Source organism: Dendrobium catenatum, unplaced genomic scaffold (assembly GCF_001605985.2).
Source record: "Dendrobium catenatum unplaced genomic scaffold, ASM160598v2 fragScaff_scaffold_1105, whole genome shotgun sequence".
Classification (NCBI taxonomy): Eukaryota; Viridiplantae; Streptophyta; class Magnoliopsida; order Asparagales; family Orchidaceae; genus Dendrobium; species Dendrobium catenatum.
The window spans coordinates 973,063-1,085,288 of NW_021319567.1; the positions used below are offsets into that span (position 1 = coordinate 973,063).

General features: G+C 35.7%; 5 protein-coding genes across 10 annotated transcripts; 2 read left to right on the forward strand and 3 right to left on the reverse strand.

The window, feature by feature from the left end:
• Positions 1–12,662: 12,662 nt before the first annotated feature.
• On the reverse strand, positions 12,663–14,415 carry LOC110107498 (U-box domain-containing protein 26). The gene has a single exon (XM_020837773.2). It carries the CDS (start codon positions 14,245–14,247, stop codon positions 12,994–12,996), a length of 1,254 nt encoding a protein of 417 aa, XP_020693432.1. The 5' UTR covers positions 14,248–14,415; the 3' UTR covers positions 12,663–12,993.
• A 15,556-nt stretch (positions 14,416–29,971) lies between these two features.
• LOC110107465 (RNA polymerase II subunit A C-terminal domain phosphatase SSU72) lies at positions 29,972–33,622 on the forward strand. Its single transcript, XM_020837736.2, has 4 exons — positions 29,972–30,322; positions 30,428–30,573; positions 32,945–33,063; positions 33,389–33,622. The coding sequence occupies exons 1-4, from the start codon at positions 30,075–30,077 to the stop codon at positions 33,488–33,490; spliced, it is 615 nt and encodes a 204-aa protein (XP_020693395.1). The 5' UTR covers positions 29,972–30,074; the 3' UTR covers positions 33,491–33,622.
• A 138-nt stretch (positions 33,623–33,760) lies between these two features.
• Positions 33,761–82,652, reverse strand: LOC110107485 (histone-lysine N-methyltransferase ASHH1). Of its 6 annotated transcripts, none has more exons than XM_020837758.2 (10): positions 82,363–82,650; positions 79,872–79,936; positions 70,463–70,619; positions 69,059–69,145; positions 68,818–68,902; positions 68,659–68,752; positions 67,621–67,819; positions 63,393–63,427; positions 60,172–60,652; positions 33,761–34,283 (listed from the first exon to the last, which is right to left on the reverse strand). In XM_020837758.2, the coding sequence occupies exons 1-10, from the start codon at positions 82,375–82,377 to the stop codon at positions 34,005–34,007; spliced, it is 1,497 nt and encodes a 498-aa protein (XP_020693417.1). In that variant the 5' UTR covers positions 82,378–82,650; the 3' UTR covers positions 33,761–34,004. The 6 variants fall into 6 exon arrangements, with proteins under 6 accessions (XP_020693417.1, XP_028554381.1, XP_028554379.1 ...); XM_028698546.1 differs by lacking the exon at positions 33,761–34,283 and adding an exon at positions 35,389–35,650 and having other exon boundaries at positions 82,363–82,652; XM_028698549.1 differs by lacking the exon at positions 33,761–34,283 and adding an exon at positions 36,701–36,759 and having other exon boundaries at positions 82,363–82,651.
• A 15,316-nt stretch (positions 82,653–97,968) lies between these two features.
• On the reverse strand, positions 97,969–98,844 carry LOC114580577. Its single transcript, XM_028698534.1, has one exon. It carries the CDS (start codon positions 98,842–98,844, stop codon positions 97,969–97,971), a length of 876 nt encoding a protein of 291 aa, XP_028554367.1.
• A 1,496-nt stretch (positions 98,845–100,340) lies between these two features.
• On the forward strand, positions 100,341–106,763 carry LOC110107460 (cationic peroxidase SPC4). The gene is made up of 2 exons (XM_020837731.2): positions 100,341–101,073; positions 105,635–106,763. The coding sequence occupies exons 1-2, from the start codon at positions 100,642–100,644 to the stop codon at positions 106,247–106,249; spliced, it is 1,047 nt and encodes a 348-aa protein (XP_020693390.1). The 5' UTR covers positions 100,341–100,641; the 3' UTR covers positions 106,250–106,763.
• Positions 106,764–112,226: the final 5,463 nt, after the last annotated feature.

The following is a 112,226-nucleotide window of genomic DNA, read 5'->3' on the forward strand; positions in this document are numbered from 1 at the left end:
TCTTCGCCGGGTAGATCTAACCCGAGCCAACCGAGCGCCCAAGTCCACGCACGATTCTCCTCCCCAGGTGAATCCGGCCGAGCCTCTTCTTGATTCACCTCAATGAGTTAGTTTCTTTAGACAATAAACCACATCTCCTCCACCTCGAGATCGCCACCACTGTGGCTCTGATACCAATTTGTTAAAACCAAGGTGGAAGATCTTGAGATCTTTCTTGCAAGAGATAGAGAGGGAGAGGGAGGGAGAGAGATAGACAACAATTGGGTAGGAAAATACCTAAAGCTTTAGTGTTATACCCTCTACAAATATATCTTCCGCTCCTCTCCCCCTCTCTCATTCAAGATCAAGTAAAGTAACACCAATAGGACAAAATTGTGAGGCCATTAGTCCAAAACTGATAACATCTCGATGATTAAGAGTTTGAATTATTACAATAAAGTTAATCCGTGCTTGGTTTTTGATAAAAAATGACTTGATTATTAATCAGTGTCAATTTAGCAACACATATCACATAGAATTCTTACACTTCTCATGCATTTTTTGGTGAGAAGTTCGTAATATAATTTTTTTCCTATATCAGTTGTCATGGAATATAGAAGCAAATGGTTTCAAGCTTAATTAATAGAATGTGGTTTTATCTTCATCCCAGATTAGCAGAAGATAGCCTGAGCTATTAATGTTTCCACCTGTGATAATAATGCTGGAGAAGATTAATAAGCAAAACAAGCAACAATTTTCATGATGGCAACCTTATCTGGAACTGATGTTTGTGGCTCCAGAGTTTATTTCGTCTCTTTCCTCTTTCTTTCTTTTCCTTGGCTCTAACTATGATTTTTTTTTTTCTAACTACATATTTCCAAATTATTAAATATACCTGAATTTTAAGTGATGCATCTTAGTATTGTACGAGTATCCAACTCTCAAACAGAAATAGTAAAAACACCGGAACTTTTACGTCCCTAGAAAAATAAAAAATCACGAGGTCATGCCCATTCGAAATGATTCCACTATTGTTTGAATATATTATAAAGATTGACCAATCTCGAAACTTGATGATAGTGAAATTACACCATAGTTTGGAGGGTTGGGCAGAAGTTCATTTTCAATTGATAGCCGGGCATAAGTCCGATGTTGGTTGGTAGCTAGGCAGAAGTCCGACAACGACTACTGATCTAGTGGTAGCTCGAAGTCCGGCAGTGGCCCAATATCGGTCAGTGGTCCTTCGACGGTGGTCCAGCGGTGGTCGAGGAGTAGTCTTATGGCAATAGAACTCTAGCTTCTCTCTCTTCCTTGTGGGTCCCCTCTTACTGAAGAATGAGCGGTCTACTTATAGCTAGCGGTGGTCGAAGAGTAGTCTTGTGGAAATAGAACTCTAGGTTCTCTTTCTTCTTTCTCTTCCTTGTGGGTCTCCTCTTAGTGAAGAATGAGCAGTCTACTTATAGTTTTTTGGCAATGACATGACCACTAAATATGAATAAGATTTGGGAGTAGCATGGACAGTAAATAAGAAGAAGATCAAGGGCAGGTTGGTTGAGTTTTTAATGGACGAGCGATATCAACTCTCTTAATCATGGAATATTTATCAAGCATTTGACTATCATAATGATATCAAAATTCGGCGATCTTGGACACGTTGGATTTGTCTCGTCACGGTGCTCGATTCAACTATAAGAATGTCACATTTGGAAATCGATTGTTCGTACAATTTATGGTTCGAACTTTCTTAATGCGCTTCAGGTCTTCGATTTGGATCCATCTGGGCTCAAACTGGTTGAATTTTGTGTCGTTGGATTTGCCTTTTTGAGAAGTTCAATTCGACTATAAGTTTGCTGAAATCGGAGCTTGAATAGTTTCCAAGTTGATTTTTGATGGTATATCAATTTTGGAAGTTTCCAAGCTGATTTTGTGTCGGGATTCGTGCCCAATCATGATTAATTTTGATGGTATATCACTGATAATAAATTTGACTGGTATTTCATGGGTCCTTACCCTTTTTTATTTTCGTTTGAATTTCGGTGGATTTTTTTATTTCAAAAGTATTTCAAATTTTAAATTTTTTACATACAAAATCCACTGCAAAATTAAAATTTCATGAGAATTTCCTACCAAACAACTGCTATTTATTGGTAGTGATTACCCTCTCATGCTTGATGATGAAAGATTGCTAGCACATATCATTTGATTATAATCGTCGAATGGGTTGACTCTCATATTCGCTGACGCCTATGATTTGATGCTCTCCCCAATCAATACTTCAATTGTCTAATGAGCAATAATAGTCATTGATAAGTGTAAATAATGTTATATTATATGTATTAATTTGTCAGTAAAAATATATTATTTTAATTGTATTTGTATAAAAAAATACATGAAATGAAAAGAAATTTTCAAGTACTGATACAACGCCATGGAGTCTAATACAATATCACTGTGGTGTCAAAGAGCGCCAAAATGTAGACATGGTGACACCTAATCTCTGTCTAGACAGTGGCGCTGTAGGAGTCATCATCGCAAAGCTCAAAATTTGTATGTATCGTGCCGCAACGCCATAAGTCAAGGTCGCCAAGCTAAGGAAGTGCCATGTAGATGGGGCATCACTCAATCGTCAGTAGCGCCGCAACGCTACAGTTGTAACCATTTACGACACATTATTCTAGCAAAACGACGTGTCAACTAATTAAATAGTAGGTCCATATCAGCAAGCGCCACAGCGGAGGAAATCCTACAGCATTATAATGTTAGTTCATTTTTATAGGCGTTGTGGCATAAGTGACTCGAGCGCCGCAGTGCCAGAATTTATTTCTATAATTTTCTAAAAAATAATATGTTTGTAATGTTTGTAAGAGAGTTCATTCATTTAGTAAAAGCCAAACCTCAAAGTGTCTCTCTGAAATTTTCTTGGGAGTGACAACTAAGAAAATTCAAGGAACACTAAATCCACTCATTAGAGCATTTGGTCAGTATTTGTGGAAATAATTATGTAAGTTTAAGAAGGAGTGTAGAGGAGATTGTTGGATCATCCGGTGATATACTTTCTTATGTACTTTCTTTCATTTATGTAATTAATGTAAATGAGTTTGCTTCATTTGTTCTTCATGATTGGCTAAATTCTCTAATTTTGGATTGATGATATAAATTAAATATGAAGTGTTGACGAGATTGAGTGAGGGTAAGAGAGGAATAAGGATCGAGAGGAAGGCGAGCAGATAGCGGGAAAAATGATTTCTTCTATATTGTCTACAGTAACAATTACAGAGTTTAAATAGATACAATTTTAAAGAAAGTACAATGCAACGGTAACATGTAAACCAGTAAAATGAAGCCACGTGTCCGATGGCTTAACAGCCCCCCTCAAACTTATGGATCCGTGAGTGCTGTAAGTTTGTTTGAGAGAGTTTTAAATCTGGCGTTGGGCAGGGATTTTGTAAACAGATCAGCGATCTGGTCTTCTGTACATATGTGATGAACAGAGATTTGCTTGGTCTTGATGCAGTCTCGAATAAAATGGTAGTCCACCTCTATGTGCTTTGTACGAGCGTGAAAGATGGGGTTGTTTGCAAGAGAGATTGCTGATGTATTATCACAGAATATTGTTGTAGGTTCATTTTGTGGTATATGGAAATCCGCTAGAAGCTGGCGTAGCCAGATAATTTCGGACGCTTCGGATGCAAGGGCCCTATACTCTGCTTCGGTTGATGAGCGGGCTGTGGTAGCTTGTTTCTTGACTTGCCAAGAGATGATAGAGTTGCCCAGAAAATTGCAATATCCGGAGATAGATTTGCGGTCTTGAGTGTTGCTTGCCCAATCTGCGTCCGAATAACCGGTTAGTGTTAAATGAGTGCGGTTTAGGGGTATACCTGTGCCTGTCGAGCCATGAATATACCGAAGTAGGCGCTTGAGTGATTCGTAATGAGTTAGAAGAGGATTTTGCATATGTTGACATAATTGTTGTACAGCAAATTGAATGTCCGGTCGTGTGATCGTCAAATATTGCAGAGCTCCTATGAGTTGTCTGTATAGTTGTGGATGCTCGTAGGGTGTGCTGGGTTCGCTGTTACGGGAGGAGCGGTTGGGTAGGGGGTGAGAACCGGTTTGGACTGATCCATGCCCGCTCGGTGAATTATGCTCTTTGCGTAACTTTGTTGATGCAGGATGAGACAATTCGTCGTTCGAGTTGTATGGATGCCGAGGAATTGCGAAAGAGACCCAAGGTTTCGCATCTGGAAATGAGAGTTCAAGTTAGATAATAGATTTGAAATTTCGGTTTGAGAATTACCTGTGAGTAAGATGTCATCGACATAGATGAGCATGTAGATACGTGTGGAACCAGAGTTGTAAGTGAGTAACGAGTGGTCGGACGTGCTGATCTTGAAGCCGAGCTTGAGAAGGTGATTTGATAGTGTAGCGTACCACTCCCTGGGCGATTGTTTGAGGCCATACAGTGCTTTCTTAAGTTTGCAGATGTGGCCGGGATGGACGGAGTCCTGGAAGCCCGGCAGTTGCGACATGTAGACAGTGTCGGACAGGGTGCCGTGGAGAAAGGCATTAGAAACGTCCAACTGATGTATGATCCAGTTATGATGGAGAGCAATGAGGATGAGAACGCGAATAGTGGGCATCTTGGCGACTGGACTGAACGTCTCGGTGTAGTCGACGCCGTGTTCTTGATTGAATCCTTTGGCGACCAACCGAGCTTTATATCTGGCGATGGTCCCGTCCGAGTTATACTTGGTGCGAAATGTCCATTTTGAGCCGAGGATGTTCATGGAGGGTGATGGTGGAACGAGCTCCCAAGTGCCTTGGGCTTGGAGTGCCTGAAATTCCTGAGACATGGCAGCGCGCCAATGTTTTGCTTTGACAGCCTGTTTGTAAGATTGAGGTTCTGTAGTTTGAACAATGTGAGCGAGGTCGAAGATTTTCTTTGGTTTCGAAATTCCGGATTTCGATCGGGTAGCCATAGGATGAGACGGAAGAGAGGGAGCCTGGCTAGTGTTAGTATTTGGCAGAGTGCTGGCTGGATTTGAGGCCGTGATTGATTGGGTGTTAGGTAGGGTGGGTGAAGGACTAGATGGTGTGATAGGCAGTGATGGAGATGATGAAGTTAATGTGGGATAATCGGGCGGAGAGATAGGCGTGGAGACAGATGCAGTAGAGTGATTTTGTTGAGGTAGAATACTGGAGTTGGGAACCAGCAGCAGCGGAGGCATTGGAGGTTGAGAGCAGTATGCAGAGGATTGTTGAAATCGAGTGGAGTAAGGAAATTCGTTTTCGTTGAATATGACATGACATGATGTGTAGATTTTGTGAGTGTGGATGTCCAAGCATTTGTATCCTTTTTGCGAATGAGCGTAGCCAATGAAGACACACGGGATAGATGTGGGAGATAGTTTGTGAGAGGTGTAAGGTTTGAGCCACGGGTAACATAAGCACCCAAGAACCTTGAGATGATCGTAGCTAGGTGGCTGTCCGTGTAAGATCTCGAAGGGAGATTTATGATCTGTGACGGATGAAGGTAAACGATTGATTAGGTAGTTTGCGGTGAGAAGAATATCTACCCATAGCGATAGAGGGAGAGAGGCTTGAATGAGAAGGGTACGAGTGGTTTCGATGAGATGACGGTGTTTACGTTCTGCGACTCCGTTCTGCGAAGGCGAGTGCGGGCAAGTCGATTGATGAAGAATGCCTAGAGAGGTGCAGTAGTTTTTGAATTTGTAATTGATATATTCGCCGCCGTTGTCCGTTCGAATTATTTTAATTTTGTGATTAAACTGGCGTTCCACAGATTTTTGAAATTGAACAAACTTGTCAAAAGCTTCAGATTTGTGTGTCATGGGGTAAATCCATGTAAATTTTGACAAATCATCAATAAAAGAAATATAGTATCTAAATCCAGACGTGGAAACGACCGAGAACGGACCCCAAATGTCTGAGTGAACAAGAGAAAATAACGATGTGGTTACAGTTTGAGAGGGGGAAGTATGTAGACGATGGCTTTTAGCCATCTTACATGAATTGCAGTTGGAAGTAACGGAATTTATTAAAACGACATTATTGCTGGTACGAATAGAAGACAAGGTGTGCGGCGAAGGGTGACCGAGCCGTCTGTGCCATAAGTCGGGAATTTGTTGAATGGAGACGAGCGCGAGATCGTCGGTATTATTGGCTGTGTGTTGATTGAGACGAAGCGGATAGAGACCATTAGTAGAAGGACCCGAAAGAAGAAGCCGGTGGGTCTTCCGATCCTTAATTTCGTAACCATGGGGAAAGAAAGTAATAAAGCAGTCGTTATCAGATGTTAGTCTGTAAACCGATAGCAAATTGAAGGATAAATTTGGTACGAGATTTAAATGAAGTAATTTGAGACTACCTGAGGGAGTCGGCAGCAGACCTTTACCGGTGTTTTGGATTGGTATGGTCTGGCCGTTCCCGAGAGTTACCTGAGTGTTACCGTGATATGGTTGAGATTGGTTAACCTGATTTGGATCGGCCGTAAGATGGCTTGTGGCTCCACTATCAAGAAACCAATCGGACGAGGTGCTGGTGGCTGGGGATGTGAACAGAGCAACTGGCTGCTCGGTTGAATATTCGTCGTCGTGTCGATGCCAACATTTGACGGCTGAGTGGCCGAATTTCCCGCAAATTTGGCAATGGATAGCTGGCCTCGGAGCTTTGTTACCTCTGTTGGAAGGTGCCGCGGAGGGAGGTCTATTGATTGAACGACCACGATAGTTGGAGGATCTTCCACGACCACGGCCTCTGGTGGCTGTGAGTGCGGTGGTATTGCTGGCAATGCTAAGATGATGAAGTTCTTTAGTGGTCTCGTGAAGAAGGTTTAACTCTTCACTGCATAGGAGGGTGTAAAGCTCGTCTAGACTGACGGAGCGAAGGTTGGTTCGAATTGCTGTTTTAAAAGCCTGGTATGTTGTAGGTAGGCCGTTTAACGTATAATGAATAACGTCTTCGACTTCCACTGGAGCGCCGGCTGCGGCAAGAGCGTCGACTTTGGATTTGACGTCGAGGAGGTATTGGGTCATGGATTTGTCCTTCATAGATAAGTAGTGAAGCTCGTTCTTGAGTTGGGAGATTCTGGACCGCGTTGAAGATTGCAGGCGGCTGTCAAGGATTCTCCAGATGTCGTAGCAGTGGTCCGCCGATAGAACGTAGGGGAGGATTGAGGGGGAGATAACAGAGTATAGGGCCGCTGCAAGATTTTGATCGAGCAGCTGCCAGGTGGTGTGATCTTTATTCGTGATGTGATTTCCCTCGGAATCTTGAAGCAGAGGCGGCGGACAGTTTGCGGAGCCGGTCAAGAAGGCTTCGAAGTTGTTGGCACGAAAGAGTTTGAGGACTTGAGTTCGCCATAGCGCATGATTGTCGGCGGTGAGTTGATGCGCAATGACTTTCTTGATATTGTTCATCAAGAACTTCAGAGAGGAAGGAATTGGCGGGGAGGAGAATCTAGATTCGGCGGTTGAGGCGTCCGCCGGAGCGGAAGAGGATGTGGTGGTTGTACTTGCCATGGCTGTAACGAATGAGACTTTAGAGTTCCTGGTCTCCTGATACCATGTTGACGAGATTGAGTGAGGGTAAGAGAGGAATAAGGATCGAGAGGAAGGCGAGCAGATAGCGGGAAAAATGATTTCTTCTATATTGTCTACAGTAACAATTACAGAGTTTAAATAGATACAATTTTAAAGAAAGTACAATGCAACGGTAACATGTAAACCAGTAAAATGAAGCCACGTGTCCGATGGCTTAACATGAAGTACTAATGATTTCTCTTAATCTTTAAAGTGATGATATGATGTTTTTAATATATCAAGTCTTCATTTAATGCACATAGTAGCCATATGTATAATTAATTTGAGGTGTAACATAGAGCCTAGGACTAGGAAAGTAAGCACAACCAGGTATGTTGGATTGATATAATGCAAGCATAGGCATAGAGATTATTACCTATCAAATTTATAGAGATGGATTATCATGAGGGAGTAATTAACAGTGCATGCTTTATTTACTCTTCTATAATTTTCACAGAGTGACAAACTATATGAGTTTAGATTGATATTGGGAGTGGAATGAGTTGGGCCCTTCCTTTCTCTCTTTACGCTTAACCGAGCGATCGATGAAGCATACGCTATAAATAACATCACATTAAAAAGAAAAAAAATTAGGAAACATATTAATTTACATTTCATTAATCCAAAATATTTTATTCATGTAAATATATCGATTATTTTGATATTAATTTTTATAAAAGTGATTGAATCTCCACCAACCCTTATTTTTATTGAGTATAATAATTTTTGTAATTGTAGTAAACAGTACTAGTATTTTCAAATAAATATTCTTTCTTGTGGGATCAATATTCTACTCTACCATTATATTACATTATTACTTGATTCGGTATCTATCCTTGCATATATTAAGTGGAATTTTTATAAGTTTTTTTATCAAAAAAAAAATCTAAGCATTGTTTGGGATTGATACAGACCTAAATTATATTCACAATTATTCATGTTACTCCACCACCCCCGATCAGCCATCAATCAACACAGATGTGCGACAATTATTCATGTTACTCCAACACCCCCGGTCAGCCATCAATCAACACGGATGTGTGACACCCATATCACTTATCATCTGATAACTACCACTAACCAAATATGATGCTCATTTTCATTTATTGCTTAAAGCTAATTAATAATTTATGTTGAAATTATTCACCCCCACCTTTCGACATACACAACATATCATAGATGGTTAAAAACTATGGCTACTAGAGATAGTCCCATACAATTTAAATTCTTACATTGCCATTCTTAGATAGATCTCTTTTGTTTTCACTTTTTGGATATTCATATATAAATTTTGTGCCTTATGTGCATACATTTCTCTCTTTTAGTCTTTTATTTATGTAAAAGGGGTGTCAAAATAGATTTTTGAGTCTGTTTTGGGTCTACTCTAAAAATAACCCACAATTATTTCATTATTTGACCTGATCCTAACCCGAACCAATTTTAGAAACGAGTCATAAATCTAAAACCAGATCCGACCTGCCCTAAACTCGAGTCGACCCAACTCACCCTAAACCCTGGTCGACCCAACCAGCCCTAAAGCCAGAGATGAGAGGCAAGAAATGGGTATGAAATGTAGGTGTGACACAGGCGTGATGCTGTGTGAGCGGGAAGGTGGGACGTGCGAGTAACACAATGCAGGTTGGGCTAGGGTTGTAGGATCCGGGTCATACTCGAATTTTCGGGTCAACCCGAGTCCGACCCGATTTTAAAAAAAGACTAGAATATTGAACCAATACCATTTTCCAAGCGAATTATCAAGACTTGGAATTTTTTGGGTCTGGTAAGAGCCGGACGTCAAGTCGGATCAAATATTGACACCCTAAGTTAAGATCGATGTAAACTGTATTTTTTTTCATTATACATTTTCTAACACTCAATTGAAAAGAAAAAAAAAATATATCTGAACACTCAAATATTTTATGGGAAGAAATCCATGATTATAATTTACAGTTTACAAGATCTACTATAGTGATCAACAAATGATTACCTTGATAGATTATGATAAAATAAAGACCAACAATTCACTTATCTAGAACTAAAGATTCATTTTCTTTAGTCGTCGACTGTCTCTTTGATATTGATTAAACTTTATAAAGCTAAATTTCTTTTCTTTTCGCTTGTAGTGTTTGGATGATGCAAATCACCACTAACCCATCACTACGCTGTCACCGTCAAAGATGAAAACAGCACAGCAACGATTAATGGAGAGTAATAAGAAGATTCCTTTGCTTGGAAAGAAATTTCAAGAACTTTATGACTTACCTAATTAATTTAAGAACGATGTTAACACGATGCCTAATAGACATAAATAGAGATGCAAGTGAGTCAAGACGATTGGTGAGCCGGCTCAAACTCGACTCGATAAATGACTCGTGAGCCAAGCTCGATGAGCTAACAAGTAAAGCTTGAGCCAGACTGCCAGACCTGAATCAAATCGTTAGCTCGCAAGCCAACTTGTTTAAAAAATATTGCGATAAAATATATTTAAATTATATTAGCATTCAAAATTTTAAGTACAACCTTGTAAAAAATTTATCTCATTGTCTAATATTAAGTGATTTTTTATTATTTTTTTAATTCCTTATTCGTTTTATCATTGTCGATATATCATAAAAAAATTTCTTGATCAGGCATGAATGTCAAGGCAAATTTGAGTTTGAAACTTCCAAAATTAATTTTGGGACTATCCAAACTCTGATTTTAGCAAACTTATAGTAGAATTGAATGACTCAAAAAGACGAACCCAACGACACTAAACTCAACTCAATCCGAACCCAAATTGGTCCAAATTGAGGATCTGCAGTATATTTTGATTGTTCAAAATATAAATCGGATGGCCAAATGACATCAAATGTGGCATGCTTATAATTGAACCGGGTGGTGGCTTAACGAGACGAATCCAACGAGCCCAAGATTGCTAAATTCTAAAATCATTAAGACAGTACTCAAATACTCGATAAATGATCCATCATTAATAGAGTTGATATCGGCTGTCAATTGGAACCACTTTCAATTTGCCCTTGACCTTCTCCCTATTTATTGACCATGTTATTCTCAAAAAAACTATAAATAACCTCTCATTCTTCACATGAAGAGGGGGGGAGCAAGGAGGAAAAAAGGGAAAAAAAAGAGGATAGGAAGAGAAGTCCGAAACACCTCTCTTACATGTAAAACTCTGGTATCTCTTATGAATGCTACTCCTTTCTCTTTCATCAGTTTGCGTGTTGTATCTTCGTACAAAGCTAAAACGTTAAACTTTATATTTATCTACCACCGCAAATATTGCAAGACGCGACAATTACATTATAATAATTATCTGAATCATAATCATTATTCTTTTTTATAAGCTCCTAAGCCAGCTTGTGAGCTATATCGAACTCGTAGAATAAAGCTCAAGGTCGAGCTCAAACTAGATTGATTAATAAAACTCAAGCTCAAGCCAAAAATGACTTGAACTAAACTCAACTCGTTTACACCCCTAAATCTTAACGATACACAGACTTTTATGATCACCAAATCAGCAAAGCCAGCAGCTATATTTTATATCAAATGAAAAGCTCACAAGCCAAACAAGGCATACAAGGAATCACAAGTGCAAGGCTCCCGCATTTCATGTTATATATATATCCAGATCTTTTATGAATTTTTTGACCGTCTGACTTCACGAATCATGAAAATTTACACTATCCCACGTTTTCCTTCCTTTATGGACCGACAAGAAAAAAAAATTCCATCGGTATTCGGTAACATCATTCACATACGTGAAATATTTAGGGTTGAATGCCATTACTAAGGCCAGCTAGAATCATTTTTTTATTTTTATATATTTTATTTTATTTTAAAGATTACATAAAATGATGATGGAGGGCAGAATCTGAAATTATTTTCTTTGAAAAATAAATATTTTAAAATGCTTAAAAAATAAATTTATTTTTAAGCATTTTATAATAATTCAATTTATTCCATAAAAAAATTAACCCAACCATATTATAGCCCCTTGGAACTCGTTTGTTGGAGCTAACATTTGAATTCGCTCATCTTAACATCTTATCGGTTAAGAATTTTGACTATCAATTTAGATCACATTTGAGACTGTTTTTTAATATCAAAATTTTCAATTTAAAAAATTTTTATACTAAAAAACTAGTTCAAAAAATAATAAAAATACTTAATCAAATAAAACCTAAAAATTTTAGAGTTTCCAAAAAAAAAAATCTTAAAATGATATTTATACGAGCTTATTTTAATTATCTCAAAAGTAAAAAAAGAAATTATTTTAATAAATATAAATAAAAAGTTGAAAGAATAAGCTATCCAAACAGCCTTTAATACTTGTTAAAAATAATTCTGGAGTATATCCAGAGGAGAAAGCCTGCAGTTGTAGTTGATGGTCAAAAGGCTAGCAACGTTGGCCTTATGACTCACACGCTCTCTCTCTCTGTCTCTCTCTCTCTCTCTCTCTCAGTTCAACATTCCATTCAACGCCAAACCAGGTGGAAGTGGAGCAGCCTAAAAACAAAAGAGCAACTTTTCCTTTTTACAGTACTAACTCAGTCCATTGTACTTGGAGATACTAAACGTTTGGTTTGGGACGGCTTTTTTTATGCTTCCTAAAACAACTCCCTATTTCAAAAATTAAAATTTTTATACTAGGAAGTTGTTTTAAGAAGCAATAAGAAAACCGTCCCAAACGAAATCTAAGGCTTCCTTAGGGACTGGCTTCTTAAAATAACTTTCTAGTATAACAATTTAAATTTTGTACTAGAAAATTGTTTTAAAAAGTTGTAAGAAAACCGTATCAAACGAAACCTAATACTTTGTTTGGGATAGCTTTCTCATTGTTTTATAGAACAGTTGTTTAGTATAATTTTTTTTTTAATTTTAAAAAGCAAAAAAAAAGCTGTCCCAACCGAAACATAAGTATTGTTTTGGAGACAGAGATCAATTCACCAAACACACAATAACACAGATGCAACATCTAATCTGCTATTTGGTTTATCTAATTCTATATAATATTGAAGACGTAAGATCTTCATGGATGTGTAAAACAGTTCATATCTGAAATCTACAAGATTTTCAACAAACAATATAAACGAAGAAAATTAATTGAAATCCTCTTTCAATACAATAATCATAGATCGAAAAACGCTTAATGAACATAAAATCATGTCCAGCTAGCTTAGCTCTTTTGCTTGGTGCGTAATTAAAGGGGTTTGCAACTTTGTATCCTCTATAATTAAGATTACAAATGTGCAATTAGTCAATCCAAAATGTGCAATTTATTTTGAACTACTGAAATTCAATCTAACATTTTCAAAATCAGTTTTGAATTTGTTGGATTAAATCTTAACAGCTCAAAAGAAATTGTTAAGCTGAAATTATCATCCGAACTGTAGATGATACAACCCGATGATCAGAAAGGATGGAGAAAATCATCGGAATTTGCAAACAAATCCTGCATCGGCCATGCCGGCCTGAGTATCTTAAGCAGCATCTGTGCCTTCCGCCTCGCCCTATCGGAACACCCGCTCTGCACCATTAACAGCAGCTGCGTCACAACTCCGGCGGCCACCGCCTCCTCCTGCAACGCCTCCGATCCTCCAACAACTGCCACCAACGCACCCGCTGCATGTTCAGCTGCCCTCTCGGTCGCCTTCCCCGTCATTGCCCTCACCAAATCCGCCACCGCTCCCTCCACTCCCACCACTGCTTCCCTCCCTCCTTCCACTCTGCACAACAACTCCACCGTCGCAAGCGCCCGCTCCAAATCCCCTCTCTCTACGCAGTACATTTCCCCAATCCTCCTAACCACCGCTTCCGCCGCCCCCGCCATCACCGCCCTTCCCCTGTTCTCCTTCGCCAAGCAGAGAGAGAACAATCCCCGCATTCCGGCTCTCACCGCCCGCGAATCCCCATTCTCCACCAGAGCAACTAGCCCTTCAATTACCCCGTCAGCCGCGCCAACCGCCTCCCGCGCCTCCGCCGTCCGCATCCCTTCCACCAATGCCGCTGCGCCAATTCGCGCTTCGGCAGAGCTCTCCAATCTAATCATCCCTGCTAACATAGCCACCCTCTCCGGCCTCGCCGCCACCATCGCGCTCTCCCTTTCCGTAACCCCCACCGCAGCTAACGCCTCCATGGCTCCAACCGCCAAATCTAGATCCGCGCCGAACGCCATCTCGGCAATTGCAGAGCGCGTGTAAGTGGAGACCACAGCGCGATTCTTCTCCGACTCGCAGGCGAGAGCACGAAGTCTTCGGAGGGCAGCGATGCGGGATGAGAGGGAGGCGTCGCCAGCTGAAGCTTGGGCGAGGAGGAGGCGGACGAGGGTGGGATCGGCAGGTTGTTTCGGGGTGGGAATTCGTTCCACCCCGTCGGAGCGGTGGGCGACGCACCATTCTTGGATTAGGCGGCGAAGGGTGTGGTTAGGGATGACGGTGAAGTCGGGGAGAGGGCAGCGGGTGACGGGGCATGTGGTGTTCCCCATCGCAAACCACGACTCAATGCTTGGGCGGTCGTAGGTCTGGCCGGTGCTTACCGTTACCGGATCCCGCATCAGCTCAAGAGAGATGGGGCATCGGAAATGGTATGGGATTTGAACGCCGACGAGATCCAATGGCGGCGCCGGCGTATCGCGTAATCGCCTTGCTCTCACCTCCCCTCTCATCGAGTTCTTTCAGTGTTCACCTTTCGCTGAGTGCAAGGAAGGAGGAGGGGTTCTTATTGGGGGATTCTACACGTGCGGGTCCTTTTACGACCGGTAAGGGTGATAGGCCCTTAGGCCTGTAGGTTTTTATGTAGGTCGGGGCGGGGGCCGCGGGGCACCGGCGCGGCCCCCGCTCACATGTGGTTTGTTTGCTTGGGGCCTCAAAGGAGACAGAATAAAAAAAAAACGAGTCATAATATTTTAATTCAATTATTATCAGATTAATTTTACTAATTTACTAAAGTTATTCTGATGATCAGATATAAATATTTTAATATTAAATTATTTTGTCATAAATTTATAGCAAGTATTATTCTTTTTAGTATTTGATTTATTTGTAATTAAAATTATATAATTTTATATAATTTAAATATAATAAATATATCATATATTATTTTTAAACTGAGACTAATCAAATTTGAGTAAAAAAACCGCCCTTTTTTTTTCTAAATCAAAAGTCTTAATTTTAATTTTTAAAATGAGAGTTACAATTTTTTTTAGGCTAATAAGAATTTTTATAAATGCAATCATAAAGCTATTTGTCACCAAAAAATTTTTTTTTGAAGGCAACTGTAGATATTATAAATACCATTAATTTTTTACAAATTATTACAAAATAATAGTCAAATTAATTTATGAAAGAATCTAAATAATAAAAAAATAAAAAGTTATCTCAAAACTCAAATAGGTTCTTAAACTTATTATTATTTAACCCACGACTTAATGAACTAAATTAAGCATGAACTCATTCTTATTGGACCCGTTTACATCTTTTAAGATTGGCTTTAAATTTAAATAATCTTTTTAGGGAAATTTTAAACTAATTAAAGTTTCGTTTGGGATCAATGGCAGAGCCAAGATTTTTTTTTTTTTTTGTGAGGGCGCAAATCATTGTTCTTAAAAAACCAGCAACATTTTTCATATGGGCTTGGGACTGGCTTTCACAACTTTTTTTTAATACATTATTAGAAATAAATAAATTATATAGGGAAAAAACTTACATCAGAGGTATTTGCTCATCATATTTTCGATACATGATTGTTGTGGGATACAATATACACAACAATAGAGTGAGGGGTTTTTCGTCTTAGTGTTGTACGGATATCCAGCAAACAAACAAAGAAATTAAACACATCAGGATTTTTATGTGGAAAACCATGAAAAATGAAAAACAAAATCATTGGGCCATGTCTAGTCGAAATGATTCCACTATTGTCGAATTAAGTTACAAAGGTCGACCACTCGACCCGTACTTAGATTTAAGGAAGGTTAAATTACAATGGATTTTGTATGGATATTCAGGAGTTTTCAATATGATGATTGGGCAGAAGTCCGACAACGGTTGAACAAAAGTCTGACGGCCATCAAGCAAAAGTCTGACAACGATCGATGGCCAAACAGAAGTCCAGCGTCAGTCTGTTGTAAGGAGGAAGTCGAGCGTTAGTTGGCGGTCATGCAGAAGTTCATCATAAGTTGATGACAAAGCGGAATTCCTACATCAGTTAAAGGAATTCCAGCATTAACCAGTGGCAGAGCAAAAGACCAGCATGAGCAGGTTGGGAGTGGTTTGGATGAACAATCGATATCAACTCCCTTGATCATGGAAAATTTATTGAGAATTTGAATGCCTTAATGATGTCATAATTTTATGATCTTGGGCTCATTAGATTTTTCTCGTCGAGTCGCTTGATTCGACTATAAACATGCAATATTTTGATATCATTTAGTCATTCAATTTATGTTTTGAAGCTTCCAAATGTGCTTTGGGCCCTCGATTTGGACTCAGATTGGGCCAAATTTGGTGTCATTGAGTTCTTCTTTTCGAGATTTCCAGTTCAGCTATAAGTTTGTTGAAATCAAAGTTCTGATAGTCCAAAAATAAATTTTAAAAGTTTTTCGATTTAACTTTGCCTCGAGATTCATGCTCGATCAAGATAATGTTTTTGATGCTATATAAATGTTACCTATAATTTCTCTCTTTGAGTCATTATATATTAAAATGATTATACAATCTTTTCATTATCAATACTGTTAAATATATATTGTTCAATACATGTAATTAGACAATCATTCATCTAGAAGTCTTACCTATGATTATGTAAATGATTGTTTACAATCTTCATAGCTTAGAATGCCCGCTTGATTATTATTGTAGGAATTGGCAGTCTCCAAAAATTTTTGAGCAAGTTCTTCAATTCATTTTAAATTCATAAATGTATCGCTATATCACATATCAATAATAAAATTATCAAGTTGGTAGTCAAATATGATGATATTTTTATTTAAAGTTTTGATAGATAAAACTTTGTCAGGCTTATCAATCAACACTTACTAAAAGCTGAAAATGAATCATATGAATTCAAGTATAACACGCACATCAATAGCACTATATTTATTTTATTAAATTCATTATTGAACTCTTGAAGTTATATGTCTAACATAGTATAAAATAAGTTAATCTGATAATGATGTCTATTTATGATTACTTCATCTTTTCTACTTGATCTTCCTCGCATTACAAAGCATCATTCATATCTAGAACAAATATATTATTTGCCTCGAAAAAAAAAAAAACTAAACATCTTTAAGCAATAAGTCCCAACTATCATCTCTCGTACTCTGAAGTCTTTTTTTATATACTTTTATCAAACTCATAGCATTTATGATGTCTCTTTACAACACCTGTGATAACTCACAAGTTATAAAGCCTCCATTATATAAAATTTGAAAAATAAATTCAAAGCATTGTATAGAATCAAGAAGGGCATATGCTTCACCTTTTTGCTAATTTCTTGAACCATATTGTATTATCATCTCAAGAAGCTTAATGATAGACCAAACATAAGAAATAAAAGTGATTAGAAATCCATAATACGAACCCTAATGTGTCTATCTAGCACATTGAACAACTACTTCTTGATTTGAGCCTCTACCTCTTGATGCTTCGTCATTTAGTATTAGTTTAATGATCATGTTGTACTGTTTTCTTTGTAGTATTTCTCTTATCTTGCATGAACTTCTAATAATATTTATCAAATTAGAAATTGTATTGAAAAGTGAAGGAACTTGGACATGATTTTTTTGCCACAACTAGTGCTAGCTAGTAGTAGTTGATGTGCAAAATAATGTAAGTAAAAAGCTAAGCAATTTATTTTCATGATCAAATCTTTTATCCCGTTAAACTCATCACAAATGTTGCTAGCTCTATCATAACCATGTCCATGCAAACGAGCTATATTCAATCCATATTTTTTCAAAAAGTGATTCATTGGCCTTTTTTTAGAGTTGAAGCAAATGTCTCATCCACATGCACAATCTAAATAAAATGTTCAATAACATAACATTTTTATCTATATATCATAATGAAACTACAACTTGTTCTTTGATTGATATATCCCGTGATTCATCCAATAAAATTGCAAATAACTCATTTCCTAGTTCATCAATTATGATATTTGATGTTTCGATAGCAATGGCATTTGTGGTTTATCTTTGAATTTTCATAACAATCAGTTTAATATTTCGTGGGGCATTATCTAGAAGAACTTTTCTTATATCATCATTATGGAATGCAAGAAATCGTGGAAGCTCAAGAAATTTTTTTTGGTTCTCAAAAATTTTAGAATCTTCATGAACGTGAAAAAATACACCTTGATGTAAAAGAAAACATATACAATTTATACTGGCAGTTAAACGTGTTTGATGTTCCAAGCGACTTTGATTAGTATGTCTTTCAAAAAAAAAAAATCTAATATCAATGTCTTGATTCATTAAATCTTCATATTTATGTTAAGTAATAATATAAGTGTTGTTAGCTTGACCAATATGAACTAGAAATCTATCCTTATTTGTCCAATTATTAAATCCTGTTATGTCAAAGCTATCATCGCTAGTTTGCTCTCCAATCTTAGGTCTATAAATATGACAATACAAATAATAAACTGTATCTTTTGTAATCCTATACTCTAACCAACACTTGTGTTCATTAAACCATGCAAGAATAAATCTTAGTAATTTATTTTCAATTTGTGTCCGTGAAAAATCATGATCTCGAAGTTGACATGGATCTTTTTTGCAAATAGAATCTTCTCACTTGGGATGAAAATCAATATTTTTTTGTTAATCTGAAATCTAATTAAAGGGATTTCATCAAAATCGAGTTCTAAACAAGCTTATTTGAATTGTGCAATATTATCACTGAAAATATTGCCATGTATATCTGCTTCACTTTTTCTTTTAAAATATCTATCCATATATGATACAAATATAAACTATTTATTAAATTTAATACTAAAATATTTAATTTCATCATATTCAAATGTGATGGTTAAAAAATAAAAACTTACTTGAACAAAAGATTGCAATTCTCCAAGCTTAGTTCACAACACTAATATATTTGTATTGCTTTTATACTTCCTATGAACAAAAAATGTAAAGAGCTTTAATTAAAAAACTAGAATTAGTAATCTTTATTTCTTCAACAATAATAATTTTGTCTTCTAACACAAATATCACAAAGAGTGAGAGTCTTCTCCTTTGCTGGCTGTCGCACCTTAGATCTGCCATTTCTTAATTTTTAGAATGATTTATTAATTCACTGAGAGATAGAGAGAGATCTCACAAATAAAATTATTGTGAATTGTGAAGCTACCGAATTCCAAGCAATATACTGTAAATTGCAGTCCTGTAAATAGGGGTGTCAATATTTGACACGATCCGAAACTCCGACTCGAATCCGACCCAAAAATTTCGGATTAGGGTCAACCCGAACCCGAAACGGGTCGGGTTCGGGTTCAACATTCGACCCTTTCAAAAATCGGGTAGGGTTCGAGTTAACCCTTTGACCCGAAAGTGATCCGATTTTGACCCGAAAACCCGATTTTGACCCAGCAACCGGAGATTGACCCGAAAAGAGGAGATTGACCTGTTTTTGACCCGAAAATTAACAATTTTTTTTATTGAAAACGGGTCATTCGGGTCGGGTCGGGTTGACCCGGACCCGAAGTGTACACTAAACCTCAAATGGGTTCTGCCCTTGATCTGCACAACCATTTTATAATCACTTTTATAAAAAATTATAATAATTTAAAACATCCTAAATAATAAATTTATACACATGTGTACACTAAACCTCAAATGCATGATCTTATAATTATAGTTGAAACTCTCAACCACTTACTTAAATTGAAGCGTGTTGGTTTAAACAATCTCACCAGCCACTCTCGCTCACACCGCGGGATTATTTTATTAATAAATTCGATCACTGCCAAACCGACGCCGGTGACGACATTAATCATTTTGGGAAATAACCACCCCACAATCCGACGGCCAAAATTCGTTCTCCTCCTTGAATCCTAGCCGTTCCTTCTTCCTTGGTGGGCCCCATCCAAAGAGTCAATGGTTCCAATTGGCCAGTCAAATTAACACTGGCAATGGATAGAGCAGCGAATAGTGTGGCCCAGCTAGCCTGGCTCAGATATTCCGCTTCCCTTGCGGCCGGTGTTAATTCCATGAAGACCACGCCATCCACGGCGGAGACTATTGGTGGATCAGCTGCGAGGCCCGCGTCGTATAACAGCATTTTATCTCGAATAAGAGGCCGGCACGATGAGGCCATGATGGCAGCTCGGCCGACTGTGCGTTGGGTTCACACCAGGGGTTCAAACGAGTCGAGTCAAGCTCGAGTTAAGGGATGTTCGAGCCGAGCTCGACTATCAAATGCCGAGTTCGACGAAGGAAAAAAAGGCTCGTCGAGCTGCTCGAGCAGCAGTTCGAGCTCAGTTTGTCCATCAGCCCGCATCAGTCGCCAGTGCCATGTCCAAGCGCGTCGCCAACATCCCTCGTAGTCGCCATTGTCCGCGTCTGTCGCCAGCCCCGCGTCCGTCTCCATCTTCTCTCGTGGCTACCAGCATCCACGTTCGCGTCCGTCGCCGATGCGGCTTCTGTCGTCAGCATCCACATCCGCCGCCAAAGTCTGTTTTTGTGTCCAGCTTCTGCGTCGCCAAGCTTGCGAATCAAGCAATTTCCCGCGTCTGATTTCATTTTCCCGCCCGCGATCTCATTTTTCGTGCTAGATATGCAGCTGCTCGTATGCTCGAGAGTTGACCAATGGGCTGTTCGAGCTCGATAAGCTATCGAGCTCAAAATCTTGTTCGAGAGAGCTCAACTCGCGAGCTCGATAAGCTCGACTAGTTGAGCCTGTAACAGAGTAGAGCACGAATCAGCTCGTGAGCCGTCTTGACTCCCTTGCACCCTTAGTTCACACCAAATGCAACCGCGATCCACACAATGCATTGACGCGACGAAGACGGGAACCTCCACGATGGGTGACGCACGTGCGGGAATGGGTTGTGTTCACACGAGTGCTGGCGCTGCGCACGTCGGTTAGCGCGCGCGTGCATCTCAGAGCTGCCGGGGGAGGGACCTGGTCGCATCTGTCTCCGGTCAATCGGGCAGAAATTGCTGTGGGGAATGCATTGCTTCGCGTGCACAAGGCGGGGTCTGCCCGCACGTGTCACCCAGTTGTCTCTCATTTGACCGCATTTGGGTCCTTGACCCAGGTACGGATTTCTGGGCCGACGAAATGACGGAACTGCCCCTTACACTTTGCGAAAGGAGACTGGATGGTTGGTTGTAAGTTGAGAGAATCGACGGGTAAGGGAGGAAATTTCCTGCCGGGAGGGGGGCATGTGCCCTATTATTCCGCGTGCAAATTTTGAGCGGGTGATGATCTGGCTAACATCTCGATGTAAGGCTCCCGCATCTGCAGGCAAAATAAGATAAATTTAGTAAATATTACGAGTTCCAGGAAAGCATCGATGTTTTTTGGCCAGATTACCCTCTCACGTGGGATTTATTATTTTGTGCGGAATTCGGAGGACGTTCGTAGACCAATAAAAATGCACAACATCACCCGTTGCTCAGTACCGAGCTTAGTACCCGTGCTCAGTACCTCTCGATATGGCTGGATACCCAGTGCTTAATTGAGTGGAGAACCGTCCAGTGTCCGCACAGAATAATAGCTCCTATTGTGCGCTTGGTAATTGATATGATCTTTAAAAAATCCTTCAAATTAGATCAATAAAAAGAGTAAGTTCTTCCACGTTTAGGGTTTAAGAATTTTCTGCTGAAATTTTTTCAATTGAAGTTGGAAAGAAACTGATTATGATGGGATGTGCAATGGCTACCTAATATGATAATGTAGCTATAAATATCTTCAGACTTACCAAATCATCATCTTCAGTAGCTATTTTTTTTTTGGAAAAATTGGGGCTTAGCCCGTATATTGAGGTATACCAAAAATTATGGAAATTACAAGTAATAGACAGGCATCACCTGACTAAAAACTGAAAATCTCCAACACAGAGAAACCGATCCAAAAAGGAGGGAAAAAAGCTCAAAAAGATGAAACAAAGAACATCAGGACTCAGTTATTACATAACCAATACATAGACAAAGAAATCATCAACACATAAAAGCTCAATTGTCCAAGGCCTGTAGGGTCGTCGAATGAAGCCCTCCCCGGTTGTCAGTCGAAGAAGTGGAAAGGAGAAGCAGTGTGCAATCAAAACAGAAGTTGCCTATTGTAACGACATTGTTGGTCATTATTATATCATAGTACTGTGATAATAATATTGGTCGTTATTTAATTAATTTCTAAAAATATGAATTTTTGCTCAATAGAGTTTTCTTTTGCCTACTATTAGGACATTTTAACACTTTCTAATTTTAGTCTAACTATATTTTATTTATTGCAATGCATTGAAAATTAATGTGAGTGTGTGGTTGAATAATAATTGATCGTTATTATATCATAGTACTGTGATAATAATATTTGTATGAAGAAAAATAACTAAAGACTAGTTATTCACTAACGTTTGCTGGAGACTAATTAATTTATACATGATGGTGGGCTAACGAGCTTTCTATTAAATATTATAGTTTTGTGTTATCCTTTAATGATTCAATGATTTGAGAGTTATAAGAAGATGATTATCATGTTACGGTTCAGTGATACTATTACAACACAGGAAAAATATCACTTAAACTAGAAATTCTTACTTATGTAGCTTGATTATTGAAATGGATGTTATTGTGGTATTATTTCTATTATTATATGAATTTATTTTTATTGTATGAATTTACTATTATGTTATTACTTTACTTATCACGCCATTGACATTACTATACTTAATACATATATCGATACTGTTTGATACTACTGATTCATTATACTGATACTTATAAATATATTGAGCATGTAATATATTGAATAACATGTGTACATAGTTATAAGATTTTACCGTATTGATTTGAGTTTAATAGTACTTTATTGATGCTTTGATTTTACCACTTATATAATTTCTTTACTAATTGATAGTATTGATATGATGATTACAATATTGATTCGACACCCATACTAGTTTATTGGTTTTTGTTACTATACTACTTTACTTCTTTCATACCATACAATTTTATTATTTTATAGACTTTGGTGTTATTGTATGTGAGTTTTATTGATTCTCCACTTGATACGGCATCGCAAAATTATCTTGATCAGGCACGAATCTCGAGTTGTATGTGAGTTTTATTGATTCTCCACTAATTCAAAGATCATATAAATATTGCCGCTATGATTTGATAACTATCTTGTATATTTTTCCTATATCATACTTTAAGTTTAGTTGTAGGTTTTGGTAACCTTTCAGGATTTTTAGCTAATTATATATGATTTAAATATTTTCAGGTAAGGACATAGGATCAGGAGTTAAGGCTGGTCAGGATTCCTCAAGTTATGCTCCTTTTTGTTTTACTTATTCTATTGTACTCAAGAGTGAAAGAATGTAATGTGATTGTACAATTATTGAGTATTGTATATGTCTGTATTTTTGAATTCTAGAATGTTTATGTTATTTATTTTTTATAAATGAAGTTATATATCTCTGGTGATGTTGTTAAAAGATAAAAGAAAGAATTTTTTTCAAATTAGATTCTAGAGGGATACATTAAAGACTCGTTACTTATCTATTCTACTATCAAGACATTATATTTGTTGGAATCATCTCGTCGAGGCACTCAATTCGACTATAAGAATGTCATATTTAGAGATCATCTGGTCATCCAATAAATGCTTTAAAACTTTCAAATATACTTCAGCCATTTGATTTGGGCCTTTTGGGTTTAGATTAGACCAATTTTATCGTCTTTGGGTTTGTCTTATTAGGACATTCAATTTGACTGTAAGTTTGCTAAAATTGCAGTTCAAATGGTCCTGAAATTAAATTTGGAAGATGACAATTTGAAAATGCCTGAAGATTTGTGCTCGATCAAGGCAATTTTTGGCAAGCATGAAGCCTCCTACGTCGATAGTAGCTCTTTGTATTTACATCATGTAATGTACTCTATAAGATGTACATCAAGCTAAGGCCTTCTCCCCAGGAAGGACCTCATTTGTAATCGACTGCAAATACTAGTGGATTCGTTCAAACTGGGCTAGGCCCCGTGGTTTTTTCCCCTTTTACAGGGGTTTTCCACGTAAAAATCTTGGTGTCTCATAAATGCTAGACGTTAAATATGATTGCGTGCCGGATTTCCGTACAATGCTAAGATGTTAAATATGATATTTCTCTACCGCCGCGAATACTCCTGGACGCAACAAGTAACCAAATAATTTCATGAATTAACACTTATCATATAAAATTCATAACCTAATTATTGAATTTTAAATTGTTCATAATCTAAACAACATATGCTCTTCATTATAAAATTTTTATCATCATTTATTTTATTTTTAATATTAAAATACTCTAACAAAGATAAAATAAAATAAAATTGCCAATATAAGATTCAAATTTAGATGAAAAATATTAAAAACATTTTAAAACCATAGCCCTCCCTGCAAAAAAAAAATCATGACTTCACCTCTGATTCAAGCCTCACTTTTCACGTATAAATTCATTTTTTTAGACATTCAAATCAATTAAAATAATTTCACACATATCACAAATATGCAATCTTCGAACTCAAAACCTCTTAAATGATAATCAAAACTCCAAACCAACAGATCAAGAAGACCTACGTCACATAGAAATTCTTATCAAAACCTGAATTCCAACTATTATTCTCCATTACCTAATAATCAATGGCATTACATTGCACCCCACTGAACATTCTGAAATGAGCCTGCTCTCATAATCTCCTTCTGAGACTGTAGCTTTTGATAATGCTCAGTTAATATAATTCATTTTTCCTAAACCCTAAAAAAGGCAAAAAGAAGAAGAACAGACATTGCTTTTTAGGTGAATCACAGAAGAGCAAAGGAAACAATAGGAATGATACAAGCAAGCAAGCAAGAGGAAGATTCAACTCAACGCACAGTCGCACAGTGTAGATGTCCTTTCTTCTCCTTCTCTAACGAGCACTATTTCCTATTCTTCGAAAAGGACGGGTGTAGGGCTAGAGAGACCAATCATGTGGCATGGTTTTTAGTCTCTATCTCCTTTTTTATATTTGACTGGAGCAAATGAAAACGTCAAAGGAATTCTAGCCACTAGTAGAGAAAGATTTGGAAGATCAAAGTGTGACGTAAAAATTATCATCTTTTTGCTTCTTTTCTTTATTCAACATAATTTTCTATACTCATTTTCGTTATTAAGGGTTTCGAGATGTCATAATAACGATCTCGTTGATAGTCTCAGTATGCAGTCATTCCTAAGATCTTGTCATAACTAATAACGACTAGGGGTGTCAAAATTTGACACGACATGAAAATCCGACCCGAAAAATCCGGGTTGGACCCGACCTGATTTCAAAACGGGTCGGGTTCGGGTTCCAGAAATAAACCCGTTTGAACGGGTCGGGTTCGGGTTGACCCGACGGATTACCGGGTCAACCCGCGAACCCATTTAAAATCAGCTGCCTGCGAAGCTGCCCCGCCTGCTAGAGCACCGCCCGCGGCTGCCTGGACCATGCCCTCTCAGCTGCCCGCGCGACAAAGCCTGCCAGCGCACACTGCCTCGCCTGCCAGCACCGGCGCCCCATGCCCGAGGCTGCCCCGCGCCGCACGCACCCACCTGTGTTACAAAATGATAGATCAAGTGACTAGTAAGATTTGTCTATTAAATATATAAGGAATATAGTCTTCCTTAAAAAAATTTGAATTTATTTAAAAACAAACATGCTATTAGAATTAATGAATTTTGTATGTAAATTAATTAAAAATAAAACATTTATTCTGGTTGAATTGTTGAAATACTCTCAATAATTTTCTCGGTTCTAGCTAGCTACACATAGGCAACGGGATCACATGGGCTGGACCATTTAAGCCTTTAAGAAGAGTGACTGTGAAAATGAGATGTCTAATCGATCCATTACAGCTTTCGAGATCGAAATGAGAGTCTGTGGCTAAGACGGAAAAGATGTCGAGCTCAGTTTGACCATTCACATCGACCCGTTAACAAATTTCGTCACGCTTTGTCCCATTGGATGTGTATGTGAAAGCTTTGGTGGGGTGCTATTGTTGCTCTATGTTATAATTTGTTTCAAATGATATCCGACCAATTGAAAGGGAAAGCAATTACTCTCAGCCAATTTTTTTAAAATCTCTTATTTTAGGGTATGTTTTGAATAACTTTTTTATTGTTTTATTTTTTATATCGTAATCATAATATTTATTTTTTTCAGCTTCAAAAAAAAAATTATGTTAGGAAATTATTTTTTATGGCGGCTTTTCAGAAAAGTTACGTTTCCAATAACAACTTTATTAGGGGTGTCAATTTCGGGTCACGGGTCGAACTCGGAATTGACCCGAGACTATTCGAGTCAACTAGAACTCGACCCATTTTTGCATATGTCAACCCGATCCGACCTGCTTTGGGTTCGACAACGGTAGAAATCACTTGTTTAAGGGACTTTGGTGGCCTGCAACATCGCGGGCAACTGGAGTTCGGTGGCGGCAGCATGCAGTGGGCAGCAGCGACACTCTGTGACATGAGGCAAACGTGACCTCGGCGGCTACTCGCTGGCAGACGCGACGGCGCGAGCCGCGCAACAGGGCAGGCAGGCGATGTGACGAGCGTCACGCGCGACAACGGCTCGATGCAGGAGGGCAGAGCGGGCCGCTTGGTCATTCCGGGTCATTCTAAGTTCCCCGGTCAACCCGAACCCAACACATTTTTTGAAACGGGTCGAAAACCCGAACCCAACCCGGTTCGGGTTCGATTCAGCCCAAACCCAAAATTTTTAGGGCGGATTCGGGTCGGGTCAAATATTGACACCCCTAAGTTTTATAATCACATTTATAAAAAAGTTTTAATCATCTCAAATAAATCCTTAATCTCTTTAAGGAGAGCCACTAATTTAAATTCGTAGAAGGTTGCTTATGGTTCTATCTAGACTGTATCATGATAAAAAATTTTAAATATTTAATTATCTTCTTCTAATTGCACCTTCTTCCGAGTTGGGGATGGTCAAATCCCAACTCTCAGTTTTCTTTGATCCTTGAATTGAGCGGTATTATCTTTGGGAGATATTGGGTTCTCTGTTTACCATATATCTATTTTATGATTTTATCTGTCCTTTGGATACCATGGTGGTATAATTTTGAATGAGAACTAATTGCTTTCTTCCCTTACCCTCACTAACATCATCAAATACCTGGAATATATTAAAAATATCCGCATTTCCCTTTGAAGAGAGAGAGAGAGCTGAACGTAGAGAGAGAGAGCTGAACGTAGAGAGAGAGAGAGAGAGAGAGAGAGAGAGAGAGAGAGAGAGTATTTTGGAATGATAAAAGGATTTCTCAATACTCTTTTGCTAACAGTTTTAGCAAGTAATTGGACTAAACTCAGAACACTAAAAGTGATGTGATATGTCTCTAGTGGTAGGGCTGCAAATGAATCAAGTCAAGTAGAGTAGGTGCTCGTTAATGTTTGAGCTCATTTATTATCAGCTTATTCAAAATTGGTTCAAGTTCGATTCAAACTTTTAATGTGTGTGTTGAAGCTCGGTTCATTTAAAATGATGGATAATCATGTTTGGTATGTGTTTAATTCATTTTGTTTATATCGAGTTTTAAATAAATGAGCCTTATCATTATTTCTAGATGTTCATTAGTTTAATAAACGAGTCTTACCAAGCCTAATAACTGACAATTATTGTAGAGCTTAGTCGCGAACATATCTAGCGAGTATTTTCGAGTTATCAAAGTTCTCATTCACGAGTATATCTAGTATGTGTTTTCAAGCTATCAAATTTACCCGTTCACGAACAACAAGCTTAGCAAATTATTCTTCTTATGAACAAGCTCGTTCAATAACACTTTAAACAAACAATCTAATAAACATAAACAAATACCTCTTTTTTATAGACAAATCCATTCTAATAAAAAGAGTATAACATAAAAATGGAATTATTTTTTTAATAAAATAAGAATTATTTATTATAATAAAATCAAAAATTATGTAAAAATATATCAAATAAGGATTCAAGTTAATCTTAAGAAATATATTTAATTTTAAACATTAAATATAAATAAGTTTGTTCATGATCTCTATATCGAATATGAATCAAGCACTACAGAAAAAACAGTCAATACCGGCGGCTTTGACTGGCGGTTATATGGTCGTCGGTACTACCGGCGGTTTGCCCGACGGTCTCGCCACCGGTTAATACCGGCGGCTCACCCGGTGGTTTTCTAGATTTAGACCGCCGGTAATAGCGGCGGTCATTTAACCGCCGGACATTAAAAATACCGGCGGCGTTCCGGCGACGTAAACCGTCGCTGTTAAGTAAACTCAATACCGGCGGTTATATGGCCAAAACCATTCTTAATAGCTATTAAGTTTCTTATAGAGCTTCATAGATTATCTAAAATTTTATACTTCATTACTGCGTAAACCGTCGCTGTTAAGTAAACTCAATACCGGCGGTTATATGGATCCCTTCAGAAGTTGTTTATCTAAAATTTATTTTTAAATTTTAGTTTTTAAAAATAGCTATTAAGAATGGTTTTGGCAAAACATTTCATATCTAATTCATAAAAATAGCTATTAAGTTTCTTATAGAGCTTCATATCAAAGTTGTTTACGAGCTTTAAATGTTGTTGTTCATGAACATAAACGAGTTGAACACATAGTTATTCAAGTTTGTTTATTAAACCATCAAGTATTTTAAAAAATATTCAAGCTTGTTTGATTACTTGATCAAATGATCACAAACGAGCTATAATCGAGTCAAGCCATAAGTAGCTTGTTGAACGCTTGGTTCGTTTGCAACTCAACCAATGAGTCAAATAAAGCAGAACTAAAAATCTTGATATTAATTGAAAATTCAATGATTTTAAAATCATACCTATTTATATTTAAAATGAGTGTCCCGACGAGAGAAATCAATTAAGCCCAAAATCATTCAATTTCTCTAAGGTCATTAAGGCATTTAAATTATGAAAGAATAGTCTTTTATCGAGAGAATCAATACAAACATTTTAATATAGTATTTTGAAATTTTGGTTAAATTTACTAAAAAAATCACTCCCAAATATTATGAGCAGACATTTATTCTTCTTATTAAAGTAATTTGAAGTTGCAAACAATCACCTTCACATAACTATTATTGCTTCGATGGCCTTCGTGCAACCATCATGCTAGACCATCATAGTTCATTCGTTATCATGTACTCGTTGTCACTCAATCATCTTTAGTTGGTCCATAGCGTCCAACCATCATAGCCTGATTACCATTTCTTGTGTGTTGTTGCCCAATTATCATCACTAGACCATCTGTTGTCCTCCAACCACTATTGACTAATTGTCATAACTCATTTGCTATTATATAATCATCATCATTTGATTGTAGTAGTTGGATCATCATCACTTGGTTGTTACACCCAATCGACACTATGCGACCATCGTCGTTGCCGTTCGTCACATCTCTAGTATTCTCAACCACATTCAAAGAAGGTCAAACTTGTATTTCATATTTGTAATCTCATCTTGACCAAATTAGGGGAAGAGTGTACTTCTAGAATCTCAATTTTAGATTAGACTATTTTAATTGGATATGGTCTCATGACTTTCTTCTTTTTATCAGGAAAAATTTCATGAATATTCTTTTCAGACAAATTCCCCCTCTTTTCTATACGTTGCATAGCCGCCACAACAAAATTTGACTCAAACTACTCAAATTCAAATTATGCTTGAACTAGATTCAAACAATTCTCAAAATGAATCGAGCGATGTTAGATCTAATATTGTTTGAATGTGATTCAAACAAGGTTCAAACTTATTTCGAGCCTTCCTTCACTCGCACATTTCTATGATGACATCCACATGAAGCCTCTTCACACCATATATCCTGCTGATACCTTCCCCAACGAGCTCCTATTACAAAACCATTCTTCCTTTACATACCGTTGGTCCCATCGGTGAGTCCTCGCATCACAAAATTATTTACATCCATAAGTTGGTCGAGTTTGCGGGCCCTTAGCTTCAAATTTGAAGTTAGATTTGAATATATTCGAATCTTATTTGAATACAAATTTAATTTAAAGTTTAAATTTAAATCAATTTGAGCTTTTTAAAATAAATTTCAATAAATAATAAATAATTTAAGAATATAAAAGAGAAAATATTAATCCTAAATAAACTTCGAGTCTTCGAGATATATTTCTTCTGGAAATGAAGCATCGGCTATATTTCTCCGTACCATTATGAGACAAAATCCCTTCTCAACTCTTAATAAAGCGAAAAATCTACCTGCCGGCGGGGGATCAGAGGGCGAGAGAACTTGGAGATGCTCATCGGAGAGGAGGAGAGAAAGAGGAAGATGAAGCTTCGGTACGCCATGATTTGTTCCTCAAACCAGAACCGGAGCATGGAAGCTCACTCGCTGCTCAAGCGCGAGGGCTTCGACGTTTGTTCCTACGGCACCGGCGCTCATGTGAAGCTTCCCGGCCCCTCCCTCCGCGAACCCAACGTTTACGAGTTCGGCACCCCTTACAAGCAAATGTACGACGAACTCCGCCGCAGGGACCCCGATCTGTAGGCCTTCTTTCCATTTTCTGCCTTTCATTTTCAAAACCCTAATCCCTCAACTTACTTACCCTTCGATTGTTTGATTTATGCTTCTGGAATCAAATGATTTAGGTACAAGCGTAACGGGATTCTGCCCATGTTGAAGCGCAATTACAGCGTGAAGACTGCGCCTCAGCGCTGGCAGGATAACGCTGCCGATGGCTACTTCGATGTTGCCTTCACATTTGAAGAGAAAGTGTTTGATACGGTGATTGAAGGTTTGTCTCCAACTTGCTTCCATTATAAGGACTCAATCAGCCATAACATTGGAGAGATCATCCTCTCATGGGGACTTGCTCAGCCATTGCATTTGGGGATTCACTTACCAAACAAGAGGAATCTCCTTCTAATCCTTGAGTTCTCCGTAAATCTTTTAAAGCACCAAATGTAAACTCTTGAAAAATTAAATTAGATAGTTGATTGGGTAGTAGTTAATGATTACGAAGCATGATTAAATGAGGTATATTATAAGTGGTTAGTGGTGGCTGGAATGTACAACTAGTATTCCATGGATACTTCATCAATAGGAAGTAGTGCAGCATCGCAAGGGGACAATGAGGTGGTGATGTTGATCACTTTGGGAGAAATGTCTTATCAAAAGAGAGAGGGAAGGGAATAATAGAAATTGAGGGAGGAAGTGATATTGGGGTTTCGCTAGTGACTAGAGGTTGATTCATCGTGCAGATGGAGTAATTCTGATTTTGTTCTTATGTTGAATTGTGGAGGGAAGGATTTGCAAGAATGTTGTCTGATTGTTTTTATTAGCCTTTGGATCTTAAGGTGATTGGGTATTATAACTCATGATGGATGTTGTCTGATTGTTTTTATTAGCCTTTGGATCTTGATGTGATTGTGTATTATAACTCTATGATGGTAATGGAGTGTGGCATTAACATGATTTCATTTGCAACTATCCTTTTCATTATGAGTATTTAACTAGAGAAGAGATCTCATTGTTGTAGTCATTGTTGTATTTGGTGAAAAAGTTTCATAGTAGTGGTTATGGAATTTGTAGACACTTTCAAGTTTCATCGCTGAACTCTTATGTTGGTTCTACTTGAAACTTTTGGATTTTATGCAAGATAAATTTTTTCCTGATTTAACATGTTTAATACTATAGTTATGAAAAGAAGTATTTTGATAACCCATTGTGTAGTTTAGGAAATCTTATGCTTCTCTTGTGTAGCACAATTGATTGCATAAGAGGGTAAATTGGCTACACTTAGATTGTCATTTGAGTGGGTCCTTTTGATATCAAAAATTACTTAGCAACAGACATACAAGCACATAATGTTGGGATGAATTAAAAAGGTTTGAGTAGAGTTAGGTTCAAGTTTCCTATTGGTAAGATTTGTTTTTATGAACTATGTAAACCCTCCCATTGGGGACAGTGAAGGGATCCACCAATTAGTAGGAAAAAACCCAAAACCCTTAGGGTTCTCCTACGTGGAAATGGGAAAAGAAATGAAAATAGTGAGTTTTATCCTTCATCACTATAAATAGGAACAGTGGAAATTATCATTTTGGAATTGAAAATGAGGTGATGGGTGAATGATGATTTCACAAATTCATCTCCTTGATTCACTTTGCTACATCTACCGCTTCCCTTATCTAGCAAAAGCATATCTTTTTTCCTTCATTATTGTATTGATTATGACTTTTCTATATCTAATCTTTTTTAGCTTGGTTCAGTGTTTGCATTGTTCTGTTTATATTATATTCTCAGCAAATGTTTAATGTTTTTCATGCTTAGTTTGGTGCATAAAGTTGATGTATTTTTATATGCATTTGTCAAATTGAATGTGAAAGCACTCAAAATTTTGGTTGTGGGAGTCTCTTAGACAAAGATAATCATATCGCTTAGAGTTGTAAACTGGCCAAGCTTGAGCAGTTTGGTAGTGTTTGTATTCGACCCATGTTTGAAATATTTCGTGAACAATGTGTTCATATTCGGCTCTTTATAATTTGAACTAAATACAAGCCAACACTAGCCAATTTTGAACAAATGAAAATAAATAAATAAAAAGCTGAATATGAACAGATTAGTGAATTTTAAAAATATAAATCATGCTCAAAACACCTATTCGTGCTACTTGCTCACTTGACATATTAATTGAACAAGGGCTTCTTAATTTGCCGAACACCCGTGAATGATGAGCTTTTTTATGGCCCCATTTGAGATAAACAAATCACCACTAGCCAATTAGCAAACTGGTATTGCCTATAGCCAAAAAAACAGAGATTGTTTTGTCCGGACGTCGAACGTAGTTTACTGTTCGGAGACCAATCAGAATACGTCAGATCAGAAGTACCGAGCCGGGTACTGAACATTACCAAGCCACTGTACCGAATAGGGGGTGGTGTGGCACATTCTGATTTTTCTCTTGTCGGCATTCGGCATCCGCACATGCGTCCGCACAGATTAATTTCTCCAAAAAAAACAAGTGATCAAGTGACTTGGACAAGGAACTTTATTTGAACATCCAGTCTCTCCACATTCTCCCTTGTTCTTTTGCATTCTACCTTTGATGTGATTTTTCTCTTTATATAAACATTTGAACATCCTGATCTTTGTACTCATTTATACAGATTTGAACAATCGGAAACATTCATTAATGAAAAGTGTACTCGTAATCAACTTGGAGGTCAAAGATAACCATGAAGAGGCTGCCATTGGAGCCAAGCTTGCTGTTGATTTATGCCAAGAGGTAATCACTTTGTTCCAATGAGTGCCACCAAAATGTATTATGCTGTAGAGATTTTAGTTATGCTGATCAACTTCGAAAATGCAATCAATAGGATTCATTGTTTGGAAGGCTTCCTTTAGAACTACTTAAAATAGTTTCTGCTTTATAAAATAGTAAGGAAATCGTCCCAATCGAAGCCGAAATGTCAACGTTGGTCTTAAGGCTTCGTTTGGAACGACTATCTTACTGCTTCTTAAATCAGTTTTTTAGTACTAAAATTTTATTTTAAAAAGCAGTATAGCGTATGTAATAGTTCATTGACGAAATTGCATTCATGCTTTTGCAGCTGGAAGCTGCGGACTTCTGGGAAGATTCAATTGATGATATTGTGGCTGCATTTGAGCAGCAGCATAATAGGAAGCTTCTTTATAGCATCTGCTTCTACTAGATTCTTTCAATGCAAATACAGTTTCGTTGATGCCTAATGCCCTTCATGTTAGACAATTTTCTTCAGCTGCTCTGTACTTCAAATAGTCTTATAGCTGTATTTTTCCTTATGGAAAAAAAAAAAATTAACCAATTAAAATTCCAAGAACATATGTGAAGATTGGGATGCTTCTTTCTTTTATCAATAGCTTACAATAAGCATTACAAATGTTCATTTAGTAATAATTTGGTGCCTTTTATATAATTCTTTTATAAATTTAAATCAATTATATGCTTCTTAAAACAGCTTTCTAGTATGCAAATTTTAATTTTTGTACTAAAAAATTATTTTATGAAATAGCAAAGAAAACTGTCCCAAACAAAACCTAAAACTACTGGTTAGAGAGATTTTGGCTCTGTTTGGAGCAGCATTTTTACTGCTTCTTAAAGCAACTTTTTAGTATAAAAATTAAAATTTTTACATTAGAAAACAACTATTAGAAGCAGAAAGAAAGTCGTCCCAAACGGAGCCTTCATTAATCTCTTGACTGGCAATTTTCTAAATACTTGATACCATTTTCTAAGGCCCCTTGTGCTTGGGGACTCCAAGTTCTGCGGGGAGTACAGAAGATGTTCTTGATGATAGCAGAATGTAGATCGAACTCAGTTTTTAGCTTATTGCAGCTGGCTTCGATCCACTTCTCTGCGATGCTTGTTGACACGCTATCTTGACTGTCCCTCTCACGCTCTTCAATAGCTGGTCTTATTTCGTCATACAAACAATCCAGTTGAGAGGTAGCCTGATTTTTCAATTCCTGTAAAGATGATTAAAATAAAATAAAAAATTTTGTGAAGCAGCAATTCTTGTGCCGAATGACAAATTTTAATGATTGCATGATATATATTTCATTGCTTCTTAAAATAATTTTTTAGGACAAAAGTTTTATATTTTGTACTAAAAAATTATTTTAAAAAGCTGGAAGAAAATCGTCCCAAGCAAAGCCAAAGTTCAATAAACATCGGAAATTTTGAAAGCCGAATCTCACCGAGGGTTTGTTTGGTGATGCTTTTCTTCTACTTTCCATTCTGAAGTTTGGCATTGTAAATTTGATTTGTGGAAAATGTAGAATGAAAAGCTCTTGATGTATATAACTAAGGCTTCGTTTGAACGGCTTTTTGATTGTTTCTTAAAGCCATTTTTTAGTATAAAAAATTTTAATTTTTATACTAAAAAATTGCTTTAATAAGCTGTGAGAAAGCCGTCCCAAACGAAGTCTAAAGTACAAAGTAACTCATCTATTTTAATGAAATATTAATTTAATTTCATACAGCACTACAAAACACAACAAAAGAAGGCGCTGCTCTTGGTTCAGCTTATCTGCTTTGAAGAATATGGCGAAGAAAGAACCCAGGGCCCAGTATTTAGATAAGTTTATTTTTTATGGGTTCGAATTACATACATTATGATTATCTCATTGATTAATAAAAAAGATTAGGATAGAAGTGGATAAGATAGAGTTGAAGGATTAAATTTTTTAGCTGAATAAATTTAGTAATAAGTGAGTGAAGATGCTATAAATATTATTAGTGCTTCTACTACTCAATTTAGAAGCTAGCTTAAAAATAATTTTGGGGAAGATATGAATGAACTATTATAATGCATACCTAAGAAAAAAGAAAAAATATTGAAGAAACTTCATTCTACTTGAAAAAAAGGAAAATTCTTCGCCAAAATTGTAAGATGGTTTCAAAAAAAAATTCTCTACAACATCATATATACATAAATCTCTCTCTCTCTCTCTCTCTCTCTCTCTCTCTCTCTAAGGAATACAAATATAATGATAAAAGGTGGTAATATCTCAAGGATAAAATGATGAAAATTTAAAGTTGTGAAGTTGTTAATCTTTCAAAAGTTTTTAAGAGCTAAATTGAAATTTTATAATTGAACTAAACATGATGTGAAACAGGATGACTAGTTCCATTAAAAAAACAAAAAATTAGTCTCACCTCTCTAACATTCTATGACAATCCTACAAGCTTCATCCTCAATAATGTAATCGCCAATTTCTTATGCACTTTCTATATCCCCACGAATTATGTTCCCTCAGTAAGTATATCCCCACGGATGATGTTCCCTCACTAACAGGATTTTGATGCCCTCATAATCCTCCACCTCTTCAAACTACATATTAAAGGATTACTAATCACTCAATTTGAAGTCAATTACAATGAATTCAAAGACTAAATTGATTTCTTAAAAAAAAATTGACACCAAAAGATTGATTGTCTAATCAAATTTTAAAAGAAATATCAAAGGTGCAAATGACAACAACAACAATAACAACAACATCAAGCCTTTATCCCACTACGTGGGGTCGGCTACATGAATCTTTTTTCTCCATTGTGTCCTATTAAAAGTCAATTTCTCGTTTAAATCTAATAAAGAAAGGTCATTCCTAATATTTTCTAACCAAGTCTTTTTAGGTCTACCCCTACCTTTCTTAACATAAGTCAAATCTAATACCTCTACTCTCCTAACCGGGTCATCGGAAGGCCGCCGTTTTATGTGACCAAACCATCTAAGGCGACTCTCTCTAATCTTATCTTCTACCGGAGCTACTCCAACCTTTTCACGTATATGCTCATTTCGTATCCTATCTCTAAGGGTAAAGCCACTCATCCACCTGAGCATCCCATCTCTGCCACACTTAACTTAGTATTATGCTTCTCTTTTAATGGCCAACATTCGGCACCATAAAGCATTGCAGGCCTCACTACCATCTTATAAAATTTTCCCTTAAGTTTGAGGGGTACATTTCTATCACATAACAAGCCCGATGCATTCCTCCACTTCAACCATCCAACTTGAATTCTGCTGATAATATCCTCATCTATTTCACCATCTCTGAACAATAGATCCAAAATATCTAAAACGTGTACTCTTATTAATGACTTGATCGTCCAAAGTCACAATTCCCTCACTAGGTCTATTACTACTAAAATTACACTCCATATATTCCGTTTTAGATCTACTCAAGCGAAAACCTTTAGACTCTAAGGTTGACCTCCATAATTCAAGTTTACATTCAACTCCCTCTCTAGTCTTATCAACAAGAAGAATATCATCAGCAAAAAGCATACACCAAGGTACATCCTCTTGCAAATGTCTAGTGAGAACATCCATGACTAAAGCAAAAAGATATGGGCTTAAGGCTGATCCTTGATGTAACCCAACCAAAATAGGAAAATACTTGGTCAATCCACCTTGTGTTTGAACACAAGTAATAGCTCCTACAAAAGGTGCAAATGACTAATCAACAATAAATTAAGTTTGGTATAATCCAACTGAAGTCAAGAAAAATCCATGGTGGATGCATTAATCAAATGCAAACTAGTTCAAGTTCAAATATATTTTGATATGAGCTAGTCATATTCATGATAATCAAGTCAATTAACCATGTTTTACTAATCTCTTCCCATCGGGCCATCTTGTCTACAGGGCAAGATTATAATACGCACAAGTAAAAAAAACCCCTATATTGATAAAGGAACAAGACCTATACTAGATGTCTTGCAAAATTTGATTTGTTGGGCCTTTAAATTAAAAAAAATCGTGAACCTCGATCCCTACCCTACATCGATATAAAAATTAATGTGAACTTATATCTTAGGTCTCCGTAAGAGCTAGGTTTATAAGTTCCATTATGGCTAGCGGGCTAAGTCATAATCTTTATAAGAACTAAACACAAACAAGCACGATCAATAAATCATCAGGCTTTCCTGATTCTAAACATTGTAAGTCCTGTTTAAAGGCCTTCAAAAGGTGGAAGTCTCACCCTAATTAATAAGATCAACACTTAGCCATCAAGCCCATCAAACTAAACCAATTGGGTCACCTTACATATAAAGTATGGTCATAAATCCCCATTATTAGGCTTCCTCATCCTTGAAGTTCTAAGTCTTGCTCACAGGCTTTCTAATGAATCTAAGCCCAATGAATTAACTTAAGTATTACAATATATGTAAACCCCAACCTAACTTAAACTCAGGCAAATTTTCATGCTAACAAGCCCACCAATCAAATTCAAATCCACTAATTAAGATCACAAAAATCAAAATTTTCATGTGTCGTCAACATGCTTTTTTTAGTCAAATTGAACATTGTGAAGAATTGAAGATCATGTCATGCCTCATAGCATTTGTTGGTTATGTCCAATATGTGGAACCACAGTGGCTATACTTTATGCCTCTAAACTATTCAGTAAAAAATTGGCACATCAAGCCCTCTGCAAGTAAAAGAGTCAACATCAATATCAAAAATACATCATTGACACATACCTATCCTTCAACCTATCTAGGTTATTTGAGATGAAGCAATCCACAGTTACTAATCATCCCTAGATGTTACGACTCAGTCTCCATAACATTGGTTTTTCCTGAGTGATCAAATTTCTAAGGACTACATTATCTCTCCATTTTTGCTCAGGCCACTTAGGGGCTTTATATAGAGCATGATTGATTCATAGGAGTTGAGTTCTCAAGACTCAAGTCTAGCCTAAAAATAGATACTAGAAGCTTGACCCTAAATGGCCTTAAGAAGTTATGGTGGATCAAGAGGAATAATACAAGGATTATTCTAAAATAATAATTCTAGGAGGATCCCAGCCAAACTACCTTATAAGACATAGAAGAAGTAGCCGTTATCCTCCCGTCTATATATTTTCCATAACCAATAAGGAGAGAGGATTCATCAAAAAAGTTGGCAAGCTAACTAAAAGTCTCTCATTAGGTTTTCATCAAAGATACAAAGATGCAGCCTTAATGCAAAGTTGCAAACATAACGGGTGGCTTCTTAGAAAAGGCTTCTTCCAGTTAAGGCTTGCGATTCCAAAGATTCAAGTCTTAAAAAAGATATCACATGGTAAATAATAAGGCATGACATTTGAGCATTACATCGTTCAGATATCCATTGCTAGAAGCTCATAGAAGCAAGCCCAAAGGTTTAAACCTCTAGTTACAATTCTCTCCACAACCACTAAGGAAAAAATAATTTCAAAAGGGTCACCAAGTCAACCATAAAATTTCCGCTAGATACTAAAAAATTATGATGCAATCTTAAGATAAAGATAATGAGTGGCTTCTCAAAAAAATTCTTCAATAGAAGACTCGCACTATAAAAATTTTGAGTCAAACAATGGATGTCGCATGGTGAATACAGGAGCATAATGCATGGGGAATTTATCTCTCAGAAACCCATCTCCAGAAGAGCATGATGGCAACTCAAAATGTTAAGACTCTATCTATAAGGTGCTCAATTACATCCAAGGAAAATAAGAACCTAAAGAAGTTTGCAAGTGACTATAAATCTCGCAACATATCATTCTTAAAGATGCAGAGGACAATCTGCTTCATTACATGACTCACATTCCAAAAGATTTAAAACAAACCTAAAGTTGCATGTTGAATGCCAAGGTGAGACATCCAACTAAAACAATTCCAAAAGACTCATCATTGCGAGGTTCCGACAATATGCTCAGAGGTCAAGACCTCAAATAAACAAGGTTGCATGGTGAGCATCATGACTGACATCAGGGCTATACAACTCCCATAGATCTTCCATCGAAATATCCCAACATTACATTAGAATGTTAAGACCTCAAATTCATAAACTAGCACATTGAACATCAGAGTAAGGCATCCAAGTAATACAACGGCTATAAATACGCCACTAGAATGTCTTTAGCATAAATGGGTTACAAAGAAACAAGTCCTATTACGGGTCTATAACATTACCAAAAGGTGTTCAAAAGAAAATAAAACCTCCCTTTATAGCTCTATAATATAACCTAAAAGCCTTCCCTCCACGGACATTTATTGAAGCCCATGCAAAATAGTAGAAACTTTTATAGACCACGTAAAACTACAGGTAAAAATACAGGGAAACCCAAATAAGCTTATCAAATAAAAGTATAAGCTAACTAAAAGTTCTCGATCACAGCAAAAAAAAGTCTGAGATCAAGAGGATTATAAAATAAATGAACAAACGTGTCCACTCATTTAATCAGTCAAACAAACTTGAACATCACATAAAAGACATCTAACTTGGTCCAACATAAAGCCGAATCTAAACTCAACAAGCCAGCAAAAGAGCAGAAAGATATCTCCTAACCCAACAAGCTTAAGAGAAAGGTTTCATAATATAAAACATACTCTAACAGTCATTGGGATGCATTTTAATTGACTTCAAATTAGATTTGAAAAGCTTCTCCAGCATTACATACATATTCACACTTCACCATCTTGGTAAGTCTAAGGACCGACCAAGGCTACAATCAACTTAACAAACTAAAATAGCCAAATTGTTAAACTGCTCTTTGCTCATAAACACTAAAGTTAAAGTTGGGCTATCTTCTGAAATTCCCCTACCAAATAAAGGGTAATTATATATAAAGCAACTTAATCCAACTTCACTGTTAGAATCCCAAAAGCTAACTAATAACTCAAGTTTAAAACCAAACAAAAATATTCGTGGCAGCAACAATTCCTTTCCACTCACAAACCTAAGGTTCAAGCAACTTCATTGATTCAACAATCTAAAGTGGCCAAGTTAGTGCTCAAATTCCAAGTTCAACAAGTTCAAAGTCCGCTACATCTAAAAGATTTACTTTGAATACAAAGTTATAGTTCAGCGACCCTAAGGGCTACTTTGTCATTCTCAACTCAGAAGCTTAAGGATTGAGCAACCTCAATGATTCAATGAACTCCAACCTCCAAGTCGGCATAAATAAGCATTGGTTTAACAAAAATGAGAGTCAAACTTAAACCTTACATTTATTGAATTTCAATTCAAATTAGTTCAAGACAAATTGAATACACTTGCCCACACTCTAGTTTGGAGTTATAAGTGAAAAGAATATATCATACTATAGATATACGCTACATTATTGGGAGGCAATTTTTTTAATATATGGAGAAAAGAAACTAACAACGCCATTCTCATCTTGATTAGGGGTGTCAAAATCTAACACGACTCGAAACCCGACAAGGACCCGGCCCAAAAAAATTTGGGTTCGGGTCAACCCGTTTGTGAAACAGGTTGGGTCCGGATTCGGATTTCCAACCCGTTTGAAAAATGGGTCGTGTTCAGGTTGACCCGACAAGCTGCGGGTCGACCCGATTAATCTGCAAGCCACAGATCTAAGCTCGAGTCCAGTTCTGGTCCAGCACCCGTCAGCCATCGTGAGTCCAAAGTCCAGCCCTCAGGATTCAGCGGAAGTAGCAACCATGCCGAGGATCTCAATCTCTCTCTCCAATCCATCCCATATCCCATTTTTAACAAACAATAGTGTCGCATTACTCCCGCCCATCAAGGCCTTTTCGCCTATGCTGCTCCTCTAGCTTCTCATCAGGTGAACATCCGTCAAAACCTTCACTTTCCAATGATTTCCGGGTAAAAAGATCTCTATGCCGTGATTGTTGCATACTACCGAGGCAGCGACTGCAGCTTCTGTGACTGTGGCTTTTGCAGTGGTGTTGCTTCCGTGACCATCTAAATTCTCTCACATGCTACATGCCACAGACCGTCCCATATCTCCCTTGTGCCCAGCCTTCACCATCTCAACCTCTTAATGACCAGCTCTAGTAATTCTTAGTTCACTCACTCGTTCCTCTCTAGTAACACTCCACTACCTCTCCCTTGTGCTCTCTTGTTGAGATTGCCTACCTCCCAACTCCCTCCTTCCTTCTTCATTCAAGTGCCCATCCTTGTGTAAGTCAAACCTCTCCCATGCCCGAAGTCACTCCATTGATTACTCGCACTCACACCCATCTATCATACCCATCCTCCTCACTTGCTCCTCCTTTCATTCTCTCTCATTGTTGCCCTCATGTGTCTTCCCCTACTCACATGTCTTCTCCAACTATGCCAGTAAAAAGTCCTCTTTTGTCTTCTCCACACAACCCTAGCACAATCTTCACTCGTGCACAAATTTAATCATGTCAGCAATAGATATACCATTTTTAAAGCCTTATCTCACTCTCTTGAACTTAAACGATATAAATCATGTAGCATCCTGTCATAAATATTGTCGAGGCACATCTCATAGCCCTTCCTATGATGTAAGTGATGTCATACTCTATTAAAACATCTATCAAAGCATGATAAAACCCACCGAATTCATGAGAGGAATCATCTTAGTTTTCTTGTCTCTATAATATTCAGCAACTACTAGCTTCATCCTAAACAAAGCAATCACCCATCCTTTCATGCACACTTTCTAAATCCTTGTGGAAAATGTTCCCCGCTAATGTTACATCTCCACCGCTTCAAACACAACATCAAAATCTTGTAGTGTACTCTTTAATCAAGTTGTTGAACATCTTGCCAGTTGAAGGCAAGGTTTAATTAGCTAATTGAGCAATCAAACTACATTGATTTTTTTGGTTTAAGTGACTAATCACTTAGATAGATGTTAATTGAAATGAATTCTAAAACTCAATTGATTACTCAAAAAGATTAATTGATTAATCAAAATTTAAATGGCAAGTTAAAAGTCTTGAATGATTAGTTAATAAAATTGAATTTTGTTCAATCAAACATGAAGTCAACAAAATCATTGTTGAAGCATTAATCAAATGATAATAAAGTCAATCAACTGTTTAAAAAAATCTCTTTCCATCCAGCCATCTTGCCTATAGGGCATGACTGTCAAATCCATATTGCTAAACCGTAGTGATGAGATAGTGAGTTATAAGCCCTATGTTAGGTGTCACGCAAAATTTGAACTATTAGGCCTTCTATTTAACAATAATCATGAAGCTCGATCCTCACCTCACAAGACAAAATATCTATATAAAAATGAATGTAAACCTATGTCTTGGGCCTCCTTAACTGTTAAGACTAAAGTCCTATGGTTGTTGAGCTAACATAAAAACTTTATATAAGAATTACAAACAAACAAGCACAATCAACAAATTCTAATGGCAAAAATAATTCCATGCTCTGATACCAAACTGATGTAGAACGGAAACGAATTGGCTTTGCTACGGAGAGGATCTCCTCTACAAAATCTGAAATTCAGCAAGCTGTATGGCTTAGGAAATCCAAACAACAACTATACGAGAGCATTGGACACCAGTATGAAGATTCTGGCAGCAAGCTACACTGACTTTCCTTTGCTGGAATTTCAAGGACAGCAGCAATTTTGAAGCTTCACGGTGCTGGGAAACAAATAAACCTTGCGGGAAATCTATGGTTGCAATATTAGTAGATGGAGATTTGATTTAGAGGGAAACGTAAATAGGAAAACCTGAAATTGAGTTCAGCCAAGCAAGAACTAGGTTGGGTGGGGGAAATCTAAAATTGATTTCAGATTTTACGAAATTTAATTGGGACTTTGTAATTTCAAATTTGAAATTTGAAATTTAGGCTTAGGAGGAAAATTAGGAATTAATGGGGCCTTATTTAGAGCAATGAATTAAGCTCTTAATTAAGGGGAGGAATAATGAGTGGCTGGCCATGGGGAGAGAGTGAAGATTTGTTTAAATAAGTGCCCCCCCCGGGGAGCTAATGGAGAAAAGGGGAGAGGCTAGAATTCGGCCGCCAAACGAATTATGGGGGAGGAGGAAGAAGATGAAAATGACTACGAAAAGATAAAAACGAAAGAAATAAAATAAAATGAAAACCGCGAGCCTTGGACTCTTCCGAAGACTGACGGGTGATTCGTTTGCCCTTCTCCAAAGGACTTCAATTCACGAGCCCGGACCCATCCTGCGGCTGGTGACAACTTCGATTCCTTCCAATAGGAATTTCACTCTCGTCCTCTCTCAAGAACACAAGTGTGGAAAACACAAAATTTTCATATTCATTAACCAACCTATTACAATAGCTTAAGGCCCATATTTATAGGCCCCAATATGAGAAAAATCGAAATTACAAAATTGCCCCTTGGGCCATAACACTCAAATAAACTATCCTAGGGGTAAAACAGGAAATACATTAATTTAGAACTAAAATTCAGAAAAATAAATCATAATTGAAGGTTTAAATGATAGCCGTCGATTTACAATGCCACCTGTGATAGATGCGCCAAATCTTCGTACCGATGTCCGCATCATTCTCCCCAGGTGGGAGAATACTCGACTCCGTCGAATTAGCATAACAACTGCCCAGGTACAACTTTGGACGGTTCTTTGGAGACATAGTTTCATCCTCCGAGATGGGTACTAAACCCAATGGGCACTTAAGCTCGCCAATTTCCTTAACCCGAGTCAAGGGATCACCTTCCAAACAGTCGCACTTCTTTTCGCCTACAGAAACTCATTCACTCTCCTAGATGGCAACACTGGCGATAGGATCAATATGGAGTTCTATGGATATCACCTCCAGAGCTTCCTCAACCTTCTCTGTCATAGGAGTGTTCACTGGGTCAGGAGAAGCCTTTGCTTCTGTAGGAGTTGAAATTGAGCCAACCAAGTCTCTCTCTGCAGGATTTGATGTCACGCATTTTTCCTTTTCGACCAATTCATCTTCTTCTTCCGTGATCACCTTATTTTTTTTCTTTGATTTGCACCGTGAGTGCGAAATAGAAAGCTTCATTGGCCTCCAGCCATTTGTCAACTATATCCACTCTTTCTCTATTTCTTAGTGCCTTTTTCCTATCCTTTGATGAAGGGGATCTTGAAGAGGAGTAGAGCGATGGGTCCGTCCTACCTCGTTCTAGGTTGTCGAACCGTTTGATTGTTTGATGTTGGTGGTCGGCTAAGTCTGCTTGAGTCTACTTGAGATGTTGACTAATGGCGGCCACTTGACCTACCATCCAGTCTAGAGTCCTTCCAAGTCGATCCGAGTCCATGCTCTGATACCAAACTGATGTAGAACGGAAACGAATTGGCTTTGCTACGGAGAGGATCTCCTCTCCAAAATCTGAAAATTAGCAAGCTGTATGGCTTAGGAAATCAAAACAACAACTATACGAGAGCATTGGACAGCAGTATGAGGATTCTGGCAACAAGCTACACTGACCTTCCTTTGCTAGAATTTCCAGGACAGCAGCAATTTTGAAGCTTCACGGTGCTGGGAAACAAATAAACCTTGCGGGAAATCTCTGGTTGCAATATTAGTAGATGGAGATTTGATTTAGAGGAGGGAAACATAAATAGGAAAACCTGAAATTGAGTTCGGCCAAGCAAGAACTAGGTTGGGTGGGGGAAATCTAAAATTGATTTCAGATTTTCCGAAATTTAATTGGGACTTTGTAATTTCAATTTTTTGAAATTTGAAATTTAGGCTTAGGAGGAAAATTAGGAATTAATGGGGCCTTATTTGGAGCCATGAATTAAGCTCTTAATAAAGGGGAGGAGTAATGAGTGGCCGGCCATGGGGAGAGAGGGAAGATTTGTTTAAATAAGTGGTCCCCCACCCCACGTGAATAAACAAGACTAAATCAAATATGAAATCTGATTTCAAATTTGCTCTAAGAAAAGAATTTCCTAAATGGCCTGAAGCATTAGGAAACGTTAGAATTTTAACAGTTAATTGATTCTAAGAAAAACGACAACTTTCTGAAATCTAATTTCAGATTTTTGCTCTCCTAAAGAATTTCCTAAATGGTCTAAAGCATTCGGAAACGTTAGAATTTCTACAGTTAATTGATTCTAAGAAAAGGGCAACTTTTCTAATGTCTTGGGATGCAAGTTAGAAAAGAAATTGATGCACTTGAAATTGAATTTCAAAATTTTGTAGAAGGTTGGCCGGCGGGCTGTTGTGGGGTGGTGGGGAGCTAATGGAGAAAAGCGGAGAGGCTAAAATTCGGCCGCCAAACGAATTATGGGGGAGGAGGAAGAAGATGAAAATGACTACGAAAAGATAAAAACGAAAGAAATAAAATAAAATGAAAACCGTGAGCCTTGGACTCTTCCGAAGACTGACGGGTGATTCGTTTGCCCTTCTCCAAGGGACTTCAATTCACAAGCCGTGACAACTTCGATTCCTTCCCATAAGAATCTCACTCTCGTCCTCTCTCAAGAACACAAGTGTGGAAAACACAAATTTTCATATTCATTAACCAACAAATTACAATAGCTTAAGGCCCTTATTTATAGGCCCCAATATGAGAAAAATTGAAATTACAAAATTACCCCTTGGGCCATAACACTCAAATAAACTATCCTAGGGGTAAAACAGGAAATACATTAATTTAGAACTAAAATTCAGAAAAATAAATCATAATTGAAGGTTTAAATGATAGACGTCGATTTACGATGCCTCCTGTGATAGATGCGCTGAATCTTCGTACCGATGTCCGCATCACTTGAACTTGATCTTACTATCTTCCAGTTGATCCAAGGATCTTAGTGAGTCATCACATTAGTATACACATTAAAATATGCACACACCAAAAACCAAAATCAATCAAAATATTTAAATGGGCCACCTTAGTTTATAAAATAAGGTCAAAAGGCTCATCATTAGGCTTTCCTCTCCGTCAAGGTTATAAGGCTCGCTTATAGGCCTTCCAATGCATGTAAGATCAATCCCAATCAATTTGAATTTATACAAAGCCAATAAACCCATTAAATAAAATCTCGAGCCTTCCAATGAATGTAAGTCCCTTTAAAACCAATTAATTAAGCTGTCAGAAAACCATCAAGCCCATCAAAATAAATCTAATTAATCGGGTTACCTTATGTTACGCCGGCCCAGGAGGGGCCGGCTGGACCGGTCCAACCCGGACCTGTCCGGGTCTTCTCGCGACGGAACCGCAGCCAACAGGCGGAACCGAGCGGAGGGAGCAAAGTCGACGGGGGCCAGGGAAGAATTTTGGGAGGGAAATTTTGAATGCGAGGGGCTGTTTAGACATTTTGTAAAACTCCTTTATGGTTAATTAGGAGATTAGGAGGAAAAGGGGGGATTATCTTGCATTTGAATTTTGTTGGGAGATCTAGGGTTTGTGTTCTTGGGCTCTAAGCTACGGCTAGAGATTTGGAGAGTCATTCCTTCCTCTCGGATTGAAGGAAATTGTATCTTTGTTTGTGTTCTCGAATCTACAAGTGAAATATATTGTTTTTTCTCCATTTTCCTTGAGTTTTCTCCACTAAAACTGCTGCGATTTGTTGTTTTTTCTGCTCAAAACAGCAGTTTTCTCTTGTTTTGGTATTGATTTCGGTTAGGTTTACTTGCGAACCCAAGTATTTCCTATCACCTTACCTATATAATAAGATTGTAGGACCCATTATCAAGCTTTTCACTTCGTTAAAGTTGTAAGTCCTGCTTATGAGAATTTTAAAGAATGTAAAGCCTCATCCCAACTAACGAGAATAACACTTAACCATTATGCTTATCTGTTGACCTTGTTTTTAGCTTAATTTTCCCTCGAGCGCATTCAATCGAGTTGATCGAGCCTCGTCGAGCTTGATTCAATCCGAATTGGCATCAATTTGAATTTGATTTTTATTGAGTTAATTTGGTCGAGTCGTACTGGACCCGATTTGACCCGAATTAGATTTTTATTTGAACTTGATCACAGCCAAATAGGTTCTATCTAATTCTAATTAAAGATTAATTGAATTTTTAAAACAATTTGAATTTGATTCCTATATCAAGAAATTAGATGGATGGTCACGATTTGGCCAATACCCGAAGCCTGCTGCAGCTCAGACGACCCAGGCGCGTGATACCCTTGCTTTGGAAAGAACTGCAGGCGTTTTTCTTTAGGAAACAGAGAGAACAGAGCTCGTTCAGTTTCCCTCTACCTCTCCCTCTCTTTCGGCTCGCAGAAGGCCAGAGCCCGAGCAGCTCTCTCTCGGGACTTCTCTCGGTTCGCCTCCCCCTTTCTCCCTTGCTCTCGGTTCGTAGAGACCAAGAGACCGAAGCCTCCTCCTTCTTCGGTCTCCTTGTGGTTCGCACGACACCAGAGGCCGAAGACCCCTCTCCCCCATTCTCCATCGACCCCTCTCCCTCTGGTTCGCGGAAGCCCGGCGAAACCGAAGCTCCCTCCCGCTGCTCTTCTCCTCTGCTCGGACCGGACTCTAGGATCTCAAGCCGACGACCTCCCTCCGTCCAATCCCGCCTCCAAGTGTGCGAAACCCCCATGCCCTAGCCGATGCCGACCCGAACTCCTACCTTGGCCGTCGGCTTCTCTCCCTCGAGCAGGTATATCTCTACTTCTTCCTCTCATTCTTCTTGCTCTTATCTTCTTCGCTATCTACTCTATCTCCTTCACCCCTTTGTCTTGCTTTGTTTCTTATTGGCAAGATAAATGAGGAGAGTCAATGGTTGTTATCTGAGACTTGTTTTGATCTTCTAGAGAAAGGGTTAACAGTTGTTATCATCTGGTTCGCCTAAAAAAAAAAAAAGTATATCTATGAACGTTGATTGTTTTCTTTCATATTCATGAATACTTTTGTTTAGATTTCTTGTGAGAACGAGGAGACATATTGTTTGCTCTATGTCTCTTATTTGATTATTTTCTCTTGAAAGCGGAAAAGAAGTGAGATTCTTCTATATCATTTTCCTTTAAATAAACAAAATTTCTGAAGTTTCAATTTCTTAATTCAATAATTAGAATAGAACAATTTGGATCACATTGCTTCTTCATATTTTGTCATCTTGAAAGGAAATTCTTGTACAACAGAGTTTGTTGCTTGATACAGGAATGTTGGAGTTATGTTCACATTAGCTTTCTTTCATAAAACCTAAGAAAAATTTTAGTGTGGTTTATGTTGCGGAGTATAAATGATGAGAGCCAGAATTATTCTTGTTGCGTTTCTTCTACAAAATTGCAATGGTGAAATGTATAGATATCTTTGTATGCTTCTTAATTGTATTTGGCATGAATGTTGAGTTGAAGCAAATGTCTAAGTGAGAAGCATATTTGTTTCTGGTTCTAAGTTTGCTTCTTTTGATGTAAAAAAAAATTATAATTTTCTTTCATATACGAATATGAACATCTGATGCACCCATGATTTGAAATCCTTCATATGCTTTATGATTTGTTTGAGAATCCAAATCGATTTGATGCAAGTTTTATAGGAAATTTAGGAAAACTCCTTGAATTCTTCTGAGATGAAATTTGCAACATTTGTTTGGACCAGCACATGTTTATGTGATCCTCTTGTGGGGTGGCTTTTCTTGAACTTCGAAATGGAGATGGAGAATTCTTGTGTGCTCCAAGTATGAATTTTGTATGTGTCCAAATATGGTTTGGTTTCTTTGGAGTTAAATTATTCGAAGCTCAAGATTGAATATGAGAAATTCTATAAACCTCTCTTGTTTAAAAAAAAAAAAGAGATTGATGGAAGATAGTTAGCAGAATCTAAAGGTTTGGGTAAAGTGAAAAGCTTGTTCATTCATGTAAGTTACAAGTGTTGGCTATATACAAAGCAATGTTTAAAATTGCGTATTCGGGTATTGAGACGTTTTTCATTCATGAGGCGAGGCGTAAGCCTCAAGGCGTTTTGAGGCGTAAGCCTCAAAATCAAAAGATTGCGTAAACATAAAATGATAAATATTTTATATACTAATGAGTGAATAATATAAAACATAAAAAGCATAAGATATGAAGTGAAATCAAAATATCCCAATAATGAGACAACATGAAATATAGTTCAACTCAAAATTCTATCTTTCCCAAATCCCAGTATTCTTTTCATTAACATATAATTCAAATTTCGAAAAATAAATAGCAATGACATATCACATAAGAACTCATAAGTCATCAGCACTGTCATCACTAAGGGGTTCTTCATTTGAATCATCATTATGATGAACTGCTCTCTCCCCTTCTTCCTCTCATATAGAGTCCAATGTCAGGCATTTACTTCAAGATTTATGTAAGTTTTAATATATATAGCGTGAGGCGTAAGCCTCATGCCAGTGAGGCGAGGCGGGCCTCAACCAAGTTGAGGCGCAAGCCTCATAAAAAAAACTCGAGGCGTAAGCATCGAGGCGTTTTTTACTGGAATTGCGCAAAGGCGGGCCTCAAGGCGAGCCTCATATTGCGCAATTTTAAACCATGATACAAAGCATACACATAAGTTGATTCATGTGAAGTTTACAGAGAATTAGAGAAAGTTAGAGAAGAAAAGTCATATGCTTGTTCACTGATTTTAAATCAAGTTGTTATTGTTGGGTTTTGGTATACTAATTTCATTGGTCAAGGATGAATTGTTTTATATATATCAGAAAAAAATAATAATAATATTTATGCTTGTGTTGGCAACCAGAAATGACATATGGTGGGTGTTTTGATTATATTTGGAAGATTTTAATTTGCTTCATGTGCTTCATGTATAGGATGGATGATACGAAGTCTTTAAAAAAAATATAAACGATATACTTTGTAGTTATTTCTTTCTCTATTCCAAAATCTTGGGGAGTTTTGTGTAGATTGTGGAAGGCCATGAAAATCTGTGCCATTCTTTATCAAAGTATGTATGCAAAAATGTATATAATAATTCCCCAAAGAAAGTCATACTTGTCTTGCTTGTGATGAGAACATGTGTAGTGCCATTGTTCATATGGAAGTTGCCCCAATATACTATTTAGGAGTAATAATAGAAATATGAAAGTGGATTTGGTGATTTGATGAGGTGTGCGTAGAGTTGAAAGTCATTCCTTCATGAAGTATATTTCTTTTACCCAATGCTTGTTGATGGATCTTGTTCTCTCCAAAAGAAAAGAAATAGGATCAATGGGAGACTTTCTTCTTTAAACTCATGTTACACTCGACTTTTTTATGCATAGTTTTACTTAAGGCAACAAAGTGGAGGGTATTTGGAGTAATTCATCTACTTGGGTGAACATCTTGCTACTCGAATTATGTATATATCACAATGTCAACCTTTGCCCCTTTGTAGTCTTTACATGCGCGATCTTTTAAGACTTTTGTTGAAAAGAATTGATGTTTATTTTGACACATGAGATGTATAATTTCTTGCATTAAATCGAGTGATATTAAAGTGTGTTTGAGGTGAGTTTTCTCTTTGACGAATCTTCTACATTCTTCGTTGGTTTTGTAGTTCCTTTCCGTAATAATGAAATGATAAGGGTTAACATCAGTTATATACAACTTTTTGCGAACGATGGTTTATGTTGGAAAATCTTCTACATTCTTCGTTGGTTTTGTAGTTCCTTTCCGTATCTGTTTCATGCATCATACATGGCGCTAGGTATATTCTTTTGCATATTGTAGAGTCCCAAATTGAAATCTTTTAAACTATAAATCTTTGATTTCCTAGGATAGAGCCCTCCTATCTTGTATACATATAGGGCGATTGATTGTGTCTAGGATGTTAGCTGGCAGCTCACTCCAGGCAAGCATAAGCCCAGCTTGTACACCCCTCAGTGTGTCTCCTTTCATCTATGTATTGAGTCTGTCATTTCTCTTAGGATAGTAATCCGATCTTTGATCTTCTAAACTCAAAATTTTAATCATATCTTTATCCATCCAAAAAAGTCTAATCATCATTAAAGATAAATAGAAGAGACACTTTGGAATAGAACTTAGGAACTTTTTCTGTGCACCAAATCAAGAAGTGAATAATGCAACACCCTTAATCGAGAGTTTTCTTGAGTCAAGGCTTAGGATGTAATTAACTATGGGGGCTTGCGCCCGTAGGAAATCGATCCCCACAATCAAATAAACCTCATTCGAGCTGAAGTATTGAATGGGGGAAATCTTGTGACTTTGATTATGTTATATATATTATTACTCATCGAGGTGTGTAGGTGGAAGCCGCTACCCTCCATGGCTAATCGTATGTATAACTCCATCTGCTCTTCCATCGGCCTGCTTGTGTCGAGTGTAAAGGCCTACGATCATTTTATCCTACGGGATAGTGCGGTCGTACTCTTTGCATTCGAATCACATGAGCGGAATCCTTTTGGAGACCCACATTATCAAATTAGACCAATCAAACCACCACACTTAGAAGGTTAGCTCCTAAGACCCATTATTGGGCTTTCCTCATCCTTGATGTTGCAAGTCCCACCTTTAGGCCTTCTAACAAATGTAAACCTCATCCTGATTAATTTGGGTCGACATAGGATAAAAATATATATTAAATCAAAACTTGGGTCTTCTAATAAATGTAATCCACAACAACCTAAACTTGGGTCAACTCTGAAATTAGCAAACCCACCAATCAAAATCAAATCCATCAATTAAAACCAATGTTTTAAAAGGCGAAATAGGGAATCGAGACGTTTTGGATAAGCGGGGAGAGGCGTAAGCCTCGAGGCAGATCGAGGCGTAAGCCTCAAAAATTATAAAAAATAAAGCAATTTAAAATTATGAATAATGACATAAATATCAAAAAATATCAAAAAATAACAAAATATTACGTTAATTGTGAATTTGATGATTTGTTCTAAGATAATATTAATATATTACTGGAAAAGAAGATTTAAAATAAACTCACTTAAAAATAAAACATCCCTTTAGGATCAAGACCCAATGCAGGCTCATCATCACTTTGATTTTCTTCAAAAGAATCTTCATAATTAATGTCAAAGTCATCCTCAAACTCTTCTTCATCTATAATATTTTTTCATTTATCCCCTATATCAGTTAATATTTCGTTAGCTCTAGAATAAAACAATAATAGCATAAAACAATAATTCATTATATTTAAGAATACCTTTGAATTTTTTTGAAGTTCTAATATGACTTTGTTTTTTTCTTTTATATACATGATTAGTTGCTTCACTGTCTTCATTGACTTGAATTTCTCCTTCTACTTCAACTTCAGAAACATCAACATTCTTAGGAGTAACCCATTCATCATCAAATTGTAAATCATCAACAAGTAAGGGGTCAATTTCATTATCAATGCTTCCTTGCTTTTGTAATTTGAGATGTCTATCTTTCAGTTTTTTGTTAAACATAATATAAACAAGTTTGTTCATTCGATCTGTGGTCAATAGATTTCTTCTCTTAGTATGAATTTGATTGAAGATGCTCCAATTACGCTCGCATGCAGAAGCCGAACATGTTAGGCTAAGAACTTTAACTGCAAAAGCTTTCAATTCAAGAACATCATCTCCAAACTGACTCCACCAACGTTCTACATGAAAATAAATAATATTTTATGAATATTGATTGAAATATAAGACTTGAACATAAATATTAAAATTATAATTATAAATATACAAATTATAAACATACCAGGAGATTGTGTTTTGTAGCATGCTTATGCTGCTCTAAATCCAAACATTCCCTTCTTTAGATGAAATTCCTCAAGTTGATCATTCACTTTGAGGTAGTCTTCTTCAGAAATGAGTCTGTCCATACATGCATACAAACCAATTTTCACCTCTTTATCAACATGAAAGTCTTTATCATAATAAAATTGAAGGTTTAAATAGTATGCAGCAGCATGTAAGTGTTAGTGTAATTGACGATCCCACTTTTCATCTATAATATCATATATTTCTTTGTAGGCACTTTCTTGGCCTCCCAAATCTTTTGCAATATCTTCTTTAGCCCTATTCATTTCTTCATAAATAAATTCCATAGTCGAGGCCCTCTCACCATCAACCATTCTAAGCACCTTAACTAATGATGTTGTTGTCTTCAAAGCATAATTTGTACTGCGCCAAAATGAATCATCTTTCATAACAATTTTTTTTACATGTTTTCCTTCTTGTTTGCACTTGCATTATCAGTAACAACTTGTACTACTAAAGCATCACCCACTTCCTCAACAACTTCATCCAACATTTCAAACAATAATTGTGCATCCTTTACAAAACTTGAAGCATCCACTGATTTTAGAAAAACTGTTTCATATGAATTGTTGATCAAAAAATTAATAATACTTCTATGTTGAATATCTGACCAACCATCTGACATTATTGTGACCCCTATCTCAATCCAAGTCTTCTTAACATCATCCACCATTTTTGAAATTGTCTTGACCTCCTCATTCAGCATCCAAGTCCTCAGTTCATACATGCTTGGAAGTTGTAGTCCTCTTCCATAACTTCCAACAAATCGTAACATATTAATCCATGACGGACCCCTAACAACATTAAATGGAATCCCATTTTCATAGATGAATCTGGCGATATCCAAACAAACCTTATTCATGAGTTCTTTTGTAGTAGTAGGAGACTGAAGATCCTGAGTGTTTATATTATCCTCGTCATTAATATTTATCATAAATCTATCCATAGGACCCGAGTGCCTCGGTTAGAAAAAACTAGATGGCTTCCACTACTGGAACTTTCATGCAGTGATCCATAATAAGAAGAGTTTACTATCATCTCTTCCATATTTCTTTGTGTAACCTCCTTTGTGGTGGTAAACTTTTTTAAATAATATGTACATTCCTTTTTCACCTCATCAGGTACTTTTGCACATGGTCCCACATTGACATGAGTACAGGCTAGATGATCCTGCAACCTCTTAACGCCACCAGTTATGCGTTTCTCACAGAAATTATATTTTATATAAACATATCCCTTCTTTGCACCTTCGCCAGACACTTCAACTTGAGTTCCATATTTTCATGCATGATCTTTTCTTCTTGTACCACCAGTCATGCTAATAATAGGACAGATTTTAACAATTATTTGTACTACCAATAATAAAACAACATGAATACAAAAATGTACCAGTCTGCCGGGGGTCCAGGGGGGCGTTGCCCCCTGGCAGGATTCGACCTGCCTGGTCAGGTCGTGGGGTCAAGGGGCAGTGCCCCCGGAACAAAATTTTATTATAAGAGTAATTTTGAAATTCTGCTTGTTGTATATGCTCAGTACCGAGCATGTACCGCTCAGTACCGAGCATATACTGCTCAGTACCGAGCGTGTACCTAGTGGTACCGAGCATATACTGCTCAATACCGAGCATATACTTGCTCGGTACCAAATGGTGCTGGCTCGGTACCAAGTATGTACCTAGCAGTACTGAGCAGTATCGAGCATGTACTGAGCGGTACCGAGCTTGTACCTCTCAGTACCGAGCATGTACTGAGCGGACGAATGAAAGAAAGTTGAATCAGGAGTTATTCAAGCTTTCGTTACTACACCTCAAAGTCAAGGCCACAACACCGTTCACCTGCTCTTCCGACCTAACCGAGGCCTGAACCTTTCCTGCACTCACAACTTCGGCTTCATTTCCTGCTTTCGAAACCGTTATTGCTTTTGGATTCGTTTCCTGCGTCGTCTCCTTCTGACTTCGTCTCCTGCACTCATGGCTTCGTCTTTTTCACTCACGGCTTCGCCTCTAGTTCGTCTTTCAATTCCCACAGGAAGCCCTAATCCTATATGCTAATACACAAACACGAATCGGCTGCGTCGTATTTACATATATACCAAAAAAAAATTTGAGGCGGTGCCTCATACTGCCTCGAGGCGTTACGCTCTAATGCGTACGCCTTGTGCGAAAATATCGTAGGCTTCGCTTGATGGTTCGAGGCGTAAGCCCTGATACGCATGACTTCCGCCTCGACTTGAGGCGCGACTCAATGCGGACGTCTTGTCCGCTTTTTTAATGGTTGATTAAAACCACATAAACAAACAATCCCATTAGTCTGAAATAGACTTTTTGAAGTCAAACAAAAAAAATATGAATGATTGATGGTCAGGTCATGCCTCTAAGGTATAATTGGTTATGTTTAGTATCTCTAAATTGCTAGGGCCATGCTTTGTTCCCCAAAACTACATAGTGAAAATTCATACTATCCTTTACTAATAAATAAGTCAAGTCAATCTTGAAAGCACATATATTTTCACCTAAATCTACTCTGGTACTTGATGTCACACCCCATTTTGACCCCCCTACAGTCAACATGGAGTGTAACAGAGAAGGAGAATCTGAACAGACCTATCTTTTACTAACGCCCATCATAAAATACTTCTATCAGGACCAAGTGAGTAGGAAATAGCTTATCCAGACTATCCCAACACTTCAAAATTTTCAAAACTTAAGAGCATAATCAATATTTTATAACTGGAAGCATATTTAAATACATCAAATAAAATACAGAGCTTATTAAACTTCAAATAACATTTACATACCCAAAAGTGTCTGTGCGGCATCTACTTTGACCTCATGTACACCACAAAATATATGTACACAAAAACTTCAATCAACCTTCCTACCTAGTGCCCTACGGGATCCTTCCCCTTTCCTACAATACAATCACTATAAATGAGCTAAAGCTCAATGAAATACACAAACATAGTAGAAGAAATAAGAAACATGTTTGCAATCAATTAAAAACTATACGGGAATTTCTATAATAATAATAAGTTGAACAAGACATTAGAGAGAGAAAATCCCTCTCTTTAAAAAAAAAAACTGAACAAGACATTAATGTATATTTAGCTTTCTTCACCTTTCCTGTTAGAAAGTAATATATTGATTATAGACTTTTGCACACTTTCACCTCTCTAATTCAAAGTTGAGTCTGAATTCCCAATTTTTAGAATTGAGGCTACTATCTCCTTCTAGGTTGAGTCTGAATTCCAAATTTTTAGAATTGAGAGGGAGTAGGGTACCTTCTGCACAACTTCCCTAAGACTTACCTCTTCAAGTCTTTCGCCTGACTTGTGCGGGCCAATCCCTCATCTATGACTTATTTCATTTACATTTATTTTTCATAAATATGCATATGTTCCTACCCTATATTTGTAATATCTTTCTGATGCATCATAATTCAGCATCACATTTCAAAACATGCTAAAATATACAACATGCTAAATCTAAAATGATTGTTATTGCACTTAAATCAAGTACACAAAAATGCTCTCATTTCTTACACTACAGGTTGGGCATCTCACCTCGTTATGAATTTGTTCTCCTAGACTCTGTCTTCTTTTTCTTCTATAAATGACCTTTATTAAACTTCTCTGCATTCAATTCGACTACTCCCTTATCTCTTTTTCCTCTTCCTCCTTTCCCCCAGATTTCAGCTTTTCTACCACTTTTCCTTACAGATTTTCATGATAATAGCTGATTTTCTGCTTTCTGCAAAATAGAATTCAGCAACAATAATTTCAATTTATCTATCCCTCACTAAAATTCAGCAATTGCTGATGGCAAACAATGATTTCAGCAATTACACACCAATTTCAGCATGCAAATAGCACATCCCTTAATTAACTTTCATCAACTACATCAGCAACAAACATTACCAGTATCAAGACAAAAATTTAGAATTCTTAATTTCAACCAACACTATTGCCTTACCCCCATTTCAGCAATCACAGCAGCAAAGCTGCAAACGAACTGAGCGGAGCCGAGCTTCGGTGTTCGAGTTCAAGCTCGTTTGTTAAAGCCGTGCTCAAGCTCGTTTGTTAAAGCCGTGCTCAAGCACGGCTCGAAGCTCGTCGAGCTTCTTGGACAGGTGTTCGAGCTTGTGCTCTTTTAAAATGACCACGTTCGAGCTCGGCTCGTGTTCATGTTTGACCTCGTTTAATTTCATGCTTGTCGAGCCTCTTATCGAGCGGCTCATTTATATAACGAGCCAAGTCGGCCACAATTCACAGATTAATTTATTTTTATTAAAGTCAAACCGACCAGCTCGTGTACCGTCCTGCCTAGGAAAACCCGCCCAACCAGCTAGCTGCCCGCAATTCAACAAAGGGCTTTCAAATGTCTTTGCTTTCATATAACAAAATAATTTCTTTCTAGCCGGTGTAGGACTAAACCCCCACAGCTTATCTTTTATTTTTTGAGTTTGTTGATGCCACGAAGGAGAGAGACAGGACGGGCGGGTCCGGCGGAAGTTTAAAAACATTTTTTTTTTGTTATGAGCGGGAATTGAGACGGGAGTTTAATAAAAAATTTATTAATTGAAGCGGGTCCGGCTAGTTTAATAAAAATTTTAGTATAAGATTTAATAAAAATATTTCCAATTAGTTAGATTAATAAAAATATAAGTTAAAAATATGTCTAATGAAAATGGTTAAAGTTTAAAATATTAAATTAGTAAAAATAAATTATTAAGCAGATTTAATAGTATTTATTTTTAAAAATCTAATTGACCTATAATCGAGCTTCTTAGTCGAGCTATAATCGAGCTTCTAAGCGAGCTTGTTCACGAGCTTCTAAGCGAGACTATTCATGAACATAAATGAACTAAATGAAATGTTGTTCAAGCTCGTTCATTTAGCTATCGAATATTTATCAAGAGTGTTCAAACTCGTTTGTTTACATTATCAAACGAACATGAACAAGCCCTTATCGAGCCGAGCCACGAGTAGCTCGTCGAAGCTTGGTTCATTTGCATCCCTACACAACAACAGTACTAGTAAGCCTCATATATCCCCCAACTCCTGGTCCAGCCAGCCATTTGAATTCCAGAGAAACGGGTCGGGAAAATAGGAATGGGAATGAATGCTTCAGTGCTTACGTATACTTTTAACTACCTCCTCTGAATATTTGGCTTCCTGAGGTGTGTTGGAAAACACATGAGCTTTCACTGATTGATTACCTTTAACACCTGATGCTTCTCCTCATATCTAAACTAGTGGCTTCTTTTGTATTGCTAGCTTTTTCTGATACTGGGTTTTCCCTGCCTGATTGCCTTCAAGATGTCTCCTCTATTGTGCCTGCTTCTGATATCCATGTGGTCTGGCATTGCTTCTTTTCTCATGAGGGCATTCCACCTTGCGAAGACCCAATTCGATGGATCTAAAGCATCTTCCATAACCCACTAAACACTAGCTTGAATGCCTCTTCCCACACTGACAAAAGGTGTCAATGCTAGTCGCACTTGATCCCTAAGACCTCTCAAAAATCTATGACATTTTTTCTCCTAAGTGCAGACATATTGAGGTGCATAGGGAGACAGAGAAGTGAATTCAGCATCATATTGCATAACTGTCATGGAACCTTGAGTTAGATTGAAGAATTTGTCCTGTAGAGCTAGTCTGGCCGAAGTAGGAATAAACCAGTCTCTGAATACCACCACAACTTCTCCATAGATATCATTTTATCCACCACTTGTAATACCAGATGTTTAATATCATGAAGTTCCTAAGACTTATTCCCCTCATTTATTTCTATTATTGTATTTGGCCTGAATGACTGGCCAATATTCTTTATGGCAATTCCTTAGGCATATTTATCTGTATTCATATAGATGATCGATTTATATAACACATGTAATCATTTTAAAGCATTAAACAATATTTTACATGTAGAATGAGTATAATGAATGCACAATTCAAATCAATTTCAATCTAATCAATAGCTCTATATAAATTAGCAGTTTATCTCATCCTACTTCATTTCTAAATCCAATTACGCTTCCTTTAGATTTGATTTAGCATTGATATCAATTTCTGCCACACCCCATTTTGACCCTCATACATTCAACATGGAGTGTAATAGAGAAGGAGAATCTGAACAGACTTATCTCGTACTAACACCCATCATGAAATGCTTCTATCAGGACCAGATGAGTAAGAAATAGCCTATCCAAACTATCCAAACACTTCAAGTTTTTCAAAACTTCAGATTAGAATCAAAATGCTTGAAACTAAAAATAGAATTTAATAAAAATAACTCTACCGTTTTATTGAGGAATAGTAAAATTGGTATATTTTGAGGAATACTTCATGCCAAATTATGTTTTTTTTTTTTTTTTTTTTTTTTGGGTATTATACTTGAGTTGAGGTGACAAATGGATATTAATCAGGTTCCTAAGAAGTTGTGGTGGCAAACTAGACTAATTAGTATACCCGGGAGGATGAAATCATGAGGTCTTGATCAATTTCGCCTCCATTAATTCAATTCAAACCCAAACTTTAAATTTGAACCTAAAATTGAGTCTAAACAACTTACTCAATCGAGATTTCTCTCACAAGTGTAGAAAAGGTGATTATCTGTAGTGGCTTGCACCCATCAAAAGTCTCAACCTAATATCTCAATAAACCTTCGTCTAGCATCAAGCATCAGAGAAAATCTAGCAAACCTAATCCGCCTCACAGAAACTATTCCAAAGTTCTCTTGTACACACTGAAGGCTACGAATAGAGAAGGTCGACTTTTACAAGAGATAACCAACACTACAACATCAAATGTCCAAGCGTCTATAGGTGTTCATATGAATAAAGTGTCTTGTGACCATCTATGATAAGTAGCTGACAATTACCATCACAAAAATTGCCGAAAAATCAGAATTTGGCATGTTGATGATGAGTCAAGCTTATTCAATAGGGTTATTGGTAGAAGGGCATTTTACCTGATCGATGATGAGGTGGCAATTTACGAGTTGAATGCTTGAGGAGGCCATTTACTCATCATCAATCCACCAAATTTTCTTCAATCCGCTTTCTGGAATAAGCAGATTGATGATGAGCAGAGTTTATTACTATAGGCAAGTGTGAAGAAAATTTGGTGGAGTTGTAAGCAAATAAGAACAACAAGAAGGGCAACTCCAAACATTGTGCTGCCCAAGCCCATTAGAATCATCAATTCAATCATGAGAAGCAATTGCCACCTCAAGCGCATCCAAATATTAACTTGACTCATATTGGTCAATCTGACAAGATCCATAATACCCATTGACAAAAAATTGGCAACAAATCACTCATCATAAGAATTAAATTTCAAAGAGTTAACATTATTTGGCCAGAGAAACTCCATGTAAGCAACTCTTGCAAGGCGTGTTGGAGGAAATAGCATTGATAATTTGAAACAGTAATCACCAAATATTAAAAAATTAGAGTTCATGGCATTAAACATACCTCACAAGAAACAAGTTCATCGCATGCTTCCTTTGATGCTAAACGTTCGCAGATAAACTTCACATTGACCTGTCTTCTCACATGATTTTTCAATTTTCCATTAGAGTAAGGTGGCAAGTTCTTAGACAAAGGACTTGACTGTATTTGATAGTTACGGAAAACATTTCTGTTTCGAATTCGAGAAACCATTGCAGTTTTTTGTGGAGGGCTCTGTTGAGCATCATGCACATAAAAATTACTGAGTTCATTTGTGTCATTCTTTTCCTCTTCCATTTCCATAGGCACAGAGCTCAGTGGTTCCACATTAATTGGCAAGGCCTGAGAAAGAATCTCACAATCAGTGTCATAGGTACTTCTCAGCGACTCATCAATTTCTGTCTCAGTCGTTGTACCCTCATTTGATTGAACAATGGCCTTGATAAAGTTAGAATCTGTCTCCTCATCGGTAGAGTCATAGAGGGGCATATTGTCAACAGAGTATCTGTCATTAAGCAACTCAAATATGTGATAAAAGCAATAAAGGTAAACCATGCAGATTGATTAAAATGAAAATTTATTTGATCAATTTACACACGCCTTAGACAATAAGAAATGATGATCTCAAACACCAAATTGTAAAAGATAATCTCAAAAACCAAATTAAGATGAATATTTATGCTTTTGCAGTACAGATTACTACGGGGAAGGTTTTTTACTTGATTGGGTTTGATTTTGTTTATATAAACAATCTTGAACAATGAAATCTAACAACTATTCCTATAAAGCACAAAAAAATTCAACGGCAACTCACAAATCGTTATCATATTCATAGTCTTTATTAATAGGCTGTTGGACTGCAAGTAGGATTCAACTCAAGTAGTGTATACTAAATCCTCTAAATCCAAATTTACCAAGTCCTGAAAGCTGTTTGGAATGACAGAGAGTTAAAATAATTAAATCAAACTATTTGGCTATTTACTTCAGAATTTTAAGGCTATTAACTCAAACAGGATTTAGTATAAAATCTTATTGATAGAATGAAAACAAGCAGCATGATTGCAGATAAAGATAATCACAAATTGCTTGCACCACAATGATGAGATCTTCTAAAGATTTAAAAATATAATACATTTGAACACCAATAATTTCCCTTTGCCTCGATTATGTGATGTTATTAATCAAGTTGAGTGATGCGTTTGAGTCATTTCCTGTGATCAAAATAACAAATTAGTAAATTATCAATTATAAATCAAATTAAATTTTATTTAATGAAGTAAAAATTTTCCCATACTTCTCAAATGTCAGTGGCAATTACATGTCTCACAGTATCTCAAATTCTCTCCCCAACTACTGCATATACATTAAGGTCTACATCATCAGCTTCTCTACATCACCCAACTCACTATCATGTTGCATATTAGTTTTTGACATGTCGAAATAGGGATTATAGCCATGATAATGACCAATAAATTGTGCAGCACTACTCGCCCAAGCCTAATATCTGCCTCAACACTAGAAGGAGATTATCTCATGGGAGTTGACACATGAAATCTCTCTTTCTAAATGCAAAATATTATCTCAGCAATGTTACATAACTAGGCATGATGATGATTGTACAAACCTGCTCAACTAAGTCTCTATGGGATGTGTCGTCACAGTACTCACTCAAATGATATCAATATCCTCTAAAAGGTGCTACGAGCTTATCGGCATTAGCGTAGCACAAGTCAACCACATATACTTTTCTTGTCACCCTTGTATTCATTGCATATCCTTCCCAGCCATATACAATATAGACAACTTAGCACTCGAATGAGATCATTTCCATTACATTATAAGAAGTGAATCCCTTCTATTACTGTATATATTTTGCAATTCTCAACTGATTACAGCAAGGTTGTGTACCGTATATGGCTCTAATAGCATTTTATAATAAAAAGATAAAATTATAGGTTGTCTTGTACATAAGGCAGTCAACTTTAACTGCTGGCAAATTAACTCATCAATGTGCTAATGACATGATTGACTGCAGTATGAGATTAAAATATTAACTTATTATTCATAGGGAATCTTAAAAAAACTCATACAGCTAAACGTAATTATGGGCATGTTCAACCCCTCAACGAAATATCCCCAACTATTCAACAATAACCACATTCATCATATCACTATCATTCCACAGCTAACCAATATTTCTCTCAATTGTACAAATATCTCAGAATGTATTCATCCTATTCAATCTATTGAATATTGATCTTTCAACGTATTCATCCTCATCAGAGGAGTTGCTATTTTGAAGGAATTCTTGTATGGATAGTTGATAAGACCGGTCCATGGACCGTTCCAGTCGGTCCAAACAAGACCAGTCCAGGTATACATGAGGCGGAACAGGAGGGTTCCGCCCCCTTCTTTGCCGCCCACTCTGTGGGGTCCACAAGTTTAATTAAGGGGATTTGGGGGAGGTAAAATTCAAATAGCAAGGGTGGTTTTGGGTTTTTATCTAGTTATTGTATTGCTTAAGTAGACTTTGGCGGCTAGGGTTAGGTTTTATCTCTGTTTTGGCTGAAATTTCGGTTTTCTTAGTTTTTGTTTGGGCTCTAGCGGCGTCTAGAAATTTGGGAGAGCCGGATCTTCCTCTCCAATAGGAAGACCCATTGTATCATGTCATCTTCTTCTGTATTTCATCAATCTAAAAGGCTATTTGAGTGTTTTGCCACAAGATTCTTTCTCTTTCTTTGGTTCAATTTAATCGATATCCTTGTTTATTTCCTAACAACAGCATTGTTAACTTCTTAAAAAATATCAAATTTGTCACATAGAACATAGGTAACATTCCTCTTAAATAACCAAGCCTTGCTAAATAACAAAATTTATTTAAAATGATCAATGATTATTATAATCCTCATTTTATTTTCTATTATTTATTTTGACCACACAATTCAACATCTAGATCTTCGGAGATTTGGATAATTTCTAGATGTAGATGAATTTTGTCGGCATCTAGACGGCTGTAAATTTGGCCAACATCTAGATGTCACTATATTATAATTTAAATCTCAATTACAAAATAATTGTCTGCAGATGTCGCCAAACAAAACAATGTTACATCTGCTGATAACGTAATAATACATAGCAGAATCAACAAAACAAAGTAACAAACAACCCTAAGTTCATTTCATTTGAATTTCTTGACGACTAAAGATACAAAGATTAAAATGATTCGAAATATGAGACAATCATACCTGCTATCATCATCTTCCCAAACATAGGTAGCCTCCTACAAAGCATGTTGCATCAATGAGAAAAGAATACTCAAAATGAGAAAATTGTAAATATTGTTTTGAGTAATGCTACTTGAAGCTCTAGGAACAAAAATTAAGATAAAAGAAACTCAAACCGGAAAAACTTTGTGCTGGGGTATCAAACAACATTCAGCAGCAGACAAGATTATATAAAAGAACATGATGCAACAAGAATAGCATTGAACACTTATTGTATTCTCCTAAAACCAAAGTCATTTTACTTCACCCGCTCTGCATAAAAAATGTCTTTTATCCATAAAATTGTTTGATAGATCTGCATTTAACAATAAATGTATCCAATTAACGGGAAACATAAAGCAAACCTTGGTCAAAATCAATTTAAACTACTGGAACTTTGCCCGTTAACTAACTAGGAACACCCAACGGATGCCTTTTTTTTTCAAAAGCAACTCATTATAATTCCTAAGAACTAGGCTCTAAATTGATTTAAATCTTCACTGTTGCATTCTTTATATATGGCATTGATATTACCAAGCTTTAGATAATACTTTTCTATTGCTTACTTGAGTGAAACTCAATATCGGCCAAACTGCACCTCTGACAGTTCAATGCTTTCTTTTAATTCAGTTATTTGGCAAATGGTTTTGTAAATTAAATTCCATTTTCTTTGTTCCACCATTCATGCTTAGCGGTAAATTTACCATACTATTATTCAATGATGTAAACTGCAATTCTCCAATTCTGGCAAAATGCATCTATAACAGTTCGTATTTGTTTAGTAGAAGCCAGCTAAAAGATTAGAAATACCTAATCCACAATTTTCACGTCCTAAAACCACCCCTGCCCCTCCCAACCCAACTTTTTGTTCAATCTAGTAATTTCACAAATGGAGACGCTTTACCAACGCACATCATGCCTGTAATAGGTAAAAAGCAAACAAATATGAGAAACTGGTTATTAGTACTCCTGATACCATAAGTTTAATAGGTACCACAAAATTCTACAGGTTGAGAAAGTTTTCAGCAAAATTTAATACAACTGATAAGTTGGGTACTAAACCAGGATTAAACCCAGTTAAATTCCCCAATGCCATCAACAATCTATCCAGTAGTAAGGTTTAAACTCAACTAATTTAAGTGGGGTCTATTATTTTAATCAAGCTTTTACTTGAATTAAGCTACCTTTTCTCCAGTGGCTAAACCTAATCTCATTTGAAGTATTAGCAATTCGTATAGCTTGCTTCGTAGGAGTATTGGCGCCTAATAAATACAACCTTCAATAATTAGTGTGACAATTATCAATAATTAATCCTTGATTAGTGCAAATATCAGTGCCTAAACAGTTAAGTAGTTAATAATTAGTAAGAGGATTGAAACCTGGATAGAAGCTGGTGAAAGAATTTGTGCATCAAAGCAACTTAATCCATAAAGTAATAGTATGATGAGTTATATTGTAATGTATGCATTACTAGAAATTATTATTTCTTGAATAGTTAATTAATCCATAAAAAAGAGTATTGGTTCATAATTAGTAATGTAATCATTATAGAAAGAGGATTGGTCTAATGTACAAATCAAACCACGGTTCATGATGGATCATTGGCTCATAAGCAATTTAATATTCTATAATCAAGCTCTCTAACCACAAAAAGAAGAATAAGATCTTTTTAGCTTTCTTGAAAGAAAGTAGTACTTTAATATCACCAAATGCAACAGGAAGAAACTAGTTGTTCAGATTATCTTTTACCATCATTAATTAATCCAATAGTCTCAAGGATTTAATGAGGCATTAAAAAACCAAGGTACCTTATATAGCATGTATTTGCAGCATAAGGTTGAGCAGAAGCATTGGCAACTGCAAAATACCAAAATAACCACAAATAACTACGAACTGAAACCACACTCCACAGCTTAATGTATAGTTAAATGTAAGGAAATAAAACAGCTTTATTCCACATTCCCAACAATGCTCTTCCTCATCAATAAAACTAGCTTTTACTTATACATGAAAAGACACTACAGGAAAACAGCTCCTTTCCGGCAGAATTTCCGGCTGAAGTAAATTCGTCACAAATTCCCGCGGATTTTCCGGTGGTTTTCCAACGGAAAATTTTTTGCAAATTTCCGACATATTTTTTTACTGGTTTTCCGATGGCATTGCCGGCGGATTTTCAACTTTAGCGCAGGCGGGACCTGTCCAGGTCGGCTAGCATCTCCACGCGGGCTTTGTAGGCTGGGCTGGAGCGGAGCTCAAAAGGGAGCAGCGGGCCGGTCTAGTTACTTTGGGTTTTTTTTTTAATTTTTCTTGTCTTTCCGGCGCAAAATAAAAATCCGTCAGAAATATTTTTCCAGTGAAAAATCCGTCGAAAATGTTTCCGGCGAATTATTTTGCATCGAAAGACCTTTTCCGACGTGCGTTAAACCGGCGAAAATATTTCCGTCGGAAATGCTACTTTTTGAAGAATTTTGGCCATTTTTCTGCCGGAAAATGACGTTTTTCCTGTAGTGAGAATTTTGCTAGAAAACATCACCAGTAAATCCCTTCCTGCTGTGACGGCCAATTTGAACCGGCCACGCCCGTTCAAATGAACCGACATAAGCTCATCTCTTTGTCCCTGACAAAGCAAACGCGAATGAGTTGGTGTGACGGTGAAAGAAGGGGTGGTTTGTGTTATTATCGTTCGGCATAATGAGGCAAGGAACAACTTATTGTTTCTCCTCACTCAGCATAGAGAGAGGGAGGCAGAAAGAATGAGAGAAGAGAAGAAGAATGAGAGAAGAGACAAAGCCGATTACCTTCGGCGCCACATTGAACGTCATTCAACACCTTTGAAATTGCATTAGACATCTTCAACGCTAACTTTAAAAGAAAGCCTAGAAATCTTTTTTATAACTCAAAGGTAAGATTTAATTACATTTTCAATTATGATTTAAATAACCCTAATTTCAAAATTTTTTAAATATTGAAGAAATTTCTATCAAGAAATTACAGAATTAGGGTTTATAAACCCTAATTCCATTCAACACGGCATGCTAGCATCATCTAGAAACTTTTTATATCGGCTTATATTAAGAGTTTACAATGAATTCATTTTAGCCAGAAAATTACAGCATCAACCATCTTTACTTTTTCCCAAAAGAGCTACATTTGCATCTTACCACAAGGAGCAATTGGATTTCACCTATTAGTAACATGATATTATTAGCATAATAACTCTTTTCTACGCCTTCATAAATTCAACCATGGTTCATCCACATTTTTTATTCGGCATACCATAACAGATGTTAACACTTGGCTTCTCTTGTTCAATAATTTTGCAGTAACTCTGATAAAAGTATGTTGGTAGACATAACATCAAAACTTTCTGCAACTTCCTTGCATGATTGAATAATCAAAAGATATTTTCCATAATATTAACATAAAACAAACAAAAGAAATATTAATAGAATGCCTGATTTCGATAATAGTACCCTTTCATAGCTCAAACTTTAAGTAATCCCATCTGCAAGTGTCATACAAACATATGAAAAGAAAGGCAAAATAATAAATGTTGAATAGCCTCTCGATGGTATAACAGCTCAATAAGAATACCAAAAAATTGAAATTGGATTGAATCTTGAATCATCTAGGGTTAAGATTTGAGCATGGGGAAGCAACCCAAACTCAATGTCAAGTTGGTTTAAAGTCCAGGAGGATCTATAGGTAAAGTGTTTATTTATCCATCCACGGGATTTTAAGTTCAAATCCCCTTCCAACATTTCGGATTTATATTTTCAAGTCACATCAAATAAGTTATAAGATAGCAAGGAATTAAATCGATTATGATGCTGGATTGACTTGAAAGATATCAACTTTAAGTGGAATCTAATTTGATCAAAACTCTTACCTGCTCTAAAGATATATCGGTACAAAAATTAAAGCTTGTAATTCTGATTAATAGTCTAATGGAGGACAGAGTCGTGTACTGACATCTAATAAGAGGTCTTTCATCCCATAATCAGTGTGTTTGATAGACCGTGATCTAATGATCATCATTGGATCAGTTTTTTATCATAATCGATACAGACCTACCTTCTATAGAAAAACACAGCAATGGTACAAGTAATTCTAGAAAATCTGCAAGCCAAAATTATGGTTTTTACTACTTCAATTTTACTGCTTCAAAGAATAAACATCGCTAATTTAGTTACTAGTTATTGAGATTCACCTGAAAACCACGTGATTTAGCCCCAAGAAAATCAGAACAGCAGGCAGCACCACAGAGGCACCGAACTTTAGCACCACCATACCATTCAAAGTTGTAGTTATAGGATAGTTCTGTTCCAGCAGGAATATCATGCTTTGCAAATATTCCCACCCTTATTTCCCCCAATACATTCCATTTCCTTGTTTCACAGTTTGGTCCGCTGCACTCTTCAAAAAGAAGATATCAGACGTCAGGGAAGTATGAAAATCGTTCATTAGGTAAAAAGCCAATCTAAGAAAGCAATAAAGCGGAAGGATGAGACCTTCACATGCATTAATCCTTCCACCATCTAATATGTGCACATGCATACTTCTTTATATCCACTAGTGTTGGCAATTCAGTTCATTCTTTTAACTAAAAAATGGATTATGGTATTAACTTCAATTAAATTCAATTCTATTAATAATTAAATATTTTTCCACACAATTTTATTTAAGAGTTATCACATGAGACATGCATTAATTATAAATTCAACTTTAAAGATATTTATATCTAAATTTAAATATAGTTAATCAAATGTTTACTATTTTATCTAATATATTTGACTTCATCTCATTTACTACGATTCAGCAAAACTCTAAAGCAAGAAGAGAGCTCCATTTCAAAATAGAGGACCCTCTATTTATTTTTTTTTTTTTTTAGGTAGTGAAAAGGAAAAGTATTCCCTATTTAAAGTGATGAATCTATGAATTATAGATTAATCTGTAACGGATGAAAAGAGCTTCCATTTTTAAAACCCAATGAAGTTCAATTTTAAAATGATTTTTCCCATTTTCTTTTTTAGGAAAATGTTCTTTAAATGAAAGGACATGATATTTTAAAAGCTGAAGCCATAACTCAAAATCAGCCAAAACTCAAAGTAGATGAGAAATCAGTGAAAACCGATAAAATGCTCTAATAGTCTTATATGAAGCTTCTAAAAATCCTCATAAATTTTTAATTATACCATGCATTGCACGAGATTACTTTCTTGTATATGTATGTGCGTGTGAAGATTACCATGAATGGTTGATGAATCTGGCCAGGTTCCCTTTCCTCGTGGCATCGATTGTTTCATGTGCATCAAGAGAAATAATGTAGGCATCCTTCAAACCTACAAAAATTAAAGAGATCAATGAATACTCAAGGAAATTAAATTCATTTAATTATTGTCAATACCTTCGGTTTCATATGCTTGAGATCGCTGTTTAGCTTCCTTCCATGATATGACTTCTCCACAATACTCAATAACAAACTGCCCAGCCTGCAATGGAATTGAAATTGCCATATCAACAATATTAGACAAGAGAATTGTCGATCAGCAAAATATTATAATAAGTAGTAAATATAAGTGAGAACGATTTGTGGGTAACTTTGGGTTATAGAAATGCTAATAAAAGACAAACAGTTAACGAATTACGTTGATGTCTTCATCTGCAAGAAGGCCCCATCCACGGCCTTCAGTCTTAAATAATGTTGTCTTAGCATATTGACATTTCTGAAACCTCTGCAATAAAAGAAAGATGAGCTGTTTAAAAAAAATTGTACAAATAAAAGTACCACAAAGTACGAAGGGTACCACAATGGCATCGAGAATTATCCTTGAATGCAGATAACACATTATTATGAAGATATAACTGATGATACATAATGAATGGATATAAAAAAGCTATCTTAAGAACTAAAGTAAGAACTGAACAAAGCTGAACAGTTAAATTTTACCATTCTTATTTTTTTAGTATTCAAACCTTAAGTCTCTACTTCGAAGCTAGGAGGTGATCTAAGGTTCGATCCTTGTAGAAAAAATCAATAAAGATATGGACCTCAGTAACACTACCCTTGTATGAATTAACAATTTTCCAAGACCAGAAATGCATTAAATATACCTAATCCATCTAACATCCAGATTAAAAGGTAAGATAAACTATTTGACAAACATATGTGGGTTGTTACAAAAAATTAATGAACAAATTTTACAAAGATCATACCTTGCAAAAACTAATTTTTTTTCAGAAGAGACAGATGATTTACTTTCCCAAAAATAACCTCTGCCAAGTGGCCGTTTTCAAGTGAGGAGGTAGATAATTTCTATATGTCATTCTCATAATATGCATAATGATAAATTTTTAAAATAACTTAATCATACTTTTGTTAAAATATGAAAATTTGCACTTTTAAGTTAAAATGCATAAAAAAACCATAACAAACATACTCCGCTATTCTATGAAAATACGGGTTAGACAATCGTGCTTCAAGATAGTGCTGATTCAGATAAACAAAATTACCTATTTTTATTTTTCATCTAGTGTCTTAAGGCAATTCTATTTTGTATTTTGCAACATCATATAGTCTGCTTTTTGGTGATTATCCTAATTAATTCACCATTAAAAATGAGATAACCCAAATTTTAGATCAGTCTCCATTCTTGCCTTGAAACAGTTATCAATTTAATCCTGCATAACATGTATGATTTCTGCATATTGAACATGCATCCATACATTTCATTCTGAGTCAAGGAATTAAAAGTCATTCAATGCACTTACTGAGTATTTTTACATAAGAAGGCATTAGAATAAATCAAACACAGTCTCAAACCGTTACAATTAAACACATAAATACCAGTCAACAGTAGACCTTTACAATTAAACCCTAACTGGCAGTAAGATTTGTTTGAAGTTTATAAGAATTCTTTATTTTCTGGGGACGTATAATCCCTTCAAAAGATCATCCCTGTTAGCAGCTTAGCAACATAGCAATGTGTGCTTAAAGTAATAAAGTTACCTCTCAGTGACTACTAGAACAAAAATAACAATAATAAATTAACCTGATTCATACAATAATCACCGCAAGGACAATAGCCAGGAGTGCATTCTGTGCTCGTCAGCACATTCAGGCAATGTTCACTACATGCGCTCTCCTGATGATTTGGATTAAACTGACAGTTACATATAGCGATATCCTCTTCTTTTTGCTTTGTATGCCTGTAGTAATAAGAGAGATGAAAGAGCCATGAAAGATACAGGTAAACTTATCAGTAATCAGTACATGACACATGGAACAAGCATTGTATAATAATGATGCCATAAGCACCAGCTATACATGTACAAACAAGTTCATTTGATAAGCACTGAAAAGTATATATTTTGATATATTACGGATAGCTGATACACCTTCACTTAAAGCCCTCTCCAATCATTTTCATCCGCATCTTAGAATAGTCTAAACTATTAACCACTGTTTAAAGCTATACTTGGTGCATACTACAATTGATATAAATATATTCTGAGCAACTTCTAAGCTCTTACTCTCCACCTTCCATAGACATTTAAAATTTTCTCCTATCAAAAAGAATATTTTGGCTCCTCTCAACATTTCGCCGGTGTTTTCAAAAGTGCTAAGTTCCCTCAAAACAATTCCACTGCCAAAAACCATAGTTAAACACATACATAAATATGGGTACGTAAGTAAATGCATATACATTTCAATATGACCCAGATCTAACTCGATTGATCAAGATTTGACTAATTCTATGTTCGAACCAAGCTGAGTTTGGTTCATTAGTTGACTCAATGACTTTAATCAAAGGCAAAATTCAATTTGATTTTCGAGCATTTTTAATACTCAAGCCAAATTTATAGCCTTAATACATGAAATTATGTTGGGAAAATGATGAATATTTGAGTTTCATTGCATTTAATTTAAAAATCTAGCAAAATAATTTATATTTATGTGAATACATACAATTAAACTACTTCAGGATGTATAGCCTAAGAATAATCTAATTTTCACAACTATCTAATGCATTTCCATCATCCATTATCTCTTTTCTATCACTTATAGCCTTCATTTCTTCTTTTGCCTCATCAAACTCATCTTTGCCATCCTCAAAATTTACTAATCTAAAACTTGAAGATCTTGTTACAACATCTACCATGTTTCCAAGAGTGCAACTGACGCCGGAGCTGAGACGTTAATTGTATTAACTTCAGGATAGTTAGTTCCAATTGGTAGTTATATGGCTACATCGGATTAGTGTTTGCTTTTGGTTGTGTGTAGCCTAATAGGTTGCTACCTTTGTCTATAAATAGGTAGCAATGTTTGTAATTGAGGATGGCTAAGATGAATAAGATTTGAGTTGAGTTTAGCTTGTTTGTTTTCCTGTATCCTAAGAGTGATTCTTAGGTGGTGGATCCTTCCTCCAAGAGGTTCTTGGAGTTATCCGTCCATGACCACCGGATCATCAACGTGGATTCGTCGAGCCCTCTCCGGTCCGGTGTCATTTGGTATCAGAACCGGCAAGATGCCGGAGAGAATTTTGGCCTGAACTTTTTTTGAGAGAGAGATTTATCTCTTCCTGTATCTTGAATTTAATCAAGTGGTGGTTTCGTGTCTCTGTCCTTGGGTCTGCTAGCAATTTCCTCCCGTGGGTGTTAGGAGCTCTTGACAAAGAATAAAGAAATAATTCTTGTTTAGTTCCCTGTTTCCTGTATCATGTTTTACCAATTATTGGTGGTGGAGTGAGACGGCACAAAGAGAAGCATGTCATCTTGATATCCGCTGGAGGTGTTCGCTGAGGCTTCCAATATCCGTTGGAGGTGTTCGCAGTGGAAGCGTAGTGGGCCGACAGCCATCTTCTGGTGGTCGAATTGCGATTACAAGTCATTGTAATAGATTGAAGGCAAGATCATGCATTCTTGAAAACCATATCTTCTTCGTGTAGAGAGGGCAGTCTGCATTGTCCTGCGGTGTGAGTGAATGCTCTGGACAAACTGGAGTTCTGGCGGACGCAATCTCATGCTAGGGACATTCTTTAACAAGTTGATGGCATTCTTGTCCGTTGTCGTGTCACCGCCTCCGCCAGTATCATTTGGTGACAACCCGTCTTAGGTGGCGAAGCGGCTTCGGTGGCGACCCGGCTTCGGTGGAGAATTGGACCCGATGGCAGAACTACTTTGGTTGTGAATCGGCCTTGGTGGCGTAATCGGGAAGCTTTTCTTGTTTTATTCTCTGTATCTTGGACAAAGATCCAAGAGGTGGCTGAGTTCCATCCTAGGCGGACTTCAAGACAATGGCTACAAGAACTCTCTCCAGAAGATCTCGCATCCAAACATTCACAATAATTCTTGAGGCTGATGGACATTCTTAGGCTGTGAAAAAAAAAAGGTGGACCATCAGATGTTTTGATTAAAGCTAGTCTTGCAACTGAGGCATGGAACTTCAAGAGTCTTTCTTCAATCAAGAAACAAGGCCAAAGCAATTTCTTTGAAGTTTCAAATTACAGCAAGGTTCAATTGGTGGTAGCTGCATATTTGGAATTGTTTGCTTCCAACGGATTAATTTTTGTTCTTGAAAACCAGAACAAGATGCCTTCCCAATGGACATGGCAGGGACCACATCAAGAAGAAGAAGTCGAAGATCCTCTACAAAAAATTGCCCGACTCAAATTAAGATTGTCAAGGATTGAACGAAGATCCTTACGAACCGATGATGACGACGAGGGCATTTCAGATGATCAGATCTCTTCCACCCCTCCCTCGATTGAGTTCAGCTTCAAAGAAATTAAAGATATGTTGCCGAAATCGCCGTCTTTGTCTGTCTTTGATGAACCCGTGTATGACGTGTATGAGGATGACATGTTCGATGGAGTTCTTGATTTGGAGCAACCCTCATATGATAATTATGATAAGAGTAAGACAAATGTCCAATCAGAACTATTCGCACACAATTTTCCAAAAGAGATCGAGAAAGTGGAGGTGCCGCCGCCTAAAACAGCAAAGGGAACCCTCATCCACCACTTAACATCTCCCTTCCGTGAATACACAGTAGTTCATGATGGTTGTCTTGCCAAGCTGGATCCATCTGCTCCTCTAGACAAAGTCTGTATTATCAGTTGTGGTATTTTAATAGAGATAAGGGCAACGCTGAACATTGCAAAGCCAAAAAAAAAAAATCATTGTAATCATTTTTTATCTAGGAGCCGTTGGTCTTGGCATAGCATCAGGTGTAAGACTTGTCGGAACATCACGAATTATTGGTGTTGACTTCAATCCAAACCGATTTGAGGGAGCAAGAAAGTTTGGTATAAATGAGTTTATGAATCCCAAGGATTATAATAAGCCAATTCCATCTGCTTATGCTACTATTGAGAAATTAAAGATTGGTAGGCAAATTGACATCGGGTGGACCTATCCTGACTGGTTTAGCCAGCCAAATCTGCCTCCTTAATGTGGACAACCGGGCATCTTTTTGTGAGCCTGAAGTTCCTCCTATCCCGGTAGTATGACGTCGTAGCTAAGACATTAATTGAATTAACTTCAGGATAGTTAGTTCCAATTGGTAGTTATATGGCTACATCGGATTAGAGTTTGCTTTTGGTTGTGTGTAGCCTAATTGGTTGCTACCTTTATCTATAAATAGGTAGCAACATTTGTAATTGAGGATGGTTAAGATGAATAAGATTTGAGTTGAGTTTAGTTTGTTTGTTTTTCTATATCTTAAGAGTGATTCTTAGGTGGTGGATCCTTCCTCCAAGAAGTTCTTGGAGTTATCTGGCCACGGCCACCGAAGTAGATTCGTCGAGCCCCCTCCGGTCCGGTGTCAGAAACCTTGTTTCACTAGCCCTTGATACTCTTTTAACAACATCTAATATCAAATTTTCATTATCAAAGATTATTACCTTAAAGATTATCAACTTCAACATTGACAGTACTAGCACTCATCTCTCAAGTCAAGGAAAAGTGTGTACCAAAGTGTTGTGCTCACCTAAACATGTCTTATTGGCGGCGTCCATTTGAGAGGAGCACAAGATAAGGCCTCATCTAACCTGAAAATCTAAGTGAGCATCGATATGAAGTTCGACCAAACCGATTCAATTGAACCGGTCCATTTATGTGTAATCAGAGCGGGCGAGCAGAGACGAAGCAAGCAGGCGTCTGTGGATCAAACGCATGCGGGTTTGGGAGTAATTGTGAGCATGCGGACGCGACTCCTCGTGTAAGTCAATTTTGCTCAATCTAGTGAAACTGCACGAGAGAAAGAGAGAAGTTTAGGAAAACAACAACCGAGAAGAAGAGCGAGATATTGTGAAAGAGAAAGTTGGAGGAGAAGGAGAGTCGCTTACTGTTGATATATTGTGAAGGCTTTGTTCTTGACGAGATGAAAAAGAAGAAAGGACATTATGTATCAAAGAGTAGAACGAAGAAAAAGATAGTACAAGAAAAGATATATTGAGGTAAATAACATAATAGAGGTATATATTATTTTGATCATATGATATGCAACATGATTAGAATACATATTAATGAATGGAGGCGTCCAACATTACTCTTGATAACATTAGATTTTTCAAGGTTATCAATATTGCTAACATTACTTTTGGACAGTGCAAGAATCAAATCTTTGAGTCAAAGACAAAATATGAGAAACAAGCAAGTGTATTTGGGGAAAAATTATATAAGGTTAACTTGTTGAGAAAATTTAATTTAAGTTTAATATTAATGTTCTAAACTACTTGTAGAGACTGAACTAATTACTTCCTCGATAGTTAGATTGATCCCTAAGGAAAGCAAACTAAAAGTTTAAGGAATTCTAAAGAAGGATTTTGATATTCAAAAAGGAAAAGAGGTGGATGATTACATTTATTTTATAGTTATTATATTTATTTTATAGGAGTTACATTTTTATTATTGTTTCAATACAATTATCTGATATTGTATCATGTTTATAGACTTATTAAATTATAAAGAAACCACTATACATTAAATTAAGGAAAAATAAACAAACTGAGTTGCAATAAAGTATGTACATAAATGTGAAAACTGCTTATGTAGATTGATATGTATATGAAAAGAAAATGAAATGAAAACAATGAATTGCAATACGAAAATGAAAGAAAAATGTCGAAATGGCAAATGTATATACATGTGAATACAGGAGTTCACCATCTTATAATATTGGTTGGGGACGCAACATACTTGTGCACGTTAAATGGAAAAGAAAATGAAAATAGAAATATCTAAATTAGTATTTATTAGACGGAACTCCTAAATTAAATGAATTATTAAAATTTCAAGATTAAATGATAGAAATGTGATAGAAAACGCTTGTAGGAAACAAGAATTTCCCTTGTTGAAATTTAATTTCAGCACTTTGCAAATCAAAGATTGAGAAAATTTGGATGAATAAAACCAGAGAAGAACTTTTTGATTGATAATAATAGAAGAAAAGCAACAAGATACAATGGATCCTCAATTGAAGAGGAGGATCGGCTCTCCCAATCTCTAAACACCACTAGAGCCCAAAACAAACCTAAGAACAATTTAATTTAAGCCAAAACTCATCATGTACTAATCCTAGGGAAACAATCTACTTAAAGCAAACAATTCAAAATGAAATCTCTAAACAGCCCCTCCTTTCAAATTTCCCTCCAAAACCCTTCTTTCACTTGGCTGCTGAACCCTAAGGAAGGAAGCGACTCGTGCGGCATGTAGCGCGAAACTTCTGTTCCACCTCTGATAGACAAAATCCAGTCCCATATGGACCGGTTGGACTAGTCTAACACTTTCAAAGATCCACCTTGCCCACAAGGTGGAAAGACGACTACCTCCTCAGATTCCTCATCATCACAAACGATAAGAACCTGAAGAGTTTGGTCCTTGTATTGGTGCCCCGGTGTATACCTCTCCTCACATCTGAAACAACGTCCCTGTTTTTGCAAGCTTCTTGAAGTTGTCCCCAGGTCTTCCTCCTTCAGGGTCTCCCGACGAGTACTACCTGGTGTGGGCTCCTTGGGTGATAAAAAGGAGGTGGTCATCCGGTATGACCCTCCTAAGCTGTATCTTCTGTCTCTCTCCAGATATCTTTGATCCTCCACCAATTGAGTTAGCTCCATAGCCTCTCCCAAGTCACGATGCCTCATTACTCGAACTGCTGCCCGATTCTCTTTTGCAAGTCCCTTTATGAAGTTCCCCTCTAGCACTATCTCAGAAAGGCAGTCCAATCAGCTAGCAAGATACTCGAACCTCTACCGGTACTCTATCACTGAACCATCTTGTGTCAAGGCAAATAACTGTTTGTAGAAGTCTTCTCCCCTGCAGGTTCGGAAACAATCTACCAAGCAATCCTTGAACTCCCTCCAACTTCGTATGGGTCGTCGCATGTCCCTCCAGTGGTACCAAGCCATAGTCTTCCCTTCCAAACTTAGGCCCACTGACTCTTGTCCTTTGTCAACCCATTCAAGGCGAAATATTCTTCTACATTATAGATCCACCTATGCGCGTCTTCCCACTCAAACATTGTCATCTTCAATTTCCTCACTCTCAAATCTCCTCCTTCACCCTTGCTTCCTCCTAAGTTTCACATTCCCCGAGAGAGGGGGGGTGCCCCAAATTGTACCAATTTCCCACTTCTCCGCTCACACTCAAACATTTCCTCACCAGCCCACCTTCTCCCTTTAATTTCAGTATCCCTTCTTTCAAATTCAGCCCCTCTCCTTTCGAAATTGACACATCATCGATCATAATCAAGCCCTCGCCTTTCAAATTCAACACCTCTCTTTCCAAATCCAACACCCCTCCACTCATGCCCAACCCTCTCACGCCTCTCCACATACCCTCTACCCATCACCTCCCTAGGAATATGCACTAGGAGAGGTAGTCTCCTTTCTCCCTCCCGGATTTCCACTTCTTGACCTTCTCTTCACCTTATTGGAATAGGGTTTTCCACACTTCCTTGGTTGTCGGAGGCTTCCCTCGCCTCTGACGACGCCGTTTTGGGTTGACCCTCGAGCAACTTCTTCAACATCTCTCCTATGATGAAAAATTTTCCATCCATCTTCTCGTTGATGGTTGAAATTAGTCTTTTGACATCTAAAAGTTAAGTGTGGAGATCTGAAATTTCATATTTCAACTGTCTGATCTCCCCCTCCAATGCTTCCACTTTTTTTCCTGCCATGGGTACCCGGATCTCGGATCCAAATAGCAAAAACGGCCAAAAAAAGCAAAGGTTCTGGTCTTCAAACAATGAAAAACAGAAAGATTGGAGAGAAAATGCAAACGAAGATGACTTTTATTTCTGCACAGGAAATTGCTCTGATACCAATTTGAAAATAAATGCTTGTAGGAAACAAGAATTTTCCTATTTCAAATTTAATTTCAGCACTTTGCAAATCAAAGATTGAGTAAAATTGGATGAATAAAACCATATAAGAACTTTTTGGTTAATAATAATAGAAGAAAAGCAACAAGATAAAATGGATCCTCAATTGGAGAGGATCTGGCTCTCTCAATCTCTAGACAGCGCAAGAGCCCAAAACAAACTTAAGAACAATCTAATTTCAGCCAAAACTCATCATGCCCTAACTTTAGGGAAACAATCAACTTAAAGCAAACAATCCAAAAGGAAATCTCTAACCCTCCTTTCAAATTTCCTTCCAAAAGCCTTCTTTCACTTGGTTGTTGGACCCTATAGGGAGGAGGCGGACTCGTGTGGCATATGCGGCAGAACTTTTGTTCCACCTCTGATAGACAAAAGCCGATCCCGTATGGACCGGCTAGACCAATCTGTTAAAGACAGATTATGTAATCAAGGATATATATATATATGATCATGTAATGAAAAGTTTGATGTTATACCATAACTATTTAAATGCATGAGATTGTTACTATTATATTATAAATCATAATTGACCACTAAGTTTATTTTTGAAAACTCAAATTATTAAATTGAAATTTCATGTAAATCCTCTGTTAATTAAATGGTTGATCAAGAATATTTCGTGTACAAAAGGAGAGGGTCAATTGAAAATAGGTAAGAATTTTTTTATAATATATTTTGACTAGAAAATTATTTTAGTGTCTCTTTGATTACTTTAGAATATTTAGATTACTAAGTAATTATTATTATTGAAAAATTATGATATCCGTCGGACCGTCTGTGTCCACCTCGTTAATTCAAGACTCTAGATCGGGTCATGACAATCGACTTCCCCATAACAACAATAATTTTCACAACAAAACTTTAATCCATTTAGTAATTTCATCACTCCCCCACGCTTCTATACAATTGAATCACATATTCAGCCATTGTTCCACTTAGACAAGGAGTTTTATCTTCTAAAGCATCGTTTCATTCATTTATAGTACTTAATTAAATCAATTTTTTCTTATCTGCTAGATTCTACATCACCTTAAAAATAGCACATACATTTGAATTTTCATTGTATATCCACGACTATTTAAAAAAGAAATGCATTTAATTAGCCTACAAAAAATCATTCGCTTAACAAGTTTGATTAGCACATAGACTGGTAAATAAGTTGTAGCTGCATCATTTTATTTACTTTATAATATATAATCTTGAATGCATTTGTCTCAATTATAGTATTTTGTTTTCTTAATAATAACATCGTTTTCTATGTACTTGCAAACGTCTACCATATCTGACCAACTTCGCTCATAAATTTCCAACAACAACAACAACAGTCTAATTAATCAAAGAAAACAATTACATCTTAATTAAGTCAATAAAATAATAAACTAATAGAAAACGCTAGTAGGCTAAATTAAAATGGGAACAAAGGTGCAGACGCCCAAATCACAAAGACTGGCATTAATTAAGATATTCCTTCATCAGCAACATTTGTAACACACACAGACCTATGTTGGCAGTGCTCAAGTGATTTTCTACATAAATCCTGACAGTGCACAGGGGATTTTTTACTTGAAATCCTGAAGCTATGGTATCCATCACTAACTATATATATAGTCATATAGAACCCCAGACCTTTTTGAAGGTAACGAACAACCTCTCTGGCAAAGTAAAGGACTAATTATATGGGTTATTACCAAATAGTAGAAAAAATAGGGATTTATACAAACATGATTTTAAAGTATGAAATACGTCTGTAGAAACATGGAGCAATAAGGATTATCGGAACAAAAATGCAAGTTGCAAAATAATGGAAGTTCAACCTAACCAGGTAAAAAACTGCCTTCCAAAAATTAAGAGCAAGCACTGCCCAATATTATATTCGGGAGAAAAATTACTTAAAAGTTTGCCATCATAGACCTAAGTTAATATGGCAATATCAATGGAATTGAATAATAAAATATTTTTTTGGTCCAACCATACTTAAATTTTTTTACAAATCCATCAAAATGGGATAAACTGTTATTTAATCTCAGTTGCAAGACATTTAAAAAAAGGCAATATATGCATACAGATCGAGAATTTACTTCCGGTATGAGAATTCATTCCTCTGGATATGTTTATATGGAGGAAGTCCTTCGCTTCTTAGACCCTGCAGCAAATAAACATCTAATAAAGCCTTTTTGTTTTCCACAAATCAATGAGTCATGGGTACTGCACAGGTTGCAAATAAAACAAACTAAAACTATTTTTATATTCCCATACAGCAATTCAATAAGGCATTGAGTAAATGTTGTTAGGCGGCTGTAACTTAAAAAGAGTGAATGAATTGCTCTGGTTAAAGACAATAAACAGTATGGGATATGCACCGCAGGGGCAAGGGGGGGAATAGCATAAATATAGGAAAAAGGAAAAAGGAGGAAAAATAATTAAGATATTATTACATAGGGTTGGCTACTTGCTATCATTTAAAAAAACTCATATAGCCTGGGTGAAGCAGTGGCGATAAATTTTTTCAATAGGCGCACATAAATTAATTTTATTCTTCTAATAATCTTTAATTATGTGATTGTACACTCAACCTTCTCATCCAAATTTGAGATCAGCAATAGTGATTTTAAAAACCTTTTTATTTTTGTTAGGTTTTGTTAATAGAACAAGATATAATATAGACTAGTAAATTACTTAACAATAAGTTGTCTTCTATTTATATCTTAAAAATCTTAAATGACAACTTCATTGTCAATATCATTCAATAGAAGTGACTAAATTATCATTTATCCACTGATCTTAAATTTTCTTTTGTATTCAAATTTTTATAACATTTATAGTCGAAAATGCTCTTTCAACACTTGTTATAACAGTGGGGAAAAAAAATCTAATGCCGAATTCAATATCTTGAAAATTAGGGATAAAAATAAGCCTTATTCTCTATACCATTTTCTCAAATAGGTTTTTGTGAATTTTATGAAGAGAGTCTCCGGCCGTTTAAACTCTTCCTCATATTGGTAACTTCATCATAACCCTAGCGGCCCTAGCCACACGTTATTGAGATATTAAAACCATAGGTTAAAAAGAAATATTCAACTGAAATCTTAAGGGATTTAATTTTTATGTTTAAGACAATTAGCTATTATATCTACGAAATGCGCAATACAAGAAACTCGCTCGACATCATGACCTTATTAATTCACATAGCACAGCACAACATTCATATGCTCTTTAACCGATGTATAATGAGATTCATTAACCAAAATCTAAAAAAACAACTACAAGCTCTTTAATCATAAAATCAAATATTTCAATGACTGTTATTCTAATATGTTTTTTAAAGTCTGATGACATTAATTTTAAATTTTTAGGAGAATTCTTCAATAAAACATTATTTGTATATTTATTATTATCTGCTTGAACACATAGAAGCTCAAACAAAAATCCCTTGAACCCATTAGACTTTTTTTAAATTCATCATGGCCCAAGAAGCCAAATAACCAATCATTTCCTAGAAGAACCCTAGCAAAATCATGCAAGATAATGATTGAGTAATTTTCTCAATTAGGTTTATCGTAATATGAAAGTAATAATTTATATTCCTAAGAGCAAAATATTCATAGCTCTACTAACTAATTAGCAGAAGGGTCATTAAGGCATATGTTTTTCCTCCACTTCGGAAGTTCAAAACTGTAAAATAAGTCATGTTGCTACAGCTTATGCTTGCTAGTGAAAGCAGGAACCCCTTTACTTCCGCTTAGTTCTCTAACTAAAGAAGTCATTAATTCACTGCAGGGGTGCCAGTGGACTTGTTGAAAAATCGCATAAGCAGTAACAACAAAGCAAGAGCTAGAGGGAGTGAATAGCAGCATTAGAAGTATTGTGTTACATGTAATTCTCCCTCAAACATGTAATTAGTACAGGATCAGCTTCTGCTGAGATACTATCGGGGAGAAGGCGGCCAAATAATGTCATATCATATGTATAAGCCTATCAATGTCAATCATTTTCATTGAACTCAAGCAAGTCTAGTATCAGCTGTGCTGAGAAGCCCTAGGGAGGAAGTGAGCCTAGGGAGGAAGTGAGCCAATAAAAGCTAAATGTATGAACCCAACAATGCGACAAGGATTAAACGTAAGGAGCCCTCTCCTGCACATAATATGTGCAAGGGTAGGTCTTAGTCACAAAAATTCAAGATTTCCTCATCAGCAAACAAACCCTTCGAGTGTAATTCCGTAAAAGAGTCTCCAGAAGAAATAATCGCAAAATAAAATTTTCAATGCAATATACAAAATAACCGCTGCAGGCACTAATGCCAACCCATATTAAAAAAAAAAAACCTCAATTGGCTGCAACTGTTGAGCGGCGTGTGAAAACCACAACATTAAATCATTCACAAAAACCCTAATAGTCGTTCCTTGGAGGAAATCTCCCCCATCCCGCCAAAACCAAAAAAGTGATAAAATGAAAAACAAAGATGTCTAATGACAATGTTCAGCGAAACGACTGCGATAATTTGGGATTTAGAACTCTGTTTCAATTTCAAAGCATGGATTGCTGAGGAAAATGAATAGAAGAACCGCAAACCTCGTAGTGAAACATGATCTGCTGAAACAGATAATAGCAACGCTGGCAAGAAATCGAAATCGTTGAGTCTTTGACTTGATGAAGGAGGCACGCCGAGTTGCCAGGGAGATGAAGATCGTGGCGCAGGCACGGGTGAAATCTCGTCGTTTAAACGTTGAGGGTGCATGTAGTATCAACCTCTAACTAGAATTGGACCACAGTCGAACCGAAATTTAGGGGCTGTTTGGTAGCAGGATTTATGCCCGATTTGAGGTGGATTTGGGCGAAATCCAGCCAAATGGCTAAAATGAAAAACCCTAGTAGGAAAATTTCGACATTCATGTTAAATTCTGGATTTTCTAAATTCTATTTTTTTTTTTGCCTGATTTTAAAAATCTGTTGGCTCGAGAGTAAGAGTATGCTCTTTAAATTTGTTATATAGTCAAACAAATACATGAATTTTAATATGATTTATCATAAATGTTATCAAATAATTTTCAGAATTTAAGCTCCCACGAATTTTCGAAATCCGGATTTAGCAAATTTACAAAATCCTACTTAACTCAAATCCTGGGTGCTACAACCAGTCCCTTAGTGTTATTTGGGAATTGAGATCCTTCATTTTTTTTTCTTTTTTACTTAAATTTTGAAATTAAATAAAAATTAAATTTGGTCTCATTTGTATTTTTATTTTTTCTTTTCCGTATATTTTGAAATGGGATTAAAATTATATGTGGGGTCAATCTTTTTTTTTTCTTTTAATTATATTTGGGAGAATATGGATGGCAAAGGTGGTGATGACAAGAGCGGCATTGATGGCGATGACTATCGACAACTGTTACTATTTTAAATTAAAAAAAAAAAACTCAATCTGTTTAAAAAATAAATGTAATTAAAAAACATAATAAACATTTATATATCTTATAATGCATCAAATTGGACAAACATTTAAATTATATATTATTTTAAGAAAACATGTCTGAATGTTCATTTTGGATGAGATCATCCTTGTAATAAGAATATAAGATATAATTCTTAGTAATAATACAAATTTGTACAAGAACTTTAAAGAGTAGGGAGTCCAATTGAAATAGGTTTTCACTTGATTCAAGTTTCGATTAGGACGATTTTTTTAATGCTTCATGAAGCAGTTTTTTAGTATAAAAATTATTTTTTTGTATTAGAAAGCTCCTTCAAGAAACATTAAAAAAGTCGTCGCAAACGAAGCCCCAAACTTCATTCAAATATTAAAAATGAGGTTTGAATCTTGCTCTTTTTTTAAATGATCTATCCTTCTTTTGACTCTTTAATGTTGAGAAGCAATGACAACAATCAGGATTAATTAATGAGAAAATTAAGAACACTAACTATTGCTAGTCATATTTGTAACATTAGTTTATGTGAAAGTTAGCCTTTGAGTTAATAATAAACTACAAGTTAACTATGTTTAGTATAATTTTAAGAACTAATTATATTTGATGTAATTGTTTGAGTAATTTAGTTAAGTGTTATTAATTCTTATTGTGATATAGTTAAGAGTTGTATTAATTCTTATAGTAATGTAATTACATGTTAAATTGATGATTGGTTATATTTTATGCTCTAATGTTTTTCATTATGATGAAAATTTTACTTTATATGTCATAATTAATACAGCTACTAGGCTTAACAAATGTTAAAATCTAGAGCTATTAATATGTTCAGCAATTTTTCCAAAGGAATGACATATTGCAGCATGAGCCCAAGGTAGTTGGCATGTAAATCATCATTAAAGATGAAAACATTATGTGACATCTCATAGATAAAAGTATTGTTCAAACCGTTCTAATCCAACTAGAAGTCAGATAATCTAATTTGAATTTTTGCATCTGACCCCCTTTGCATGTGTTTGGGATTTATCTGTGTGCATTTAAAGGTCTGCACGCATTCTGAAGCCAGTTTCAGGGAATTGGAATGCATGTTTGTGAAATCGGAATTTTTTTCCTGGAGCGCTCCGGTGCTAGAGCAGTGACGCCTTGACATTGTGCTCTTTGTATTTTGAAAATTTTGAACTAACACCCTGACGCTAGGTTCTGGGTGTAGCATCACTATAGGCCGGATATTAATATAAAAATATTTTCCACCATACCATTCTAGTACATTTTGAGCGGTATCCGGCCTAAAGAGTGAAGGAGAGAGATTTTTTAGAGAGAGAATGTATGTTTTGGACAGCTTCATACCATTTTCAACTGTCGGCCCAGTTCTAAAAGTTATACAGATTGAGATAGATCATATTGTGCCTATCTCAGTTTTTAGTAATATAGAGATTTCATGAATTTTCTAATTAAATTTCTCTTTTCATTACGGAAAAATGATGATAATTTTGTACTTATAAAATTTTCACTATATAACTTTTTTTATGTTATAAATACTGAGATTTTGAACACTTCAATTATTTTTTTTTTAATTTTACACTAGGGATTTATGCTATTTTAATTGAATATAAAATAATATGGAACTCTATAAAATCTATTTGTTTGAAGTTATAAGGGACTAAAATCTTTATATTATATTTGAGAAAAAGAAAAATATAAATGATAGGAGTTATAAAAGGCCAGAGTCTTTGAATTTTATCTGAGAAAGGAGAAATCTATTACACTGTTATGTGATATGAAATGCATAAGAGATTTTAATTTATTTAATTTATAAGTATTATTATTTAATTTTTTGGATAACTGGTCTATCATTATTATTTTGTTTGGCATAATGATTGGTTATATCACCTTTAATAATTCTCGTGAATGTTTAATAAAAGAAATGATTGAAAAATTAGATCGATATGTGTGACATGCTGAGTTGTATTAGCTCACTCATTCTGATTTCACCATCTATTTTCAGGGTCTGATAAGGGAAAGAGCCAGTTGACTAGCCATTTCAGGTTATGATTTGAGTCTGTATATGTATTTATTTCTTTTGATTTTGTACAATCACTACTAGTTAAAACATTTTCCCACCTTTACAGATAAATCAAACCTCTACTTATAATACTAGAAGTAGCTAAGATGAACCTAAGAATCAACATAATCTAAAATTAAACCAAATCACAACAATCTCCACATTTGTCAAATTTTAAAATGTTTAAAGAATTTTTCCATTGGTTTCCTCTTCTCCTCCACCAGCTTTTGTCTACAAAGCAAGAATCAATCAAGGACTATTTGAACTTTCTTAGTGCCCTTTTCCTATGTTATACACAAGTAAGGCTTTAGATCCTTTCCCTCTCACAACAAAAAGCCCGACCAAACAAACCTGTTGCACCTCTAAATCAGCGGCCTCCTGTCTGGTCTGCCTGTTTAGCAACTCTGATTCCTAATCGTGGAACTAGGCCGCTTCACGCTTCGTGAATTAAGAATTCTGGTACTGTCGTGATTCGACACATGCAAAATTACGCTTTTATGAAATGACCTGCCTCCGTGCACATGCGCGTTCACTGTGATGACTCCTCGTGCAGACTAGACGTTCTCCGCCCAGATCTTGAACGACATCTCTTGTGCCTGTCCTGCTTCAATTTTTCTAGATTGAATAGCTCCGCCTAGATCCAGAAAGGCACCTCTAGCCTGCTAGCGCAACCACCAACTCCCTACACCTTCAGTTCGCTCGCGCAACCTACGGTCCCGACCTCAGCTCCACAGTCACGTGCCTGTGCTCGTGCACTCTTCGATTCACTACGGCGCACCAGCCCGCAATCAAGCGCAGCTTGGTTCAGCCCGACTGCCCGTGCAGCACACCTATGCAACTTGATTTCGTGCCCCGTGTGCATCTTGCGACCCTCTCACATCAGCCCCTCACACACTGACAATCGATCTCCTCTCTTCTTTCTTTGGACATGAACCTTCCTCCACCTCTACATAGCTCTGATACCAATTTATCAGGATTTCTTGAAGAGGAGAGAAGATCTTCTTTATTGGATCTAGAGAGATGGGGAGAGGGAGATGGAGAGAGAGGAGGGGAGAGCAAATTTTCAAGAGGAAAACATTCTAAAGCTTTATTTAATTTCCCCATTTAATACATATATCACATATAACCTCTACATATAGAATTTACATTGGTGTGATATATCGCAGAATAATACTAGCCTAAAGCTGGACAAAAACCTAACGATCTTTTTACTTTACTCTTACTCCATTTCCTTCCTAGTTATTTTTGGAGAAAATGCCATGATGATATAAAGGAATAAATATTTGCTAACTCTTTAGACATAGTTGTAGTAAGATAGAGGATGAAAGCATCTTGCTAATTGATCACTTCTTTAAAGGAGTTGTTTTCAAATTTAAATTAACTAAACATATTCTAGGTATTAATATAGGTCAAAACTTGAGTATTCTATCAATATGTTTAAGCACCTAAGCCTAATGAATTAGCCCATTTTGATATCATTAAGCAATTTTTAGCTTAAGGGTTACTCATAATCACTTTACTTTTTTTATTTTATTTTTAAATTTATTTTGGCGTGCTTAGTATCAGATAAAAATAAATATTATATTCTTATACATTTAATTTTTTTAAAAAATAAAATAAAAAACCGAAAAGTGACATCTCATTCGTTGGCATTAATTTATTTTTAAAATAAAAATTTTAATTTTAAAAGATTTAAAAAATTTTATTAAAAAAACTCATAAAGGAAATTAAATTAGAGGTGATTTCGGATTAATTTTTGGGTTTTATTTTTTTCACTAGTTTTTATTTTATTTTGCTTACAACTTAATTTTTTGAATACATATTGAATTAGCTGGTGACAATGACGGTGATAGCCAGTGGTAGCTGATGGACATAATAATTTTATTTTCTTAAAAAATCAAAACACCTAAAAAATATTAGAAAGTTATTTTTGAATGTTATAAAAATGATTTAATTATTTAAAAAAATAAAATAAAAATAAAAATGATACATTAGGCAACCAAGTTCTCATATCATAAGATTTTTCTAAATTATATAAAATCCTATTTTAATAGAATTTTTCAAATTCAAATATTCTAAATTCTACTTTCAACTAAACATATTTTAAAATTTGATTTAACTTAAATCCATGTATACTTCCAAACTTAGAAGATTGCCGGCCGGCTTAGCTGATGGATTATTCTACTGGGAATATGGCTCTTCTCAATGGCTTTGACGACTGGGAATTCAAATACGACGACAAATGGAATTATAGAAGTCTACTTTCTTTAGTTTTCTATCATTCTCAAATGTGCTGCGATAGTCACGTACATATATATATAGTGTTAGCTGAGCTATATCTTATATTTTATGAGCAGGTGATGGCTAATGGGAATTTGAAAAAGATGTTCTAATTTAAATATTATAAAAGGAGGAGATAGTTTATAACATAACAAATTTAAAATTTTGACAAAGTTTTTCTATTTTGTAATTTAATACATTTTTTTTTATTTGCTCATCCTTATTATGACGTTTAGCGTCCTTAGATGATGATGATGAAGTGTTGAAGACGTGATGGGATGTCATACGTTGTTGATGGGACTAACAATGTGTGAAGGTCGGCGATGAAGATGCAAGAAAGTAGTAATGGGATTTTTTGGGGCATTGGGATCTCCTTAGTAAGGGCATTAATGTGACTGATCATATGCAAATGTGGTGATGGGACCGTTGATTTGTTAAGGCAATGGTAGAAACAGTGGCGTGTGAAGGTCAACGACGAAAAAGTCATGACATGATCTCATAGGATTCCTCCTCCCGGTTCCTAATAAAGATTATCTCAAAGCCTCAAACCTTTGATTGGATGCACTTTATGCCATTTTTCACCCCCCTTCACAACTCTTTTCTTATGATGTCCCTCTTTCTCCGACCATGAAATTTTGCTGGCTACCCCCTTGGTCTTCATCAATCTTTGAGGCTTTGATGTCTTATCATAAATGTTTAAACCTCCATGTGTTTATACTTATTGGAAAGACCTTATATACACTCAAAATACCAAAAGTTTGTGGATGGGGAGAGTATGAGGTAGTTTTCTCTATTGAAGGTCTTTTTGGTGGTCACATGGAATGGGAGCTCTCTCTTGTTATACTATTGTATAAAGACCAGTCTATGGATCACATATGACAACAATTAAGCGACAATGAAAGTTCTACAAGAGCTTTAAACTCCTTACTCTTTCAGGCAAATTCTTTCTTTTTAAATTTTCATGGACACATGACTTTGAAATGGCTTGGGTGAAATCGTCCTTTTTAAGCATAGAAGTAGGAAGAGTTTTTTTAGAATCCATTATGGACGAAACTACCCAACTTTTCCCTCACTTTCTAGAATGAGATAAAGATATCTAAGATTAGTAACAAGGTGAGCAGACCTTTGGCGGTATACATCTTGACAAGTTCCAAGCTAAGGGCCTCTTTAGCTACAGTTTGTGTATTGATTTTTCCTTCCTATTCACTTTTAGATTAAATCCCTATCAATCTAAATGGTATTAAATTCAAACAAGAGACCCATTATGACTGGAATCTTAAAGCTTGTAGTTCGTGCACCTCTTTCGTACATGACAATTTCACATGCCCCCGAAATAATACTCTCACCTAACTCTTATAGTGGAATAAGTAGAAGTTGTACCCTTATTTGAAAATCCAAATCGAATAAGAAAATTTTGCTACATCTATTCAAGTTTCATTCCAACTCCTTCAAAATCAACTTCAAGACCCCCACCTACGTTTAAAGGCCTCAACCTTCTCTCAATCTTATCCCCTCCTTAAGAACTCATTATGCCTAATTTGCAGAAACCCTTTATACTACATCCAACTTTCCCATCCTGTATTATATGATATACTTCCTTCTAGTCCTGACTTTCTTGTTTTTATTCAGGTGGTCCCCGGTTATGGAACCTAAAGATCTCTTGTCTAAATTTAGTAGCGATTGTCCATGAACAAAAAGCTATTTCACTTATCCTTATTAGAACCTCTTCTCCAAGTTGGTTTCATATGGATAAAACTATCCTTTCTCTCCACACCATAGTTTCAATCAGTTAAAAAGATAATAAAAAAGGAAAAATTTAGTAACTTCGATGCTTCTTTATGTAATTCCCAAATATTGTATCATAAAAATGCAAGAGGCCTCCAAAGGAGAGGTAGAATCCAAGACTGTAAAAGAATGACTAAAGAATTTCTCATTGATGTTCTTATTTTTTTAGAAACTAAAGTGCATCATCAGTTTTTGCACGTTTTTTCAATGAAGATGTATCTTGTTTTCTCTATGAAGATAGCTTTATCAATTTTATTGTAGCTCTAGAGGTTGAATATATGTTTAATGAAATCCCTCTACCATTTCATTTCATCATACTATTCTCTCTGCCCAACTTATTCATGGTCAAGTTATCTATTTTGGTTAATACTTTGTTTATACAAGGAATGGTGCTCCAATTGAAAGAAGGAATTTTTGGACTTTTTTAAGAAACCTTGCTTCATTTATCAATTATAATTGGTCAGTGCTTGGTGACTTTAAGTACAATCTCTCAAGCCACAAGAAGTATATGGGTAAACTCATCCAAAGCAATAGTTTGACTACTTACAGGGACTATTTTTACACTGGTCTGGTTGATCTCCCTAGTCCAGCCTTGTCCATAACTTGGCCTAACAATCAACATGATAAATTTATCCATTCTAAAATTAATAGAGCTCTACGTAATATTAGATGGTTGGACCTCTCGCATCTTCCTCTTATATGGTTCTCTCTCCTTTATCTTTTGATCGCTCTCATATCATTATTAAATCATGAATTATCAAACAAGCCCATCACATATTAATTCTTAAAAAATTTTGGACTATTATCTAGCTAGCATTCTATATTGGAATGCTCTTAATCTAGATTTTATATTTAGAGTCCTATCTTTGTTTAGTACAACAAGTTAAAGGCATTAAAATCATCTCTCAAATAGATTGGTTAGATTCGCACATCCTCTCTATTCTACTCTCTTTCTTTTGTAAAAAAAAAACAAAAAAATATTCTCAATCTGATGAAAAATGACCCTTATAATAGTATACTAACCCTTGAGACAAAATATATCTATGACAACTATACTAAAGTGGTCTCAATTGAGAGTATGTGGATTAAACAAAGAGCTAAAGCATGTTTGCTTAGTTATGGGATGATGATCTCAAATTTATTTACTTTTCTCCTGGTGATAGGAAAATGTAAATCTTATTGGAGAGCTCTCTATGGATAATAGTGTAGTCTCTGCTTCTTATGATATTACAAATGAGATTATATAGTAATATTTGTCTCTTTTCAATGTAACAATCAATATGCCCCTTCTTTCTTGGTCATTCCCAAAAATCCAACTCTCCTTCTGCACCATGCCTCTAGCCTTAATAACTCTATCACCAATCAAGAAATTTTTATATATGGCTCTTCATGATATCTATATAGTGTTTCAAGAATGAATAACACTACTACTAAATTCTTCAAACAAGGACATTGTTGGGAAATAATTCTTATTGATGGTCTATAGCTTCTTCAAGACATCTAATTTTTAACTATGGTTAAGTACAAACTTGTCACATTGGTTTCTAAGATTAAAGTTTTCAATTCTTTGGTAAATTATATATTGATTTCTCATTACAATAATTTTTACAAGGTTATTACTAAACCAACTTAATTTGTTTTTTTTTCATATTATTCATAAATTTTAATCATTCATTCACTCATAATAGGGGCATTATGGAGTGTGAAGTCCTAGGATCTAATTGAAGGATTATATCACTCAAATATGTAATTAATTAACTCATAAATAAAAAAACAATCAACGTGTCACAACCCAATCTAATAAGACCCATAGACAGAACATGCATATCATGTTGACTTGCGACGAATCAATACATGATTAGAGTTTTGAAAAAAAAAATAGATTATCTTTTTTCGAATATTTAGGAAATAAACAACATACTAAAAAGCTGATAATAGCTACCAATATACATAAATAACTCATCCACAAAGAATATTTTCATTTTTCACCAAAATGTATGTATAATAATTACCCTATAGTGCATGACTATAGATGGAACTACAAAACATAACAATTTAAATAACCAGTCGTGAATCTACAAAAGCCAGAAAGAGAAATACATATACAAACTTAGACAAATTATATCCTGACTCAGCTACTCAACGGGCTCTTTTCCTTTCACAGACCTTGAAATAAAATGTAGATTTATTGGGAGCCAATACAGCTTAGCTGAACTTATCAATCTAATAATTCAAATATTTATTTATTAAATATTCAGACGAGTTTTAGAGCAGTTCATAACAATCACTATATGGAATAGAGTATTGCTTATAGTTATCAGAAACTTAAATAACAATACAAGAAAATAAGTAAACAAATACTTAATATATCAGAGTAAAAAATAATATATTTTCCTTGAGCCCTTTATACATATCATCAGAACATAATTTAGAGAATTATGACCATTATGACTTCTATGCTGGAATATTAGAAAATTGGTGCTTATGACTTCCATTACCCAGTACCATAATAGAATATGCATATAACACCAGAATGTGTATTCAATACCAAAATAGAATGTGCATATAACACTAGAATATAACTTTATGTGCCTTTAGAAACAAAATAGAACTTTCTCCATACACTCTAGATTTTCTCAGAATCATACACTTCAAACAAATAAACATATACTTCATTATATTACATAAAAAATATAAATAAACTCATTCTAGAATTCAACCGAATGTTTTAATGGTAGGCAGTGGATATACTACTAAGCAGAAATGTACTATTTCAAAACTTAAATCAAATTATCATAGATTATTCTAAGCATTGTTTTGAACATTTAATTATGCTACAACATTATTTTCTTAGGTCAACGTTATTTTTTAGATAATTAAAATAACACAATTTTCAAATACCTTGGTATAAAATTTTAAAAAAATATCTTAATGTTCAGAATCATTGTCTCTATATTATACAAAAACTTACGTGATGAAAGTTTTATAGGTGTAAAGTCATCCTAATTTTTATATCATAAAATGTTAAAAGGAATAAAATAAGCATAACTAGCTCAATATACTTCTTTCCCCAACCCATCATAGATATCAATATCCAAATTTAAATATTAAACAATATGTAATTAAAGGAAAATATAAGAACTTGTAAAGAGTGACTAAAGTGTAATCAAAATATGAAGTACAAGATTTTTAGTGTATACTTGATTTCAATGTTATCACTTATACTTATAAAACCAACTTCACAAAAGCTTCCAGATACATTACAGAACACTAGATTAAAAGAAAAATCAATTGGTGAAACTTTGATTTCATATAGCCAAAATTATCAAAGTAAAAGATATAACAACATATTAAAAGTTACACGATAAAAACTTCATCAAACTCAAGAAAAATACTTTTTTAGTCATAACTTTTTTTTTAAACTTACTGGAATAAAAATCATATATAGGAGTTCAGAAGTCTACCTCATGCTCTACAATATCATAAACATGCCCAATAGTTGATTCCCGAGCTTTAGCCTCCAAATATATTATCTTTCCTTCTCTCTCTCTTCTTATCCTCCCCCTTTTCTTCCTTTCTTATCCGACAATGGCTAAGGGTGGAATGATATTTGCAAAATGGATTTCAATATTTTAAAATCTAAAAACACTAAGTTGAACTAGCACCGCAATGCTCAACTCCCCAATGTCGCTACGATCCTAGAGAATCTTTCAGATTCTCCTAGAATCTCTCCACTTGAGGCCTGGAGCGACGACAGTGTTGCTTAGCCCCGTAGTGCACTCTTTTTCCCATCTGAACATAGAGGTTGGATGCAGCAGTGCAACCAATCCTATTGTTGTGGCACTCCCAAAGCAAATTCACTTCACATACCACTTCTTACCTCACTTAAAAACCCATTAACACTCAAAAACTTATAATTATCATTTCAATCATCATTAGATAAACATTAATAATTAGTATATGGATTTTTGGGCAACGAATATTACACGGAGAATATTGCATTGGCTAATGAAATCACTCATAGCATCAAACATTAGTCCAACAACAAGCTTCTTGTCTCATGCTTGTTCTTAGGATAGCATTTGATTTGGTTACATGACAACCATTCTTTTTAGAATGGCTCAAAAGTGTATATGAAAACATTTCATCATTTTAATAAATGTTTGCATTAATTATGTCCCTTTTTCCATTTTTCTTAATGTGGAAATTTAAAAGCTACATCATTTTTGCCAATTATTAATTTCAAGGAAAGTTATCCCCTATCACCCTTTCTTTTCACTATCACTATGGATGTATTTTCTCATCTACATAAGAAATAAGTAAATGATATAAGGCTCTCCCCAATGTTGAATGCTAGCAACATTATTTCTCATCTTCTTTTTGTGGATGATCTTTTAGTCATGGAAAGTGTTGGCCTTCAAACTGAAAGAGCTCTTATAAAAATAATATCTACTTTGGCATTTATTTAAGGATTGAAAGTGAATGTTCATAAATTAGTTATTTGTTCCTCTAAATTTGCTAATATTGCTATTGGTTTTTTGGATATCATGTGTATATCTCATGGCTACCTTGCTAATTGAATACCTTGGTATACCTCCACTGTTGGTTCCCTTAAGCTAAGGACTACTCTCCTATCCTTGATAAGCTTTATGACTGGTTAGCTAGTTAAAATCTAAGTTCTTTATCTTTTGGCAAAAGATGTCACATTGACAAATCTGTTATTAATAACTACAACTCTTATTAGCTTAGATATGTTTCCGTGGAAAAAATACATTCTAAATAGCATTACCTCTCTCCCTCGAAGAATTTTATATGATTGCTAAGAAACTAGGAAGGTTCATATCTTCCCTTAGAATCACACTACTCTGCTTAAAGCTAAGGATGAAATCGATATTGACTTTGGCTTTGTTTGGGATGGCTTTCTTACTGCTTCTTAAAACAAATTTTTAGTACAAAAATTAAAATTTGGTACTAAAAATTTATTTTAAGAAGCAGTAAGAAAACTGTCCCAAACGAGGCATGTCTCTATTCTAAACTTACTTTGTAAGGCGAAGGTTATTTGGAGACTTCACAGTTTTCAACCCTTTCTATCTAGTTGATGTGCTAATACTAGTCGTCACTCATACTCTTCTCTTAATTAGCCCTAAAGTTTTTACTTGTGGAAAGAGCTTAAACTTATTGCTCTTAGATTTAAGCACAACTTAACGTTCTATATAATTGATAGCTTAGCTTCTCTCCTTATTTTGACCCATAGTGCAGAGGTAAATCACTATTTTACATTTTGGGTTATGCCTACTTCACCATCCTTAACATAGCAGCAAATGCTCACCTTGGTTCTATCATTTTGAATGTAACTTGGTTTTTGCCTCCTTTGATCTCACCTAATATTGACTACTATAATGCTTTTATCAATTTTGTTGTCTTGGATGGCAAAGATACCATCAATTGAGAGGGGGAAAGTTGTTTCAAGAATTTTCTGGTGAGAAAAGTTTCATTTCATAGTTTACTATATGTAAATTGCAAAAATCTGCTGATAATTTGGAAGCCCATGGGTTGAGCTTTCTTAAAAGTTGTATTTTGTGCAACAACTCCACAAAATCTCATGCTCATCCCTTCTGCAACTATTCAATCTTAATGTTGTTGATAAGAAACTAACTCCATTTTAGCAGTTTCTTCCTTATGCGATCTAATATGTATCAAGTCCTTTATGCTTCATCTAAAATCAACTTTAAAGAGATTAAAATGCTTTATTTACTCATTATCTCTATATTGATTTACTCTATTTGGTGAGAGAGAAATGCTAGAATGTTCAATGAAGAACATTCAACCCTTATGGGCATTGTGGCGAAAATAAGATCTTTGGCTGCTTATAAACTTTTTTTTTTTTTAACAAGGGTATCTATTCGCTGCCACCCTCTTAGGAGACGCTTGGCGGTGTTACTAATCCCTCGGCTAACATAGAAGAAGCACCCACCCCAAAAATCTCTTGGCCCGCACTTGATTGGGCGCACTTAAGAGGCGCTGCCACTCGAAGGGATTCGAGCACGCGTTGGGAAATACCCAATCGCACTCACCCACCAACCAATCTAAGCATCGGTGGGTCCTATAAACTTCAATGTTGGAAGTTAAAAAATACTTGGCCTGATGAAGCTAAGTATATTTTTGAGGGATGGAAAATGTTATTAGATTTTTCTGGAAGCATCTTTTAATGGTTTTCTCTCTTATTTGTGGTTCATTTTCTAACTTTTCTCATAGCTAGAATGGTTTTCATTTAGTTTTGTTTAGTTGTTGGGCTTTTTGTTGAATTGATAATTTATGTTGGCTAATTTATCTGTTCCTATAAGCTCATATTTGTTCCAAGATGAGTTAAGTTTCTTATCTATTTTATACTACCGCCTAGTAGATTATGCACAAAACAATAGGAAATTCAACCCATCTGTTAAGAAGATATACATGCCTAAAACTCTAAAAACTATTCTGTGCGATGCCGTCCGGAAACTAATCAGAATGCGACACATCACGCCTTCACTCAGTATCACGGCCCGGTACCGCTGACGTGACTCATTCTGATTGGTCTCCGAACGAAATTCCAAGTCTCTAGTCTCCACACAATAATTTCCAAGGTTTTCAGAACCGGACCGGACAACGAACCGGAGGAAGGAGGGGTTCACGGTTCGACCGGTTCGACCGGTTGAACCGGGGTCGAACCGGATGACGTAATAAATAATAATATTATTTAAAAAATAAAATAAAAATCAATTTGAAGCATAAACAAATAGCATATACTATAAGTGTCTCTTCAAATAAGTCAATAAAACATAAACAAATGCATAGCTTTATGTCATCACACCAAAATCATAATTTCTCATATCAATCAGCTTCACAATTTCAAACTATAAATACAAATAAATCTAGAAGTCGTTTCCTAGATTTGAAAGCTCAAAAGTTATATCCATCAATCCTTGTTCATCAAAAATTCTCCAAAGCATCAATATCTTCATTGATCAATTGTTTCATTTTCATTTCGAACATCTTCTAGGAATCATCATCTGCATATTAGAATATAAAATGTTAATATATTATATATCATATATATATATATATGTTCTATATTATATCATATATATACTATATATATATATATATAATATATATATATAGTAACATCTTTTTCAAATGATTAATTAAACTAATTATAACTTACTTTGAGGTTTTTATAGAACCTAGTATTTAAGTTCTTCAGCAACAGAATAACATCTTCTGTTATATTTCATTCTCTCATATTCTCCAGAATAAGCTCTAAACTGGTTAGTCATAGAACCCCCAAAAATCCACCATCTCTATCTTGTATAATCAAGGACATAGTTTCTTTTTTTTTTTGAAATCTAAATATAATTAAAAGATTATAAGATATACAATCATAGCAAAGAATGACATCTAAATATAATTAAAGTCAGTATTCATACCTATTCTCAAAATTGAGGTTGTGATGACAATACAAGATCATTTAAGCCTTTGATGTTCTAATGATTTCTTCTCTCGTATGACTGTCAATATACATCCAATTCTTCACATCCAGAAGAGGAACATGTTTGGCTGAGAATTCTTAACCCAACTATTTCTGCCAAATTTTGGGGCACTTGACCGACAATTCCCATTCATCTATAAAGGATAATATATTAGTTAATTAATATTTGATATGCATGATAGAATAAAGCATTCTCACATATTTGTTTCACTTTACCAGGGCTCATTTCTTGGCCATTTTAGCAGCAATTGGTTCCCAAAAGCTTTCTAAATTGTCACGGAAAAGCTACTTCATTCATGTTACTGTTGGTTTAGGACATATATCTTTTATTTCCAATCAGTTCAGTAAACCTTGCAGGTACAGTCCCGTACTTCAGGTTTTTTGCAAAAATTGTCCTTTATTATACTAAATGTGGATTCAAGAAAATATGCTGACAATGTATACCTGTTCTTAGCTGACTATGCCATCTCCTCTTTAAATACTTGTTGTAAGGTTTGTACAACCTTTTGACATTCCTAAACATTAACTTGATTTGCTCTCTCTTGCTCTGTACATTCCATCATAAAGAAATCCTATTGATGGTTTTTCATCCGAGATTCTCACAATTCTCATAATCGAATTAAGGCCCAGTCGCATTTGAACTTACCAACGTCTTCCAAATTTTTTATCGCAAAATAATATATGATGCTTTCTTGCCGCTTTGACTGTTTTGAATGCTTGTGATTCAAGATGCTTTCTTGTTATAAATGCCTGTAATGTTGCTTGTGTTTAGATCTGCTTTTTCAAAGTGATGAAGTTGTAGCAAATCGTTGCTGCCAAGGCCCTATAATGTCTTTCCAACCTCTTTTTTCTTAGCCAAAGCTAGAATAAAGCATGATTGTAGATGAAAATTGTAACTTTTGAAGCTCTCTTGGGCAATGATCTCGCCCTGAATGTGAGGCAATTTGTTCCAAAATCTTAAGATATGATTTAACAGTGTGCTGAACATGAAACCAATAGATGTGCCCAAATTCTTTCATTTGTAAGTAATTCACGGGCCTTTTTTAATTTTGGCAGGCATTATCTTATATAGCTGCACAACATTCTGTGGCCCACCTATTCTACGCAACTTCACCAATAGTGAACAAGTGTCTTCGCTCCTTTGTAATATCAGAAGCATCAACAGATTTCAGGAATGCTAAGCCCCTTGGACAATAAACAAGAAAATTAATCAAAGTTCTATTTCTGTTATCTGTCCAACCATCTGCCATGAGTGTGCAACCTATTTCTTTCCAAGATCTTCTATATGAATCTATCAGCAACCGACATTCCTCTTTGCAATCTCGCAGAAGATTAACTCTCAATTTGTGATAGGATGGCAACTTATAACCAGGTCCAATTGCAGCTATAGCATCAATTGCCTTCTGCGCAAAAGGAGAGTTTATGGCATTGAAGGGGATGCAACTATCGTAAAACCATCTTCCAACTGCTAAATCAGCACGATATATGGCTTCTTTGGAAGCCATTACACTTTTCAATGAGGGTTGAGAACCTGGTTTAGTTCTTGGTGCAAAAAAGTTATCTATTTCATCTTTCTTTCTCTTCCCTTTATCAAGTCCTTCATGGTGTGCATCAGATGTTTGTGACTTTGGAAGTGATGAAGACCCCCTTTCATCATCTATATGTTCATCAACAAACAATGTTGTGTTCTGCTCTAATTCCTCCTGGGTTTGTGCTTTTTTCTTGCCTATTTCTTTTAAATTTTCTATCATCTGGTGACGAATGTCATGTGGGACTTTTTTGCACGAAGATATGTTACCTCTTACTCCTGCTAGATGCTGCTTTAGCCTATTAATTCCTCCACCTTTATATATAATCCCACAATGTAGGCATCTATATTGTTTTTTATCATCTGCACCTTTAGTTTCACTACAATGACTCCAAGCAATATCAATCTTTTCACGCACACCATGAGACGAAACTGTTGGTAGATCCATTTTGTAATCAATGCTAAGGTATGTGGAGAACGACAAAAAACACCAATCAGAACATAAACACAATTTTAATAAACAATCATAAATCATAAAATGTTAAAGTCTATTAAAGGCATACATAAATACTTAAGCACTTCTCATGCCACATACTGCAATTGCACAACAGATTCAAGATGTACACCAATGCTCAAGTGATCTATTGTTTTCTTATAACGAGGAAACTTGTAATAAAAGAACTCTGTTTTGTCGGGAAAGTTGTGAAAGTAGCAGTCTATTTCATGATAGTAGATGATGCTTAACATGTTTCATTTTGAAACATTGTCAAAGGTATGTTAATAATTTGAGATGTCAAAAATTTATGGAGACTCAGATATAAGCCAAGTATAAACATCGTATTTTTCTATTTTTTCCAAAAGTTTGCAGTAGTTTTGGTTTATCTTTGATAATTTGGATATGATGGAAAAGATTTTGGCATCATCTTGACAAAAAGGAAGACTTTGCTTCCATTTTAGATATGGAATGTGAAATATATGTTTTTTTTTTTAATATTCTTTTATAATGAAAAGAGGAAAGGGTAGAATATCCAGTTGGATCCAATGGAATTATAACAAATTTTGGTATAAACAAGAGAAGCGTGATCATCTTTGTTTGAGTGGGTTTTGGTACGAGTGATGGAATATTAGCTGAAAATTTCAACTTAGTTTAGTTTCCATTTATAGATTCAAAACATTTTGTGGAAAGGAAACATTGAAAATCAAAAAAAAAAAAAAAACAAAGATTTTGGTGGAAAGGAAACATTGAAACATAAACACACAACTGCAATTTCAATTTCCACTATTAAACAAGAAAATTCATCAAGATTCACACCCTACCGTCGGCTGCAAATAAGAGCGCGTGAAAATTAAAAAACTCACGGTGGGTAGGAGAGGAGCACTTGACCAAGAGAAGGAAGCCTTCAGTTCGATCGGCTCCGTCGCTCCGGCAAAACAACCTCCCGTCCGTGAGGAGTCGCGGTTCTCGCCTTCTCGGCGTCTCGCTCCGCCTGGACGAAGTGAAGAATCGCGAAATGAAGCGAGGAATAGGGTTTCACGGTAGTAATTTTGTATTTGTTTTTTTACCGATCTTTCCCTCAGCCTTTGGATTAAATCGGACGGCTAATACAAGGTTTTATTTGAACCGGCCGGTTTTTTATAACACGTCCGGTTTTCCGGTTCGGCGGTCGAACCGCCGGTTCGACCGGTTCAATCCCGGTTCTTTGCAGAAACGGTTCTTAAGCAACCCGTAACCGGCCGGCCGGCCGGTTCAGGGTTCAACCGGTTGAACCGGCCGGTCCGGTCCGGTTTTCAAAACCTTGATAATTTCTCCTAAAACTCAATGATTCGTATGCAGGAAATTCAACCCACTCAAAGCGCATGCAATTTATTTCAATTTTCGAACTACTGAAATTGGATCCACAAGTTCTTAAGAAAATCACATTTGTTTTTTATGGATCATTCCTAGCCAATGAAAACAAATTGCACGACTGAAATTTCATTAACTGCACAATGAAATTAGCACGATAATACCTTTCATTCATCAAAAGTAGAACTCAGCAGAATCAACCAACAAAGATGTAGACAACCACTCTCTCAAGATCATGATGAAAGGTAATCGAAAATGCTCCCCACTTGTCCTTAAGCACTGAAATCTACTTTTCTTTTTAGTCTAAAGAAGTGGCCTCCTCGACGACCCAAGTCCAGCGCTTATAATTACCCATTAATCTCGCCACCACAGTTAACCAAATTGATATCTAAACTAACTATGGCTTCCACCTTCGTCTTCTTCCTGCTATCTACCCTTTCCTTAGCTTTCTCCCCACCAGAAGCCGAAGCTCAGAGCCTCCCACCCATAGTAAACGGTCTCTCCTTCACCTTCTACAAGTCGACATGCCCAAAACTGGAGTCTATTGTTCGCAAATTCCTTAAGGAACAATTTGAGAAGGATATCGGGCTAGCCGCCGGGCTTCTTCGTGTCCACTTCCATGACTGCTTCGTGCAGGGTTGCGACGGGTCAGTGCTGCTTGACGGGTCGGCGAGCGGGCCGAGCGAGAAGGACGCGCCGCCGAATTTGACGCTGAGGCCGGAGGCTTTTAAGGCCATCAATGAACTCCGCGTTCTGATCGATAACGCCTGCGGTCGCGTGGTGTCTTGCGCTGACGTCGTTGCTCTTGCTGCCCGCGACTCTGTATTCTTGGTATCTGCTTCGTGCTTAACCTCAATGCTCTTTGCTTGCTTGCTTTTAAATAGAGATTATATATCTATATATAATATATAACATAAAAAAATATTTTTATTTCTCTCTTTTTTATAATCTTTAGGTAGTGCCATGTATACAAATAATAATAATTAGTTTGAGTTAGGATAAAAAATATTTTTCAAATAGATAATATGACTAAGAAAATGTCAAATTTTTTAATTTATTTTAAGTGTGAAAATAGAATTATTGTTTTTGAAGGAAGAAAAAATAGATAAAAATTTTAATGTATTTGAAATCAACATAGGTTTCTAGTTACAAATCTTCAAATGATGAATTTAATTAATTATTTTTTTTAAATATGATCATTTTCCAAAATAATCAAATGTTGCGGTCAGTATGACATCCATTGAACTTTTATCTCATTACTATCAACTAGCAAAATGACTCGAATATTATTTAAAGAAGGGATAAACATAGTGTATTGTGGTTCATGAGATCCTAGTGCATTTAATATTTCTATAGAATATTATTGAGTTGTCATGGGTAATGTGTTTGTTAGTTTTGTTTGCGGAGATAGTTAGAGACAATTGACACATGTCTAGATCAAATAAAGGAATGATGAGGGATCACAGTCAGTCGACTATGGTCAGAGGGATCACAGTTGGACGATAGTGATCGGATGGACCATAATTGGAGGGCGATAAAGACTAGAAGAATTATAGTTGATGGGAGACAATGGTTGGAGGGATCGTAGTCGATTGGTGACATAAGTCGAATGGATCATAGTTTCGATACTATGATTGAATGATCGTAGTCAATCGATGGTGGTCTGAGGATTGCAGTTGGGTGACATTGGTCCGAGGATTGTAGTCAGGGGCAACGGTGGCTCGAGTATTGTAGTCGACATGCGACAGTGGTCCGAGGACCATAGTCGGGGGACGGTGATCCGAGGACCGTAGTCGGACAAAGGTAATCTGATGACCATAATCAGATGATGGTGGTCCGAAGGTAGTGGTTTTCAGTGGTGAAAGTTTGATGGTTACTTTAAGTAGACAAAAGTTTGGCGACAACGGTACTACTGAGGTCCGATAGCTACGATCAGGAAGAGGAGGTTCGACGGTGACAGTGGGTCAATGAAAGTTTTGATGGAGGCCATGTTGAGATCTAGAGGTGGTGGCTGGGAGGAGGTCTGACGATTACGGTTGGGCGACAAGAGTTCATTAGTCGTGGTGCTTTGGAGGAGCTCTAGGATTATTCAAGCCTCAGTGCTCTCGACGTAGGTGTCGACGTCAACATTTGGGTGGCTGTCAACTAGTGAAAGTGCGGCGGTGGCTTTCAATAGGCAAAAGTTTAGTGATGGCGGTAGGGCCAAGGTCCAACATTGACAGCCATGTAGGGATGATGGTGTGTCAATGAAAGTTTCGACGATGGTCATGTAGTGATCCGACGGTGGTGGTTGGAGGTCCAACAACGACGGCCGGTTGGGCAACGAGGGTTCATCAATGGTGTTGCTTTAGGTGAGCTATGAGATTTTTCTAGCCTTAAAGCTCTCTTGAATCTCTAGCCCAGCATCCAAGCTCCCCCACCTTTATGTGAAGAGTAAGAATTTATTTATAGATTTTTGGGAGAAGCGTGACTCATAAATATGAAAAATTCTAGACCAAATATGATGCATTACATTGGAAAATTCTAGCATATATTGCCATCAAGTATAGAGAGTTTTTCAGCATTTAAGTGTCTTAATTATGTCATAATTAAGCAATCGTTGGATTCATCTCGTCAAGCTCTTCGATTTGTTTATAAGCATGATATATTTATATATCATTTGGTCATCTCATTAACATTATGAAGCTTTCAAATATGCTTCAAGCCTTTGATTTAAACTCATTTAGGCTCGGATTGGACGAATTTTGGTGTCGTTGTGTTTGTCTTATCGAGACAATCAGTTTGACTATGAGGGCATCTCCAACCGAACGTAAACAAGCTTTTGTAGTCGTCGCGAGCTCCAACTGAACGCCATATTAAGCGGCTTTTTGCGAGAGGTGAACAATGCGATGCCAATATTGGCGTCACACTATTCACAAATGTCATTTTTCTCATTTGCAGAAAGAATATAATCGGTATATTCTTTTTCGATGTTATGAAATTGAGTTTGGTTGGAAATAAATTACTATATTTTAGAGTGGTACTGCATTTTGGAGTATAAATTGTGTTTTCCAGTTAGAGATGGTCTAAGTTTTCTGAAATCAGAGTCCTAACGATCCTGAATTTAATCTTAGAAGTTTTTTATTTGAACATGCCTTAGGGGCTGTTTGGTATCGGATTTACAGCGAGATTTAAGTCGGATTTACGCTAAATCCAGCCAAACAGTTTTTGTGCGCGCGTTAAATCCTGGGATTCAGTAAATCCCGGATTTACGGATTTACAGCTTAAATCCGGGATTTAGTAAATCCGAGGGATAGCCGGATTTAGTAAATCCGAGCGGGATTTATCCGAAGAAGCGCGCGAAAGGAGAAAGTTACCTTCACAGCCAGCGATCTCCCGTTCTTGCTTCTGATCAAAATGTCGTAACTTCCGATCCGGATTGAAGTCGTCGCAGGAGCGAAGTCGAACAGCCACGAAGGACTCGAAGAAGCGACGCCTGCAATCTCTATACCTCCTGCAAAAGCAACGGAGCCGAACAACAACGACGGAAAGACAAGATGAAAGGCAAACCCTTGACGCCTCTAAGTTATTATTGATTAACTTAATTAATATAATTTACATTATTAATACTCAAGTAAATTAATTAAATAGTTAATTGTAATTTAGTGCATAAATTAAATAAATTAATTAAAATTATTAACAATTAAATAAATTAATTAAATAATTAATTATATAATTTAACTTAATTGCATAATTAATAATTAAATATTAATACAATTATCTTAATTAATATAACTTAAAATATATATTATTAAATATATAATCAATAGTGTAAATAATAATTAACGAATAATTTGTATTTAACATGTTATTACTTTTTTATTAATTATGACTAGAAAGTCATCGCAGGAGCAAAGTCGAACAACCACGAAGGAGTCGCAGAAGCGACGGGTGCAATCTATACATCTGCAAAGCAACGAAGCCGAAGAGCAACGACGAAAAGAGAAGATGAAAGGAAAACCATAGAAGCATCTAAAAGTTATTATTGATTAACTTAATTATTATAATTTAAATTATTAATATTTAAGTAAATTAATTTAATAATAAATTGTATAATTAGTGCATAAATTAATTATCTAATTTAACTTAATTGTATAATTAGTAATTAAATATTAATATAATTAGATTAATTAATATAATTTAATATATCTATTATTAAATATATAATTAATTGTGTAAATAATAATTAATAAGTAATTTGTACTTAACATATTATTAAATTTATAACACATTATATTTTTTATTTTTAATTATAAATTTATTTTTAAGTTATAATTATATTTTTCACATTTAAATCCCTAACTGCTATAAATCCTGAAATATGTTATCAAACAGTTTCTCAGGATTTAACAGAATTTAACATTTGGCATATCAAACAGTTTTCAAGATTTAACACATTTCGGATTTACTAAATCCGGATTTAAAGGATTTACTAAATCCCACTAAAGTTAAATCCCACTTGTTGCCAAACAGCCCCTTAGAGATTTATGTCTGATCAAGATGATTTTTGACGACGTATTAATTTGTATTCAATATAGTGCCAACTTTAATTCTTATATATAAATAAATGATCAAGTATCAAATATGGGCGCTTAAATTTTGATACGTAACTTTTGTTACATTAAAGTTACATTCATATATTATTTTGATGCAAACATTAAGCCAATATGTTTTTTTGTCTTCCGTTGAGTTTTGATGGATTTTGATAGAATTTCATTTTGATTGAATATATTTAGATAGTTCTAACACGTGTCAGCATGTGGGTTGACATAGTTTTGACACGAACATCCGCTAATAACTCATTTTGATGGTGGGTTGACGTAGCTGATTAATTTATTATGAATAATTATTTTTTATTACACGTTATATATTACAATAATATAGATAAACATATAAATGAACATTACAAATATTAATTATGCTAACCTAATAATTATTAATTTAATTTGAGGCGAAAGTGTTAAACTATATCACCTTCACTTTTCAAATTTTTTTTTTTAATTACTTTATATTTCCAACAAAATTATTTAGATTTTATTAGGAATTTTTTTAATTGCTTCTTAAAAAATTAGTTAAAATTTTTAATTTTTATTAAAATATTATTTTAAAACATAGTAAAAAAAACCATCTTAAATTTTCTTATTACACTCTAAATTAATTTTTTAGTATAAATTTTTTTTTAAAACAATACATTTTTCATTTTTGTGCTGAAAATTTATAGAAATTTTTTACTAAAAAATTTCTTTAGAGTAAATAAGACAGCTATCTCATAAAAGAGCTTTAATGAGGAAAAAAAAGTTTGTTTTTTATTAATATTTTCTGTACTAACGAACCTAGCCCCTCCCCTCTGCAGTCTGGCGGTCCCCAATACAGAATCCCTCTCGGCCGCCGCGACGGCCGCCGCTTCGCCACACGCAACGCCACCCTCGCCAGCCTCCCAGCTCCAACCTTCAACATCTCCACCATTCTCTCCATCCTCTCTCGCATCAACCTCGACGCCGCCGATCTCGTCGCCCTCTCCGGAGGCCACACCATCGGCCGCAGTCACTGCTCCTCCTTCTCTAACCGGATCTTTCCCTCGCGCGACCCCACCATGAACCGGGCCTTCTTCGACCATCTCCGATTCACCTGCCCGACCGCCAGTTCCACCAACACCACCCCGCTCGACTTCCGTAGCCCTAACGCATTCGACAATAAGTACTATGTTGATCTTGTGAACAGAGAGGGTCTGTTCACTTCAGATGAAGATCTTTTCATGAACTCGAAAATTAAGTCGATTGTGCAGTCTTTTGCGGTGAATCAAACGCTTTTCTTTGAGAAATTTGTGTTTTCGATGGTGAAGATGGGGCAGCTCGGGGTCCTGACTGGTGGGAAAGGGGAGATCAGGGCTAATTGTTCGGCGAGGAATGATGACAAGATCGCTATATGGCGAGCGATGGAGAAGGAAGGAGATAAGGCTGTCTATTAAGAGTGGTGGGATTTTAATATTTTGTTAAAGAAGTCTGCCTATGTATTAACCTTCAAAATTCTTAAGTGCTACTAGATGTTTGGTCAAGGTTTGGTTAGGCTTAACATGTGGCTTGCATATTGAAAACATAATAAGTTAGTTTTAAATGATTAAATCTTCTACCTAAAGTTGTCCTTTATATTGATTTAGGTATTAACTTTACTCGAGTAAGTTCCAAGTAGGTGATCATGAACTTCAAATATATATACATATTTACACAATTTTACGTGCATAGTGCGCAATGTTTAATAGATGTATGTAGGATTGCATTGCACTCTTATTTCCTTTTTATATGTTTTCCTTAAAGTATAATGTACTTAGAATGTAATTAGGTTTTCAATGTAAATGTGAAAGTCAAATGTCAAATGTAAAGAATCTAGAATGTATTTAGATCGAGTTGTACAAATAGTTGTAAAAGTTGAAAGGTAAACAATATACATTGGGCTCTAAAAGAAATTATTTTATCTTCCTTTGAGAAACTGTCTCTTGGAATTCTATAGGAGACATAGAGCCAAAAGACAATAAGCAAATGCATTTGAACCTATATTCATAGGTGTAGAAATCTAAAATTGTTGTGGTGAAGTTTTGACCTTCTTACTTTTCAGCAGACCCCAATTTATACCTTTTTTTGTAATAAATAAATAAAATATTTGTTTCTTACACACTTCTCTTTCATACTACTTCATATTACATATATTACATTCATATGGGTGGTAGATTTGTATTAAAAAGCAACCTTATTCATAGATTTCTTTCGGTGTACATGTTTCAAACTTTGTGTTAGCTAAAAATTAAACTTAGGGTTCAGGGTGTTTGTGCGTTAAAATTGAATTAATTAAATGTGTTTGATCAAATATATATTACTAAACTCTGATTATAAATTTGAACTAAAATCCTTAATTCTGATGTTAAAAATGGCTATCTTACCTGCATGCATTAGACCTAGAAATCATTGTTTTAAAATTGTTTGTTTAGATGATTAGCTGATAGCAAACTCCAAGCGAACATAATTTCAGATGAATTCACACCCGTGAAAATTTCTTTCGGGAGGATTATCTCGATCTACTAATGAAAGTTATAAACTATTAAAATTTTCAAAATATTTGATTGAAAATTTTAAATCTTAAATCATATATCTAAAATAAGTCTATTCTCCACTTTAATTGAAAGTGTTTTCTTCATAGATGTAATTAACTAATTATGCTTGACTCTACAGGAGCCCAAGAACTCAAATTAAAATAGGCCTTATTTTAGTTCGCTAGAATAGGAAAAAAATCTTTTGGATGCAGACTAAAGCATATCCTTAGTTAATTTCATTTCAAAATTATAGGTGAATATTTCTTTTATTATTCGGGATGAATTTTATATTCTTTATGCTATGTTTAATTATGAAAATAAATTTTGTTTCTCTTTTCAAGCGATAGTGAAGCATTAGTCTATCTCTCGAGATAGCATAATATTAATTATATGGATTTGATTAAATAAACACAAATCAAATTCAGTGGCACATTTATTTGTCCATAGCGTGTATGCTAGTTCTGTTTATATGTTGATGAATATTGTCAGCTATGTGGTTGGTGTATTCCCTAAGTAGTTTAGGTTGCTTATTTTTAGAAAGTTGTTCAACCATTTTAAACTCTTTCTCAAATTTTTTTAAGTTTTCTATTTTTTTCTTAAAGTTTTTTTTTTTTTTTTTTCAATTTCAGTGTCAAAGAATAATTTTACTAGTTGTTTAATACTATGCATGCAATAGTAAGCAACACAATAGAAATAATAAAACACTGGGCAGTAATAGGGAAGTGGATATCAAAGCAAGTAAAAAATTAAGTAGGTAAAAATTAAAAAGAAAAAAAAACTAGATTAAATTAAAAGTTTGTTCAACAATATAAAATGCAAAGCAGAATAATAATTTCTCTAGTTGTGTTCCTGAGCAACGACATCAAAAACTTGATAGGACACTATTGCAACTATTATTTAGCTTATGCAAATACAGAGTTTCATGCTTTGGCTTACACGCACTACTCATATTCTAATGTAAGTTTTATTTTAATGTAAGTGTATGTATCATATCAAGTAATGTAATGATAAAAAAAACTATCGATCTCATAAGAAAACACTAGAACTATATGGTATTACTTTACTATTGGCTATTGAATTGATGTTTTTATCTAGCTGAGTGAAAGGTGATGCAGGTTAAAAGTAAAGCGCTTCAAATTACAAAAAGAAAGTTCACTAATTTTAGAAATTATGAACATATGATTTAATTTCAAAATAACAAGATTGCTTTATAGAGGTTTATATCCTATTATTATAATGGATCATATCAAGTATATTCCTCGTATTTGTCGAGTTCATTGGAGCAAAAGCTAGGATCATTATAAGCCACAATTCCTTTATCTCTACAAGGCCCCATAATTTTAACCACCATATGTCTATATTATGGCCGTATTATGTTTTAAGTTCCCTAATCATTCTTACATTCTTCTGTCAAGGCTCTAGATCACACTAAGTTTTTAATTTATGTATGATTTATATATAAATCAATTGAACCACAGAGAAATTAAAAATAAGATGGGTATTTTAAAAATAAAACATACTCTAAGAAATGCATGCTTTTCAAATCATCATAGATTCAGAGAATTTGATTAGCTACATATGAAGTTGTTACACATAACAAATATAACAAACATCACAAACATTTTATTAAACTGAATGATTAATAAGTACAAACTGCAGCACACAAATAAAATAAAGTTTAGAAGTGGTCCGAAAGTATAACTATAATACCTAGTTCACTTGCTTGCTTTGCTCCACTCTAACACATGACTTTACGTAAAAGAGCAAAAGCTACACTCTCCCTAAGATAGCCCTCATACTCACACAAAAACTCACAAAAAGACTCCACAATGTGCCTCCCCCTTATAAGAATTATGCTACTATTTATAATTTTGCAAATTAGATAAACAAACATTACAGTGCTAGCTTGGTGGCGCTACAGTGCTGCTGAATTGATTCATCGATTCAACAATAATGGTTTCGATTCACCGATCCAATTAACTCCCTTTGCGCCACTGTGCGATTTGGCGTTGACTGGATAACGCTTTGACGTTGAGCTTTCCAACAATTTTTTTATAATCTCTTCGATGCAATGTTGAAGGTGTGGTGCTGCAGTGCTGAAATGAGTTCTAGCACTGTGGCACTACATTGGTGGCTCTACATTGTTGGTATAATTTTCATGATTTTTCACTATTTTTTGCCACCATATACAAGGATTGAAAGCATAAATAATATAATAAATGTAATATGGAATGAACAATTTTTATCTCATCACAGTCCTAAACAGAGCAGAACTAGAGACCTCAACTACTTAATTGATTTTTTTCCCTTTCCTCAACCTGAAACAGAGTGCATAATAGGTTAAAGCCAACTCAACTCAGCAAGTCACAGCCACTGATATAAACTTTTAAACATTTCACATATTATGCATTTAATTGAGTTTTAAAATTAGTTAATAACAATTCATTGTGCTAAACCGAATAATGGATTCGATTATCAAATAGCTACATAACAATGTAGGAAAAGTAAATAAATAAATATTTCATATATCAAAGCATAAAATAATAAAATTATGTAAGGTCTTATATCTCCCATTAGAAATAAATATTAGAATTTAAGCTCTCATGACTCCATATGCTAGCATATTAGAATGCATGTCTTATGTCTCTAAAATGCTTAGCATATCAAATATTAAAAAAATTAAACCCTTATATATCTCGTTTCATTTAACATATCAGAACTTCCTCCAATCTCAGATATCCTTAGAACCAAACATTTCAAATCGACAAGCACACATATTATTGAAATTCAGTAAATACATTATAAATAAATCAACTTGTAGAACTTTACAATCAGTGATACAGATAATCTACGAGCATAAATTCAATATTTTTTAAATTCATCAGATTATCAAGGATTGTGCAGAGTGTCATTTTAAAACTTTTAATGTACTACGGCCTTATTTTTTTAGATCAAAATTATTTTCTAATTTACTAAAAAGGTACATTTTTCAATTTTTCTCTTAAAAGTTTTCCATAAAAAAATATAAATGTCCATAATTGTTATATCTATAATATACAGAAAGTTATACGGATGGAGTTTTATTGGTACAAAGTTGTTCTTATTTTTATTCAATAAAATTATAAATTAAATAAAAAAAATATCAAAGTTTTTTGTATTTTTGAAAAATGAGATAGGTAGAATATAACATACCTTAATCCAGACAATTTCTTGATCTAGGGCGAAAATAAAAAAAATTGACCGGAGTCTCCAAAAAACCAACTTTCTCTCACTAGAAATCTCATTTTCTCTCTCTTTATTCAGTTGAGGTGGGGGGGGGGTAATAAAATTTGATGAAGTGTTATGGAATTTAAAATGGGTTATTTGATGAAGTGTTATGGATTCTTGCTATATTTATGAGACATGTAACTCTCAAAATTTATAAATAAGTCACTGCTTTCAACATGAAAGGGATTTTTGACCTTGGCTTGAGGTTCACAAGAGCTTAGAGGCATCAAGACTCACATAGCTCCATCAAAACACCACCATCCAACATTTGTTATTAGACTACCGCCAATGGACCGCCACCAATAGATCACCTACACCATACCACAAATGATCGACCACTACTATCAAATCAGACCATTGAATTCTAACTATTAATACCAAATCACTTGTGTTGGACCACCACAATTGGACCTCCACCATCTGACCATTATCTCCTAAATGCAGTTCTCTGATAACAATTACCAAATTATGATCGTCTTACCACCATTGTCCAATTATGATCCTTCAAGCAACATTATCTGACTACAATCCTTTGACCACCATCATTGACTACAATTCTATGACCACGATTGCTCTGCTATGATAATCCATCCACCAACACTTGACTACAATTCTCAAACCATAGTTGCTCGAGTACGATCCTCTAACAACCGTCATTCGATTATCATCTTTCGACCATCATGACTCGATTACAATCATTCAACAAATATCCTCTAACAATGGTCCCCCAACTATCATCGCCTAATATGATCTATTGACAATCTTTGTCAGGTTACTATCTTCTAGCCATCGATGCGCGACTACATTCTCTTGACCATAGTTTATTGATTACATTAATGCATGGTAAGTTTATCATTTATTATTGCTGATAGCATTGTTACGCATCATCACCTATAAGATCAATGCATGTCGTTGAAATCAACTCTAATCCCTAACATTAATACTAATTTTTATGCTAGACTTATTGATCTTCTATGCAAATAACAAACGATCTCTTGAAGACAAATACCAGCCACATGGCTCTTCTAACTTCTATCACAAAATCCGTTCTACATAATTTATGTCTATTATATTGTATCATTGCTTTTCCGTGACTTTTCTCTTTTTTGTTTTTTTTTTTAATGTAAAAACTCTCACGTCTTTTGCAATTCTTCTTTTTATCTATGAATGTAGAATATTCATATGATATTATGATATTAAGTATTTTCTTTCTACCATCGTTAGTACTTTAAAATACAATAATTTTTATGAAATTTATTTATTTGCACCTTATTTTTAAAAAATATATATATATATGATGCATAATTTTATAGTTATTACGCAAAATATATTGATCAACAACAACAATAACATCAAACCTTTATCTCACTATGTAATGTCGGCTATATAAATCCTTTTTCTCCACTGAGTCGATAAAATATATAAATAACTTAATTTTTTTTAAAACATTTAAATCAATTAAGATAAATTCATGCACACATCATATATATATATATATTATTTTAATTTATAATCAAAGCTCGCCAATATAATTTGTTGTTATAAGCCAAAATTAATTTGAAATGAATTTTTCAAAAGCATCGGGCAGCGGCTC

Bases quoted from the DNA above. Each gene is read 5' to 3' on its own strand.
- LOC110107498 (XM_020837773.2), bottom strand. From the start codon at position 14,247: ATGAGAGGGGAGGTGAGAGCAAGGCGATTACGCGATACGCCGGCGCCG.
- LOC110107465 (XM_020837736.2), top strand. From the start codon at position 30,075: ATGCTCATCGGAGAGGAGGAGAGAAAGAGGAAGATGAAGCTTCGGTAC. The intron at 30,323-30,427 runs GTAGGCCTTCTT...CAAATGATTTAG, and splicing joins CGCCGCAGGGACCCCGATCT to GTACAAGCGTAACGGGATTC. The intron at 33,064-33,388 runs GTAATCACTTTG...ATGCTTTTGCAG, and splicing joins CTGTTGATTTATGCCAAGAG to CTGGAAGCTGCGGACTTCTG.
- LOC110107485 (XM_020837758.2), bottom strand. The intron at 68,903-69,058 runs GTAATTCGTTAA...ATTCCATTGCAG, and splicing joins TTGCAGATGAAGACATCAAC to GCTGGGCAGTTTGTTATTGA. The intron at 34,284-60,171 runs GTATGTTTAATG...TCATCTTTACAG, and splicing joins ATGAACTTGTTTCTTGTGAG to GAATTGAAAAATCAGGCTAC.
- LOC114580577 (XM_028698534.1), bottom strand. From the start codon at position 98,844: ATGGATCTACCAACAGTTTCGTCTCATGGTGTGCGTGAAAAGATTGAT.
- LOC110107460 (XM_020837731.2), top strand. From the start codon at position 100,642: ATGGCTTCCACCTTCGTCTTCTTCCTGCTATCTACCCTTTCCTTAGCT. The intron at 101,074-105,634 runs GTATCTGCTTCG...TCCCCTCTGCAG, and splicing joins CCCGCGACTCTGTATTCTTG to TCTGGCGGTCCCCAATACAG.